The following is a 142121-nucleotide window of genomic DNA, read 5'->3' on the forward strand; positions in this document are numbered from 1 at the left end:
CTGGGTCATCTCAAGGTTGTCAAGAAGAGCCTACTTCAGCATTTACTGCAGCTAGAATTGTGATACCCAGTCCAAAAAGGACCAGAGTGTTTAGGAGCAGGTTGCTGAACTAGATCTCTTGCATCATATGACGCTCATGGCCAAGGAACAGTCGGACTTGGTTTCTGTGGTCTGAATTTTGTTCGGCCCTCTGTTTGTGCAGTGTCTTTGCTGTCTTCTGGTTCGTAATCTTGTTTCTCATGTCCTTGATTCCGTTCCCACCACCTCTCTTTCCTTTTCTGACTTCATCTCTCTACCTATCTCTCCTTTCTTGTTTTGTTTTCCTCCCCTTTTATTTTTCTTTGACCTCTTTCCAGGTTTTGTTTAACTTGACACAGTGCCTTATTGGGCTTAAGACCGTTTGCCAAGTTTTGCTTACCACACTCAGGCTAGTTTGTCTCTGATTCTCATTGCTCTACTCTCCTGGGTCAGGTTCAACCATGGGAAGGCCCGATTATACGGAAATGTGTCTATTTATCTGTTGTATGCTATTTGAAAAGCGCAGCGGGCTGCATTTTTTAATCCACTTAAAACAGCGGATAGGTTCCGAACCAAGTCAGCCATATAAATCAATGGGGTCTACTGCTCCTTTTACCATTATAAGCCCGCATCTTGTTTTTGGCAAGATGCAGAAAGATGACTAATGGGGCAAAAGCGTAGGGTTGGCCCACAATGCGTTCCTGCCCGTTAATTGTATCTGTTGGCATCCCGCCATAAATGGGAGGCAGACCCTATTCACTTCTACGGCTGAACTTTGTCATGACTCCTTTCGAGACATGCGCTATTTTAAAAGCTCAGTGGCCCGCGTTTGAATCGGATACATCCCAATCTGACTCACTAGAAATCAATAGGGTCCGCCTCTTCTTAACAATATACGTTGTCATCCTGTTTTTCACTGAGATGCTGACAGATACGACTAACAGGGGGAAAATATTTGCATATATTACAAAGTATTAGTTAAACCTTTTTATGACCATACACTCGTTAGAATCAAAGTCCCTGCACGCTCAACCAGCCAGAGGAGGAGGCAGCGCATGCTAGGACTTGTAGTTCTACAGTACACTGCCGTAAGCTAAGCACGTTATTGTGTTGTGCGGGGACACAAAGGGAGGAGGCACACAACGAAGCTTCCTCTCTCTCTCTTACAGGCCGGTGTTACCCCTAGCAACCCATACAGCGCAGCCGCTGACGTCATCAGGACGCGCCTCCCCCTTTCCCGCAAACGAGACAGGAAAGAGACGGAGCGCCGTCTCAGCTTTCTTTCCTGAAGAGGAAAAACCTAAGGATCAGCTCGGTGAGTATTACCGAGGATTTGGGCGCTTGTTATCTTGGCGTGGGTCGGTTGTCGCCTGCGGATGACGTCACGGCCGGGAAGATGTCGGCGCAGCCGGGTGACGCTGGGGGAGGAGTCAGGTGACGGCGCCCGTTGCTGCTGCTGTGGTGCTGCTGCTGCTTTGTGAGGCGCATTGTGCTGCAGGTAAGAGGCGGCGGCGGTGGAAGGAGACGGCAAGTAACCGGGGGGCGTCGTGTACGGGCTCAGCTGTCAACTCTGTCGTCACCGGAATTACCGACCCCCGTCTTCTCCCACCAGGCGCGGGGTTGGGATGGCCGGGGTGGGGGCGCAGCTCTGGAGGCCCGCATTGGGGTGGGTGGTCTGCGGCCTAGTGATGGCGGCGGCGCGTCCCTACCCGGTCACTGGACAAAGAGAGCGTGCCGAGCCGGGGCTGTGAGACTGCCGGAGGGTGGGGAGCCCCCGCATTGTGCCGCAATCCTGCCCGCCGGGAGGAGGGGTTGTACTCTATTGCCCCGGGGCCCCTAGCGGTGCGATCCTTACACTGCAGAGGCCCCACTACTATTCAGGGACCCCATTATAACCCGGGGAAAGCATTGGAAGGAAACTTCATGGGGCCCCACGGCTATATCATCCACTTATCACCCAGGGGGGACACTCACGTTTATATGAGCGCCCCATAAATAATATGGGGACAACTGTTGTTGGTATTGTTTCACACACACTTCAAATAAAGATTCCCCCCAACTCAAGATATTTCACCACTACAACTCCCAGCATGGCCTTCAACATGGTCTAATGCAGTTGTTTATATATCTGCATCCCCCTAACTACAATTCCCAGCATGCCCGGACAGCCAGTGGCTGGTTAGGCATGCTGGGAGTTGTAGTTGTGCAACATCTGAAGGGTGGCTGTTTAGAGATCTCTGGTCTAATGCAGTGTCTCCCAAACTGTTGTCTCTCAAGTGGTAAAATAAAACTACAAATCCTAGCATGTCCCGACAGCCTTCAACATTCTTATAACACAGTGGTCTCCAACCTGCGGACCTCCAGATGTTGGCTGTTCGGGCATGCCGGGAATTGTAGTTTTGCAACATCTGGAGGTCCGCAAGTTGGAGACCACTGTTAAAACATGTGCCCAAGCTGTTACTAACTGGCGATTTCAAAACTACAACTCCCAGCATGTCCTGATGGTCTGATGCAGCTTCCACTAACTGTGGCTCTCCCAACATGTCCTGCAGGATTTAGCATGGTCAACTCAGCGTTCCCTGAGTTGCAGCTCTCAAGCTGTTTAAAAAAAAAAAAAATTCCCCTGAAGAACTTTTGCTTGTAAAGGCATGCTGGGAGTTGTGGGTTTTTCCATAGTTGGAGAACCAGAGGTTGCGGAACATCACCTTAGACCCTGCTGAAGGCTGTCAGGGCATGCTGGGAGTTGTGGTTTTGGCCATGGCTGAAGAACCAGCAGTTGGGGAACACCGCATTAGACTATGCTGTAAGGGCATGCTGGGAGTTGTGGTTTTGGCCATGGCTGAAGAACCAGCAGTTGGGGAACACCGCATTAGACTATGCTGTAAGGGCATGCTGGGAGTTGTGGTTTTGGCCATGGCTGAAGAACCGGCAGCTGGGGAACACCGCATTAGACTATGCTGTAAGGGCATGCTGGGAGTTGTGATTTTGCAACAGCCAAAGAACCACAGGTTGGGGGACACTGGTCTAGACAGAATAAAGGCTCCTGCCATCTACGTTAGTTTTTTTTTTTTTTTTTCTCATTAAAGTTTTTTAATCTTCAAAATTACTGGGTACAGGAAAGGAAAAAATCATGAAACCAATAAAACAAACTAAGTGACCATATTATAAAGAGTATGCAATAGTAAGCATAATAAGAATCGTAACATGTCATAAACATAGACAGACATAATTAGAATAAATACATTAACCTTCTCCTGGTGCATCATGGATGAAATTTGAAGATGGAATGAAAAAATACAAGTACAATTTCCAGGGCATGGAGCATACATTACATGGTGAATAAAAATATGGCAAAAGAGGGGAAAAAGGAAATTAACCTGCATCTAGCTATAAAGGGAATAAGACAATATAATAGGTCAGGATACAAATAACCCACCATAGGAAAAAAAATATATAAAGTAGGCACTGACAATTAATCTAATTCAATTCAAGATGGGAGACCCCCCACCATCGGGCTTTCAGTTTCCAGAAGAGTGGTGGATTGTAGTGTATTGTGAGGAATGAGTGCTTTAGGGGTTTTATCTGTATTGGCTTCCTGTTATTTAGGAGCCAATACAGACCGTGGACAACTTTAGTCTAAGGCAGTGTTTCCCAACCAGGGTTCCTTCAGCTGTTGTCAAATTACAACTCCCACTGTTGTACACTGGTCTAAGGTGTATGGGCACCCTTAGTCATCAAGGGGCTTCTGGACATTTTATAGTCCGGTTAGAAGGACCAGCCACATTTAGTTATACTACAAAGCTCCTGCCCTACTTGGTGTTGATATTAAGGATCGACCGATTATCGGTTTGGCCGATATTCTTGATTTTTGACATCATCTGTATCGGCAATTACTTTGCCGATAATGCCCCTGCCCGAGACCCCCATCGCTGCCCCATTGCCTCCCCCCATCCCCGGTTTTATAATTACCTGTTCCCGGGGCCCGCGCTACTTCTGGCTCCTGCAATCTCCTGTGCTATTGCTGTGTGCAATGACAAGTGATGTCCTCAACACTGCGTCACAGTCAGTGCGCACAGTGACAGCTCAGGACGCCGCCGGAGCCAGAAGTGGCGCGGACCCCGGGAAAAGGTAATTATAAAACCGGGGATGGGGGAGGCAATGGGGCAGTAATGTACCCCTTATTTGTTACACCTGTAAAATAAAAATCCTATTGTGCTTCCTTTTACCATGAGTCATTGAGGAGGGTACACATTTGACTACATGGTTCTGCTCTTGGGGATGAGGGACAGGGGTCTCCATTTTAGCAATCTGTCAAGGTCCCTGTTCAACTCCACAGATTTTTATTTTTGTCTTACATTTATCACCTGTCAAGTAAATGGGTGACACATTAGCTAAAAAAAAACCTTTAAAGAACCTGTCATAGCTGTTGTAGAGAGGGTGCCTTTTCCTCCCCTAATGGGTCAATGAGAGGCAATTTTGGTGGTGCAGTTATAGAGGATTCAGAGAATCCAGCTTGCCAGTAAAACTAATCCTACTTTTTCGTATATGGACAGTTTATTATCCTTGCAGATCAGATTGTATTTTTACATGGGGCCATTTAATTGCTTTAAATGGTTTTTTTCTGTCTTTCTGGAGTGTCTGTTTTATGGACTTCTCTCTTTGCCTGGTAATCAAACATCTGTTAAGATCCATTCATACCAGGAACAGTCTTGGGCCCCATTCACAAGACGCAATTTCTGAGTGGAATCCAATTGAGAAAATTCTGCTAGGAAATGCCGTTACAACAAGGTTCCATTGTTTTCTTCACCATGCATATGGCAGAATATCCGCAGCAGAAACATCTGCTATGGAAATTCAAATACTGGACCTTGCAGAAAGAATGGATATGTCCTTTCTTTCTGTGTAATCCACATTGAAATGTATGGCCACATATGGAGATGGCATATTTCCAAGCAGTCCTTACCCTAACATAGCAGATGTCTCACACATACTGTGACTGTAGGGTTCACTGGAAAAACAGAAAACTCATGTTCTCTTCATGTAAATTTTTTTGTTAAATTGGAATGCGTCTAGTTAGTAGCAAATATAGTCTTAGGCTACGTTCACACGCGCAGTGGAATTTACGCTGCGGAAAATCCGCCACAGTCCCTACTGACTTCAATGGGGCTTGCGGCGGATTTTCCGTAGTGTACATTCCGCCGCGGAAAATCGGCTGTGGACAGCCGAGAAGAGCCCTCCCACTTTCAAATACGCAGCGGAAAACCCGCTAAAAAATCGGCGCCTGTGAACGTACCCTTAAGAGGGTTTTAGTTGTAGCCGTGACCTGGATGAGTACGAGTAACCACTTAAGATTGTGCTATAGTCACTGCCTCTTGACCCAACAATCCAGCCAAGAACATCCCATTAAGAAACTTGTCTCCTATATTATGTAGGTGAGAGGTATATCTTCCAGAAAGCCACAGTATAAAGGATTGCTACTAGAAAGAGCATTATAAGTGTAAAACTTAATTGGAAAATGCTTTTTGAAACTGATAGTTTGATGCCATTTTGAAATGTCGCCCAATAAAGTATTAGGCCCTTTAAATGGCTGCTTTCTGGCGGATTTCTCTCATCAGATAACTAACAGCTACAGTATTTGTTTCAGTACCACTGCGGAAGCTCCAGCTTTATATTTTGACCTAGGTGTACAGACGTCATAAGTGTGAGCTCGGCCCTTACATGAGCCTTTTTAACAGGGTTATCTCTAGGTTTCACTAGCATCCTCTAGTGGTGGCTTACGGTGCGTTCACACGGCAGTTTGCCCCCCGTACCGTTTTAAAAAAAAAATACGGATTTAAAAAAACGGATAGAAACGGCTGATCAAATGGGTATCCGTTTTGAAGCGTTTGTAACCGTTTTTAATCCATTTATTTATTTTTGAATGAAAAAATCAGCCACCTACAGACTCCCGCAGCCAGGACTAGTACTACTCTCTTCATGGAACAGACTTGTTTCCATGGTGGGAGTAGTAGTTCCTGGCTGCAGGAGTCTGCCGGCGGCTGGAGAGGCTACATTAGTGCTTGTACTACTACCCCCATCATGGAACAGACTGTTCCATGATGGGGGTAGTAGTACAGGGGTTGAGGGATTGATCGCACCGGGTCTCACTTCTGATACCCGATCCGATCAGAATTTATTAAAGGGGTTGTGCGCTGCCCTGCAGTTCGGAGCTGCGCTCACAGCGTCCGGAAGTTCATTACTCCGAACGCTGTGTGCGGGCTTCCGCGTTCGCGGGCGCCGGGCCCTTCGTGACGTCTCGGCCGCCCCCTCGTGATGTCACGCCAGCCCCCTCTACCAAAGTCTATGGTAGACTTTGGTAGAGGGGGCGGGCGAGACGTCACGAAGGGGCCGGGCGTGACGTCACGCCCGGCGGCGAACACGGAAGCCCGCACACAGCGTTTGGAGTAATGAACTTCCGGACGCTGTGAGCGGAGCTCCGAACTGCAGGGCAGCGCATAACCCCTTTAAGCAGGGGAGCTGGCGGCATGGTCCGCAACACTGCGATCACCGATGTATTTTACTTTCATTTTTAAATTCCCCGTGGGGAACTCTGAATGGCCAGTACCGAGGAGCCAATCAGGGCTCCCTGCAAGGATTTTTAAAATGGACAATGTATGTTAAAAGCGCTGTGGGGGGCAAGATATATAGCGCTATATATATATATATATATATATATATATATATATATATATATATATATATATATAGTCCCCCAGCGCATTTATAAAGATATAACCCCCGCCAGTGCAAAAATATATACCCCCGCAGTATATATATGTGTGTGACCCCCGCCTGCGCTTTATAATTATATACCCCCCGCCAGCGCAATTATCAATATATAACCCCCACCAGCGCATTTATGAACCCCCCCCGCTGGCGCATATATCATTACTGCAGCGCTATCTGTGAATAGTATTTTACTGGCAGAGCATCGCACCAGCCTCTGCCGGCGCGATGCTGCTGATCGAATACTATTCATACATCGCGCTGCAGCCTGCAGGGGCATATTATATAGAAGTGCTGTGGGGGCCAGATATGTAGTATTATCTGGCCCCCACAGCACTTCTATATAATATGCCCCTGCAGTGCGATGTATGAATAGTATTCTATCAGCAGCATTGCGCTGGCGGCGGCTGGTGCGATGCTTTGCCAGTAAAATACTATTCACAGATAGCGCTGCAGTAATGACATATGCGCCAGCGGGGGGGGGGGGTCACATAAATGCGCTGGCGGGGGGTATATATTGATAATTGCGCTGGCGGGGGTATATAATTATAAATGCGCTAGCGGGGGGGTCACATAAATGCGCTGGCTGGGGTATATATTGATAATTGCGCTGGCAGGTGGTATATAATTATAAAGCCGCAGGCGGGGGTTACATTATAAATGCGGGGGGGGGGGGGGTCACACACATATACATATATATATATATATACATACTGTGGGGGTATATATTTTTGTGCTGGAGGTGGTTATATCTTTATAAATGCGCTGGGGGGCTAGATATATAGTGCTATATATCTTGCCCCCCACAGCTCTTTTAATGTACATTGTCCATTTTAAAAATCCCACAGGGAGCCCTGATTGGCTCCTCGGTACTGGCCATTCAGAGCTCCCCGGGGAATTTAAAAATGAAAGTAAAATACATCGGTGATCGCAGGGTTGCGGACCATGCTGCCCGCTCCCCTGCTTAATAACTTCTGATCGGGTCTCAGAAGTGAGACCTGGTGCGATCAATCCCTCAGCCCCTATACTACAACACCCATCATGGAACAGTCTGATCCATGATGGGGATAGTAGTAGAAACACTAATGTAGTCCACCCAGCCACCGGCAGACTCCTACAGCCGGGGAATTACTACTCCCATCATGGAACAGACTTGTTTCCATGATGAGAGCAGTAGTAGTCCCACAACACTGTAGGAGTCTGCTGATGTCACCTCTTCTGAGCATGCTCAGATGTAATTACTGATATTTTAAACCCGGGTGCAACCGGATGACATTAAAGGTTCATCCGTTTGCCATAGACTTCAATGTTGAATTTATGATGTCCGTGTTTTCTTCCGTTTATTTCAGGGAAGAAAAAATACTGCATGTGCCGTTTTTTTCTTCTATGAAAAAATAGAAACGAGTGCAAACGGGTGCACACGGATGTAAACGGATTGTAAAAAAAATCCCATTGACGTGAATGGGATTTTTTTTAAACCGTGTTAAATCCTTTTACAATCTGCAAAAACGGAGCTGAAACAGGGATAAAAAAACTGGGGCAAACGGCCATGTGAATGCAACCTTACCTCTCCAAGGACATCTCCCACAGCATCATTTGACAGGGGACAGTCAGGGGCCTCTTTCTACCAACATGGGGTCCTTAAATTGTACCTTAATAAAAAAAAAAACCTGGGACAGGATTCCCTGGTTGGACTTGATGGACGTATGTCTTTTTTCAACCATACTAACTATGTAACTATGTCAAAAGTTTTATCATTTGGAAATTTTGGCCTGTGGGTTAATGTAGCCCTAGGAATATGCAGGAAGTGTTTCCTGGTATATATGCAAAATGTTGGGCTGTGCTGATTTTTTAAAAGAGCCTTAGATTATCCTAAAATGTACTCCATGTTTTAAAGGGCACCCTCTATACACATGCCCTGTGCACACACATAAGGCCTACAACTTGTATTGTATTCAGCGCCCGCTATAGCTTTTCAGTGTACATTCAGAGCCTTGTATATACACTGCTCAAAAAAAAATAAAGGGAACACTAAGACAACACATCCTAGATCTGAATGAATGAACTAATCGTATGAAATACTTTCGTCTTTACATAGTTGAAGGTATTGATAACAAAATCACACAAAAATTATCAATGGAAATCACATTTTTCAACCCATGGAGGTCTGGATGTGGAGTCACACTCAAAATCAAAGTGGAAAACCCCACTACAGGCCGATCCAACTTTGATGTAATGTCTATAAAACAAGTCACAATGAGACTCAGTAGTGTGTGTGGCCTCCACGTGCCCGTATGACCTCCCTACAATGCCTGGGCATGCTCCTGATGAGGTGGAGGATGGTCTCCTGAGGGATGTCCTCCCAAACCTGGACTAAAGCGTCCGCCAACTCCTGGACAGTCTGTGGTGCATCGTGGCATTGGTGGATGGTGCGAGACATGATGTCCCAGATGTGCTCAATCGGATTCGGATCGGATTCGGGGGAACGGGCGAGCCAGTCCATCAATGCCTTCCTCTTGCAGGAACTGCTGACACACTCCAGCTACATGAGGTCTAGCATTGTCTTGCATTAAGAGGAACCAAGGGCCAACCGCACCAGCATATGGTCTCACAAGGGGTCTGAGGATCTCATCTCGGTACCTAATGGCAGTCAGGATACCTCTGGCAAGCACATAGAGGGCTGTGCGGCCCTCCAAAGAAATGCCACCCCACACCATTACTGACTCGCCACCAAACCGGTCATGCTGGAGGATGTGGGCAGCAGAACGTTCTCCCGACTCTGTCACGTGCTCAGTGTGAACCTGCTTTTAACTGTGAAGAGCACAGGGCACCAGAGGCGAATTTGCCAATCTTGGTGTTCTCTGGCAAATGCCAAACGTTGTGCACGGTGTTGGGCTGTAAGCACAACCTCCATCTGCGGAGGTCGGGCCCTCATACCACCCTCCTGGAGTCTGTTCCTGACTGTTTGAGTGGACACATGCACATTTGTGGCCTGCTGGAGGTCCTTTTTCAGGGCTCTGGCAGTGCTACTCCTTGCACAAAGGCGGAGGTAGTGTTCCTGCTGCTGGGTTGTTTCTCTCCTACGACCTCCTCTACGTCTCCTGATGTAATTGCCTGTCTCCTAGTAGCGCCTCCATGCTCTGGACATTACACTGACAGACACAGCAAACCTTGTAGCCACAGCTCGCATTGATGTGCCATCCTGGATGAGCTGCACCTGAGCCACTTGTGTGGGTTGTATACTCAGTATCATGCTACCGCTAGAGTGAAAGCACAGCCAGCATTCAAATGTGACCAAAACATCAGCCAAGAAGCATAGGAACTGAGAAGTGGTCTGTGGTCACCACCTGTAGAACCACTCCTTTATTGGGTGTCTTACTAATTGCCTATAATTTCCACCTGTTGTCCCATTTGCACAACAGCATGTGAAATTGATTGTCAATCAGTGTTGCTTCCTGAGTGGACAGTGTGATTTCACAGAAGTGTCATTGACTTGGAGTTACATTGTGTTAAGTGTTCCCTTTTATTTTTTGGGACAGTGTGGTACTGACTATATGTGCATTTGATCCACCCTGTTTGCATGGTGTTCTACATTACAAGCGATGAGCTTAAGTTGCAGTAGGGTCTACGTCTATTGCAGCCAGCCCAAACAAAGGGAATTCCAGGGAGCCAGAGCTGTGAGGGCCCTGCATCCCTGGAATCTGTCCTCCGCCCATTACTGATAATGAATTACCTGCACATATGTCATGTATTGTGCTTCAATTTTCTGTTCACTATGAGCGGCCAGGGGGTCTCTCTCAGATTGAGGTCAGCCTGGGTGGGGAAACAGCTGCTCTAAGAGGAGAAATAAGAGCCGAGCGGCAGCAGCACTGAGAAGGACTTTTTCCGTTTAAACATATGTGAATAGTCACTTATGAAACCCATTCTCAGATTTCAACCTTCCTGGTGTGTGTGTGTGTGTGGGGGGTGGGGATGGTTAGTCCTTGCCTATTTGAGGAACTCCAGTCCCATGTGCTAGGAGGTATATTTTTAACCCCCACACTTACTTTATTAGCGACCGAGGCCCAGGAAAAGGGACAACTGAGTGACCAGTGCATGATTTTTACTTTACTGGCAACGATGTTAACATAACAATGAACTTCCCATTACTAGTTCAGAATTTGCTAGGGATAAATATATAGTCCCTCATAAGAAATGAATGCGAAAGCCCTGGTGTCTTGTCACTTCTAGCGGAGTCCAGCAACTTTGAGGTTGTGTGCACATGCCATCAATTTTTATTTATTTTGCTGTTTTGGATTAAAATTTTTATTCCCGTCAATATGTGGATATGCCCTAAACATCCAATAGATGCAGGTCCAACCTCTTAAATATGTACCAGTCTCTAGTTCTAGGGCCCTCCAGCCTGCATGTGGCCATCAGAAGCTGAAAACAACTAAGGCAGCTGTTTTTCTCAGTTGGAATAACTCCCATTGGTGGTGGTAATAGCTGCCCACACAGCCAAACATGGAAAGCTATGCTTCTTTTGTAGCTTATGAGTTAGGCTGGGTTCACATCAGGTTTTTAGCCATACGGGACCGCATACGGTTGGGGAGGAACTAAAACCGGGCGCTCCTGTATCCCTGTCGTATGCCGCCCGTATGTAATTAATTTCAATGAGCCAACTGAAGTGAAACGCTGATTTCGGTCGGCTCATTTTTGCCCCGTATGGGGTTTTCCCAACGTCCCTAAAACCGATGTGAACCCCGCCTTACAGAGAACTTTGTAAATAGTTGTGCTACACTGTTCATACAACTCCCGTTAGCCACTATCTGTGTATTTTGAACAACCAGGGCAGAGCTACCTTGATTGAACGAGTAACAGCTGCCATAGTTGTTTTCAGCTTCCTTAACCATCTCCGCCAGCCACAACCATTTTCAAGATGCGTGCAGACCCCAGATGGCAATTAAAGGGGTAGATGGTTCAGGGAACTACACTTATTGCCTATGCTGTGGATAACGAATAAGTGTCTGTGAGGGGTCTCACCTCTGTGGTCCCATGTTATCTATCTCTAGAACTGGGCCCTGCCACTTACCTGTCCTTGGAGCAGAGCAGCCCACCCATGGAGACATATGGGAGTGACATCACATGCTGAGACTTTGATTGGCTAAGTGGGCTGTCAATCAAATGTATTTTTTTATTGCAACTTTTATTTGGGGGGCTATTTGGGGGAGGGGAAAACCAGGCGCTCCCGTACCCTAGCCGGATAGTATACTACAGTTTAAGGTCCGGTCAGGAAACCGGATAGGGGGTCAAAATTTAGCTGACCGGAGTCACCGTTTGACTCCGGTTGGCTCATTAAAGTAAATGGATTTCAGCGCTAGTCCGGCTGGGGTACGGGAGCGCGCGGTTTTCCCCTCCCCCAGCCGGATCCGGCACCCGTACAGTGAAAACGAGGTGTGATTGCAACCTTATTTATATGGAGGCTGTGGCTTCCATGTATAGGGGTCCGCCATGCACAAGTTTCCCTGTAGTGGATAGCAGCAGAGAATTTATCATCCGTACTTCACAATTGCTGCCCAATAAGAAAGATTTGTACTTTGGAAAAGGTTGTTGTGCCTGCACTGTATGCATTAGTTGTCAGTGACTGCTGTAGGAAGCCATTGGCTGGGTTATTTTGGGATGTCGCCTGCCTGAGACTGTCCTCAGAAAGGCAGGAAATGAAATTCCTAGATCAAGGGAACTGAGCTGCCTGCAGTCACGTGTCACCACAGAGAATGCGTATTATGGGCTTGAAAGCTTCATGCTAGAACTGGGATTTGTCAAAGTATTCTAGCCTAATGGGTGAAATCCACAGAATGCTTGTAAATCGGTACACTATTTTTCTTTTGCTGCATGTATTTTTTTGTTTTATTGCTGTGGCTTGTAAACATGTACTATTGGGCTCCTGCTCTGTTGCAAAAAGCTGCAATACCAACATAGATTGAAGACGAGTGGTGCTATGTAGTTTCTAATCTTGGATAATCCGTTTAAAGTTGTACTCTGCCGAAAAGCATCTTAACTCCTATCCAAAGGATAGGGGATAAGATGTGTGATCCTGGGGGTCCCGCCGCTGGGAACCCCCTTTGATCTCCAGCGCGGCACCTTAGGTATCCTTGCACGGAGTGAACTCCGCTCCGTGCCGGATGACTAGCGACTACAGCCGCCACGCCCCCTCCATTCATGTCTGTGGGAGGAGGCGTGACAGCTATGTACTAGCCATCACGCCCTCTCCCATAGACATGAATGGCGGGGGCGTAGCATCACAAACATGGAATCTCTAAGCTTCTGTGTTCCCGTATCCCGGCCAAGAAATCACGGGGGTCCCCAGCGTCCGGACCCCCGCGATCAGACCTCTTATCCCCCTATCCTTTGGATAGGGGATAAGATGTTTTTCAGCAGAGTACCCCTTTAACTTTGGACATGTCTATGTGAAATGTCAAAAGTTAAGATCTGTCGGGGTCTCTGATGGTTATTTATAGTTATGAAGCTCCAGATAATGTGCTTCTCTCCCCAGCCTGATGCTCAATGCAGGTGACAGACTCCATCGACTATAATGGATTACTCCTGTGATGTGTTTTACTCCCTCGGCAGCCAGTGTGGCTCATTACTGAACCCGGCTATAACTAAGCTGGTCAGGTCGGTGCAAATTATGGTGGCTATTAACATTAAACAATGGGCTCGGTATTGCCTGACATGCTGTGGCTTAAAAAAAATTATTCCCGGCCTGTCTGTTTATGTGGAAAAATTCTGCAGGATGTGGATAAGATTTGTGTCTTCTACCTGTGTTACACTGCAGATTTTACCTATGTTTTTCTGCAGGTAAAATGAGGCATTTCCATCCTGTGCGGACTTGAGACAATGGTGTTGGCCAATGTGTAAAACAAAAATAGAGAAACAGAAACAAAGCTGCACATCCACAATTTGTATTTTGATCTACTTTCTTCTTAGCATAATTTAAAAAGCTAACAGGTTGTTAGTATACATTTTGATCAAAAAGTACAAGCCCACTCGCCACATCAAGGCCACCTAGTCAGAGTGGGTCCCTAACCTAACACTGGCGTACCGCTGGGTGGCGACCACTGCCACACCAAGACCAAGCCTACGGGGGGGGGGGGGGGGGGGGCGCGACCCAGTGGCCAGGCAGCCCCACTGCTGCCTGACCAAGCCCCTGGCCAATGTATGTCTATGTTGTCCTATCACAGTTTTTTCTCAAATTTGCTTCCATTACTTTATGTTCTGTTCAGCCTTCGGGTCCTTTTACATGGTCTTATGAGGTATTGATTTCTGCTTGCTTTCTTTGTTTGGTTATTGACTCCCATAATGTTCTTCAGGATCAGAAGAGTTGACTGATATGATTGGTGTGTTATGTTGTGTCTGCTCACATGACCTCTTTATTTGAGACCAGTAAGGGGAGGGTGGCATGTTGGGGTCTTAGGCTTCACGATCACCGTGCTGAGGGTTTTCATTCCTCTTATGCAGTAAACGGGCAAGAGCTTCAGTTCTGGTGATCTGCAGTGTGATCGTCCATAGTCATCTGCATTGTAGGGATATCAGACAGGCCATATTGTCAGGTTGGCTGATGACTGGTCAATGGAAGGTCTCCTGAGAAGGGCTCTGTGCGCCGAGGACAAGCAGGGCTCTGTGCGCCGAGGACAAGCAGGGCTCTGTGCGCCGAGGACAAGCAGGGCGTTGGGCTCACTGATCAGTGGCACAGTGAACTCAGACGTGGCGCTGCTGTGCTTAGACGTGAGGTCAGATCACCCCCACGGTGACGTGACCTCACGTCTAAGCGCAGCAGCGCCACTCCGAAGTTCAAAGCGCCTCTCCCAGGCAGCCACTGCAGTTCTCTTACAGGGCTGCCATGGCTGTGTGGGAGATGCAAAACAGCAGCCAGCAGCACCGTTGCCCAGTTGTCGTGGGCAAGACGCATTATCGGCAAGGTTAGATACCGATAACTAACAAAATCATGAATATCGGCCGATAATATCGGCCAATCTGATAATCGGTTGATCCCTAGAATCTACTTTCTGGTATATCATGTTTGCCTGCAGATAACATTGGATAATGCCTGTTTGGATGTTTCTTCCTATTGGAACAAAAAAGATAGAAAAAGGGAGTAAGTTCAGTTCACCACAGCAATACAGCCTATGACTGAAAGATAAATCTATGTTCGGAGAGCAGGGCAGGCAAACAGCGGGCCGTATCCCGGGCTTGAATAATGAAGAGGGCAAAAATGCAAGGGCCTCCAGCTGCTCCAAAGCAAAAATGATATTAAAAAAATGGTCGGAACCATTGGGGGACACTGAACCGTGGGTATATGCTCTTGCCACTAGGAGGTGCTGACACTAGGCATACAAAAAACGTCTGCCCCTCCTGGCAGGAATACCCTGCCTACTGACCCTGAGCTAATCGGTGTTAACTTAGTGTCATAGGAGGCAGACAAAGGTCTGGAGCTCTCTCCAGACTTGGTCTTCTTTTTTTTCTTTTCGTGAGGGCCTGTGTTAGGTTCTTTTATCCTTTTAATTTTCTTTTTAGGTGGGGGTTCAGGAGCATGGCGCTACCTGTTCCCCCATATGCAGCTAAGGGGCACAGGGCATAGAGTATGCACCATTAACTCCTTCCCGCCAATGGCCAGCGCCATCCAGGTCTCCCTATTTTCCCTGCTCGTCCCGCTGTTGCAGCCTGACATATGATGCTGGTGTCTAAAAAGCTGTCTGAAGACATCTTTAGGTAAGTATATCAGGAAGTGGCGAAGAGGATCCCTTTCTAGGTGCTGCTTTTCCCAATGGAATCACACAGAGGTGGTATTCAGGCAAAAAGGTATTCTTTATTAACCAATGACTCGTTTCGGGTTTAACCCCTCCTCAGACTGGCATCTTGCCAATAGGGTAAGTATATCCCTTGACACCCCCCCCCCCCCTCCCTACCCCCGCTTTTCCTCTACTAATCTCTAAGTCTCTGGGGAGCCTCTTATATCAGGGTCTCCTGTGGGGAGGAAAGGGACTTCTCTTCTTTTTATTTTGGCTGGGGGTGTCGGGTGCCTTTTTTCCCCTCAGTACCGGGGCCCTGGGGATTGCGGGACAGTTTCCTCCCTACTTGGGGTCTATACAGCAGCGTTATCTGGGTGCTGGCCGCAGCTCCTGCTCTGCGATCGCGCGGCCGGTGTCTTTGTTCTTCTTGTGCGCTGGCACTTACAGCTGCGTGGGGCACTAATATTACGGCAGGGGCCGGAGCTTCTCCCCGCCTGCGCTCCGCCCACTTTTTGCAGTCGGCCAATGGTTTCTTGCGTTCCGGGGTCACTGATGTACCTATCAGCATGGTGCGCGCGCTTGGGGGTCCTTGGCTAATAGCGCACTATTAACCCTTCAGATGCGCGATCAAAGGTGATCGCCGCTCTGAAAATAAAAGTAAACGCTTCCCGGCAGCGTTCCGATCAGCTAGGTCTCGAGCGGGTACCCCCTTAACTTGCTCCGTCGCGTCCGATCTGGGTTTGATTGCTCCAAGCCTGAGCTACAGGCTTGAGCAATCGAGCACCTATTTTGCTGATCCATGCAAAGCTATGGCTTTTCAGGGATCAGTATAAGAGATCAGTGTGTGCAGTGCTATAGGTCCCTATGGGAGCTATAACACTGCAAAAAATAATTTAAAAAAAAGTTAACAGGTCATTTAACCCCTTCCCTAATAAAAAAAATTTCAGTCACCCCCCCTTTTCCCACAAAATAAAAACTGTGTAACTAAAAATAAACACATGTGGTACCGCAGCGTGCGGAAATGTCCGAACTATAAAAAATATATAATTAACCCCTTAACGACGAAGGACGTATATTTACATCCTCCGGCTCCTGCGATATGCCGTGGGGTCACGCAGTCATATCGGGTCGGTCCTGGCGGCTATCAACGGCCGGGACCTGCGGCTAATACATGACATCACCGATCGCGGTGATGCCCTGTATTAACCCTTCAGACGCGGCGATCAAAGCTGACCGCCGCGTCTGAAGTGAAAGTATCCCGGCTGCTCAGTCGGGCTGTTCGGGACCGCCGCGGTGAAACGGCTTGCAGGACACCGGGAGAGCCCTTACCTGCCTCCTCGGTGTCCGATCAGCGAATGACTGCTCCGTGCCTGAGATCCAGGCAGGAGCAGTCAAGTGCCGATAACACTGATCACAGGCGTGTTAATACACGCCAGTGATCTGTGTAAAAGATCAGTGTGTGCAGTGTTATAGGTCCCTATGGGAGCTATAACACTGCAAAAAAAGTTTAAAAAAAAAGTGTTAATAAAGATCATTTAACCCCTTCCCTAATAAAAGTTTGAATCACCCCCCTTTTCTCATAAAATAAAAATAAAACAGTGTAAATAAACATATGTGGTATCGCCGCGTGCGTAAATGTCTGAAATATAAAAATATATCGGTAATTAAACCGCACGGTCAATGGTGTACACGTAAAAAAAATTCAAAAGTCCAAAAAAGCGTATTTTGGTCACTTTTTATACCATTAAAAAAAATGAATAAAAAGTGATCAAAAAGTCCAATCAAAACAAAAATGGTACTGATAAAAACTTCAGATCACGGCGCAAAAAATTAGTCCTCATACATCCCCATATGCGGAAAAATAAAAAAGTTATAGGGGTCAGAAGATTACATTTTTAAAGGTATCAATTTTCCTGCATGTAATTATGATTTTTTCCAGTACGACAAAATCAAACCTATATAGGTAGGGTATAATTTTAACCGTATGGACCTACAGAATAAGGTGTCATTTTTACGGAAATATGCACTGCGTAGAAACGGAAGCCCCCAAAATTTACAAAATGGCGTTTTTTCTTAGGTTTTGTCGCACAATGATTTTTTTTCTCGTTTCACCGTGAATTTTTGTGTAAAATGACAAATGTCACTACAAAGTAGAATTGGTGACGCAAACAAAAAATGCATAATATGGATTTTTAGGTGGAAAATTGAAAGGGTTATGATTTTTAAAAGGTAAGGAGGAAAAAACTGAAAAACCCTGCATCCTTAAGGGGTTAAACCGCACGGTCAGTGGCGTACGCGCAAAAAAATTCCAAAGTCCAAAATAGCATATTTTTGGTCACTTTTTATATCCTAACAAAATTTATAAAAAGCGATCTAAAAGTCTGATCAATGCAAAAATGGTACCGATAAAAGCTTCAGAACACGGCGCAAAAAATGAGTCCTCATACCGGCCCTTAAAAATAAAAGGGTTTATAGGGGTCAGAAGATGCCAATTTTAAACGTATAAGTTTTCCTGCATGTAGTTATGATTTTTTTCCGAAGTACGAGAATATCCAACCTATATAAGTAGGGTATCATTTTAACCGTATGGACCTACAGAATAAAGATAAGGTGTCATTTTTACTGAAAAATGCACTGCATAGAAACGGAAGCCCCCAAAAGTTACAAAATGAAATTTGTTCTTCAATTTTGTCGCACAATGATAATTTTTTTCCTTATTTTACCAAAAAATCCACGGCAAAAGAGTAGTGTGCAAAGTAGAATTGGTGGCGCAAAAAAATAAGCCATAATATTGAATTTTATGTGCAAAATTGAAAGCGTTATGATTTTTAGAAGGTGATGAGGAAAAAATGAAAATGGAAAAACGCTGAGTCCTTAAGGGGTTAAAGACAGAACTTGACGTATTTAAGTTTGTTTTGTAAGAATTATGCTGTAGTTTTTTTTTTTTTTTTTTTTTTACACAAAAAAATTAAAATACAATTTCATAAACCTGATTTTATAGTACTAACCCTAGCGCATCCGACGGATAACAAGGAGCAAAAGATTTTATCCCAAATAATAAAGTTGTTGGTGATTGTTATGAATGATATGACCTGGTTTACAGTAACTACCCTTATGATCAATATGCTTTTCTGTTCATATTTACTTACAGATTTTCTATTTTGTACATACATTGTTTTGTATATACTGTATATGATGACTTCGGTGGGAAATGAACGTACCCGGGGCACTCGGGAAAAATCACAGATTTCAACTCCACAGACACAACCACAGAAACAGGTACAGGTAAGTGTTCTCTGGTACATGGTTGCCGTGCACCATTTCTTTATCCTTTTTTATTTTTATTCTTAATTTAAAAATTCCTTTAACCCCTATAGGAAGCAGGGCGTACATTAGGGTGTTTCATTTTGTAAGGCAAAAAATAAAATGTAAAATTTTTGCTGACTTTGCTTACGCCCTGAGTCTCAGTGATGTAAAAGATATATATATACCAAATTTCAAGAAGATTGAATAATATTTAGAGGTTGCACACCTTGATCAGTTTTGTAAAAGTAGGCAACAAATGCGATTTTTCAATGTTAATTACTTTTATTGGGAAAACTAGAAACCACAAACTGAAAATATTAAAGGGGTTCTCCGGTGCTTAGACATCTTATCCCCTATCCAAAGGGTTGCGTGATAGCTGTCACGCCCCCTCCTGTAGGCTTGCATTGAGGGGTGGAGGCGTAACGTCACATGCCGCTGGCCTTGTGGTTGTCGGTAATCAGACCTGGAGCGAACACGCTCCGGGGACTGATTACAAATGGGGTGCCGTGTGCAAGATCCCGGGGGTCCCCAGCGGCGGGACTCCCGCGATCAGGCATCTTATCCCCTATACTTTGGATAGGGGATAAGATGTCTAAACACAGGAGTACCCCTTTAAAACTAGACACTAGATTAATAGGTACCGTATATACTCGAGTATAAGCCGACGCGAGTATAAGCCGAGACCCCTAATTTCAACCCAAAATCCCAGGAAAAGTTATTGACTCGAGTATAAGCCTAGGGTGGGAAATGCATCATCCCCCCCCTGTCATCATCCAGACCCGTCATTAACATCCTCATCATCATCCCCTTGTCATCATCCCACACATCCCCCCTTCATCATCCCCTTATCATCCCACACATCCCCCCTTCATCATCCCCTTATCATCCCGCACATCCCCCCTTCATCATCCCACACATCCCCCCTTCATCATCCCCTTATCATCCCGCACATCCCCCCTTCATCATCCCCTTGTCATCATCCCACACATCCCCCCCTTCATCATCCCCTTGTCATCATCCCACACATCCCCCTTCATCATCCCCTTGTCATCATCCCACACATCCCCCCTTCATCATCCCCTTGTCATCATCCCACACATCCCCCCCCCCTTCATCATCCCACCCCCCCTTCATCATCCTCTTGTCATCATCCCACCCCCCCCTTCATCATCCTCTTCTCATCATTCGCCCTCAGTGGTCTTCAACCTGCGGACCTCCAGAGGTTTCAAAACTACAACTCCCAGCAAGCCCGGGCAGCCATCGGCTGTCCGGGCTTGCTGGGAGTTGTAGTTTTTAAACCTCCGGAGGTCCGCAGGTTGAAGACCACTGCGGCCTTCGACATCATCTAGCCCCCTCGCACCCCCTTTAGTTCTGAGTACTCACCTCCGCTCGGCGCTGGTCCGGTCCTGCAGGGCTGTCCGGAGAGGAGGTGGTCCGGTGGGATAGTGGTTCCGGGCTGCTATCTTCACCGGGGGCGCCTCTTCTCCGCGCTTCCGGCCCGGAATAGAGGCGTTGCCTTGACAATGACGCAGAAGTACATTGGCAATGAACGCACCTCTGCGTCGTTGTCAAGGCAACGTGACTATTCTGAGGCCGGGCCCGAAGCGCTTAGAAGAGGCCTCCCCGGTGAAGATAGCAGCCCGGAACCACTATCCCACCGGACCACCTCCTCACCGGACAGTCCTGCAGGACCGGACCAGCGCCGAGCGGAGGTGAGTACTGTACAGAACTAAAGGGGGGTGAGAGGGGGCTGGATGATGTCGAAGGCCGCAGTGGTCTTCAACCTGCGGACCTCCGGAGGTTTCAAAAGTACAACTCCCAGCAAGCCCGGACAGCCGATGGCTGCCCGGGCTTGCTGGGAGTTGTAGTTTTGAAACCTCTGGAGGTCCGCAGGTTGAAGACCACTGCGGGTGGGGGAGTTCACTCGAGTATAAGCCAAGGGGGGTGTTTTCAGCACGAAAAATCGTGCTGAAAAACTCGGCTTATACTCGAGTATATACGGTAGTATGATACGCAAAACTTGTGATATGAGTCAACTTTGACCTATTCAATCATTTCTTTTGTTCACTTCGTGACAACTTTTCTGTGATGCTCGACTACACTCAACAAGAATTTTTATTTTTTTGTTCGTCCTTGATCAATTAAACTGTTTTATCCTCTTTCTACTGTATCATTGACCACCTTACCGAGCGTTCACATGGCTGTGCTCGATCCCAAGTAGACATGAGTGTCTGATCAATAGGTTTTAATCTAGGACTTCAATATCTAGGATATTAAAGAATAGGACATAATAAAGGAAGGACTTATACTTCTCCCCCCTTATGGATCCACTTTTGACTTTGGCTCAAAAACTGCCAGAAAAAAAAAAGTGGAAACTTAGCCTTACTGTCTTATTGATTTCAGCCATAGCTTTGTAATGTTTGTTCTTATATGAATAATTTTTGTCGTCTTTTGTACACTTAGAGGGGAATTTATCATTGTATATAGAGCTTTTTTATTTATTTATTTATTTTTTTGGTGTATTTAATGCAAAAATTTGCGCAAGAGGTTTTTTTTGCACATTTTTTTGCGCAAAATCTGATAGAATATTTCATAGCCATGTCTACGGTTAAGTTTACCATAGAGCACTTTCTTCTGTAGAATCGAATTTATTAACTGCGTTTATTTATTTTTTTCGGCCAAAAAATGTGCAAAAGCACTTTTCTTGCACAAATATACACCGCCTCGGAGGACACGTACCAAAGTGTCTATTTTGGGACAGTAAGGACTGCTACTACCATCATGGATAGACTCTGCCCATGATGGGAGTTGTAGTCCAGGGGCTGAGGTGCCGATCGCACTGGATCATTATCCAGAGACCTGCTGCGATCCGCATTTATTAACTGTAAAAGCCGTCGGCACATGCAGCTTCCCATGCGCTGCCGCCGGCTCGTGTATACACAGTCATAATTCATAATCCCGGGAGACGGGAGCTCTGGTGAAAAGCTATTAACCAATCAGAGCTCCCGCCTCGGCGGGGATTATGAATTCTAAGAACTGTATATAGGAGCCGGCGGGCAGCGCAGTGTAGCCGCATGTGCCGCTAGCTTGTATAGTTAATAAATGCGGATCGCAGATGATCTCCGGAGAATGATCTGCTGCAATCTGCCCCTCTGCCCTTGGACTACTACTCCTATCATGGGACAGAGTCTCCTCCTGAGTCCTATAGCCGCCACTGCACCGCCCCGGCCCCATTGCCTCCCCCATCCCCAGTTTTATATTTACCTGTTCCCAGGGCCCGGGGTCCACTCTACATCTGGCTCCAGTGGCGTCCTCCTGAGCTGTCACTGTGCGCACTGACGTTGGTCGCGTCACGTCACTCGTCATTGCGCACAGCCTAACACAGGACGCAGCAGGAGACAGAAGTAGCGTGGCCCCCGGGAACATGTAATTAAAAAACTGGGGATAGGGAGGGTGGTGTGGCGCTGTGGGTGGTGCTGTGCGGGGGATTATCGGCAAGGTAATTGCCGATAACGCCCAAAATCGTGAATATCGGCCGATAATATCGGCCAAACCGATAATCGGTCGATCCCTAATATACACTGTCATAATTCATAATCCCCGCCGACGGGAGCTCTGGTCAATATCTTTTCACCAATCAGTGCTCCTGTGTTGTGGCGGCGATTATAAATTATGACCGTGTATATAGAAGCCGGCAGCAACACGATGTAGACGCATGTACCGCCGGTTTGTATAGTTAATAAATGCGGATCACAGCGGATCTCCAGAGAATAATCCGTTGTGATCCTTAATTAAGTTAATAAGTTGGCGGTACATGCGGCTACTTCACATTGCTGCCGGCTTCTATATACACTGTCATAATTCATAGTCGCCGCCGCCGGAACACAGGAGCTCTGATTGGTGAATAGCTTATGACCAGTCAGAGCTCCCGGCGGCGGGGTTATGAATTATGACAGTGTATACTGGAGCTGGCGGCAGCGCAGTGTAGACGCATGTACCACTGGCTTGTTAACTTAAATGTGGATCGCAGCGGGTCTCTGCAGAATGACCTGATGCGATCTGCACCTCAACCCCTGGACTTCAACTTCCATCATGGGCAGAGTCTGTCCATGATGGGAGTAGTAGTCCTTAAAGTCCTTCAGCCGGCGGATGTGCAAGTGCCATCCCTCACAAGTGCTGCGGTACTACAACTACACCCATCATGAGACAGACTCTGTCCGATGATAGGAGTAGTAGTCCAAGGGCAGAGGGGCCGATCTGTTCACATTTTGCATGATGGGAACAGACCAGTGTGTTCCCAAACAGGGAGACTCCAGCTGTTGATTAACTACAGCCCCCCATGATGGGAGGTGTAGTTTAGCAACAATTGGAGGCTCCCTGTTAAGGAACACGCTGCATTATGTTCACTCTTCCAAGGGGAGAGCGCAAAAAATATACTAACCCATATTTCTTGTTTTTCTTTTCTTCTCATTTCAGATACGTGAATGCAGAGGACTACATCAGATTCGGTGGACTACGACGATTACCAGCGTTTTTTATTTCAATAAAATGGTTGTGTTTTTTTTTTTTTTTTTTCAATGTGTCGTGTTTGTTATGATTGAAATTTCAGTGTTAGTAGTGGAAGCTGTCTTATAGACGGAATCCATTACTAAGCCGGTGCTTAGCGTTAGCCCCCAAATCAGCTAGCGCTAACCTTCAATTATTACCCCGGTACCAACCACCACAGGGGTGCCGGGAAGAGCCAGAGCCAACAGGCCCGGAGCATCAAAAATGGTGCTCCTTGGCCCATGCAGTAACAGGCTGTTGTTATTTAGGCTGGGGAGGGCCAGTAACAACAGTCCTCGCCCACCCTGGTAACGTCAGGCTGTTGCTGCTTGGTTGGTATCTGGCAGATACTGAAAAAATGAGGGAACCACACACTTTGTATATGTATGTATATATATATATATATATATATATATATATATATACACAAAGTGTGTGGTTCCCTCATTTTTTCAGTGTCTGCCAGATACCAACCAAGCAGCAACAGCCTGACGTTACCAGGGTGGGCAAGGACTATTGTTACTGGTCCTCCCCAGCCTAAATAACACCAGCCGGTTACCACCTCGCCCCAGGAGTGCCATTTTTGACGCTCCTGGCCTGTTTGTACCGGCTCTTCCTGGAACCTCTGAGGCGGTAGGTACCAGGGTAGTAATTGGAGGTTAGCACTAGCTGTTTTGGGGGCTAAGGCTAAGCCCCACCTTCGTAATGGATTCTGTCTACAAGACGCCTTCCACTACTAAGCCTGAAAATTCAGTTATAAAAAAAACACATCACATTGAATTTTTTTTTTAAAACACTCCCCCACAGGCCTTGTTAACCCTTTTATTGACATTAAAAAAAAAAACTGCTGTTCGTCGCAATCCACCAAATCTGACAGTCATCCGCATTCATGTTTCTAAATTTCGAAGAATAAAAAGTTTAGTACATTTTTTTGTTTCCATATACCAGCAAAAACGCAAGAAAAAAAAAAAAAGAAAAACTAACAAAACGCAGGAAAAAGCTGTTGTTCTGGCATTTTTGCTGATGGTCAAAAAACCTCAATGGAATCCTGGCCTCAAAGCAATAGAACAAATCCCTACGTCCACTTTTCCTGTGAGGTAGAGGAGGAGTGCACAACCTTTGTAAATTCTGAGCAAGAGTGTAAATTAGACAAGCAGTGTTAAGGGGTAGATCTGGGTCTACAATAGACACCTAATGATACATCTCCCCCTTAGTTCTTGTTTTCATGGTGAAAACCTTTGTTAACTCCACTCATTAACAAACTCAAACGATCTTCTCTTTGTGACCTAAGAAATTCTTTATCTTCTTAGACTTCTTAGCTAGTCACGTCCATCACATTTTGCCGGGAAATGTCAAATAATTAGACGAGATCACCTCTCCAAATCTGCTGTTTCACACTTGCTTTATCCGTGTTTCTCGATTTCTCTTTACCCAGATTTTGGTATTCTTTGTACAGCTTCTGTATACCAGCATGGATATTCTCCTCTGTCTTAACAGTGATATTTGCTTTCCTCCACACTTCCTGTAGTTTAGTACTGGTAGATTTAGCAGCATCCAAAAGTGTTTCTTTCATTTCCTTGTGATGGTAAATAAAAACTAAAAATACCTGTTCCTTTGAAGGGAGCCGAGCTCCTAAGAACTCACCACTAGGCACCTTTTCTAGCAGCCAAGTTCCTCTTGGCTCCCATTGGTTTGGTTGAAAGAAATACATGAGAAGTCAATTAGTACAAATCACTTGAATACAGTGGTCCCTCAACATACGATGGTAATCTGTTTCAAACGGACCATCGTTTGTTGAAACCATTGTATGTTGAGGGATCCGTGCAATGTAAAGTATAGGACGGTGGTCTACAACCTGCGGACCTCCAGATTTTGCAAAACTACAACACCCAGCATGCCCGGACAGCCAATGGCTGTCCGGGCATGCTGGGAGTTGTAGTTTTGCAACATCTGGAGGTCCGCAGGTTGAAGACCACTGTCATAGGAAGTTGTACTCACCTGTCCCCGCCGCTCCGGACCGTCACCGCTGCCCCGGATGTCGCCTTCCATCGCTGTCCCCGCGGGTGTCCCGACACTCCGGCAAGGCCTCTGCTTCCCCGCCTTCCTCGTTTTCCGCTCTCCGTCACGTGCTCCGTCGCTGCCATCGCGTCTCTCCGTACGCCGCTCCTATTGGATGACGGGACGGCGTGCGCAGCGACGTGATGATGATGATGGAGAGCGCCGACGATGCAGGGGATCCCGAAGAGGACGCGCCGGAGCCCCGAGGACAGGTAAGTGATAGTCAGCGGACCAAACGGGGCACCGTAAACGGCTATCTGGCGGCAGCTGAAGCAGTCTGCTCTGCCGGATAGCAGTTTATGCGATGGCCCTGACATACATATATGTTGATGCTGCCTTCAACATGCGATGGCCTCTGAGAGGCCATCGCATGATGAAATTATCGTATGTCTGGGCCATCGTAGGTCGGGGGGTCACTGCATTAGAAATTTTACTAATTTGATATAAAAGTGATCAATGTGTGCAACCCCTAAATATTATCCAATCTTCTTGAAATTTGGCATATATATCTTTTACATCACTGAGACTCGGGGCTTAAGCAAAGTCATATGAAAATCACATCCTTGCGAAAATGAGACACCCTAGCGTACATATAAGTCTTGTGCCCGCTGTATGAAGTGTGCTCGAGCTGATTGGGGCTACTGCAGTTAAATTGTGTGGCCCGGTCAGCATTGTTCAGTAGTTGCAGTTATAATAGTCTCCTACGAGGACAAAAAAAAAAATTGTGGGAAATAAATGTAAATAAATAATTAACTGAATATGCCTCTGCCCTAATAAAAGCTTAAATCCCCCCCCCCCCCCCTTTTTGAATTTTTTTTTTTAAATTGTAAACATAAATAAACATACCTGGTGTAGCTGGGCACAGAAATGTCCGGACTATTAAAATACATGTGGATTAAATCGCTCGGTCAATAGTGTAAACGTAAAAAATTTACTCCCGATTTTAGTCCCAAATTGCTTATTTTTGGTCACTTCATGTACCAGAAAAATATGTAAAAAAAAAATGATCAAAAAGTCTCATCGAAACAAAAATGGTACCAATAAAATCCACAGATTACAACAAAAAATGAGCCCTTATAGATCCCTGTGGAATTGTACTCCTTTTCATGTGTGTATACAGTGGTCCCTCAACATATGATGGTAATTCGTTCCAAACGACCCATCGTTTGCCGAATCCATCGTATGTTGAGGGATCCGTGCAATGTAAAGTATAGGAAGTTATACTCATCTGTCCCCGCCGCTCCGGACCGTGTCCTCACCGCTCCCGATGCTGTCCCGCTGCTCCGATGTCTTCTTCGGGATCCTCCGGCTTCTTCCGCATCTTCTGCAGGGTCCGGGCCTCGCTTTCTGGTGACGTTATTAGGCTGCTGCGCCGGCACGGCATGTGCAGTGACATAATAACGACGCCGGAAAGCGAGGCCCGGACCCTGGAAAAGATACAGAAGACGCCGGAGGATCGCGAAGTGGACCCGGAGCAGCGGGGATAGGTAAGCAAACCTGTCCGGGATGCTTAAACTGCTATCCGACAGCAGCTTAAGCATTTTGTGCTGTCGGATAGCAGTTAATGCGATGGCCCCGACATATAAAAGCATCGTATGTCGATGGCCTTTGAGAGGCCATCGTATGTCGATTTTATCATGTCGGGGCCATCGCATGTTGGGGGTTACTGTATGTGTATACCGTATATACTCGAGTATTAGCTGTTCCTAATATAAGCCGAGGCCCCTAATTTCACCCCAAAACCTAGGAAAACTTATTGACTCGAGTATAAGCCTAGGGTGGGAAATAAATCATCCTCCCCTGTCATCATCCATCATCCCCCCCCCCACCCCTGTAATCATCCAGACCCCCTGTCATGTGACCCCGTCATGTGACCCCCTTTCATCATCCAGACCCCCCCCCCCCCTTCTTTCGTTTTCTTCTCCCCTCCCCAGGGACCGTCCAGGGAGCCGGGCCGTCCGTCTTCACTGCAGGGACCGACCGTCTTCACTGCAGGGACCATCCGCATTCCGGTGGAAGGGTGAGTCGGCACGGGCCGTCCATCTTCACCGGGAGGCCTTCTTCTCCGCTTCGGGCCTTCCTCGGACTAGTGACGCTGCATTGACGCCACCCCGCAGGGACGTCCGTGCGCAGGGACGCCCCTGACGTCATATGTCTGCCCAGCATGGACATCCTTGCGCGGCAGCGTCAATGCAGCATCACTAGTCCGGGGACGGCCCGGAGTGGAGAAGAAGGCCTCTTAGTTAAGATGGACAGCCCGGACCAGCTCACTCTCATCACCGGAATACGGATGGTCCCTGCAGTGAAGATGGACGGCCCGTCCCACCCCCCCACCGGTATGTCTAAAGCCATATTTTTTTAGTTTTTTTGTTCACTCGAGTATAAGGCGAGGGGGGCCTTTTCAGCACGAGAAATCGTGCAGAAAAACTTTGCTTATACTCGCGTATATACAGTGTGTGTGTGTGTGTATGTGTGTGTGTGTATATATATATATATATATATATATATATATATATATATATAATATAATTTTCTTTTTTTATTAAAAGCGTAATTGCCATTAGAAGGCATCGTTGTGTTCTTAAGGACCTGGGCTAACAGCGCGCAGCACCAATCGTTGTGCCGCGTGCTGTTAACCCTTCAGACGCGGCGATCAAAGTTGACCGCCGCGTCTGAAAAGGAAAGTAAACGCTTCCCGGCAGTTCAGTCGGGCTGATCGGGACATCGCGATAAAATCGCAATGTTCCGATCAGCTGGGACGCAGGCTGAGGTCTCATTACCTGTGTCTGCGGCATCCGATCGGGGTTTGATTGCTCAAAGCCTGAACTACAGGCTTGAGCAATCGAGCCCCTATCTCGCTGATCTGTGCAGAGCTATGGCTCTGCAGGGATCAGCATAGGAGATCAGTGTGTGCAGTGCTATAGCTCCCTATGGGAGCTATAGCACTGCTTAAAAAAAAAAGTTAACAAAGGTCATTTAACCCCTTCCCTAATAAAAGTTCAAATCACCCCCCTTTTCCCATAAAAAAAAAAAAAACTGTGTAAATAAACATATGTGGTATCGGCGCGTGCGTAAATGTCCGAACTATTAAAATATATCATTAATTAAACCGCATGGTCAATGGCGCACCCGCAAAAAAATTCCAAAGTCAAATAGAACATATTTTTGGTCGCTTTTTATATCATGAAAAAATGAATAAAAAGCGATCAAAAAGTCCGATCAATATAAAAATTGTACCACTAAAAACGTCAGGTCAATGCGCTAAAAATGAGCCCTCATACGCAGAAAAATAAAAAAGTTATAGGGGTCAGAAGATGACAATTTTAAACGTATAAATTTCTGTGCATGTAGTTATGATTTTTTCCAGAAGTACGACAAAATCAAACCGATATAATTAGGGTATGATTTTAATCGTATGGACCTACAGAATAAAGATCAGATGTCATTTTTACTGAAAAATGTACTGCATAGAAACGGAAGCCCCCAAAAGTTAAAAAATTGCGTTTTTTCTTCAATTTCGTTGCACAATGATTTTTTTTTTTCCGTTTCGCTGTAGATTTTTGGGTAAAATGACTGATGTCACTGCAAAGTAGAATTGGTGGCGCAAAAAATAAGCCATCATATGGATTTTTAGGTGCAAAATTGAAAGGGTTATGATTTTTGAAAGGTGAGGAGGAAAAAACTAAAATGCAAAAAACCGAAAACCCCTCAGTTCTTAAGGGGTTAAAGGGGTATACCGGTGGGAAACCTTTTTTTTAATCAACTGGACCGTCATGTCCCAAAAAAACCCTCCCCATCCCATGAGGCTCGCGTCGGTGGTGACGATCTGCCACTGAAAAGACTTCCCCCAGAAGAAGGGGAGAGGGGAGCCACCAAAGAAGGGACTGACGTACTGCCAGGGGCAGGAGAATCCTGCGATCCAGGGACAAAGGAGACTTGTCCCACCTGCCCAGAATGGCCAGTTGGAGGGAACGGTAATGAAATTGGGCGAAGGGGACTGCTTCCATGGCAGCCACCATACGGCCCAGGACTTCCATGCAGAAGCGAATCGGGACCAGGACGGGGCATCGCAGGCGACGGACCCCCACCTGCAGAGAGCGCCTTTTGTCCAAGAGAAGACGGACCCGGGCTACTGCGGTGTCGAAAAGGAGCCCCAGAAAAATTAGGGACTGGGTGGGGAGCAGATGTGACTTCTCCCAGTTGATGACCCAGCCGAAAGGGGACAGGGTGTGAAGTGTGATCTGCAGACTCTCCAAATTCTCAGATTAAGAGGTTTGATTAAGAGGTCGTCCAGGTAGGGGAGGATGGAGATCCCCCGACTGCGAAGGATGGCAATGACCGCAGCTGATGCGCTGGGAAGATTGGAATGTGGAGATAGGCGTCTCGGATATCCACTGAAGAAAGAAACTCTCCCTGGTCCATGGAGGCCTCTACAGACTCCATACGAAAATGATAGAGGCGCAGATGGCGATTGAGCAACTTGAGGTCCAGAATGAGATGGACCGAGCCCTCTTTTTTGGGAACGACGAAGAGGTTCGAATAGAACCCTGATCCGCGTTCCCCTGGTGGAACCGGCACTATCACTCTCTGCTCGCAGAGCAGTCTGAAAAGCCACCGCCAAGGAAGGGGACTGAGGAGGGCGGGATAGAAAGAAATGGTGTCTTGGAAGAGAAGAGAATTCTATGCGGTAGCCTCCTGAAATAACATCTCGCACCCAGGCATCCTGGACTTGAGACAGCCGCCCTCCCACCCGAGTACGCGACGCGGGTGGGGACACCCCTTCAGGAAGAGGCAGGTTTACGGGTACCCGATTTTGGCAGTGAAACCTCCAGATCGGTTGCCCGACTTCCATGATGGATGTGCCCTGAAAGAGGGTGTTCTACGAGGAGGAGGCTGCGCCTGCTTGGAGGGATGACCCGGAGCCGTTGACCAAAAGGACCGAAAAGAAGTCTACTTCTGGCGGGGCTCCGAGCGCCGCGACCTGTTCTGTGGAAGCCGAGTACTCTTACCTCACGTAGCTTCAGAAATGATTTCATCCAAACGTTTTCCGAAGAGGCGGGAACCCGAGAAGGGTAGTTCCTTCAGACCTCTTCGACGCAGCGTCGGCGTCCCACTCTTTCAACCACAGGGCGCGACAAATTGCAACCAAGTTCGCCGAGGCAAATGCCGAGCAGTGAGCGGATTCCAAAGTGGCTGAACAAAGGAAATCGCCCGCTTGAGAGAGCTGGAGAGCCGCTTCTGCCAGTTCTTCCCTGGAAAATCCAGCAAGGGCCCCCTGGTGGAGTTGGGAAGCCCAAACTGACACCACCTTGGCCACCCAAGTGGGGAGTAATGAGGATCCAATGGCTTTGAATACAGACTTCGCAAAATTTTCCATTTTCTTGTCCGCCGTATCCTTAAGAGACGCTGCATCCGCAAGGGGCAGTGTAGTGGACTTGGACAGGCGGGAGACCGATGGGTCAACCTTAGGCGGAACCGTAAACTTTGTGACTAGGTCCTGAGGGAAGGGAAAACGTGTTTGCACCTTCTTGAGTCCCTGAAAATGCCTCACAGGGTGTTTCCAAGCAGCGTCCAGCACGGCGTCAAACTCTGCATGAGAGCTAAACGCCTTGGGAGCACGCCGTGATCGGCGAAAGGAGACTTCTGGATCAGGATCCGAAGCTCCGGGGTCCTCCAGATGAAAGGTGTCCCTTATGGCTGACACTAAACCGTCCACCACATCGGACTTTGTAGAGTAATCCTCATGATCCTAGGCGGAATCTGAACCTTCCACTACTTCCCCCGAGGAACAGGAGTCTCCGGAGGCAGCCCTCGCCGGGGGTGAGGGAGACCTAGGATGAGAGGATGGGGACCTAGAACGCCGACCCGGAGAACGACCTCTAGAAGCTGGGGTACGCCCTAGGGCCGGGGAGGGGGAGCGAGACCTGCGAAATGAGGGGCCGCCCTGGGCCTGCTCCCGTGAGGAGCCAGAGGGAACTACCTTAGCACGCTTAGAAGAACGGGGAAAAAAACAGTTCCTGGGAAACAGAGCGCGAGCCTAGAGCCTCGCAGGGATGACCTTTCCAAGGCCGAAGCCACTGACTTGGAAACCATAGCCAATTCGGAAATCGACCGGGAAAGGGAAGAAACTCACTCTGGAGGGGGGGGGGGGGGAGCGCGGTTCCCACGCATTCCGCTGAAGGCTCAGGGACGGTGAAGACAGTTTGGAGGAGCAGGCGGAACAGGAAGATTCAGTAGAACCCACTGGACATTTGGACTTACAACCCACACAAGCATAGTAGGTGACCAGAGTCGTCGCCTGTCTGGGCGGTGGGTTGGGTCTCGGGTCGGACATAGCTGGAAGCTAGGGACAGCAGAAAAAAAAAAAAAAACTAAAGCAATCTCGCTCGGTCTGTGTCCCAGTTCTGGGAAAGCAGATGGCAGCCCCCCCCGTATCCCCTGCGTGAGGTAACCAAAAGGGAGGGAGAGAGAGAGCGAGCGAGTGCAGGGGGGAGGAGCCAGCCACAAGCAAGGCAGGCCGCCTCCCAGAAGCAGGCTATTGCCTGAAATTGACCCCTGAGCGCGCGCACCAGCTGATAGCGCGTGCACCTAAGGGTCACTGATTAGCCTAAGCCCCCATTGGAGAAGTGAACGGTGGGTGGAGCCTCGGCACACGTGGCCGAAGCTCCGGCACCGCGGACGCCATGTTCCCGTAACCTGCACTGACTTCGGCGTCTTAGCTGGAGGGGAGAAACAGCCGCACGATCCCTGCAGAGGCTGAACGGACCGATAAATCTAGGGGTCTCCTGCGGTTGTCCAATAGAAATAATAAAAAGGAGTGCGCCCCCCCCCCCCCCCCAGTAATGACAAAAATACTCACCTGAAGATGTCTTCTACCTGAAGATATCTTCAGCCAGACTTATAGATGCCTGCATCACATCATGCTGCTACAGACCAGGACGAGCAGGGAAAATAGGGGGACCTGGACCCAACGGTACTACCCCAGGAGCTGGCCGTTGGCGGGAAGGGGGTTAACGGTGCATTTGTGAATTATGACCCGTGCCCCTGAGCCTCATATGGGGGAACAGGTAGCGCCATGCTCCTGAACCCCCACCTAAAAACAGTGAAAAAATTAAATGAATGAAAGAAACTAAACAGTCCCTAACTATAAAATAAGAAAAATAGAAGACCAGGTCTGGAGAACTCCAGACCCGTGTCTTGCCTCCTAGGACACTAAGCTTAAACTGATGAGCTCAGGGCCAGTAGGCGGGGTATAGCCTGCCGCGAGGAGCCGACTCTTTTTTTTGTTTTTTTTTTTTTGTTTGTTTGCTTAGTGTCAGCTCCTCCTAGCGGCAAGAGCATATACACCACAGTCTGTGTCTCCCAACAGTTTCCGACCGAGAAATAGCATTTTTGCTTCAAACTTTCTGTTCTTGGAAAATTCCTCATCTGTATTTGTGCACATGTGTAAACTTTACATTCTCACTTTCTGGCCATGGCAGCAGCGTCTTGACACTGAGTTTGCTTCAGGTTATACAGTTTTCTATCTTTAGATCAAACCCTATACTGAAGCTCTATAACATGTAGTAAACACTCTTCCAGTTGACTTCTCACTCTGCCCCATTTCTGCGGACAGCTGAGATATTTAGAGCCTGCTGTGGTGTTAGCCATGCTTGCAGAGTGGCTGCTAACCTTTGTTCACCTTCCAGTAATTTTGGCCATTTTCTTTTCTAGGCAACAGCTGAACAGATCCGCCTCGCACAGATGATTTACGACAAAAATGATGCAGACTTTGAGGATAAAGTAAAACAAGTAAGTTAAGGTTTTCTTAAGTTTTATCCGGTTTTAGGAAGAGAAAATTTTGTTCTGCACATCTGCCTGCTGAACAGATGGGACTGGACACCAGGTGGTGATTTGCATGTGTTCTGCTGCATGTCTGGGTGTGGGACAGCTGCAGTGGCCTTATTTATGGGGGCAGTGTAAGCTGTCATTCCGGCCTGCAATTAAAATATGGTCATGTCTGTCAGAAACCATGTGCTCTGAAGTAATATCAGCCTCCAAATGCTCCCAATAATGAATATATATGCAATACAGATCCCAATTAGATAGATATCTATTTATATTTTACATTTACCGTATATACTCGAGTATAAGCCGACCCAAGTATAAGCCGAGACCCCTAATATCAACCCAAAATCCCAGGAAAAGTTATTGACTCGAGTATAAGCCTAGGGTGGGAAATACATCATCCCCCCCCTGTCATCATCCAGACCCGTCATTAACATCCTCATCATCATCACCGCCTGTCATCATCCAGACCCTCATCATCATCACCTGTCATCATCCCCTTGTCATCATCCCACACATCCCCCCCTTCATCATCCCCTTGTCATCATCCCACACATCCCCCCTTCATCATCCCCTTGTCATCATCCCACACATCCGCCCTTCATCATCCCCTTGTCATCATCCCACACATCCCCCCCCCTTCATCATCCCCTTGTCATCATCCCACACATCCCCCCCTTCATCATCCCCTTGTCATCATCCCACACATCCCCCCCTTCGTCATCCCCACCCCCTTCATCATCCCCTTGTAATCATCCCACACACCCCCCTTCATCACCCCCCCCCCTTCATCATCCCCTTGTAATCATCCCACACACCCCCCTTCATCACCCCCCCCCCTTCATCATCCTCTTCTCATCATCCGCCCTCAGTGGTCTTCAACCTGCGGACCTCCAGAGGTTTCAAAACTACAACTCCCAGCAAGCCCGGGCAGCCATCGGCTGTCCGGGCTTGCTGGGAGTTGTAGTTTTGAAACCTCCGGAGGTCCGCAGGTTGAAGACCACTGCGGTCTTCGACATCATCCAGCCCCCTCTCACCCCCCTTTAGTTCTGTACAGTACTCACCTCCGCTCGGCGCTGGTCCGGTCCTGCAGGGCTGTCTGGAGAGGAGGTGGTCCGGTGGGATAGTGGTTCCGGGCTGCTATCTTCACCGGGGGGCCTCTTCTCCACGCTTCCGGCCCGGAATAGAGGCGTTGCCTTGACAATGGCGCAGAAGTACGTTGGCAATGAACATACCTCTGCGTCGTTGTCAAGGCAACGTGACTATTCTGGGGCCGGGCCCGAAGCGCTTAGAAGAGGCCTCCCCGGTGAAGATAGCAGCCCGGAACCACTATCCCACCGGACCACCTCCTCTCCGAACAGCCCTGCAGCACCGGACCAGCGCCGAGCGGAGGTGAGTACTGTACAGAACTAAAGGGGAGTGAGAGGGGGCTGGATGATGTCGAAGGCCGCAGTGGTCTTCAACCTGCGGACTTCCGGAGGTTTCAAAACTACAACTCCCAGCAAGCCCGGACAGCCGATGGCTGCCCGGGCTTGCTGGGAGTTGTAGTTTTGAAACCTCTGGAGGTCCGCAGGTTGAAGACCACTGCGGGTGGAGAGTTCACTCGAGTATAAGCCGAGGGGGGGTGTTTTCAGCACGAAAAATCGTGCTGAAAAACTCGGCTTATACTCGAGTATATACGGTATTTATTTTATTCTATAAACGCAATACAGAGTACTGGTTAAGTTTCTGGCTATGCCTTATGCAAGAGTTCACCCTTTTTTTTTTATCTGTTATGTGTAGATCAGTGCTCTCCAAACTGTGGCACTCTAGCTGTTGCAAAAAGTTTTGACACAGCTGGAGGGCCACAGTTTGGAAATCACTGGACTTAAGTGATGGCTAGAGAAGAGCGAACTTAAAGTAAATTAGATTCGTCACGAACTTCTCCGCTCGGCAGTTGATGACTTTTCCTGCATAAATTAGTTCAGCTTTCCGGTGCTCCGGTGGGCTGGAAAAGGTGGATACAGTCCTAGGACACTCTTTCCTAGGAATGTATCCACCTTTTCCAGCCCATCGGAGCACCTGAAGGATGAACTAATTTACGCAGGAAAAGTTATCAACTGCCGAGCCGAGAAGTTCGTGACGAATCGAATTTACTGTAAGTTCGCTCATCTCTAGTGATGGCCATCAATCAGGGAGGCAATAAAGCAGCATTTGGTAGCAAGCCTTCTGCTTTAGACAGGTCTAACCCCTCCCATCATTCTGGGCATTTAAAAATGGTTTGATATATTGCATTCCTGTCATTTCACAAGATAAAAAAAGAAAAAAAAAATCTGTCTGGTTTTGTTATATAAACCCTTTAGCGTGGTGACAAGGTGATCTTAGTGCTCTCACTGCTGTTATTAAGCTCCTAAGAGTCCCCTCCATGGTGCACAGAAACACTGGCACTTGCACAAGGGAAAAATGTCTTGATTTTTATGAGTGGTCAGAGATGAGGGAAGCCATGACTTAACTCTGAGGAACAGTGTGGATCATCTTCAGCAGGCAGACATGCTCAGGTTTCAGAGACACAGCCCAGGCCTTTTCTCTTGCATGTCCATTTTTTATTTATTTATTTATTTTTATTGAATTTTAGCAATTTTATAAACCCACAAACATAAAAAAGACATCCCTCCCCACCTTCCCCACTGAAACACACACTCTTTTCCGGTAGCACCAGTCCCTTGATCAGTGGGGATGCGTGCACCTTAGTGCTGTTAATGGGATGACCTTATAAGAAACTTATGTATTTGCTGCTAACTTTGTGTATTTGCAGCTAATGGAAGTGACAGGAAAGAACCAAGATGAGTGCATAGTGGCGCTTCATGACTGCAACGGAGATGTAAACAGGGCCATTAACATACTTCTGGAAGGAAACTCTGACACGGTAAGACTGGCTTTTATAATTTCTTACTCTATTGTGGTTATATCTTGCTTACTATAAGGTGCCCATACCTGTTAGCATATGACTAGAAAATAAGTCGCTACTGGTTGCAAGTATATTACACAAATATCTGTTTTGGTTGAGTGAAGCTTTTTCATAGGACAGAAAAAGTACATACATTTTAACTAGAGGTGCACCGAAATGGAAATTTCAGAACCGAAACGAAACCGAAATAAAAAAAAATGTCCGGCCGAAACAGATACCGAAAATGACTTGTCCCCGTCTTCGGGTAAAATGCAGCGCTCCGCTCATTAGATTAGATTGCCAGCTCCCCCACATTAGGTTGGGAGTTCCCCCACAATAGTAGGCAGCTCCCCCACATTAGGTTGGGAGTTCCCCCACAATGGTAGGCAGCTCCCCCACAATGGTAGGCAGCTCCCCCACAATGGTAGGCAGCTCCCCCACAATGGTAGGCAGCTCCCCCACAATGGTAGGCAGCTCCCCCCCACAATGGTAGGCAGCTCCCCCCCACAATGGTAGGCAGCTCCCCCCCACAATGGTAGGCAGCTCCCCCCCACAATGGTAGGCAGCTCCCCCCCACAATGGTAGGCAGCTCCCCCCCACAATGGTAGGCAGCTCCCCCCCACAATGGTAGGCAGCTCCCCCCCACAATGGTAGGCAGCTCCCCCCCACAATGGTAGGCAGCTCCCCCCCACAATGGTAGGCAGCTCCCCCCCACATTAGGTAGGCAGCTCCCCCCCACATTAGGTAGGCAGCTCCCCCCCACATTAGGTAGGCAGCTCCCCCCCACATTAGGTAGGCAGCTCCCCCCCACATTAGGTAGGCAGCTCCCCCCCACATTAGGTAGGCAGCTCCCCCCCACATTAGGTAGGCAGCTCCCCCCCACATTAGGTAGGCAGCTCCCCCCCACATTAGGTAGGCAGCTCCCCCCCACATTAGGTAGGCAGCTCCCCCCCACATTAGGTAGGCAGCTCCCCCCCCACATTAGGTAGGCAGCTCCCCCCCACATTAGGCAGCTCCCCCCCACATTAGGTAGGCAGCTCCCCCCCACATTAGGTAGGCAGCTCCAGTATACATATACAGTGTATGGCTGGGAGCTGTATGTCTGTACTGCTGCCCCCACAGTGATCCGGTCACCGCTCCTCCGGCCCGGGGTCACATCTACTGCTATGGCCTATGGACCATAGCAGTAGGTGCCGGGACCGAAGGAGCGGTGACCGGAACACTGAAGAAGATGACGCGGTCACTTACCAGGCCCAGGCCAGCGCGCGTTCTCCTGCGACGATCCTGCGGTCCACCTGCGTCTCTATGGTTGTACGCATGGGACGTCAGTGACGTCCCGTGCATACGACCATAGAGGCGGAGAAGCGAGTGACCGAAGGAGGATCGCAGGAGGACGCCGGGGAATGGTGAGTGACCGGCGGACATCCTTATGTCCTGAAAAGATTTTTCGGGACACAGGGATGTCCGGGATAGGAATACTTCTTTTTATGTGCCCGGGCCGGCTCCCGTGTGTGGCTGCAGGCGGGGGCCGGCCAGAGCATATAAAACCTAATACTGTATACTAAAAACCAGGGGGCCTTCAGCTGTTGTGAAACTACAACTCCCAGAATGGCCAGACAGCCTTTGCCGGTCCGGGCCTGCTGGGAGTTGTAGTTTCACAACAGCTGGAGGCCCCCTGGTTTTTAGTATACAGTATTAAGTTTTATATGCGCTGGCCGGCCCCCGCCTGCAGCCACACACGGGAGCCGGCCCGGGCACATAAAAAGTATTCCTATCCCGGAGAGCGCGGCCCCCCCTGCACCCCCCATGAGTGCTTCTGCCACTGGCAGTGTTTGTAACTTGTGCTGTGGGCGTGCAGGGGAGGTGGGTCATTATCGGCACATTTTTTGTTGTTTCGGCATTTCCCCGAAACAGCTATTTTCGGCCGATATGTATCGGCCGCCGATATATATCGGTGCATCCCTAATTTTAACTATTCTCAACCTCTGAGAACCATTATTTTAGAAATGTTAGAGTTTCTGCAGGTTGATACATCTATTGCCAATGTTAGAACTTTCCCTTGTGGTTGCTCTGTTTGGGAACTTATTGACAAATATAAAAAAACTATTGTTTTGTTCCTACAGACCTCATGGGAGACTGTTGGGGGCAAAAAGAAGAGCATTGGGAAAGAGAGCTCAGAAAACCAAGAAAACCGTGAGAAGAGGGGAGACAGAGAAACTAGCCACGGTCGTGGAACATCCAGCAGACGTGGCAGAGGAGGAAGCCGTGGTAGAGAGTGTATGTTGCCCATTACTATTAGTCTATACCAGTGTTTCCCAACCAGGTTGCCTCCAGCTGTTGCAAAAATACAACTCCCAGCATGCCCGGACAGCCTTTGGCTATCCGGGCATGCTGGGAGTTGTAGTTTTGCAACAGCTGGAGGCAACCTGGTTGGGCAAAAACTGGTCTATACTGTAGGATAGTACTATAGACAGTTTAATAATAATTCTTTCATGCAGTTAGAGCAGAAGAAAATGGAGTTGACAGTGGCCCTGGGGATAGACCTGCTGACCGTGGGAGACGTGGACGTGGAAGAGGTACAGTAGTTTTCTCTCTGCTGCTCTATCATGCTCCAGTTGGTTGTTTCTGTGATTATCTCTTCGTTGACAGAATGATTGATAAAGAGTGCATTATGCAATCAGTTTTCGTGAAAATACAATGTGATTATACCAGTCTGCCAGTTAAAGGGGTTGTCCAGGTTAGGAAAATTCTGGTAATATAGATTCTAAGAATAGATTCTAGAATATGGAGTTCAGGGTCCTTACCTCTTGGATAGCAGTTGTCAAATGTGTGTCTTTTGCTCTGAAGGTCCCACCCTGCATTATTTAAACACACTGATTTAAATGGACACCATGTAATGCCTAATTTCACCTGTGGTGGCTCTACAGAGAAATAAAACACTTGGGGAGAAGTTGAGACAAGCGTTTCACATGCCAGTTCTAAAGGGGCACTCCAGCATTTGACAACTTATCCACTATTCTCAGGATAGGGAATGTGTCCTATTGTGAGGGACCCAACTGCGGGGGATCCTCGTGATCTCCAGAATGGTGCCAGAATCTCCCTGAGTAGCGGTCTGACCCCCCTGTAATAAGACACTTATCCCTTATCTTGTGAATAGGGGATTAGTTATCAAACGCTAGTATACCCCTTTAAGTAAAATACCGTTGCCATTGCATTCGGAAATTCGAAAAGCAGCGCACACCTAAAACTTCAGGTGCTGCCCAACCCAGCATGTAGAAATGTTAGCTGCAAGGTAGTGTACAAGAGACCTATTTGTGGAGCTGTGCCTACACGGCAACAAACAGGGTTGCCTAGCAACCTGTCTCGCACAGTCATAGTAAGTTTGTATTTAGGCTGGAAAATGGACTGTGCAAAAAAAGTGCATAAACTATAGTATATTTGCTGAGCCTTGGAGGCCCTGCCCCTTTTTATTTGAAGCCCCACTCACGTTTCCTAAGGGCCATGGGAACCTGTCGTAAATGTTTGCACAAATACTCTCATAAGCATGTTGAGGGAGTACTGTTTACCCTTTGGCAATGTATATGAACCTACTATACACCTGGATCCCTTTTGATGTGTGTTGTTTTTTATTTAGCTTTCTGTCAAGAAACTCTTACAACAGGTAGGGCAGTGTTTCTGAACCAGGGTGCCTCCAGCTGTTGCAAAACTACTCCCAGCATGCCTGAACAGCCTTTGGCTGTCTAGGCATGCTGGGAGTTGTAGTTTTGTAACAACTGGAGACACCCTGGTTGGGAAACACTGAAGTAGGGGGTTTTCCAATGAATGAACTTCCTTTTAAAGGGGCTGGCCACTCTATATGTTAAAATTACTCAATGTACTGTAATAGTAAGGTTATGTCAGCACAGTTAACAGCCATCCCGTTCATAGTGCAGAGTGCCATGTGACCACGCACCCCCTCGGCATTCCCCACTGTGCCTGTATATGCCTGGGGGGGACACTGCATGTCATGTGCTTCTCCACGCTCGGACATGATAGAAGAGAAGCAAGAGGGGAAGTGGCTTCTTACATCTTCACAGCTGTCGCACATGTCGGGGAGTAGTGGACAAATAATTTTAGCATTAAGCGGCCAACCCCTTTTAGGGTTCCAGTGCACAGTCTGGTGATTAATGTACCTTCACTTCAAGTGAATGTAACTCCTAATTCTTGGCTTAGGCCTGCTCACTGGCTTTTTTTTTTTTTTTTTTTTTTTTTTTTAAGATTCAGTGTTTCAGTCCAATTTTTGTGCACAATTCAGCAAATTTCCACTAGGTCCAAACAGGAGGTATGCAACTTAGTTTTGGTAGGATTACACGTAGCGTATACGCAGCATATTTCATTCTGTTCAAAATCTGCTGCACAGTGGTAAATATACTGCATGTTCTCCTGCGAGCAGACACAGGACTTCGTGTGGCCCTGTGTGTGCCGTGAGGTGTGGAGACAGGCCCACTTGTCAGTCATGACGGCACGTTGCCCCCGTCTCCAAACCTTACTGCACACACAGGGCTGCCGCAGGTAGCCCTGTCTTCTCATAGGAAATTATGCTGAGTATTTCCTTCTCCGCAACGGATTACGCGAAGTGTGAAATACGCTGTGTACACTCTGAGTGACCCTACCCTTAATGTACAGGTTTGTGGCTCAGGGGCATAATCACTCCTTCATATGCAAACACAAAAATTACAGCAACACACTGCAAGTGCTAAGATATATGTATGTGAATCATTTTAAATGCAATACTGCTATAGAAAATATTATGCATACAATCTGATTTAATAGTATTCATCATCTCACCATGGTAACGTGAACTCATCAGGACACCCTACTCTATAGATATGCCTCTCTTGGGCTAGCTGCCCCCGACATGCAATAAATAATTGGTCCGTACATTAAAAAAAGAACAGTAATAAATAAGCAGGTGCACACGGTCATAGCTTAAGGATCAAACACACAAATTACAGCGGCGCACTGCAAGCGCTAAGATATATATGTAATGTGAATGATTTTAAATTGCAATGTTGCTTTATTCTGCTACTAGAAGTGCTGTATACTGTATCCCTTATTGTTTTACCAACGTCTCTTCCTTTATAGGATTTGGAGGGCGTGGACGAGGTAGGGGAGCAGGAAGGTTTTCAGCACAGGGCATGGGGTAAGTAATGCATGCGTTTTAATGTAAATGGCTGACGTTATTATTGTTGCATTACTTTAAACTGTTCTGTTCTTTCTTCCAGGACCTTTAATCCTGCAGACTACACAGAACCCAGCAGTAATGATGGCTTTGGTGTTAAACCAGATGTGTGGGAGACCGGTCAGACCGATGGAGAGGAGGGCACTGGTAAATGTTGTTCTATCTCGGGCTGTTCTGTTCTGTTCATATCTTGTTTTTTAGATTTCACACTTTGCACATTTTGCATGTTGTTTTTACCTTAGCAAGTAGTGACAATGCCTTAAGTTTCATGCCTTTCGCATAAGATCTATACCATCCCTATTTTATCTAAAGGTTACACTGAAGCTTTGTATGTACTTTGCGTTACTAAGGGTTTTTCTATTCACTGATTTTTACAAGGAGCATGGAGAAATTCTATCGAAGAATGGACAGCAGAAGACTGGAATGAAGATGTGAGTGCTGTCTGCATTTATTCTACATTTTTGGGGAGGGGCTCTTATTTTTTTGTTTTTATGTTAAGTTCTTACAGTACTGCCTTATTAGCATTTAGTAAATCCAGTTTCTCGGTCGCTCTTCGTTGAGGGACACCTTACTGATGGGTATATGCTTTTGCCACTAGGAGGCGCTGACACTAGGAAAAAAGTCGGCTCCGCCCTGGCAGGATATTCCCGCCCACCTGCAGTGAGGTAATCAGTTTTATCTAGTGTCAGCAGGAGGCAAGACACAGGTCTGGGAGCTCCCGAGACCTGTTCTTTTTTTAAAATTATTTTTCTAGTAAGGGCTGTTTAGTTAGGTTTCTTCTCCTTTTTGTTTCCCTTTTTAAGGTGGAGGTTCAGGAGCATGGTTATACCTGTTCCCCCCCATATGCGATGAAGGGGCGCAGACAGTGTATGTACCTTCTCGCCAACGGCCAGTGCCTGGAGGTTGTACCCTGGGTATGGGACCCCACTGCCCCTGCTTGCCCCGCTATCTTAGCCTGGTATGATGCAGCGTGGCCATAAGCTGGTTGAAGACTCCTGAGGTGAGTATAGAATATTATCTGCATGTGAGTATGTACCCCCTCCCCTCTTTAAAAAGGAACTCTGTCCTTTTTTGCAGGGCTCGCACAGGGTTTCATGGGAGGGCTGTGTCTCTGCATACTATATCCTGTGGAGGACAAATGCTAGCATTTTGCAGCGGCTCCCTCCACAGGTGTTCTTTTCCAGCTCACCTTTGAACAGCCGTGCTGTTCCTCCTTTCCGCCAGCTATGTCAGCAGCGTACTGGGGGCTCAGCCAGTGGGAGTCAAGGGGTTTGGTGGCAGATGGCCTTTCTTTTCCTTCCCCTGAGCCAGCATGCCCCGGGAGACCAGGCTGTGCCTACTCCCCATTTTTCAGGGGTCTATGGCGGCACGTTACTCCGCCCTTATTTCCCCCCTGAGAGCGCGCGGACCAGGAATGCGCCTCCTATCCTGGTTCGTGCGTACCACGGATCATTCCTGTAGCTGGTGGGTGCTTACCTGCAGATCTTATGATGGGCGCCTCCAGCGGCATCTAGCTTCACCTCTCCACTGGCATCTTGCTCTGACCCTCCTTCACTGCGCAGGTCGGCAGCGCGCTGTTCTTACAGAGGCTCTGTTTGCCCTCTTGTCCCCTTGCTTCGGAGATGTGAGACACCTTGGCAGGCGCTTCCAAGCGCACTGCTCTGTACCTTCGCCGCTCCAAGGCTACAGCATGAGTATTCCTAGTGTCCCTGCATGAGGTGGGCATGGTGTGGGCTTCCTAGCCCCTTCTACCTTCAGGGATCATAAAGACAGATTCAGCGCAAGGCGCCTTGTTCCCCACGCTTCTTTACTTAGTGTGTGCATATAAAAAAGTAGTGTTTGGCGCCCTCTTGTGGTGTATAATTTTTGCCTTCTTTTCCATGCACCCTTGTGACCTCTGGGGACACAATTACAGCCTTAGCCTGTACTATCTATCGCTTCTCAGCCTTTTGGCTAAGATCAAGTGTAGTGTCTGTTCTTCTCAGTTTTATATCTGATACGTCCCCGGTCGGCGGACCATATATTAAAGGGATTTTTGAGAACCGGGGGCCAATTTCGAAGCTTGCTTCCATCGCTCCATGCATTGACTCGATATGGCAGTATCTTCGGGTACAGTGCACCAAAAATATCTGTTTTTGTTTTTTTCTGGGACTGTATACGGGGGCCCCTTTGTCTTCATCACCCTGTACGGGACCTGATATGACACATTGCATTGAGTCAGTTGAGGTATGCCTCTGGCATATCTGCTTTTGCCAGTGTTCTCACTCTGTCAAAGACACATGTGACTCTCTGTGGTGGGTTGTGCCAAGGATTTCATGATCCCTTGGAAGATACCGGGCTTACAGTCAGGACTGTTTCTCCTCTACCACCAGTTGTCATAACACGTTTGCCATGTCCGCTGGTGTTCTTGACAAGTACATACATTATTCCCTCCTCCACAGGCTGACACATGCGCTGCTGCTGTCCTGGTTCTCCATGTCCAGTGCAAGGTCTCCATGGAAGTGTCCCTGCTTGACATGGATTGCACCTTCTCTCATTAGGCTAGACAGTAGTCTCACCTGTCTCTCATCTCACAACTGCCGCGTCCAAGGCTGGATTTTGGTACCCCACTACTAGTGCGAGGTGACCGATGAAGTGCCCTGTTGTCTACATGGACCCATGTCAGTAAGCCAGACAGTGGTCTGCATGGTTTTCTCTGCCACCCGTCACTTCTCCAAGGGCTGATGTATCTGCGGCTGAAGTTCTGGTACCTCACTGCTAGTGCGCGGTGTCCGGTGGAGTGATTTGTCGTGTCCCTGTGGACCATATGCAGGGTGAAAGGGGTACAATCCATGGCTCCTAAGCCTCCCTCGATCTCCCATGGTGACGGGGATTCTATTCATGGCTTCTAGGCTTCACTGCCATTCCACATGTGTCAAAGGGGCACGGTTATTGCCTATCTGACTGTTTCCCTTTATCACCAGCGCCTTATCACCAGCACCTGAAGGGGCACTTATTACGCCAGACCGTTGTCTACACAGTTTCCGCCGCTGTCTGTCTCACATCTCTGGGCTGCCGCAAGCATAGCTGTGGCTTGCCCTACCTCACTGTTGGTGTGAGTACTCGGTCAGAGGGTTCCTGCGGGCCGCACTCCTGTGCATCACTGTCTGTGGGAGGGTTCGAAGGAGTGTTCCTGTGTGTTCAGGTATGCTCCACCAGTTAGCCAGACGGCTGTCCCCGTGGTTTACTGCTATGTCTGGTCAACTACCATATGCTTCCCACAGCGTGACGGAAGTTCAGGGAACCCACTGCCTAGGTATAGTTCCGAGTGGGTCTCACCATGTTGCTCCATGGACCCTCTGCAATGCGCCACTTGCTGGTTTGTGGGGTTCCCTACTTTACCAGGTCCCTCTCCACATGCCTGCCGTTCTTATGGCTTCAGGCTGGTAGCCCACCTTTAGTGTGGTTCTGAATGCGGGACCCAGTGTGGCCATGGTCCCTATGCCAGATAGCCAGACTGTGTCTGCAAGGCTTTCTAATCCACCAGGTCACCTCCCCCATTCCTGCCGCTCCCATGACTGCAGTCCAGTGACTCCTTCCATTTGATGTTCCACAAAGTGTGCCTCTATGGGTTCAAGGGACCTCTTCTGTGTCTGCATGTTTCCTGCCCCACATGCATCCCTCATCTCTGTGTAGCACCATTAGGAGATGGCATCGCCTGCAGGTTCCATGGCTTTTCATGGCTACAGCTTCACTCGCTGTTCCCCTTTTCTACGAGTGCCACGTTTGGTTGCTAGGGATATGGTTGTGACACACCACTGGCTGCTGAGTCTGTCTTCCACTGTGCCAGATTTTCGCATGTCTGCAGTTTCCTTCGTGTCTGCAGTTTTGTACCCCACTACTATCGTGGGGTAACCATATCTGTGTGTCTACGTATTCTAAGGCCCTCTGCACGTGTAGAGCCCACCCTCTCTTCTGTTCGTTTTGGTATGCCTCGGGCCTTCCTGTGATCTTGTTCTAAAGACCTGAGACTGTTGAGCACCTCTGTTTTGGCAGGGGGCCTGTTGGGGTGACAGTCTGTTCAGTCCCCCCCCCTCTCTGCCTCCAGGTATTTTCCTGGTTTCCTGTGCAGGGTGGGTCAGGCGTCTGCTCTGTTGCCGTAGATACATCTAGGATAGCTCAATTGGCACCCATCTGGTCCAGCGTTTCACCCTGATGAGGTGTTTCTCTCAATTCTGTTGGTTGCTGTGTGCATGTGCTTCTTACTCGCATTCGTAGCCATGTCTTTGTTTCTTTGCCCAGCACCTGTGTCCAAGATTCCGATCCCTCCATATCTATGTTGTTGTGGGGGGCTACGTCCACCCAGTTCATTGTCCCGTTGCCGTAGGGCGGCATTTCTCTGCTTTGACAGTACTTGGCGCTCTTGTCAATCCCCCTTCCACAGGAGGTACGGGGATCAGGGTGCTGGCATGGTCGGTGCCTGGGTTTTGTCTCTTGTTTTTCCCCTCCACTAAGGGGACTATTTCGCTGAGCTCTATCTTCTGCCTATATGGAGCCATCTCTCTCCCCCTGTTTTATTTATATTTATTTTTGTTATTTTCTGCTCCTCATGCAGCCTGGCACACTCCTCTGTTGGAGGAGTTTACGCACTCATGTATGGCTCAGAACACAGCCAGTCTAGCCACTGGCTGTTGTTTAGGTCCTGCTATTGCTCCCTTCCTTGATGCAATCTCCCTGGAAGGGTGTGTTTATGCTTCCCTTGACAGTGTCGGTTGTGCGACACTTACACCACTGTCTTCTAGAGTGACCTTCCTGTGCCCCATACCTGGGAGTCTCTGCTGGGTTCTCTTCTGTTTTTTCCCTCCGTTCCTGTCCTGACGGGATGTTGCTTCAGAGTGCTTTGGTCTTCTCGGACCACTGGGGTCCAACTCTAGTCTCCTTGGATTGGACACTATCCTAGACTGCTGTGGCGTGCCTTCTTTTTTGGGTTGGCCCTCCTGGTTCTTTGGGCCTTAGTTATGGTTGAGGTCTCGGGCATGGGTAGTGATCCTGCCCAAACTTCTCCGCAATTCCATTTGTGGGGAGGTCTTTCTGTACCGCACTTCTTGTCTTGACACGGAAGTTTGTCTCCCGGAGCGTTTGGTGGCATTTGGGTTTCCTTCCCCTTCAGGTGTACGTGTTTAAGGTGACTCGGAAACCTCCAGTTCCCATGTCTGTCACTCCAACATTCCGGGATGCCCCTTTTTCAGGGTGTTCCGTTCCTTTTTTTTGCTATTATTGCTTTCCATCTCCTCCTTCGGGGTCCATATACGCCCGAGATGGGGGGGCGTTCGGGTCAACAGGATTACACCAGTTGAGCTAATTTCACTATCTGGGACAGGGCTTTTGGGTCTCCAGATGTTCGGGTCATCGCTCTTATGCTCCAGATCTTTCTAGAGCCGGTTTCCGTCTTTCTTTTTTCCAGTGGTTTTCTGGTCTCCACCTCCTGTGCTCTCCTTCTGCTCAGGCGTACGCTGCTCTCCCTGGCGTCTTTCCGCCATGTTCTCTTGAATTGGTCAACTCTGGATGGGGTTCTCTCGTTGTGCTCTTTTTTCCATTTTTGTTTCCCAGCCTGGCTAGCCCTCTGTCTGATTCTGTGTTAATTGGGTTTGATTTCCTACTTCCTTCCGGGATGGTTCTGGCCCGGCTGGCTTCCTAGTCGACCTCTTTCTTGTCTCTGTATAGACTGTAGGTTTAGTCTCTGCAAAAGACTGTCCCTTCCCTTGGCGTCGTAGTCCATGTCCATGAATGGGGGATCTTCTGGTAGCCCAGTTTCTGGGCCTCAGTTTTCTCAGGCTTGGGATCTCTTCTGCACCTCTTACGGACGAGTGGGTTCGGTCTCTGTTTCCCTTTCTTTAGTGGTGGTTGTTCTCACCCTAGGGGACTGCTTTGGTGTGTCCCCCAATGAAGAGCGACTGAAAAAAGATTTTTTTTGTACTCGCCATAAAATCTCTCTCGTAGCCTTCATTGGGGGGACACCGCACCCACCCATATCTATCTTTTTTGTCCCGATGATCTTTTCTGGGTCTTTTTCCGTGATTCTTTTCCGGGGTCCTTCGGACTTATTTCTTTGTTGGCTTTCCTACTACTTTGTGACAAAACTGATTACCTCACTTCCAGTGGGCGGGTATATCCTGCCAGGGAGGAGCCGACTTTTTTTTCCTAGTGTCAGCGCCTCCTAGTGGCAAGGTACCCATCAGTAAGGTATCCCCCAATGAAAGCTACGATAGAGATTTTACGGTGAGTACAAAAAATCTCCTTGTTTCACAGTTCCTGTACAGAATGTATCTTAAACTGATCCTGTGTTACAGCCTGTGAGCTTCACAGCTGTAATCTCCTAGCATCCTCTTCTTGTTCAGTTTTTGTGCACAAAACTGGCACTGGTGATTGACATTCAGAGAGGTGTCATCTTTACAATAAAAAAATAAAAAAAAACTGTTCTCCTGCATGATAATTGCTACATTCTAGTAACATAGTTAATAAGGTTGAAAAAAGACCAAAGTCCATCAAGTTCAACCTATATCCCTAATGAGTCCCTACTGAGTTGATCCAGAGGAAGGCAAAAAACCTTCATGCTATAGGTAAAAATTCCTTCCCGACACAAATATGGCAGTCAGAATAAATCCCTGAATCAACGTTCTATCCCTATAGATCTAAAATCCATAACCTGTAATGTTGTTACTCTCCAAAAATGCTTCCAGACCCCTTTTGAACTCTTTCACAGAGTTCCCCATGACCACCTCCTAAGGCAGAGAATTCCACAGTCTCACTGCTCTTACAGTAAAGAACCCCCGTCTGTGCTGGTAAAGAACCCACATATCAGCATGGTAGGCAGCGCCAGAAACTGCGTCACCCTGCTGTCAGATTCCCTTTAAAATAAAAGTACTCATAATTGGTATCGGCGAGTACTAAAGTATCGATACTTGTGCTCGGTCTTAAAAAAAAAAAATTCTTTCCTAAATGGTATGGGGACATCCCTATGGAGTATAATACAGGATAAGGGTTGAAATTTATGTACACAGTGTGTACAGCTCTGGAGTATAATAGAGAATGTAACTCGGGATCTGTACAGGATAAGGATTGCAATAACAAAGCTACATTTTATATTTTACACTTCAAGCAATACATCAATTCTTTTCTCTGGTAATTTTGTTTTTGCTTCCACACAGCTTTCTGAAACCAAGGTCTTCACTGCATCTTCTGTTCCCACAGAAAACCACATTACACCTGGGCAAAGGTAGGATAGGATCTCAGGTTATTCCTCCCTGTTCACTGTTAGTGATTAGCATTGTGCCTACAACCAGATAATTTTAGATTCTTGTATACCCCTGTCATGTGTTGTGTTTTTTTGTCAAGTTTGAGCTCTTTATTTTTAGCATCGACTTGGTTGCGCTTCTCCAGAAACCGCAGCAAAACGAGGCAGGTTCTGTAGGGTTCGAGTCTTCTCAGCAGCAGAACTTTGGTCAGGCGCTGGTGTTCACAAACTCTCAGCACAGCACTCAAATCACATCTGCAGCCAGTAGTTCCAGTGCCATCAACAGCTTTACTCCACCTAGTCTGGTATGTCACTTCTTTCTTTAGGCTTATAAAGGCATGACTTTTTACGCACTTTTCACTATTCCTCGTTTTTATATTTTTGTATAGTCCTCTGTCCTTGGATCCGGGTTTGGTGAGATTGGGTCTTCAAAACTGACAAATTCTGCTGGGTCCCAGATACTGGAACAGCTGAAGAACCCTGGTCTTGGGCAATTCACAACCCAAAGCACTCAACAAAGTAGCAGTACCACAACCCCCTCATGGGACACAAAGCCTGTGCCACAGCCATCGGTCCTGGCTCAGTTTGGTAAGAACAACTAGTACTGCCCTGTGTTCTATTTAAATGGGTTGCCATATAAACTGATTGGACTACACAATAGTATCTTGCATAGCTGCTACTAAAAGTAAGGTTAAGCAGGTACTAACACTGCTTGACATAAGAGGCTGTGCAGCTTTTATGAGCACCACATCCCCTTCAAACATCTGATTGATGGGGCTGCAGGGAGTTGGACTCTTGCCCATGTAATCACAAGGATAGTTTTATTAGGCAGGTTATCCTTTTTCATTCCGGTTATCACCAGTTTATAAGGCACGACCCCTTGTCACTTTCCAGTTCCTTACCCTGCTGACATTCAGACTTTATTTTTTTCTGAAAAATATTGGTCATGTTCAGAAGTCCATAAAAAGATCTTCATTTTGGAACTTGACTATGAGCCAGAGACTTGTGAAATTCAGGTAAATGTGTGCCCTGTTATCCATCTTGTTAATCCATAACATTGGATGATCATACCTTACTGGTCTTGTTCCTAGGACTTCTAAGTGGAATGAACCCTTAATGACACAGGACGTAAATGTACATCCTGGTACTTGACACACCAGGATGTTCACGTCCTGTACCTGATGCGAGCACGGCAGGTCCCGGCTGCTATCACGCTGATGTCTGCTATTAACCCCTCTGATGAGGTGATCAATACAGATCATTGTATCTGTGGCAATGGGGGCGTTCTAATGCAGTGGTTCTCAACCTTTTTGGCGACTGTACCCCCAAAGGCTGAAAGTATGTCCACGGGTGCCCACGGATAAAAGGCTTGTTCTTACCTTTATACTAATGCGATACTTAATCCCTTGTGCTATTATTCCCCCTCCTCATCTCAATCCCCTTGTGCCATTATTCCCCCCCCCCCCCCTCTGATTCCCTGTGCCATTATTCTCCCCTCCCTCTGAACCTCTGCCATTATTCCCCCCTCCATCTTGATCCCCTTGTACTATCATTCCCCCCTCATCTTAATCCCCTTGTGCCATTATTACCCCCTCATCTCAATCCCCTTGTGCTATTATTCTCCCTCCATCTTAATCCCCTTGTGCTGCCATTCCCCCCTCCCTCTGATTCCCTTTTGCCATATTGGATAATAATGACACAAGGGGATTAAGATGGAGGGGGGGGGGGGGGAGATAATAGCTAAAGGGGATTAAGATGGAGAGGGGGTGGGAGTAATCAACCCCCCCCCTCCATATTAATCCCCTTGTGCCATTATTCCCCCACCATCTTAATCCCCCTGTGCCCTTCCCCCAATAAAAATTTGAACAGACCCCGTTTCCCATGTAAATTACTTCTATTTAAACATCTTAATCCTTCCAGTACTTATCAGAGGCTGTATGCTCCAGAGGAAGTTGTGTAGTTCTTCTCTGTCTGACCACAGTGCTCTCTGCTGACACCTCTGTCCGTGTCATGAACTGTCCAGAGCAGGATAGGTTTGCTCTGGGGATTTGCTCCTGCTCTGGACGTTCCTGACACGGACAAAGTTGTCAGCAGAAAGCACTGTGGTCAGACTTAAAAGACCTATACAACTTACTCTGTAGAATACACTTGCTAATAAGTACTGAAAGGATTAAAATAAAAATTTTTATTTTTTTTAAATAGAAGTAATTTACAAATCTGTTAACTTTTTGGCAACAGTTGATTTAAAAGAAAGCATTTTTTTTCCACTGGAGTACCCCTTCAAGTCCAAAATGGGCTTTTTACTTAAGCGGTTAAAACCCTACCCTTCTACAATTTTTAACATCGCCTCCATTATGGTTTCTGGCCTACTGTTTAAAGAGGTTGTGCAGCGCTTCTCTTAGCCCATTCTGACGTCATGTAGAGACACTGCTGTGCATCAGGCAGGATACACATAGACAACCATCCGCCACCCTTCAGATATTGTGCAGCTGTCCTATTTTAATCAGTGACACATGCATGGTACCTTCTGGGTGCCTAATGCTTACTAAGAAAACTGCGCACAGCAGCATCTCCATGTCCTATGTCTGGTAGGTGGAAAAGAAAAGCCTTGCACAACCTCATAAATATTTGTGGTTGGTGGGCTATCCAGTACACAATGATGTTCATTTTTCCAAGCACATATCTGAACGGTGTATGTGGACAACAATGATTCTGAGTGATCTGGATACCACTTTATATTGTTGGACATCTGTTTACCGTTTATGTAGTTATATATTTTGAGTGTTTAATTCTTTTTACTACAGTCCATTCCTAGTAATGCATATTGGATAAGTGCCTCTCAATCATAAGTCTTAAGTGTTAAATAATCTAGAGCTGCATTCACAATTTTGCTTGCTATTATACTGTTCGGAGTCTTCAGACCCTTTCACTTTGGTTGGCATGGTCATAGGTATTCAGACCCTTTACTCTGGACAGCCTCCAGTCATCTTGGGGATTCACAGTTAAAGGACAACTGCAGCGGGATTACACTTATTCCCTATCCACAGGATAGGGGATAAGTGTTTGATCGCGGGGGGTCCGACCGCTGGGACCCCCCCCCCAATCTCCCTAATGGGGCGCCGCCATAAGCGCTCATAGTGAGCGCTAAGGCGCGTAGCGTCGACCTAGAGGTCGACGGTGATGCCCCGTCTCCTCCCCATCACCATAGAGATGTATGGAGGAGGCGTGCCGGCCGCAACGTCATGCTGCGGCTTGCACGCCCCCTGCACGGGACAGCCGCGGCCCCGTACAGGAGATCGGACCCCCCGCGATCAAACAATTATCCCCTATCTTGAGGATAGGGCATAAGTGTTTGTATCGCTGCAGATGTCCTTTAATACCCCGGGATTTGGTGATTTTCTGCCATTCTTCTCAAGCCTCTCTGGGAGGCTTCTATTTGGCCACTCTGTCATAAAGCCCAGATCGTGGAGTGCTGCAATGAAGATTGACCGTTTGGAAGTTTTTTCCATATGCACACAGAATGTTTTGAGGTCAGCCAGAGTGACTATTGGGTTCCTGGTCCCCCTTCTCCCAAATCTGTGCCTCCATACAGTCCTGTTTCAACTGTACTGTTCCACCTCATGGCTTGGTTTTTGCCCTGATATGTATTGTCAGTTGTGAGGCGTTATATAGACTGGGCTGTGTGTTTTCCAATCCTTTTTCAGTCCCCTGAATTCACCACAAGTGACTCCAATCGAGGTGGAGAAACCTCAGATGATTAACCCCTTAACGACAATAGACATAAATGTACGTCCTGATCCGCTAGTACTTGGCGCTCCAGGATGTACATTTACGTACTGTACATGACCGTGAACACTGGCATCTGCGGCAGTAATCTATTGTAATAGCTGATCTGATAGCCCGAGCATGGCCATGGGGATCAGCTCAGATGGCGGCTGGAAGTCCACTCCCCTGTCTCTGCCGATCTCCCGGGGTTTTCTGCACTGATCTGCCTTCCAGCAGACCAGAGCAGAAGATCACCGATAATACTGATCAGAGCCATGTCCTATACATATTAGCATATTAGTATAAGCAATCTAATGATTGCTTTAGATAGTCACCCTTGGGACATAATGTGTTAAAAATAAAAGTAAAAAAAATTTTAATCACTTTTTCGCCATTTTACTCAAAATTATATTTTGTATCACTGCATGCGTAAATGTCTGATCTATTAAAATATAATGTAATGTTAACCTGTTGGGGACCACGGGCATATGGATACGCCTTTGCGTCCTGGTACTTAAGGACCAAGGGCATACCTGTACGCCCGTGGGAATTTTGATCCCCGCCGCTAGCCGGACGGGGATCGGAATGGGATGCCTACTGTGAAATCATTCAGCAGGCATCCCGTGCAAATGCCTGGGGGGAGGGCAAATGCCTTTTGGCTGTCTGGGCATGCTGGGAGTTGTAGTTTTGCAACTTCTTGAGGGCCACAGTTTGGAGACCACTGTCAGTCCAGATGTTGCAAAACTATAACTCTCAGCATGCCCAGACGGTCCAGGCATGCTGCGAGTTGTAGTTCTGTAACATCTGGCCCTTCAGATGTTGCAGAACTACAACTCCCAGCATGCTTGGCCAGTCTCAGCATGCTGGGAGGTGTAGTTTTGCAACATCTGTATGGGCACAGTTAGGAGACCACTATACAGTGGTGTCCAAACTGTAGTGCTCCAGATGTCAATTCAAAGCATGCTGAGACTGTCCAGGCACGCTGGGAGTTGTAGTTCGGCAACATCTGGCCCTTCAGATGTTGCCGAACTACAGCTCCCAGAGTGCCTGGGCAGTCTGGGCATGCTTGGAGTTGGTCTTGCAACATCTGGAGGGCTACAGTTTGGAGACCACTACACAGTGGTTTCCAAACTGTTCTCCAGTTGTTTCATAACTACAACTCCCAACTTTTTTATTTTTATTATTATTTTTTTTTTATTAACACTTTATTACACTTATGAGGAATCATTAGATTCCTCAGACAGATGAATAGAGATTCTATTGAACTCTATTAATCTGTGTGCTCTGTGATCCATTGATAGAGCCTAGTCCAGCCAGGATCTATCAATGACAGAGCGGGACAGGAGGAAGCAGAGGTAAGCCCTCCGGCTACCTCTATAGTGGATCTCCCCCCGCGATCGCGCTGCGATCCACCCCACTAGCCCACCAGGGAGCATTCACCTCTCCCTTTAGACACTGCTGTCAGCTTTGACAGCGGCGATCTAAAGGGTTAATAGCCAGCCACGGCGATCGCCGCATGCTGGCTATTAGCGGCGGCCCCCGGCTGCTGAGAACAGCCGGGGGCTGCAGAGTATGGAGTGGGCAGGAATCCTGAGCCCGCTCCATACTCCCCTGTGAGTGCCGCATGCATCTCCCCGTGCAGACGTGCCTCCTCCCCTCAGCTCTCCGAAGCTACAGCTGGGGGGGAGTGAAGGCAGAGGACGCAGGTCTGCACGGGGAGCAAGAAGCCCTCGTACTGCGCTATATGTGGAAAAATTAAAACGTTATAGGGGTCATTATTAAACATAATTTCGTGTAGATAGTTATAATTTTTTCCAGAAGTAAGACTAAATCTAACTTATAAGTATGGTATTATTTTAATTGTATGGACCTACAGAATAAAGAGGTGGTAATTTTTACCGGAAAATTTCCTGAAACGGAAGCCGCCAAAATTTACAAAATGGCCTTTTTTCTTCAATTTTGTCGCACAATGATTTTTTGGAGGGATGTTTTGGGAAAAAATTTAAGTGCAAAAACAGAAAGGAGTTAAAAGACATAGGAGGAGCCAGAACTAACTTTCTTAGCAAATTGAATACTTACTGTGTGTCCATTTGAAATCTTAGTTTTTTCCTTTTTTAATATATTTGCAAACATTTCTAACATTCTCATGGGGTATTGAGGGTAGTGATAGAGGCAAATGTGTGTTTTTTTTTTTTCTTTTTCCCCAACATAAATGTTTCTCATTTTATTTTAGCACAAGACTGCAACATAACAATGTGAACAAGTGGAAGGCTTTGAAGCCAAATGCTTTGTGTGCTTTTAGAGAAACATAAGTTTTGCAGTGTTTTAAAACTTCTGATCTAGGGGCGTTGAGTTCTCTGACCAATGCATTGCCGGGAGTAAAGCTTGTAAACACAGCACTATTTATACCCAGAAGCTGCTGTTTAGAGTCTGTTGTCATACAGTCAGCATTATTTCCTATGGCTGAACTTTTCAGGGATGACAAGCATTCCCTCTACACTTCCTCTTTTGGCATGCCTCCACCATGTATGTACTTGAAGTTGCTTCTCAGGAAGCTTGACAAGAATGTCTTCAAGTCCTCTATGCAGTGGTTTACTATAATTAGAATCAAAGCTCTCCTTTTATTCCATTGTTGTACATAGAAACTGAAATGCAATTAATGTATTGACTAATGCTTTATATTATTCCTTGACTCTCTTGTGTAGACATGTCGTCTTTCATTTTCAACATAGCACAACAGGGGTCTGGAAATTTAATAAAACTACTTGTCCACGGGACTAAAACGGAACAAAATCTACCTGTCCCACATGACAATCCACTTTCCCGTACCAATTTTCGCTTTTACACTCTAATTTTTTTTCCTCCTTGCCCTGTAATAGCCATAACTACCTACTATAATGATACCTTTTAATTTTTCAGTAACATACTCTTCGAACCTGCTGGTGCAGTGGGTGCCAACGTCCAGAAAACCAGATCAAGGTTTCTCCTAGATATCCAACCAAAAGACGCAGCACTCCAGGAATCAGCAAACGTGTATTTATTCCATCATATCAAGTCAGCAAGCAACGTTTCTGCTGTCTATGGATTGAAAAACGGGAAAATGGCTCCATAGAGAGCAGAAACTTTACTTGCTCACTTGATATGATGGAATAAATACACGTTTGCTGATTCCTGGAGTGCTGCGTCTTTTGGTTGGATGGAGAAATATATAATGGGTGAAGTGAAATTGAAATAGTAAAAGATAATTTAGCAAATTTGGTGGTTTTCTTTTCTACCCCCTTTACCTTGTGGTTGAGCGAACATGTTTTTTTGATACTTTAGGCCGACCGGATTACAGCAATACCAGATTTGTATAGTTTCCTTCATGTTTTACTAATTTAAAAACAATTCAGAACTTTTCAAAATTTTTTTCATTGCCATTTTTTGACCCCTGTAGCTTTTTTTATTTTTTTGCATACCAGGCTGTGTATGAGGGCTAATTTTTTATGCCGTAATCTGTTTTTTGTATATCTACCTTTTTGGTATTGATCTGACTTTTTAATTGTTTTAAAAAAAAAAAAATCTGGGATATTATAAAAATAGCAATTCTGTGTTTTGGTATTTTTTTACGTTTACGTAATTTACCGTATGGGATAAATAATGTTATATTTTAATTGTTTGTACAATTACGCAGGCAGCGATACTAAATGTTTATTTTTATTATGTTTACATGTTTTTATATAGGAAAAGGGGTGAGTTGAACTTTTAACATGAAAGGGGTTAATGTGTGTCTTGTAAACTTTTATTAAAACTTTTTTTTCCACATTATTACTCTTTTAGGAGGAATCATTAGATTCCTCATACTGATCAATAGAGTTCTATTGAACTCCATTGATCTGTGTGCTCTACTATCCATTGATAGAGCCTAGTTCAGCCAGTCTCTATCAATGACCAAGCCACAGATACCAGGGAAGCAGAGGTAAGCCCTCCGGCTTCCTCTATAGCAGAGTACAGAGCGCCACCGCACTTGGCAGGTCCCATCGCCTGCCCAGCGCCTGCGGGACTGCATGTCCCGGGCTTCGAGCAATAGGCATTCCTCATCCCTGCACACGCTTACCAGTGTTGCGGTGTTAGAAGTTTTCTGGTACTTAGCAACTTATTCCCTATCAACAATGCATGGTGAGAGATGGTGGTCCAGACAAGAGCTGGGACCCCCTGCAATCAGACACTTATCCCTTATCCTCTGGATAGAGGGTAAGTTAAAGGGGAACTCTGGTACTAGACATCTTATCCCCTCTCTACAGGATAAGGGATAAGATGTCTGAATGATGGGCTTATGTCCCACATTTATGTTCAGAATGCCAGCTGTGCTAAACTTTGGAGTGGCCATGATTCTCACACCCCTAAAAAGCTTTGGTCTGTGGTCAACAGTAATCCATGTATGTGGATTACCAGAGTGCTGGGCAGAAGATCGCAGGGGGTCCCCTGTGGATAGGGGATGAGATGTGTAGTACCATAGTTCCCCTTTAATTACCAGAGTACCCCTTTATAATATCACAATCCAAAGTGTCCATACACACACTTCCTTGGATTACTTCTTCCTCTGTGTTACATTCTGTATTAAGTTGATTGAGGCTCCCATTAACCCATTTTAATGATATCATAAAGGAATTTTAACAATTACTTAACAGATACTGTTATGCATAGTATGCAACACCCGAATGAAAGTGTGACGCCAGGATTCAACTTCACAAATTTCTCGGTCGCGCTTCATTGGGGGACACCTATACTGATGTGTATATTCTCTTCCCACAAGGAGGTGCTGACACTAGGAGAAAGTCGGCTCCTCCCTGACAGAATATACCCGCCCACTGGAAGGGAGGTAATCAGTTTTATCTAGTGTCAGTAGGAGGCAAGACACAGGTCTTGGAGCTCCCCAGACCTGGTCAATTATTTTCTTAAGTGTGTCTAGTTAGGTTTTTTTTCTCTAGGTTGGGCGTCTGGAGCATTGCTACCGGATCTCCCACATGCGACAAAAAGGCACGGAACATAACAGTATGGGCCATCAATCCCTTATCGCCAACGCCTGTAGGGGTGTACCCTTGGTACGGGTCCCACCCACCCCTCAGCGCTCGTTAGACAGAGCGGCTCAGTTAGCAGCTCCCGAAGTAGCAGCCCGTCTGGAGCTCTTTCAGCCGGCCCGCTCTTGTCCCCTGGCTCAGCAGTGCGGTGGCTTAGCAGGTTGTTCTATAACTCGCTGCTTCGTCCCATCGTCACTGTTCTAGCCCATGTCACTGAGGGGTTCATGTGGGAAGCAACAGCGCAGGGCGCCTTGCTCCCCACGCCTCTTTTCAACCCTGTTTAGTTCAATTTAAAAAAGTACTTCTCTAATGCTGGTCTCTCAGACCATTTGGTGGCGTTTGGTGCCATCTTGTGGTCCATATTTGAATTGCCCTTAATTTCCATGGCTTCTTTCCAAGGACTGTATATGGGGTCCCCTTTATTTGCTTCTGTCACCTTGTAGAGGACCTGATATGGCAAATTCCATTGTGTTGCCAGAGATATGCCTTTGGTATGCCTATTTTCTGCTGGATTGTCAGGGAGGGTCTGTGATCCGTCATGGCGGATCTGTGCCAGGGATTTCACAATCGCTTGGAAGATTCCATACCATACTCGGCCGAATTCCTATCCCCCAACTGTGGATGGCACTGGCCGAATGCCCTTGCAGGGGCAATGGCTTTCCTGGCGGACGATAAAGATGCTTTCACAGTTCCTCCTCATGTCCTCTGGTCACCCATCAAGGGAGTGTGCTTGGAGTGTGCATACAATCTATCCCTCCTCTACAGGCTGCTGCATCTGCGGCGAGTGCTCCGGTCCCCACATCCAGTGCGAGGTCTCAGTGGAAGTGTCCCTGAGCGGGCAGGTATTGTACCTGATAATAATATGCCAGACAGTAGTCTCGCCTGTTAATCATCTCACAGATGCCGCATCCGTGTCTGGATTCCGGTACCGCACTGCTAGTGCGAGGTGTCCGATGGAGTGACTTGTTGTATACCATGGACCCATACCAGTAAGCCAGACAGTGGTCTGCATGGTTTTCTCTGCTGCCTGTCACTCATCACATGGCTGATGTATCTGTGGCTGGAGTTCCTTTTCCCCACTGCCATGTGAGGTGTGGAGTGAACCAGCGTGTCCTAAGGACCCTATACAGGGTGATGGGGGAAACTATCCATGGCTTCTAGGCCTCCCCCCACCACAAGCAACAGAGGGGCACAGTAATCGCCTATCTTGCTGTCATCCCCTTTTCACCAGTGCCTGGAAGTGTACTTGTTCAGCACGGTTTCCACCGCAATCAGTCTCCCATCTCAGGGCTACTGTGGGCATGGTCAGGTTCCCGTACCTCACTGCTGGTGTGAGGAATCTGGATGTAACACTGGACTGATGCCAGTCAGCTAGCCTTACGACTGCTGGGTCTCCTACACTGCCAGGTCGCCCGTTAGATCGGCCGCACTCCAGTAACCCGCTTTCTGTGGGAGGGTTCGAAGGAGTGATCCTGTGCGTTCAGGAATCCTTTACCAGTCAGCCAGACGCTTGTCTGCATGGTTTACTACTACGTCGGGTCAACTACCATACACTTCCCACGACGTGGACGGAAGTTCAGGTAACCCACTGCCAAGGTGTAGTTTCGAGTAAGTCACCCCATGTTGCTCACTTGCCCTGTACAATGCACCACATACTGGTTTGCAGGATTCTCTACTTTACTCTCTCCCTTTCTACATGCCCGCTGCTCTCACGGCTGACTGCTGTTGACCCACTTTCAGTGACCTGGTGTGGCCATGGTCCCTATGCATATAGCCAGACTGTGTTGCATGGTTTCACCAGGTGACCTCCCCCATTCTTGCCGCTCCCACGACTGCAGCCCAGTGACTTACTTTTCATGGGAAGTTCCACACCGTGTCTATGTGGCTTCATTGTACCTTTATACCTGTCACTGTCTGCATGTTTCCTTTCCCACATACATGCTTCATCTCTTGCATCTGCAACAGCAGTCCTGGTGTATAACACCATTAGGAGATGGGGTGTGGGCATTTCCTGCAGTTTCCATGGCCTTTCACAGCAACAGCAGCACCACTCTGTTCCCTTTTCTAAGAGTGCCACATTGGTCTGCTAGCGGCATGGTTGTGACACACCGTTGGGTGCTTAGCCTGTTTTCCATACTGCAGGATATTTGGATGTCTGCGGTTTCTTTCGTGTCCACAGTCATGGTACCCCACAACCATGCCTGTGTCCCTATGTATGCTTAGGTCCCTCTGCACGTGTAGAGCCCACTTTTCCTTCACTCTGTGGGTGTGCCTCGGGCCTTCTTGTGATCTTTGTTTCCACAGGTCTGCGGCGGTTGAGCACCTCTGTTCTGACATGGGGCTTGATGGGCCGTCACATCAGCACCCCTCCCCCCCCCCCCCCCCCCCATGCCTCCAGGTATCTTCCTGGGTTCCTTTTGCAGGGTGGCTCAGGCGCCTGCTCTGTTGCCTTGGACACGACCGTGGCGCCCATCTGGTCCAGGGTTTCTCCCCGTTGGGGTGTCCCTCTCTACGCAGTTGGTTGCTGTGTGTGTGTTTCTTGCATTCGTAGTCATGACTTTGTATCCTTGCCCAGCACCAGTGTCCAGGATTCTGATCTCCTTGGGGACACACATTGGCTCCTCCGTACCTCGATGTGTTGTCGCAGAGTACCTTGGGGCTACGTCCACCCAGTACTTTGTCCTGTTGCTGTAGGGTAGCATTTCCCTGCTCAAACAGTGCCTGCCGCACTTTGACAATCCCCTTTCCTCAGGGGGTACGGAGATCAGGGAGCTTGACATGGTCAATGCCTGAGTTTCATCTCGATCACCCCTCTCTTTTCCCACTGTATAGGTGGGGTATCTGGCTGGGCCCTTGTTTTTTTGCTGGAGCATTCAGAAGAGCCTTTTGCTGTCCATGCTTGTGTGCTTAGTGCCCACTGTCTCGGCCTGGCTTTCTTCCTGTTTCTTGGTTATCTGCTGCTCATGCAGCCTTTGCACTCTCCTCTGTTGGAGGAGTTTATGCAATCATGTATGGCTCGGCAACAGCCGGTCTAGCCACTGTCTGTTGTTTGGGTCCTGCCATTGCGCTCCTCCTCCCTTGGCGCTATTTCCCTGCAAGGGTGTATTCATCTTTCCCTTTGACTGTCAGTTGCGCTGCACTGACACCACAGTCTTCTGGCATAACCTTCCTGTTCCCAGAACCTGGGAGTCCCAGCTAGGTTCCCTTTTGTTTCCCCTTGCGTTCCCGTCCTGACGGGTTGTTACTTTGAAGTGCTCGGGTCTGCTCGGACCGCTGGGGTCCAGGACCAATTGGTCTCCTTTTCTCGGACACTGTCCTAGGACGCTGCGATATGCCTTATTTTCTAGGTCGGTCCTCCTGGTTCTTTGGGACTTAGTGATGATTGAGGTCTTAGGCATGTGTAGCGATCCTGCCCAGACTTCTTCGATCCCTTTTGTGGTGCGGTCTTTCGATTACACTTTTCCTTGTCTCGACACAGAAGTTTGTCACCCAGAGCGTTTTGCAGACGTTGGGTTTACTTACCCTTCAGGGAGTCTCAGGAGCCTCCAATTCCCATATCGGCCGCTCTGGTGTTCCGGGATGCCCCCTTTTCAGGGTGTTACACTCTTTTTTGGCAGTTATTACATTCCGTCTCCTACTTTGGGGTCCATGTCCTCCCGAGATGGAGGTCGGTCCCGTCATCTGGATTACGCCAGTCAAGCTAATTTAGTCTCCCGGGTGCCCGCAGCGGGCCCCTAGGACAGGGGTTTTGGGTCTGTATATGTTCAGGTCATTGATCTTAGGCACCAGGCGTCTCTAGAGCTGGTTTCAGTCTTTCTTTTTCCAGTGGTTTTCTGGTCTCCACCTTCTGTGCTCGCCGCCTTCTGTTCAGGCATACGCTGCTCTCCCTGGCATTTTCCACTATGTTCTCTTGAGTCAGTTGACTCTGGATAGGGTTCTCTTGTTGTGCCCCTTTTCCATTTTTGTTTTCTAGCCGGGCTAGCCCTCTGTCTGGTTCTGTGTTTTTTGGAGTTGATTTCTTCCCTTCCGGGATGGTTCCGTTCCATCTGGCTTCCTAGTCGCCCTTTTCCTGGGTCTCTGTAATGGACGGTCCCTTCCTTTTGGAGTCTTAGTCCATCTTCATGGACGGGGGATCTTCTGGGAGCTCAGTTTCTGGGCTTCGCTTGTCTCTTGCCCTAATCTCATCCGCAGGCCTTATGGACGAGTGAATTTGGTCTCTGGACTGATTCCCTTTCTCTGTTTTTTTTATTTATTTTTTATTTTTTTCCCCCTCCCTAGGGGACTGCTTTGGTATATCCCATCAGTATAGGTGTCCCCCCAATGAAGAGCGACCGAGAAAAGGAGATTTCTTTTTCTGTACTCACCGTAAAATCTCTCTCGTAGCCTTCATTGGGGGGCACTGCACCCACCCATTTCTAAATTTTTTTTTTTTTTGTCTGGATAATCCTTTTCGTTTTTTTTTTTTTTTATCCGGGATTATTTTCTAGGATCCTTCAGACTTATTTCTTTGTTTGCTTCTCCTACTGCTTTGAGACAAAACTGATTACCTCACTTCCAGTGGGCGGGTATATCCTGCCAGGGAGGAGACGACTTTTTTTTCCTAGTGTCAGCACCGCCTAGTGGCAAGAGCATATACCCATCAGTATAGGTGTCCCCCAATGAAGGCTGCGAGAAAGAGATTTTACGGTGAGTACAAATCATCTCCTTTTTCATAACTACTTGATCAGAAATCTAAGAATTATTGAAATTATAATTATTTTAACATAAGGTATCAATAAATCTGACTTGTCTAATATTTTATCTTCCTTTTCCTAATTCAGATTTCAAATCCCAGCCGGAGCCCTCACCCGTTTTGAGTCAGCTCGCACAGCGGCAGCAGCATCAAATACAGCCTGTCACTGCACCCCCTCCTGGCCTGGAGAGCTTCTCACAGGTTAAACTGCGGGAGACCTCTCCAGTGGACAGCTCTGTCAATGTCAGCAAAATGATTCAGCTGCCCAACCTGTCCCTGGACTCCCAGGCAATGTCTGTACAACAGACCCAGCAGCAGAAACACATAAAACCCCAGAAACGGAGGATACCACCCACTTCAAAGGTCAGCATCCTGAAGAGCAGTCCTTTTTATTCTGCAAGCTACAATTCATTGGTCAGTGCATGGTTTGTTCAACATTTTTTTTCCTTTATCTTTTTTTCCTTTTACTATAAAGCAGTGTTTTCTAAACTGTGTCTCTCCAGTTGTGGCAAAACTACAACTTCCAGCATGCCCCGCAGCCTTTGGCTGTCCGGGCATGCTGGGAGTTGTGGTTTTGCAACAGCTGGAGACACACTGTTTGGAAAAAGCTGCTATAAAGGTTTCGTTAGCACATTATATTTTATACTTCTGTTAATTTAGCCATGTCCAGAGCACAATGATGTATTTATTTCCAAGCACATATCTGAATTGTGTGTGGAGAACAACATGCCTGAGTGATCTGGTTTACTGCATTTTATCATAGGATTATTCTGTGCCATATACAGTACAGACCAAAAGTTTGGACACACCTTATCATTCAAAGAGTTTTCTTTATTTTCATGACTATGAAAATTGTAGATTCACACTGAAGGCATCAAAACTATGAATTAACACGTGGAATAGCATGCAGCTGCAAGATGCTGTGGTAGCCATGCTGGTTCAGTATGCCTTCAATTTTGACTAAATCCCCAACAGTGTCACCAGCAAAGCACCATCACACCACCACCACCTCCATGCTTCACGGTGGGAACCAGGCATGTAGAGTCCAAAGCACAGATTTCCACGCTCTTCTGCTTGTTGCCTGTCCTTAGCAGAGGTTTCCTAGCAGATATTCTACCATGAAGGCCTGATTCACACAGTCTCCTCTTAACAGTTGTTCTAGAGATGTGTCTGCTGCTAGAACTCTGTGTGGCATTGACCAGGTCTCTAATCTGAGCTGATGACTTGGATGAACTTATCCTCCGCAGCAAAGGTGACTCTTGGTCTTCCTTTCCTGGGGCGGTCCGCATGTGAGCCAGTTTCTTTGTAGCTCTTGATGGTTTTTGTGGCTGCACTTGGGGACACTTTCCACCTAGAATATGACATATTTTCAGTTGTTTCACACTTTTTTGTTATGTCTATAATTCCACATGTGTTAATTCATAGTTTTGATGCCTTCAGTATGAATCTACAATTTTCATAGTCATGAAAATAAAGAAAACTCTTTGAATGAGAAGATGTGTCCAAACTCTCGGTCTGTACTGTACATTGCGGTATAGATAGCCACAGTGTATTCAGTGACATAGATACATTGTGTTCTTACTCGGGAATCTGTGCAATATTGTATACTTTGCATTTGGTAAATATTGGATAAGCCCCTATCCCATTTAATTGATAGCCTTGGGCAACTCCATTGCTAGTATACTGTAATTGTAATACCAACTTAACCAATGTCTGAATATTAAATAATTGTGTATTTTTTATTTGAGTCATAGCTTTAACTGGGCCATAGATCTTGATGAACCTTATATCTGCAATGAAATGACATTGCAGTTTTTCTATACCACCCCTCCTTCCCGAGTGTCTACAATTTCTGTCCTGTGTCCCAGCAGTTGGACCCCCTGCACCCAGACACTTATCACATATATGGTGGATAGGGGATACATTTCAGCTCTCCAGAGTACCCTGTTAAGAACTGAATTAATTGATTGTAGCTACAACTTGTGCTTACTCTCCGGTGCCCTCAAAACATGCAATCTTGTAATTTTTTTCCCTCAGATTCCCTCGTCTGCAGTAGAGATGCCAGGATCAGCCGACGTCACAGGATTAAATGTTCAATTTGGAGCCCTGGAGTTTGGGTCGGAACCTTCTTTGCCTGAGTTTGGCTCTAACACAAGTCCTGATAATGCAAGTCAGACACAGAACAACTTGTATACAAAGAGCATAAGGTGAGGAAAGTGTCTTTGGTTTCATCAGATGGACTATTATGGACTATTGTCATTCATTATTAACACTAAAAGCAAGCAATTTATTTTTGCTTTGCATTAAATTAAAAGCTTACTACTGTACATTTTCTGGCAATTCATTGGAAGATTTTTTTTCTATTTCTATTTTTGTGGGCCAATGTTGCTAGTCATAAGAACGGGCATCTGCAAGGTGTTTCTCTATCGGCTCCATTGGGGGACACAGACAGTGGGTGTATCTTGCTGTCTCTAGGAGGTGTGACATTATGGTGATAAAAAAAAGTCAGCTCCTCCAAGCAGGATACACCCGCTGTTTTCAGGTGGGGACTCGGGGACTGCGGTTCCCCGTTTCCCCATTGCGAGTGAGGGGGCACAGACATTGTGTATATGCGCTGTTAAAACCCCCCCCCCCCCCGCCAACGGTCAGCGCTTGGGTGGTACCTCACGGGGTCCGGGTCCCCCTATTTCCCTGCTCGCCTCGCTCGCGCATAGCAGCCAGGCGTGATGCAGGTAACTAAAGCTGACTGAAGACTTCACTGAAGACTCCAGTAGGTAAGTTCTTCTGACTGAGGTAAGTACTCCCCCCTTTTTTCTCCATAGGTACGGACTCGCAGCATCTGGAGACCCCCTGTTTTGGCCCACCTTCAGTTTTTGGGGCTAGCTTACAGGCTCTGCACTTTATTTTTGGGGGAGCAGTGGCACCTGAAGGGGCATCATATATGGGGCACTTCACTTATGTATGTATGTGTGTGTGTGCTTGGTGCGACTACGTCCACAGCGCCTTATTGCGGCACTTTACATATGTGTGCGTGTATTGGTGTACTTCGTGTGTATTGGTGTACAGCGCCTTATATGCGGCTGTCCCAAGCCGGGCGCTCTCAGCGCCGGCTTACTTTCACTTTGCCGGCAGCGTCTAATTCACGGCTGATAGCCGCGGCGCTGCTATGAGCTGGGCGCTTCAGCGCCAGCTTCTTTCTTTTCTCCGGCGGTCTCTGCCGGCGTTGGCTGCCCGCTCTATTCCCCCGAGCGCACAAACGGCGACAGGTGCGCTTGGGACAAGGAGCAGGCACCATGACAGTTCTCTTCGGCCCGTCTGTAGCTCCTCCCACAGGGCTGGAAGCGCTCAGAGGCGCGAAGCAGCCTCCAATCAGCGCCGCGGGCGCGAATTTCAGTAGGAAGGGGTCAGTTAGTTAGTGCCTTGCTTCAGGCACGCCCCTCTCTTCCTATTGGCTGGCCTGTTTCACTCTCTAGCTGCACAGAGCGAGCTTCCTCACTGCAGCTGACAGGGGACACAGACTCGGGTGAGAGTCTCCCTTCTTTTCACACATTATGTCCGTACCCAGAGCTGTTCCTCCCTCTAAACAGAGACCTGGAACTTCAGTGACTTACTATCTCTGTAAGCACTGTAATACCAAGATGTCTGGCTCTGCCGAGTGCACTTGCCCTGCCTGCTCCACTGCTCCCCCAGACCCCCTGGTACCCCCTGATGCCCCTTCGGTCCCGGTGGATCCAGCCGCTCCCCCAGCTTGGGTTTCTTCCCTGACCCAGTATATGGCTGACTTGACCCAAGTCTCCCGCTCGGTGGCTGAGGCCTCCCGGGAAGTGGTGTCTGCCTTGAAGGGGTCTTCCCTGTGCAGGACCTCTGGAAGGGCTCGCTCCTCGTCTCCGCATACTTCACGCTCTCACAAGCGTCCTAGGGGTGCCTCGTCTGACTCTTCCAATGAGTCTTCAGATAGACGTGAGCGTTCCCCTCGTGGGTCCCGCCCCCCCTCTGTCATCTGGGCACAAATGTTGCTCCTCCAGAGGACGTTCTCAGAGTCGCCGCTCTGCCACGCCAGAGCCGCGTACTCTGTCAGTCGCCCCCCTCCAGGACTGCCTCTATTCATTCCCATTCCCCTGGTGGACGAGGCTTCCGAGCCGGCACCTGACTCAGAGGACCGCCCGGACTCAGTTGCAACGGTGAACTCTTTGGTTACAGCCCTAAGAGACACCTTTCACTTAGAGGACCCGGGATCTTCGGATGTCAATCCAGGAGTATCCTTTCATCGTGCTAAGCCAGCACCTCAGAAGTCCAGCTCTCACGCTGACTTTGACGACGTTCTGGAAACCACATGGAAACATCCAGACAAGAGATTCCCGGGAATCAAGACAATTCAAGATCGTTATCCATTTGACAAGGTCTTTGTCACTAAGGTGGTTTCCCCTCCCTCAGTGGATCCACCAGTTTCCCGGATCAATAAGGCGACTACACTGCCTCTGGCAGATGCCGCTGCCTTCAAGGATCCCACGGACAAGAAGGTAGAATCCTTAGCGAAGTTTGCCACTGAAGCTGCTGGCTCTTCTCTTCTTCCCATCTTTGCCTCGACATGGGTGTCCAAGGGCCTGTCGGAGTGGTGCCAAAAGCTCCATCAGGATATCTTAGCGGGATCCCCCCCAGAGGATCTATCTACTTTGGCTCTCCAATGCTCTAAAGCTGGGGATTTTCTGTGCGCAGCTTCCAGGCAGGCAGCCTGTTGTTCTGCCTAAGCTGTGGGTCACCTAGCGGCACTCCGCCGCTCTATGTGGCTTAAAGCTTGAAATGCGGATGCCGCTTCCAAAAGATCTCTCACTGAGCTTCCCTTTATGGGTGGCCGTCTTTTTGGCAAAGCCTTGATGAGATTATCTCCGAGGCAACAGGAGGTAAGAGTTCCTTGTTACCTCAAAATAAGGCTCGCCCTACTTCCCAAAGGAAGTTCCTTCGGTCCTTTCGGACCTCCAACAAGGGGTCCGGACAGGCGCCCTCGCGGGACAAGAAGGCTCCCTCGCTCCGGGCTCAGCTGTCTTTGAAGTCTGACTCCAACCGGTCCAGCCGTTTTGCGCCCAAATCAGGCAACCGCAAGCCCACTTCTGCATGAAGTGAGGCCCCCACCTGCGGTTTCTTCTCGGGTGGGAGGTCGTCTCTTAATTTTTCGGGACATTTGGACCTCTCACATTCAAGACTCTTGGGTCAGGGACGTGGTGTCCAACGGTTACCGGATCGAATTTGCATCCCTTCCGAGGGATCGCTTTTTGCGCTCCCTGGCCCCCCGGTCTCCTCCTCCTGGTGAAGCAGTTTCGAGTGGCTCTCCAGTCTCTGCTTCTCCAGGGGGTTATTGTTCCTGTTCCTCCAGGGGAACGGTTTCGGGGTTTCTGTTCAAATCTTTTTGTCGTCCCCAAGAAGGACGGTTCTGTGCGTCCAATTTTGGACCTCAAGCGTCTCAACCATCATCTTCTCATCCACCATTTCCGAATGGAATCTCTCCGTTCGGTAGTGGCGTCTCTGGAACAAGGGGAGTTCCTTTCGTCAGTGGACATCAAGGATACCTACCTCCATGTGCCAACATTTCCGGGCCATCATCGGTACCTCCGCTTTGCGGTCCCGGAGGGGCACTTTCAATTTGTAGCCCTCCCCTTCGGTCTAGCCACGGCTCCTTGGGTCTTTACGAAGGTCCTTGCGCCGGTGATGGGCCTGTTGCGGGCGAGGGGAATCTCGGTGATACCCTATCTGGATGACATTATCATCAAGGCTCTAATCAGGGCCCAGACTCTAGAGAATCTGGACGTCACTCTCCACACTCTGACTTGCTTCGGGTGGATGGTCAACCAGGACAAGTCAGTCCTCCGTCCTACCCAGTCTCTAACCTTTCTGGGACTTCACTTCAACACGGCCTCTGCACGAATTCGTCTTCCGCCGGACAAACGTCTGGCGCTCCGGTCGGGGGTCCGCTCCCTTCGGACCCAAGTATCAATCTCCATCCGCACTTATATGGAAGTCCTGGGCCGGATGGTGGCAACTATGGAGGCCGTACCTTTTGCCCAGTTTCATTACCGCCCCTTCAACTGGCGATTCTCTCTCGGTGGAACAGGTCTCTTCTGTCCCTCGATTGTCAGATTGTTCTCCCTCTCAGGGTCCGTCAGTCTCTGCTCTGGTGGCTCCGCTCCCCCCTTCTTCTCCAAGGGCGGTGGTTTCTTCCCCTTCACTGGCAGGTTGTTGCAACGGATGCCAGCCTGTCTGGATGGGGCGGTGTGTTCAGGGATTGGACGGTTCAGGGCCTCTGGTCTCCCCAGGAGACCCTTCTTCCGATAAACATATTGGAATTACGGGCGATTCTTCTTTGTCTTCTTCATTGGGAGTCCCATCTTCAGTCCCGTCCTGTCCACGTTCAGTCGGACAACGCCACGGCCATGGCGTACATAAATCGTCAGGGCGGCACTCGCAGCTCGGCAGCCATGGCCGAGGTGACAAAGATTCTCTCCTGGGCGGAGAGCAAGGTTCCGGCCATTTCGGCAATTCACATCCCGGTAGTGCTCAACTGGGAAGCGGACTTCCTCAGTCGGTCCTCACCCGACCCCGGCGAGTGGTCTCTACATCCAGAGGTCTTCGCGCAACTCTGCGACCTCTGGGGCATCCCGGACGTGGACCTCTTCGCGTCCCGGCACAATCGGAAGATCCTTCCGTTTGTGTCCAAGTCCCAGGACACTCAAGCCCTGGCCGTGGACGCCCTAGTGATTCCTTGGGCGGGGTTTGCCCTACCCTATCTGTTCCCTCCTCTTCCGCTTCTTCCCAGGGTGCTGAGGAAGCTCAAGGCAGAGGGCGTCCCCACCATTCTGGTAGCTCCAGATTGGCCCCGGAGGTCGTGGTACGCCGACGTAGTCAGGCTCCTGGACGACGCTCCACTGCCCCTTCCGCTCCGCATCTCAGGGTCCTCTTTGCCACCCCAATTTACAGTCGCTGCATTTGATTTTGAGGGCCCGCGGGTTCTCTTCCCAAGTCATTCGCACCATGCTCAAGGCTCGTAAGCCCTCCTCTGCAAGGATTTACCACCGTACTTGGAGGTCTTATTTTCGTTGGTGTGAAGCACAGGACTTCTCCCCGATAACCTTCTCTGTTCCCCGTCTTCTCTCCTTTTTGCAGTCTGGTTTGGAGCTAGGGTTGTCTTTCAGTTCCCTTAAGGGTCAGGTTTCGGCCCTTACTGTTCTTTTCCAGCGGCCCCTGGCTTCTAATCCTCATGTCCGGACCTTCCTGCAAGGAGTGGCGCACGCTGTTCCTCCTTATTGGTCTCCCTCCTTATTGGTCTCCCTCTCCTCCTTGGGACTTGAATTTGGTTCTGAGTGCCCTCCAGGGTGCACCCTTTGAGCCCCTAAGAGAGGTGTCTCTCCGCCTCCTATCTTGGAAAGTGGCGTTTCTGGTGGCCATCACCTCCATCTGGAGGTTGTCTGAATTGGCAGCTCTTTCCTGACGTTCTCCGTTTCTGGTGATCCACCAGGACAAGGTTGTTTTCCGGCCAGACCCTTCCTTTTTACCTAAGGTAGTCTCGGCCTTTCATCTCAATGAGGATATTGTCCTCCCGTCATTTTGCCCGGCTCCTTCTCATCCTAGGGAGCGCTTACTGCACAAGCTGGACGTGGTTCGAGCTGTTCGGTCTTATCTCTCCATCACTTCTTTGTTTTGTCGGTGTGATTCCTTTTTCGTCCTTACGGAAGGTCGTCGCAAGGGACAACCTGCTTCCAAGGCCACCATTTCTAGGTGGATTCGGTCTGCCATTTCAGAAGCCTATCGCTGTAAGGGGAAGATTCCTCCTTTCAGGGTTGTGGCTCATTCCACACGTTCTGTTGGGGCATCCTGGGCTCTCCAGAATAGAGCCTCGGCCTCGCAGATTTGCAAGGCGGCTACCTGGTCGTCTATGCACACTTTCTCAAGGTTTTACCGGGTTCATACGTTCGCAATCGGCTGATGCTACCCTGGGGCGTAAGGTGTTGCAGGCTGCAGTGGATCGGCCGTCTGCCTGATTACTTATCTGCCCACACAAGGGACGGCTTTGGTACGTCCCACTGTCTGTATGGACATTTTTTAACACACTGTAAAATCTCTTTCTCGAAGGATCCATTGGGGGACACAGCTTCCCCCCCCCCCCCCCCCTTTTTTTTATTTATTTATTTTTTATTTTTTTTGGTTCATTGGTTCTCTGTCCGAGGGTGTGTTCAGTTATGTTTTTTCTTCTGGTGCTCGGACAGTTTTGGGTTTTTCCTTGACCTATTGGTTTCCTCCTATTGCTCTGGAACTTAAACTGACTAGCTGAGCCTGAAGGCGGGTGTATCCTGCTGGGAGGAGCTGACTTTTTTTTATCACCATAGTGTCACACCTCCTAGAGACAGCAAGATACACCCACTGTCTGTGTCCCCCAATGGATCCTTCGAGAAAGAGATTTTACGGTAAGTGTTAAAAAAAAAATCTCCTTTTTCCTGAGCACCACTTACTTATGTTCTCTATTCTGGAGCTCAACTAAACTTCCTGCACTGGTCCCTCTTTGCATGTTGACTGCAGACCCAGCTCTTAGTACCTGCACCTGATGTCAGCTACACCTCAGCTAAAAAAAAAAAAGATGGTATAGGCTTTACAATTTGGACTGAATATATATATATATATATATACACATACATACATTATATATAATATGGGTGTGTAGTAATCTTCCACATTTGCCTTCCCAGTGACTCACTGAATACCTCTCTGCCAATATCAAGTACTGTGCCGGAGCCAAGCTATACCTCGCCAGTAATCACCACTTCCAGCCACAGCATCTCCACGCAGAGCACCAGTCCAGTCACCATTTCCTCTTCCTCCTCCTCCTCCTCTTACGACCAGACGTCTGTGCACAACAGAATAGGATACCAAAGCTCCATGTCAGCCTCTGAGGTGGTACCTGTCAATGTAAGCTCCCTTTTCATATTTCACATATTGTTTGAGAAAATTACTGTTAACCCTTAAACCGAAAAAGGTTTCTGCAAAATGTAGTGTATCACACCAGGGACAAAAGTATTATATCCACCACTTCTGTTCACATCCTCCTGAAATTGTGTGGCAAGATACTGGCAGACTGCAGGAAAGTACAGTTTTGATTCAGCTGCATGATCACCAGAGTCTTGTGCATGTGTCCTATTCGTATTTATAACGTGCTAGACCATGGCGTTATAGGGACCCTTGTAGTGACCCCGGAACTTTGAGCATAGGATCACATGTAGCACATTCGCAGTGGATTTCCCACAGCTTAAATTCCGCTTGCTGGACCGGTCTTAAATGGGTACTCCGCCCCTAGACCTCTTATTCCCTATCCAAAGATAGGGGATAAGATGTCTGATCATGGGGGTCCCGCCGCTGGATACCCCTGCGATCTCTCCTGCAGCACCCCCATTCACCAGCGAAGAACGCTCTGTGGCTGATGACTGGCGATACAGAGGTCGGAATATTGTGACATCACGGCCCGGCCCCCTCATGATGTCAAGCTGCATCCCCTCAATGCAAGCCTATGGGAGGAAGCATGAAGGCCGCCACGCACCCTCCCATAGGCTTGCATTGAGGGGGCGAAGCGTGATGTCATGAGGGGCGGGGCTGTGACGTCACGATACTCCGACCCCTGTATCGCCAGTCATTAGCCACGGAGCGGTCTTCACTGCGTGCAGCTGGTGAACGGGGGTGCTGCAGGATAGATCGTGTGGGCAAAAGGGAGTCAGAGGGAGGCGAGCATAATGGCACGAAGAGGGGGGTGTATAATTTCCGCCCCCTCCATCTTAATCACTTTGTGCAATTATTCCTCCCTCCTATCCCCCTGGGCCAATATGAGATACATACAATAACATTCTCCCATACTGCAGAGTTACATTTAGTTTAACATGCTTACCAGGTCTGTGTCTGTCCCGTTCAGCGGGAGTCAGAGGGCCGCACTGATGGGTGACATCTGCGATGTGCCGGCACCTCCTTGCAACGTTAGGGACGTCACACGTCAGGCCCGGCAGCCACTGCAACTCGCGTAAGGTGGCTGCAGCTCCCACCACTGTACAATATAGTGAGCAACCACGGCAACTACGGCATCCAGTCTTTTCTCTGCGCTGACAAATACTGGCCAATGCATGGCCTAGTTGAGAACCCCAGCCCTAAACCATTGTTTTCCAAACAGTGACCGGCGAATCGCAGGGCGGGGTTGAAAGTTCAGATCCCCCGCTCTGCCTGCCCCTAGAAGTTTGGGCAGAGCGGGGGAAGATGACGGGGGCCGTTGATGCAGGGAGACCGGCGGCAGGTACCTCAGGAGCATGCGGAGACCGGGACTGGGGAGGACTGGCAGGCAAGTGGAGGCAGCGGCGGCGTCCGAGGCTGCAGTGAATATCGCTGTAAAGTGATCTTTACTGCTGCTTTTAGGACTTTCAAAACTACAACTCCCAGCATGCCCAAGACAGCCTTTGGCTGTCTGGGCATGCTGGGAGTTGTAGTTTTGCAACATCTGTAGGGCCACTGTGCAGTGGTCTCCAAACTGTGTCCTTCCAGATGTTGCAAATTTACAACTCTCAGCATGCCCAGACAGTCCAGGCATCCTGGGAGTTATAGTTCTGTAACATCTGTCCCTTCAGATGTTGCTGAACTACAACTACCAGCATGCCTGGACAGTCTGGGCATGCTTGGAGTTGAAGTTTTGCAACATCTGGAGGGCTACAGTGGGCATGCTGGGAGTTGTAGTTTTGCAACAACTGGAGGCACACTGGTTGGGAAACATTGTCTGTTTCCTAACTCAGTGTTTCCCAACCCGTGTGCCTCCAGCTGTTGCAAAACTATAACTCCCAGCATGCACTAACAGATCATGCATGCTGGGAGTTGTAGTTTTGCAACAGCTGGACACATGGGTTGGGAAACACTGAGCTAAGTAACAAACTCTGTGTTTTGCAGCCAGTGTGCCTCCAGCTGCTGCATAACTACTAGTCCCAGCATGCCCTTCTGCTGTCACTGCATGCTGAGAGTTGTAGTTTTTGCAGCAGCTGAAGGCACGCTGGTTGCGAAACACTGCGTTTGTTACCTAACTCAGTATTTTGCAACCAGTGTGCCTCCAGCTGTTGCAAACTACAACTTCCAGCATGCACTGAGTTGTAGTTTTGCAACAACTGGAGGCACACTGGATGGGAAACACTGAGTTAAGTAACAATTTCTATGGAGTACGGAAATACCCCATGTGTGGACGTAACATTACCTACGGGCGCACAACAAGTTCAGGAGTGAGAGAGCGCCATGTACATTTGAGGGGATTTGCACAGGGGGGGGGCTAATCGTGGCTAATACAGCGGTCTTACATAAACCCCAAAAAAACACCCTCATGTGACCCCCATTTTGGAAACTACACCCCTCATGTAACATAACAAGGGTTATAGTGAGCCTTAACACCCCACAGGTGTTGGAAGAATTTTCGTTCAAGTTGGATATGAAAATGAAACATTTGTATTTTTTCACTAAAATGCTGAATGCTGAAAATTTGTGGGGTGTTAAGGCTCACTGAACCCCTTATTATGTGCACTGAGGTGTGTAGTTTCCAGAATAGTATGCCATGTGGTGTTTTATTATTTTTTTTGCTGTTCTGGCACCATAGGGGCTTCCTAAATGCGACATGCCCCCCAAAAAACATTTCAGCAAAATTTGCTTTCAAAAAGACAAATGTGACTCCTTCTCTTCTGAGCATTGTAGTTCGCCTGCAGTGTACTTGACGTCCACACATGGGGTATTTCCATACTCAGAAGAAATGGGGTTACAAATTTTGGGGGGCATTTTCTCCTGTTACCTCTTGTAAAAATGGTAAATTTGGGGGAAAAACCCAGCATTTTAGTGAAAAAAATAAATAAATAAATTCATTTACACATCCAACGAAAAGTAAAAGTTAAATGAAAACACCTGTGGAGTGTAAAGGCTCACTGGGCCTCTTCTTACGTTCCTTGAGGGGTGTAGTTTCCAAAATAGTATGCCATGTGTTGTTTTTTTTATTTTTTTTTATTTTATTTAATTTATTTTTTGTTTTGCTGTTCTGGCACCATAGGGGCTTCCTAAATGTGACATGCCCCCAAAAACCATTTCAGAAAAACTCACTCTCCAAAATCCCATTATTGCTCCTTCCCTTCTGAGCCCTCTACTGCACCTGCCAAACATTTTACATCCACATATGAGGTTTTTCTTTACCCGAGAGAAATTGGGTTACAAATTTTAGAGGGGTTTCTCTCCTTTTACCCCTTGTAAAAATTCAAAAACTGGGTCTACAAGCAAAAGAGGGTGTAAAAAAATGAAGATTAAAATTCAGATTTTGAAAATGTTGTGGAAAAAATTGGAAAATTGCTGCTGAACTTTTAAGCCCTCTGATGTCTTCCAAAAGTAAAAACATGTCAACTTTATGATGCAAATATAAAGTAGACATATTGTATATGTGAAGCAATATATAATTGATTTGGGATGCCCATTTTCCTTATAAGCAGAGAGCTTCAAAGTAAAAAAAAATGCAAAATTTTAAATTTTTTCAGCAAATTTGGGAATTTTTCACAAAGAAATGATGCAAATATCAACGAAAATCAACGATTTTCAAAGAATCAGAATGATTAGGAAAAGCAACCCACAGTTATTAATGCTTAAAGGGACAGTGGTCAGATGTGCAAAAAAATGCTCCCGTCCTTAAGGTTAAAATGTTCTGGGCCCTTAACCTCTTAAGGACCAATGACGTTGTGGAACGTCATGGCACCCTGGGCTTTAAGGACCAATGACGTTCCACAACGTCATGGCATTTTCCGGTCTCTGCCGCGCCCCGGGCAGAGATCGGAACTGGATGCCTGCTGAAATCCTTCAGCAGGCATCCAGGGCATACGCCGAGGGGGGCCATGTAGGCCCCCCATGTCGGCGATCGCCGCAAATCGCAAGGGAAATCGCCCTTGCGATTTGCGGCGATACCGGGCTGATCGGGTCTCTGGGACCCGACCGCCCGGTAATTTTGCATGATCCCGGCTGTCACAGACAGCCAGGACCATGCTGGAGTATCGGAGCGAGGTGGCAAGCCTGCCACCTCCTCCTATACCCTGCGATCTGTCGGTTAGTTAACCGACCAATCGCAGGGGGGGGGGGGCGGTTACTTCCTCCCGCCTTGCCCGGCCCCTGAAAGTCCGGAGAGGACGGGAGGAAGACCGGAGGACGCGGCGGGGGACGGGGGAGTGCTGGGGACCGGCCCTGGTACTTACCTCGTCCCTGAAGACTCGGATCCAGACGATGAAGACGGCGGCGGAGGAGACAGGTGAGTTGATCTTCAGCCGCGGTCGGGCCCTTTACAGCAATGCACGTCGCCGTAAAGCGACATGCATTGCTGTAAAGGGACCCTGTAAACTACAACTCCCAGCATGCCCAGACAGCCCTTGGCGTCTGGGCATGCTGGGAGTTGCAGTTTTGCAACATCTGGAGGTCCACAGTTTGGAGACCACTGTACCCTTCCAGATGTTGCAAAACTACACATCCTCAGCATGCCCTTACTGTCCAGGCATGCTGGGATTTGTAGTTCTGTAACATCTGGCCCTTCAGATGTTGCAGAACTACAACTCCCAGCATGCCTGGACAGTTTTGGCATACTGGGAGTTGTAGTTTTGCAACATCTGGAAGGGCACAGATTGGGAACCACTGTATTAGTGGTCTGCAAACTGTAGTCCTCCAGATGTTGCAAAACTACAACTCCAAGCATGCTGGGAGTTGTAGTTCGGCAACATCTAGCTCTAAAGATGTTGCCGAACTACTACTCCCAGCATGCCTGAGAATGCTGGGAGTTGTGGTTTTGCAACAACAGGAGGCACACTGGTTGGGAAACATTGTCTGTTTCCTAACTCAGTGTTTCCCAACCCGTGTGCCTCCAGCTGTTGCAAAACTATAACTACCAGCATGCACTGATGGACTGTGCATGCTGGGAGTTGTAGTTTTGCAACAGCTGGAGGTCCCCCCCCACTGTGAATGTACAGGATACATTCACACGGGCAGGGGGCTTACAGTGAGTATCAGGCTGCAAGTTTGCGATGCAGCAAATTTTGCGCGGCAGCTCAAACTCGCTGTAACCCCCCCCTGCCCATGTGACTGTACCCTAAAAACACTACACTACACTAACACAAAATAAAATAAAAAGTAAAAAACACTACATATACACATTCCCCTACACAGCCCCCCTCCCCCAATAAAAATGAAAAACGTCTGGTACGCCACTGTTTCCAAAATGGAGCCTCCAGCTGTTGCAAAACAACAACTCCCAGTATTGCCGGACAGCCGTTGACTGTCCAGGCATGCTGGAAGTTTTGCAACAGCTGGAGGCACCCTGTTTGGGAATCACTGGCGTAGAATACCCCTATGTCCACCCCTATGCAAGTCCCTAATTTAGGCCTCAAATGCGCATGGCGCTCTCACTTTGGAGCCCTGTCGTATTTCAAGGCAACAGTTTAGGGTCACATATGGGGTATCGCCGTACTCGGGAGAAATTTCTTAACAAATTTTGGGGGGCTTTTTCTCCTTTCACCCCTCATGAAAAGGTGAAGTTGGGGTCTACACCAGCATGTTAGTGTAAAAAAAAAATTTTTTTACACTAACATGCTGGTGTTGCCCCATACTTTTCATTTTGACAAGAGGTAAAAGGGAAAAACGCCCCCCAAAATTTGTAATGCAATTTCTCCCGACTACGGAGATACCCCATATCTGGGCGCAAAGTGCTCTGGGGGCGCACAACAAGGCCCAGAAGGGAGAGTGCACCATGTACATTTGAGGTGATTTGCACAGGGGTGGCTGATTGTTACAGCGGTTTTGACAAACGCAAAAAAAACAAAACCTCACATGTGACCCCATTTCGGAAACTACACCCCTCACGGAATGTAATGAGGGGTGCAGTGAGAATTTACCCCCCCACTGGTGTCTGACAGATCTTTGGAACAGTGGGCTGCGCAAATTAAAAATTTTGTACAGCCCACTGTTCCAAAGATCTGACAGACACCAGTGGGGGGGGGTAAATGCTCACTGTACCCCTTGTTACGTTCCTCAAGGGGTTTAGTTTCCAAAATGGTATGCCATGTGGGGGTTATTTTGCTGTCCTGGCACCATAGGGGCTTCCTAAATGGGACATGCCCCCCGAGCAAAATTTGCTCTCAAAAAGCCAAATATGACTCCCTCTCTTATGAGCATTGTAGTTTGCCCGTAGTGCGCTTCAGGTCAATTTATGGGGTACCTTCATACTCATAAGAGATGGGGTTACAAATTTTGGGGGGTATTTTCTGCTATTAACCCTTGCAAAAATGTGAAATTTGGGGGGGGGAAACACATTTTAGTGAAATTTTTTTTTTTTTTTACGTATGCAAAAGTCGTGAAACCCCTGTGGGGTATTAAGGCTCACTTTATTTCTTGTTACGTTCCTCAAGGGGTCTAGTTTCCAAAATGGTATGCCATGTGGGTATTTTTTGCTGTCCTGGCACCATAGGGGCTTCCTAAATGCGACATGCCCCCGAGCAAAATTTGCTCTCAAAAAGCCAAATATGACTCCTTCTCTTCTGAGCATTGTAGTTCGCCCGTAGTACACTTCAGGTCAACTTATGGGGTACCTCCATACTCAGAAGAGATGGGGTTACAAATTTTGGGGGGTATTTTCTGCTATTAACCCTTGCATACATGTGAAATTTGGGTGGAAACACACATTTTAGTGACATTTTTAAAACATTTTTTTACATATGCAAAAGTCGTGAAACACCTGTGGGGTATTAAGGCTCACTTTATTCCTTGTTACGTTCCTCAAGGGGTCTAGTTTCCAAAATGGTATGCCATGTGGGTATTTTTTCCTGTTCTGGCACCATAGGGGCTTCCTAAATGCAACATGCCCCCCAAAAACCATTTCAGAAAAACGTACTCTCCAAAATCCCCTCGTCGCTCCTTCGCTTCTGAGCCCTCTACTGTGCCCGCCGAACACTTTACATAGACATATGAGGTATGTGCTTACTCGAGAGAAATTGGGCTACAAATATAAGTATACATTTTCTCCTTTTACCCCTTGTAAAAATTCAAAAATTGGGTCTACAAGAACATGCAAGTGTAAAAAATGAAGATTGTGAATTTTCTCCTTCACTTTGCTGCTATTCCTGTGAAACACCTAAAGGGTTAAAATGCTGACTGAATGTCATTTTGAATACTTTGGGGGGTGCAGTTTTTATAATGGGGTCATTTATGGGGTATTTCTAATATGAAGACCCTTCAAATCCACTTCAAACCTGAACTGGTCCCTGAAAAATTGTGATTTTGGAAATTTTGTGAAAAATTGGAAAATTGCTGCTGAACTTTGAAGCCCTCTGGTGTCTTCCAAAAGTAAAAAATCGTAAATTTTATGATGCAAACATAAAGTGGACATATTGTATATGTGAATAAAAAAAATAATTATTTGGAATATCCATTTTCCTTACAAGCAGAGAGCTTCAAAGTTAGAAAAATGCAAAATTTTCAATTTTTTCATCAAATTTTGGAATTTTTCACTAAGAAACGATGCAAGTATCGACAAAATTTTACCAATAACATAAAGTAGAATATGTCACGAAAAAACAATCTTGGAATCAGAATGATAGGTAAAAGCGTCTTAGAGTTATTAATGCTTAAAGTGACAGTGGTCAGATGTTCAAAAAACGCTCTGGTCCTAAGGTGTAAAATGGCCTGGTCCTTAAGGGGTTAAGGGGTTAAATAATTATTCTATGTTAATTGCATTCACACCACGTTTTCACTATACGGCTGCCGGATCCGGCTGGGGGAGGGGAAAACAATGCGCTCCCGTACCCCAGCTGGACCAGCGCTGAAATCCATTGACTTTAATGAGCCGACCGGAGTCACCGATTTACTTCGTATACTACGTTTTGAGATCCGGTCAGAAAACCGGAGACGGGTTAAAAATGAGCCGACCGGAGGAAAACGGTGACTCTGGTCGGCTCATTAAAGGGGTTCTCCGGTGCTTGGACATCTTATCCCCTATCCAAAGGATAGAGCATATGATGCCTGATCGTTGGAGTCCCGCCGCTGGGGACCCCCGGGATCTTGCACGCGGCACCCCGTTTGTAATCAGTCCCCGGAGCGTGTTCGCTCCGGGTCTGATTACCGACGACCACAAGGCGGCGGCGTGTGACGTCATGCCTCCGCCCCCGTGTGACGTCACGCTCCGCCCCTCAATGCAAGCCTACGGGAGGGGGCGTGACAGCTATCACTCCCCCTCCCGTAGGCTTGCAATGGATTTCAGCGCTGATCCGGCTGGGGTACGGGAGCGCACTGTTTTCCCCTTCACGAGCCGGATTCGGCAGCCATATAGTGAAAAGGTGTTGTGAATGCTCCCTTACATGCCGCCTTACATGTTTTGCCGTGGGGGCAATATGAAATCCTGACAATCCTCATTTTGAAAAACTTCCTGATGTGTCTCCCCCAGCCCCCCCAACTTTTGTGGATTTTTGCCTTGGTCAGTGTGGTGAGCTTTTAATTAATTCAAATCCTTTTTTTGAACAGGCCATCTTCTATTAATATACCCTATCCAATCACACCACAGCCTCTCCAATACCCAAGGATAAAAATGTTAATACAAAAAATCACAATCAGTGGGGCTCAAGGATTACTGGACATATAATTATTTAATCATATGTAATTTATTGTATAAAAAGATAACACCAGTCAGTATATTAAACTTATTGTACAAAGGCTACTATAGACAGTTTTTTTTATATATATTTTTATCTGATTGCATATGTTTTATTCAGTATAGCACATTATAGCCTTTTGTACAACTAGTTTAATATACTGACTGGTGTAATCTTTCTTATACAATAAATGATATGTAATTTAAATAATTTTATGTCCAGTGATCTTCTCTAATTAATTAATGAATTTATTTATTTTAATGAACCATTTAATTCAATACTTAAATAATTTATTTTTGTAATTTTAGAATGGACATAATGGAATTCGGGCACAAGTGTCACTGAACAGTAAGTACAGTATTTTCTTTTGAAACAATAATATAAAGCTTTGTCATTGCAAACTTTAACTCATTACCTCAGACTTTGTTATATATCCAAGCTCTCCCCAGAAGTGTCAGTAGAAAAATCCAGGGGCACTTGCCTCTATGAAACAGATTGTTTTATTGAGATTCACCTATCTAGACTAAACTGATTTGGCAGATCATGCCACCTTTTCCTCATCCTACCGCCATCTCGCACACAGTAATACTTTATCAAGGCAGTGAAAAATGTGCTAATATGCACTAAACTGCTGTAGACTGCGAGAAAGGTGTAGTGACCTCATGATCAGTTTTATCTGGATAGTTGACTCTCAATAGAAAAATCTGTTGAATAGAGATGTTGACTGCCACTGGATTTTTCTACTAATATAGACTTTCAGTGTGACTGGCTGAGCACTGACTGATTTTCAAGTGCCATCAAAAAGCTTAAAGATACACTTGGCAGTGCACAGCTGTTTATAGTAGTGCCCACAAATATCTTTGTGAATTGGCTTCCTAACAGCATCACTCCACAAGACAATGATGGTTCATTCCAAGCACATATCCTAGCTATTGTTCGGACAACAACTTGCTGAGTCTTGTGCCTGTCCCAGATTGACATCATCATCTCTTAATCCCTTGCACATCATCTATAACTCTATTATAATCTTTTTCAGTGCACAGCTGGCACGTCACTGGAGATGTTGCAAACTTCTCATTGTCTAATTATTTTTTTTTCCCCTTACTCTGAATCGGTTCCAAAAATTAATATAAACAAGTGTCATGGGAATCAACACTGTAAAGGAGATTTAACCCCTTAAGGACTCAGCGTTTTTCAGTTTTTGCATTTTCGTTTTTTTCCTCCTTACCTTAACCATCATAACCCTTTCAATTTTCCACCTAAAAATCCATATGATGGCTTATTTTTTGTGCTACCAATTCTATTTTGTAATAACAAAAGTCATTTTACCCAAAAATCTACAGCAAACCCCCCCAAAAAAACATTGCAACAAAATTAAAGAAAAAACGCCATGTGGGGGAACTCTGGTGCCTGTAGCTGCTGTGGGGGGGGGGGGGGAAACTCTGGTGCCTGTAGCTGCTGTGGGGGGGGGGGGGAACTCTGGTGCCTGTAGCTGCTGTGGGGGGGAACTCTGGTGCCTGTAGCTGCTGTGGGGGGGAACTCTGGTGCCTGTAGCTGCTGTGGGGGGGAACTCTGGTGCCTGTAGCTGCTGTGGGGGGGAACTCTGGTGCCTGTAGCTGCTGGGGGGGGGGGAACTCTGGTGCCTGTAGCTGCTGGGGGGGGGGGGGGGGAACTCTGGTGCCTGTAGCTGCTGGGGGGGGGGGAGAACTCTGGTGCCTGTAGCTGCTGGGGGGGGGGAGAACTCTGGTGCCTGTAGCTGCTGGGGGGGGGGGGGGAACTCTGGTGCCTGTAGCTGCTGGGGGGGGAACTCTGGTGCCTGTAGCTGCTGTGGGGGGGAACTCTGGTGCCTGTAGCTGCTGGGGGGGGGAACTCTGGTGCCTGTAGCTGCTGGGGGGGGGAACTCTGGTGCCTGTAGCTGCTGGGGGGGGGAACTCTGGTGCCTGTAGCTGCTGTGGGGGGGAACTCTGGTGCCTGTAGCTGCTGCTGTGGGGGGGGGGGGGGGGACCTCTGGTGCCTGTAGCTGCTGTGGGGGGGGGGGGACTCTGGTGCCTGTAGCTGCTGTGGGGGGGGGGGAAACTCTGGTGCCTGTAGCTGCTGTGGGGGTGAACTCCGGTGCCTGTCCCTATTGTGGGGGGAACTCCGGTGCTAGCCAGTGACAGCTATGTTCATTAGCATCCAACTTTACTAGGAAAAGATAAAACAGATAGAAAACGTATTCATAAAAATACTGTACTTTTATCTATAAAATCCTTGCACTAATTTTATAAAGATCTATTCTTATATTTATTTATACATTTTATGTTTTGAACTCTCCATAATGTTTTAGGAATACTGCAGGCAAGCTCCACGCATCTTCCTCTGTGTAACATGTGCATGAAACCAGAGAGGAAAGGGTTACAGAGTAGAGTGCTGTGATTGGCTGACAGCTCATGCTCTCTTCCAGACTCAGCAGATGAGTCATCACAGTGAGGGAGACAGACTGACACGCCCCTTCCAGCCTGCACTATGAAAAAGTAACTGAGCAGCAGATAAATGCTTATATCTCTGGAAATAAAGATCCTAGAGACCTAAAACATATATGTACACAATCAGGATTAGGTACCGGGTAACTTGGTTCCAAATAAATGAATAAATAAAACGATGATAGTTACGTTTAAGCATTCATAATTCTGGGATGCTTTTACTTTTCATTCTGATTCTGAGATTGTTTGTTTTTTCTTGACATATTCTACTTTTAGTGGTAAATTTTAATTGATACTTGAATTCTTTCTTGGTAAAAAATACCAAAATTTGATGAAAAAATTTAGAATTTAGCATTTTTCTAAGTTTGAAACTCTCTGCTTGTAAGGAAAATAGACATTCCAAATTAATTCTATATTGATTCACATATACAATATGTATATGTTGCATCATAAAGTTGACATGTTTTTACTTTTTGAAGACATCAGAGGGCTTCAAAGTTCAGCAGCAATTTTTCACGAAATTTTCTAAATTGGAATTTTTCAGGGACCAGTTCAGCTTTTAAAGGGATTTGAAGGGCCTTCATATTAGAAATATCCTATAAATGGCCCTAATATAGAAACCCCTCAAAGTATAAAAAAAATCATTCAGAAAGTTTAACCCTTTAGGTGTTTCACAGGAATAGCAGCAAAGTGAAGGAGAAAAATCTAAATCTTCATTTTTTACACTTGCATGTTCTTGTAGACCCAGTTTTAGAATTTTTACAAGGGGTAATAGGAGAAAAAGCCCCCAAAAATTTGTAACCCAATTTCTCTCGAGTAAGAAAATACCTCATGTGTATGTGAAGTGTTCGGCGGGCGCAGTAGAGGGCTCAGAAGGGAAGGTGCGACAATGGGATTTTGGAGAGTGTATTTTGCTGAAATTATTTTTGGGGGGCATGTCACATTAGGAAGCCCCTATTGTGCCAGAACAGCAAAAAAAACACACATGGCATACTACTTTGGAAACTACACCCCTCAAGGCACTTAACAAGGGGTCTAGTGAGCCTTAACACGCCACAGGTGTTTGACAACTTTTCGTTAAAGTCGGATGTGTAAATGAAGAAAAATTTTTTCACTAAAGTGCAGTTTTTTCGGCAAATTTACCATTTTTACAAAGGGTAATGGGAGAAAATGTCCCCCAAAATTTGTAACCCCATCTCTTCTGAGTATGGAAATACCCCTTATGTGGATGTAAAGTGCTCTGCATGTGCACTAAAATGCTCAGAAGAGGAGCACCATTGAGCTTAGAGAATTTGTTTGGAATTGAAGTCAGGGGGCCATGTGCGTTTACAAAACCAGTGGACCCCCCCCCCCCACATGTGACCCCATTTTGGAAATTACACCCCTCACAGAATTTAATAAGGGGTGCAGTGAGCATTAACACCCCACTGGAATTAGACAGATCTTTGGAACAGTGGGCTGTACAAATGATAAATTGACAGATTTTTGGAACAGTGGTCCGTGAAAATGAAAAATGCAGACACTTGGGGGCGTAAATGCTCACTGCACCCCTTATAACATTACGTGAGGGGTGTAGTTTCCAAAATGGGGTCACGTGTGTATGGGTCCATTGTTCTGGCACTATGGGGGCTTTTTAAACACACGTGGCCTTCAATTCCGGACAAATTTTCTCTCCAAAAGCCCAATAGTGCTCCTTCTCTTCTGAGCATTGTAGTTCGCCTGCAGAGCACTTGACATCCACATATGGGGTATGTTCTTACTCAGAAGAAATGGGGTTACAAATTTTGGGGGGCTTTTTCCTATTTTCCCTTGTGTAAATGAAAAATTTAGGATAACACAAGCATTTGAGTGACATTTTTTTTTTTTCTCATTTTCCCATCCAAATTTAACGAAAATTCTTAAACACCTGTGGGGTGTTAAGGCTCACTATACCCCTTGTTATGTTTTAGTGCGGGGTTTAGTTTCCAAAGTAGGGTCACACTTGGGTATTAATGTTTTTGAGTTTAATTCAGAACTGCTGACAAATTTTGGTGGTCTTTTTTTTCCTTTACCTCTTGTGAAAATAAAAGGTATGGGGCAACACTAACAGGCTGGTGTAGAGACCCCAACTTTTCCTTTTCATAAGGGGTAAAAGGAGAAAAAGCCCCCCAAAATTTGTAGTGCAATTGCTCCAGAGTACGAAAATACTCCGTGTGGCCCTAATGTTTCCTTGAAATACGACAGGGCTCCGAAGGGAGAGCGCGCCATGCGCATTTGAGGATTCATATGTGTGGACGTAGGGGTATTCTACGCCAGTGATTCCCAAACAGGGTTCCTCCAGCTGTTGCTAAACTCCCAGCATGCCTGGACAGTGAGTGGCTGTCTGGAAATGCTGGGAATTGTTGTTTTGCAACAGCTGGAGGCTCAGTTTTGGAAATGCTGCCGTACAATACTGGGACAGTGTAAGGGGGTGTATATGTAGTGTTTTACCCTTCATTTTGTGGTAGTGTAGTGTTTTTAGGGTACATTCGCACTGGCGGGGGTTTACGGTGAGTTTCCCGCTAGGAATTTGCGCTGCGGCGGAATATTTGCCGCAGCTCAGACTTGAAGCAGGAAACACACTGTAAACCCGCCTGTTGGAATATACCCTGTACAAACCTCCAGCTGTTGCAAAACTACAACTCCCAGCATGTACTGACAGACCGTGCATGCTGGGAGTTGTACTTTTGCAGCAGCTGGAGGCACACTGGTTGGAAAACCTTCAGTTAGGCTCTGTTACCTAACTCAGTATTTTCCAACCGGTGTGCCTCCAGCTGTTGCAAAACTACAACTCCCAGCATGTACTGATCGCCGAAGGGCATGCTGGGAGATGTAGTTATGCAACAGCTGGCGGTACACAACTACAACTCCCAGCATGCCGAGACAGCTGTTTGGGCATGCTAGGAGTTGTAGTTTTGCAAGATCTAGAGGGCCACAGTTTGGAGACCACTGCACAGTAATCTCCAAACTGTAGCCCTCTAGCTGTTACGAAACTGCAAATCCCAGCATGCCCAAACAGCTGTCTGGGCATGCTGGGAGTTGCAGTTTTGCAACATCTGTAGGGCTACAGTTTATGGACCACTGTAGTGGTCTCAAAACTGTAGCCCTCCAGATGTTGCTAGGCAACTACTCACCAGCCTCCGTAGGATCACTGCATCGTTGTCCTTTGCCGCCTGCCGCCGATGGGTAAGTGGACCTCCGGTGCCGCTCACAGTCGGTTCCCCCATTTTGCCCGGACTACTGTGGGTGGGCAGAACGGGGGAACCGAACTTTAACCCCCCCTCGCCCCGACCAAAATTTTCACGGGCATACAGGTACGCCCTTGGTCCTTAAATGGGCACTGTCCGATACAAAAACTTTTGATATGTTGTAAAGCAATAGGTTTTGCAATTGCTTTCATTAGAAAATTTGCAGTATTTCATACTGAAAGACAGTCAAACTGCTTTTGGGCAGACTAGATGCCCCAAATGGTTCTTATCTGCCAATACAGTCTTTGTTTCTTCATGAAGGAGTTGTACACCTGAAGAGCATGGCTACTTTAGGCAATAAACCGCACCACTCCAGTCCACATGTTGCCTGGTATTGCAGCTCACCTGTATTGAATGTACATTGGGCTGAGCTGCAATAACACAGAGATACTGGCGACAGGTGTGCTTTTGGAAGAAATCAGCAATATTTCTTTAATTGCTGTAAAACCACTTTTGAAAAGAGCTTTAATGTAGAAACTGAGATTTCTCGGTCGGCTCCATTTGGGGACATCTCGTATATCTTGCTGACACTAGGCATACAAAAAGTCTGCCCCTCCTGGCAGGATATACCCTGCCTACTGACTCTGAGCTAATCAGTTTAGGCTTAGTGTCAGTAGGAGGCAGACACAGGTCTGGAGTTCTCCACACCTGGTCTTCTAGGCTAGGGCCTGTTTGAGGGACATTTCTCCTTTTTATTTTGTCTTTTTCTAGGTGGGGTTCAGGAGCGTGGTGCTACCTGTTCCCCCATATGCGACTAAGGGGAATGGGGCATAGAATATGCACCGTTAACCCCTTCCCGCCAACGGTCAGTGCCTGGGATTGTACCTTCTGTCTGGGTCCCCCTACCTTCCTTGCTTGTCCCGCTGCCTTAGTCGGACATGATGCAGGTGATCATAGCTGGCTGAAGACATCTTAGGCAAGTATGGCGGATTTGGGGCCCCTATTACTTAGGGTCCCATGGGGATTTTACTGGGGGTGATGGCTATTTTTTATTCTCAGGAGTTTAGGGTTTTCTGGGTTGTTTCACATGTCGGGGGGTAGCGGGGCATCCCTTCTCCCTCCCCCCACCGCAGGCACTGCTTGCTGGTCTTTTCAGCACTCCAGCGGCCAGCCCAATTTTACTTTGTCTTTCGGTCTCTTTTCGGGCAGATCGCGCTGAGGGGGCCATATTAATTGAGGCTGCGGCCTGCGCTGGGACTTGGCTCCACCCACTTCCCGTACTGTGGGTATGCTGGTGGGGCTCGCGCCCTCTTTCCTGCGGCCAATGATTTTCTGCGCATGTGTCAGGGGTCACTGGTTTTCCTAATAGCTTGGTGCGCACGCTCCATAGGTGTCAATTTCTGGGTGCCTCCCTCTCTGGCTCCAATAGGACGCTGTCCTGGGATTGTGACCGCCCTGCTCCTGGGTAAGCGCAGCTGGCACCTCCTCTTTCCCCTCCGCCTGCAGACTCAGCTGCTACCTGCCTCTTAAGCCGGAACACAGCACAGCCACATCCTGCTTCTCAGCTCCAGCCATGGGGCACAGCTCAGCTACAGCCTGCCTCCAGCCAAGGGACTCATGACCTGGGGAAGAGTGTTCCATTTTATTGCTACTTCTCACTAGCACTTATGTCCGACCCCCTAACCCCCCCCCAGACAAGAGGCCGCAGCTTTGGTCACCTACTACTCTTGTGTGGGCTGCAAGACCAAAATGCCCAGTGGTTCCACTGTATCCACCTGTCCCGCCTGCTCCACTTCGCGCACCATTCCTCCTGTGCCTTCTCAGGATGTCCCTCCGGAAAGTGCGGTGTCCGCCCCTCCCCCAGAGTGGGTATTCTCCCTTTCCCAGTGGATATCCGACCTGGCTAGGGTCTTCAGATCTGTTGCTTCAGCCTTGGAGTGGTCTTCCCTGCTCTCAAACCCCAGGTAGTCCCGCTCGGTCTCTCCTGACTCCTACTCCCAGCACCCTAAAGTAATTTCGTCATACCTCATCTCCAGAGTTGTGTGTTTGGGATAGACATTCTTCCTGTAGATCACGCTTCTCTTCAGCTCAATGGCAGTGCCCCCGCTCTAGGGGCCACTCCCCCGGTGATCATCCCAGGTCCCGAACTCATCGTTCTAGGTCTAAAACTCCTCAGTCTAAGGCTAACACCGCACACTCCCACTCTCTAGGGGAAGTAGCGGATGACTGGTCGGAATCCACCTCGGCTCATGAGGACCACTCTGCCGTGTCTGATATGGTGGACAGCTTGGTGTCAGCCATCGGTGACACTTTTCATCTGGAGGACCCAAGAACTTTGGATCCTGACCGGGAAGTTTCTTTATGCTGCTCTCGGTGTCCCCCCCAAAGGCTTTCAGTTCTCGTGCAAAATTTGACACCAGGGGACCAAGAAGATTCAAGCTCAGTTTCCCTTTCCTCCGGATCTGGTTTCCAAGTGGACGGCGCCACCTGCAGTATATCCTCCATTTTCTCATCTGTCCAAATCTACTACCCTGCTTCTTGCGGACGCAACATCATTTCAGGATCCGGCAGACAAGAAGATTGAGAACTTGGCAAAATTTGCCTTTGAAGTGGCAGGTTTGTACTTGCTACCAACCTTCGGGTCCACTTGGGTTACCAAAGCATTTTAGGTCTGGTCTTCTTGGTTACGGCAGGACATCCTGTCAGGGGCCTTCAGGAGGACTTGAAAGACTTCGCTTGCCAACTTTCTCAGGCCGGAGACTTCCTCTGCTCAGCGGCTTTGGAGTCTGCCCGATGCACAGCCTTTGCCTCGGGTAACTTGGTTGCGATTCGTCGCTCCATGTGGCCGAAGGCGTGGGATGCAGATGCTGCTTCAAAGAAATCTCCAACAGTTACCTTTCTCTGGTTCTCGGCTCTTTAGGAAGTGCCTAGATAAAATTATTTCCGAAGCTACTGGAGGTAAAAGTTCTCTGCTGCCGCAGAACAAACCTCGCCGCTCAGATCCCTGTTGGAAGGCGGTTTCCTTTCGGTCCTTTTACATCGGGTCACTCTCCCAAGCAAGCACCCTCCCAATCTCGGAAAGCCCCTTTGTTCAAGGCGTGTCCTTCCTGGAAGTCGGACAACCGTTCTGGCGGTTTCGTGGCCAAGGTCAGTAACCGTAAACCTCCCTCCTCCTGAAGGGATGCCCCCACCAGTGTCCTCTACTCTGTCTCTATTCCAGGATGTTAGGCCAGTGCAGGTTCAGGACTCCTTGGTCTGGGATGTCATATCCGATGATTACCAGATAGATTGCTTCCTTTCCCCGGATCGTTTCTTCCGATCCCACCCTCCTCGTTCCTTCTTTGGCGGCGGCCTTTCAGGTTACTTTAAGTACCCTCCTCGCTCAGTGATTGTGCCAGTTCCTTCAGGGGAATGTTTTTTTGGGGTTCTACTCTAATATCTTTGTCATCCTCAAGAAAGGGGGTTCTGCCTGCCCCATTCTGGACCTCAAGCTACTCAACTGCCACTTGCGGCTATGTCATTTTCGCATGGAGTTCCTCCGCTCCATTGTGGCATCCATGGATCAGGGGGAGTTTCTTTCCTCAGTGGATATCCGGGATGCCTATCTGCACATCCCCATTTTCCTTGCCAGTCAGCGTTTCCTCCGCTTAGCTGTCCCTGCGGGTCACTTCCAGTTCGTGGCTCTTCCTTTTGGCCTAGCTACGGCTCACAGGGTTTTCACCAAAGTCATGGCGGCGGTGATTGCCATCCTTTGGGCTCAGGGGATCTCGGTCCTCCCTTACCTGGACGATCTTTTGATCAAAGCTCCGTTCTGGTCCCAAAACTTGGAGAGCCTTCAGCTCACGGTACAGACTCTTTCCGCCTTAAATCTTTTTGCTGCATGTTTACTGATTGTGTATCTAAATATCCCATTGTCAGAATAAGTTTTAAAGGATGCGTTTACACACGCATATTTTGCAGTAGATTTTTTTGCAACTGATTTTGCTACCCATTGACTTTAATGGATAGCAACACCCAATGTGGAAAAACTGCAGTGAAATACGCAATGTGAACGTACCTTAACCCCTTAAGGACCAAGTTTTTCAGTTTTTGCACTTTCATTTTTTCCTCCTTACCTTTTAAAAATCATAACCCTTTCAATTTTCCACCTAAAAATCCATATGATGGCTTATTTTTTGCACCACCAATTCTACTTTGTAATGACCTCAGTCATTTTACCCAAAAATGAAACAGGAAGAAAAATCATTGTGCAACAAAATTGAAGGAAAAAAAACATTTTGTAAATTTTGGGGGCTTCCGTTTTCACGCGGTGCATTTTTCGGTAAAATTTACACTTTATCTTAATTCTGTAGGTCCATACAATTAAAATGATACCCTACTAATATAGGTTTGATTTTGTATTACTTCTGGAAAAAATCAGCTACATGCGCGGAAATTAATACATTTAAAATTGTCCTCTTCTGACCCCTATAACTTTTTTATTTTTCCGCTTATGGGGCAGTATGAGGGCTAATATTTTGCGCCGTGATCTGAAGTTTTAATCGGTAGCATTTTTGTTTTGATCAGACTTTTTGATCGCTTTTTATTCCTTTTTTTTATGTCTAAAAGTGACCAAAATTACTCTAGTTTGGACTTTGGATTTTTTTTGCCCGTACACCATTAACCGTGTGGTTTAATTTACAATATATTTTTATAGTTCTGACATTTACACACCCGGCGATACCACATATGTTTATTTTTATTATGTTTATAATTTTTTTTATATGGAATTTGGGGAAAGGGGGTGATTTAAACTTTTACTAAGGAAGGGGGTTAATGTGTGTGTTTAAACTTTTTTATTTTTACTTTGTCACCTTAGGGGACTTTTAGGAGGAATCATTAGATTCCTCATACAGATCATTATGGTTCCATAGAACCATATTGATCAGTGTGCTCTGCGCCCTGCCAGGCTCTATCATTCAGAGCACAGGAGGAGAGGTAAGCCCTCAGGCTACCTCAGCAGTGGATCGCACTGGACCACCAGGGATAGGATACAAGCACATTTTAGATGCCGCTGTCTACTTTGACAGCAGCGATCTAAAGGGATAATAGCCACCCGTGGGGATCACTGCATGTCTGCTATTAACACCGGCCCCCAGCTACAGGAATCAGCTGGGGGCTGGCCGGTATGACGCTGGCTCGAGTCGGGTGCCCGCATCATCCCCTGGTAACGGCCATTGGACGAGTATAGACGTCCATGGTCCTTATCATGTTAAGACTTTCACACTGCAGTATTTTAGTCCGTATTGCACTTATATCACGTTTTGTCCCTCAGGGGCAGTTAAAAAATTGTCTGCTGATACATCTGTGTTCATATCAGCACAAACCACATTCAATCCAGTGACCCGAACAGAATCACCTAGTGACTAGATTAGTCACTTTCTGACCACACCTAACTTATGACTAGGACTGAAAAATGCAGTAGACCAGGTTTTTAGTCAAAGTCAAAAGGTCAAAAAATTACCAAAACTGAGTCAATTTGCGAATTACAATTTACAGTCTCTGTAGTTAACTTAAGGGGAGATTTATCAAAACCTGTCCAGAAGAAAAGTTGTAGTTGCCCATAGCAACCAATCAGATCGCTTCTTTTATTTTTAAGAGGCTTTTTCAAAAATGAAAGCAAAAAATCTGTGCTGTTGGTGGAACCTTTGTCTGAGATCACCACAGTGAGCGGGAAATCTGATCAGACACATCCCAGGTGTATTCTTTAGCATGAAGCGTCTGCTTTGCATTAGGTCAGTTTTGCTTTCCATGTTGTCATCACATTTACACACGCAGAGTTGTTGCCATAGCAGGAGGCTGGGACGTATCCACTGCAACATCCCGTGACTTGTTTATCTACTTTCGAAATGGTTTGTAGGAAAAGCCAACCGCTTACGGTTTACATCTAATTTATAAGTTGAAGATAGAAGAGAAATAAGCAGTGCAGACGTCCACTACTTATTTTTATATATATATATATATATATATATATATATACATATACATATATATATATATATATATATATATATATATATATATATATATATATATATATAAATAAATATAATGTATGTGTGTGGAGAATTCAGGCTAATTTGTGATATAAATTGTACAGCAGAGCTGTACAATGTATAGAGCAACTTAGTGTGAATTCTTCACCTCTGTTTTAACTAGTGTTGAGCACGAATATTCGTAATGCACATTTTTATCGCGAATATCGGTACGTCGCGTTTTCTCGACTATTTTGAATATAGTGCTATATATATTCACATGCAAATCTTCGCATGGGGAAAAATATGCAAATTTCGCAAACATAGGACAAATAATCGTTAATATATTCGCGAAATATCGCAACTTCGAATATGGCCCCTGCTGCTCATCACTAGTTTTAACCCCTGCATAGTTTGTGAGATGTAACCTGTTTTCTGCTTATGAGCTCAGAAATGCTTTTGACTTTGTAATGGAAGGACTCTCGAAAGCTTGTCTTTACAAAATACTGTTAGTCCAATAAAAAAAGGTATTAAAAGATTCTGCAACAGCCTATGATTCTTGCATCCGCATCACTGGACTAATACGTCTACTCCAAACTGCTATATCTTATATATTTATATATTCATTAAATAAATAAATAATATTTTATTTTTAATTTAAACAGACTTAACCTAAATTTTTCAGGGCCTAACGTAAACTGAAACTTGGAAATAATTTTCTGTATATTGTAAATAATTAAGGGCCGAATTTTGTGTCCTCTCTTTACAGCCACGTCCTCCGTACCATCCGTGAAGTCTGAGAATCCGCAGAACCTATCTTCTGTAGGATCTCTGTCCAGTCCGGCCTCCACTGCCGCCTCCCTCCTTCCAGCAGTGTCTCAGCAGCACACGTCCGCTGTGTCACTCTCCAGCTTGCCGCAGCCTAGCGACCTTTCAAGCAGCTCTCTGTCCCAACTCAACAGGTAAGACACCACAGATCTTGTCTTGAAGTAAGAACAGCAGACGGTGATGGTAAACCAAGCACATATCTGACTTTGTGTGTAGAGATCTCTCCTGCTGAGTCTGTTCTTGCTGACTGTTCACATGTCACTTCTCACTGCTGCAGATTGTCATTCTAATTTAGTTTCTATAATTCCCCCCTAGCACTTTGTCTGGGCACCAAAACAGCCTTCCTGCAGCGTCTGTATTGTCATCAACAGTTTCCCATGCGGTAAGTTCTTTCCTATTTTTCCTTTGACATGTTCTAGGGTGTAGTGGTCTCCAAAGCTGCAAAACTAGGATACTGGGACTTGGAAGTTCTGCAATACAGGTTGGAAACCACTGGTGTAGAGAATATAATTCCAGACAGTTAAACTTTCTCCTCCCCTCTATAGCATACAAGTGTGGAAAACACAGTATCCCTTCAGCCCAGCACAACCTTCTCAACCGCCCCCACATCAGCAACAAGCACCACCTCTTCTGTCGTCAGCCTGGCCAGCAGTATGAACACTACAAACAGCTTGGGCCTAAGCGTTCCCAGTGTTAGTGTGCCGGCAGCTGCTGCAACCGCCCGAACTGCTCCACTGGTCTCTTCAGGTAAGGGGTTATTACCATTATATTGTGATATTACTCTTTTGATGTATATGCAGTGTGACACTTGGATGGTGCTTCTTCAGATAAGGCCACACTGCACTATGTCCATATCACCCTGTCTGCTGACACACTCATTTTTCATTTTTTTTCTTTTTTTTCTTTTTTAGGAAAAGCTCCCCCCAACCTGCCACAGGGTGTCCCTCCTTTGTTACACAATCAGTATATAGTTGGACCTGGAGGTCTCTTGCCTGCGTACCCAGTAAGCCCAGTCGTTGTGTGTTTTAATGAGAGAATTAGATGTAAAATGTACTTATGTGGCCTGGTTGTAAACCGTGGTGGTTGTATACTTGGTGTTTAGGGGTTTGTATGCTATATGCAAATATGTCCAAATTAATGTACGTTTCTCGATCGCTTCAATTGGGGGACACAGGAACCATGGGTATATGCTGCTTGCCACTAGGAGGCTGACACTAGGCAAAAAACTAAAGGAAGTCTGCCCCTCCTGGCAGAATATACCCGCCCCCTGACTGAGCTAATCAGTTTTAGCTTACTGTCAGTAGGAGGCAGACACAGGTCGGGAGCTCTCCAGACCTGGTCTTCTTACTTTGTTTTTTTCCTAGTTTATCTGTTTAGTTAGATTTTCTTTCCCTTTTTTTATTTTAGCTAGGTTGGGGCGACAGGAGGATGGCGAATGTTCCTTAGCAGACTGTCGCAGGTGTCCTGGGCCCCTGTCTGCATCGGACATGTCCTGCGCTGCGGAGGGGACTGCGGCCGGCTCCCGGTGCTAGAGGTTTTACCTCTCTTTCAGGCTGTCCTTCGGACCTTTCTGTCCTACGGAGTGATTGTGCCGGTTCCTCCTCGGTTTCCAAGAAGGACGGTGCTGTTCGCCCAATTCTTGACTTGAAGCTCCTCAACCGCAATGTGCACCTGCGACACTTCCGCATGGAATCCCTGAGGTCGGTGGTCGCGTCCATGGATCCCGGTAAGTTCCTGTCTTTGGTGGACATCCAGAACGCTTACCTGCACATTCCAATCTTTCCGGCCCATTAGTGGTTCCTCCGGTTTGCAGTTCCAGCAGGCCATTTTCAGTTAGTTGCTCTGCCCTTTGGCCTCAGCTCCCCCGGTCTTTACCAAGACGCTGGCAGCGGTGGTGTCTATTCTCCACTCTCGAGGGGTTTGTGTGCTCCCCTATCTGAATGACCTGCTTATCAAAGTGCCGTCTCTCGAGCAGAATCAGGTGAGCCTCAGCATCACTCTGCAGACCCTGACCAGCTTCGGTTGGATTATCAGTCGTAAAAAGTCCAACCTTTCACCTACTCAATCTCTGATTTTCCTAGGGATTCGCTTCGACATGGCAGCGGCCCTTCTTACTCTTCCGGAGGACAAGCTCTGGTCCTTGAGGTTGGGCATTCGTTTGCTTCGCCGTCCAAGCCCTGTTCCTATCCGCTCCTGCACAACTGTGCTGGGCAAGATGGTGGCAGCCATGGAAGCGGTCCTGTATGCGCAGTTCCGGTACCGCGCACTCCAGCTGGCCATTCTGTCACAATGTGACAAGTCTCTCTCTCTCCACCGCGAGATCCGGCTTTCTCCCACTGGTGGCTTCAGTCCCCCCTTCTCAGGGTTGCTCCTTTCTGCCGCTTCGCTGGCAGGTCCTGTCCACGGACGAGTCTCCTTGGCTGGGGAGGTGTCTTCCAAGACAAGAAGATTCAGGGCTGGTGGTCCTCCCCAGAGTCCCTTCTCCCCGTGAATGTGCTGGAACCTCGGGCAATCTTCCTCGCTACCTTCAGGTGAGGATACAATTGGACAACGCCATGGCGGTGGCGTACATCAATCGCCGAGGCGACACCTGCAGTGTGTTGGCAATGCAAGAGGCGGCAAGGATTCTGTCTTGGGCGGAACGGCACGTTCCTGCCATCTCAGCAGTCCATATTCCCGGAGTGGACAGTTGGGAGGTGGACTTTCTCAGTCACTCCACGGCTGATCCCAGTGAGTGGTCTCTCCACCTGAGGTCTTTGCCCAAATATGCCGTCGCTGGGGGACTCCGAACGTGGACCCGTTTGCGTCCGGCTGGAACAGGAAGGCCCCGCACTTCATCGCCAGGTCCTGGGATACCCTGGCGTTAGTGGTGGATGCTCTGGTCGTCCCTTGGACCCTGTTCTCTCTCTCTCTCCCCTACCTCTTTCCGCTGCTTCCCAGGGTAGTCTGGAAGCTGAAGCCCTGTGGCTGATTGCCCAAGAGGCCCCCACTGTGCGAGTGGAGTGAGCAGTCACCCGAAAAGTGGGAACCTCCCCCTTACAGTGATAGGCTTCCAAGGTGGTGTACCGAATCCAGCAGGAAATAGTTGCCTTAGAAGCCTGGAGCCCTTTTGTGCCACCTGCAGTGCAGTGAGCACCCAAACTCGGTCTATGACGAGACGAACCACGTCTGCATACCACCGGCGGCGAGGCCAATCCATCGCCACAAGAATGGTAGAGACTCCCTATGCATCCCTGCCATTCTTGTTGCGTCGGATTGGCCTCGTCTGGTTGTAGACCTTCCCTTCCGTCGTCTGGACCGCCCCGACCTACTCACGCAAGTGCCTCTCTGATGGCGTGGCGCTTGAAACCACGGTTTTGAGGACTCAGTGTTTTTCTACCCGTTCATCCGGACCATGCTTCATGACTGGAAGCCCTCATCCGCTAGGATCTACCACAGTACTTGGCGGGCTTACTTTCGCTCCCTGTCTCCCACCTGTTTTTCTCTGCCGTACCTCTTGTCCTTTTTGCAATCCGGTTTGGAGACGCGCCTTGCGCCGAGCTCCATCAAAGGGCAGGTTTCAGCTCTCTATCCTCTTCCAGTGCCCCCTTATGTCTGATCCACATGTCCACACGTTTTTGTAGGGCACTGCTCATGAGGTTCCTCCGTACCGGCCCCTTACTCCGCCCTGGGACCGGAACCTTGTTCTGGATGCCTTGCAGGGCACTCCATTTGAGCCGCTTCGGCAGATATTTCTTCGGTTCCTCTCTTGGAAGGTTGCCTTCCTGGTTGCGGTCACGTCCATTCGCCATGTCTCGGAATTGGCAGTCCTTTCTTGCCATTCTTGCCTTCCTGATTCTGCATCCACCAGAATGAAGATAATATGTTGCCTTCCTTCTGCCCGGCCCCTTCTAATTCCCGGGAACGTCAGCCACATAAACTGGACGTGGTTCGGGCCGTTCAGACTTACCTGTTAGTCACCTCCTTCCTTTTGGCATTGTGACTCGTTGTTTGTGCTCTCTGAAGGGCGGCGCAAGGGGCTCCAGGCCTCTAAGGCAACTATCTCCCGCTGGATTCGGTTCTCCACCTCGGAAGCCTATCGCTGTAAGGGGGAGGTTCCCCCTTTTCGGGTGACTGCTCACTCCACTCGTATGGTGGGGGCTTCTTGGGCGATCAGCCACAGGGCTTCAGCTTTGCAAGTTTGGCGGCTACTTGGTCGTCCTTGCACACCTTCTCTAAGTTGTATCGTGTTCATACCTTTGCGTATGCTGACGTGGGTCTTAGCCGCAAGGTTTTACATGCGGCAGTCCATTAATCCGCCTGAGTTCGTTCTGGCTGGGATTTTTGTGTTCCCTCCCCAGGGACTGCTTCAGGACGTCCCATGGTTCCTGTGTCCCCCAATTGAAGCGATCGAAAAAAGTAGATTTCTCGGTTGTTCTTCATTTGGGGACACCTATACTGATGAGTATATGCCCTTGCCACTAGGAGGTGCTGACACTAGGAAAAAAGTTGGCTCCTCCCTGGCAGGATATACCCGCCCACTGGAAGTGAGTTAATCAGTGTCAGTAGGAGGCAAGACACACGTCTGTGAGCTCCCCAGACCTGGTCTATCATTTTATTATGACTGCGGCTTCTTTGTGTTTGCAGTCTTGGTACCCCACTACTGTCGTGAGGTAAGCATGTGTGTGCCCCTACGTATGCTAAGGTCCCTCTGCACGTGTAGAGCCCAATTTTCCGTCTGTCAGTGGGTGTACCTCGGGCCTTCCTGTGATCTTTGTTTCCACAGGTCTGCGGCGGTTGACCACTTCTGTTCTGACATGGGGCCTGACGGGCCGACAGCCCCCGAAATGCCTCCAGGTATCTACCTGGGTTCCTTTGTAGAGTGGCTCAGGCGCCTGCTCTGTTGCCTTAGACATGATCATGATGGCTCCGTTGGCGCCCATCTGGTCCAGGGTTTCACCCCGTTGGTTTGTCCCTCTCTACGCAGTTGGTTGCTGTGTGTGTGTGTTTTACTTGCATCCGTAGTCATAACTTTGTATCTTTGCTCATGACTACGAATGGGGACACACATTGGCTCCTCCGTACCTTGATATATTGTCGCAGAGTTCCTGGGAGCTACGTCCACCCAGTACTTTGTCCCGTTGACGTAGGGCAGGATTGACAATCCCCTTTCCTCAGGGGGGTATAGGCATCAGGGAGTTTGACATGGTCAGTGCCTGAGTTTCATCTCGACCACACCTTGTTTTTCCCCTCTGCTAGGATGACTATTTCGTTGGGTGCTTTCTACTGCCAATATGGAGCCATCTCTTTTCTCTTGATATAGGTGGGGAATCTGGCTGGGCCCTTGTTTTTTTGCAGGAGCATTCAGAAGAGCCTTTCGCGGTTTATGCTTTTGTGCTTACTGCCAACTATCTCGACCTGGCTCTCTTCCTGTTTCTTGGTTATGTGCTGCTGCTCATGCAGCCTTGGCACTTCCCTCTGTTGGAGGAGTTTATGCAATCATGTAGGGCTCGGCCACAGACGGTCTAGCCACAGTCAGTTTGGGTCCTGCCATTGCTCTCCTCCTCCCTCAGCGCAATCTCCCTTGAAGGGTTTGTTCATCCTTCCCTTTGACTGTGTCAGTTACACTGCACTGACAACACAGTCTTCTGGCATAACCTTCCTGTGCCCAGAACCTTGGAGTCCCAGCTAGGTTCCCTCCCCCCCCCCCATTCATTCCCATTCTGACGGGATATTACTTCGGAGTGCTCAGGTCCGCTCGGATCGCTGAGGTTCAGGACCAGTTTGTCTCCTTGTCTTGGACACTGTCCTAGGATGCTGTGGCGTGCATTATTTTCTAGGTCGGTCCTCCTGGTTCTTTGGGACCTAGTGATGGTTGAGGTCTCGGGCATGTATAGCGATCCTGCTCAGATTTTTTTGCATCGGCCCCTCCGGTGTTTCCGGGATGCTCCTTTTCAGGGTATTCCGCTCCTTTTCAGGGTGTTCCGCTCCTTTTTTGGCAGTTATTACATTCAGTCTCCTCCTTAAGGGTCCAAGCGGATTACACCAGTCAAGCTAATTGCGCCTCCTGGGTGCTCGCGGCAGGCCCCTGGGACAGGGGTTTTTGGTCTGTAGATGTTCAGGTCATTGATCTTAGGCTCCAGGCCTCTTTAAAGCCGGTTTCCATTTCTTTTTCCAGTGGTTTTCTGGTCTTCACCTTCTGTGCTCGCCTTCTGCTTCGGCGTTTGCTGCTCTCCGTGTTTTTCCGCTATGCTCTCTTGAGTCAGTTGACTCTGGATGGGTTTCTCTTGTTGTGCTCCTTTTGCATTTTTGTTTTCCAGCCGGGCTAGCCCTCTGTTTGGTTCTGTGTTTTTTGGAGTTGATTTCCTTCCTCCTTCCAGGCCATCGGGCTTCCCAGTTGCTCTTTTCATGGCTCTCTATCTGGACCATAGGTTTCAGTCTCTGCAATGGACGGTCCCTTCCTTTGGCATCTTAGTCCATCTTATTGGTCGGGGGATCTTCCTGGAGCTCAGTTTCTGGGCCTTGGTTGTTTCTGGCCCCGGATTCCATCCGTGGGCCTTACTGACGAGTGGGTTTGGTCTCTGCTGGAGGTTATTCCCACCCTAGGGGACTGCTTTGGTACGTCCCATCAGTATAGGTGTCCCCCAATGAAGAACGACCGAGAAAAGGAGATTTCTCGGTCGCTCTTCATTGGGGGAAACCTTACAGATGGGTATATGCTCTTGCCACTAGGAAAAAAAAGTCGGCTCCTCCCTGGCAGGATATACCCGCTCACCTGCAGTGAGCAGCAGGAGGCAAGCTAGTGTCAGCAGGAGGCAAGACACAGGTCTGGGAGCTCCCCAGACCTTTTTCTTTTTTAATATTTTCTAGTAAGGGCTCTTAAGTTAGATTTTTTTTACAGCCATCTCACTGTTCCCACTATATAGGTGGGGTATCTGTCTGGGCCCTTGGTTTTTGCTGAGGGCAATCAACAGTTTTTACTGTCCAGGCTTGAGTGCTTACTGTCCATAATCTGTTTTATGGCTATCTGCTGCTGCTCTCGCAGCCTTGGCTTTCCTCTGGTGGGAGGAGTTTGTTCTTTTGTGCATCAGATGGTCTAGCCCCCGTCTGTTGTTTTTGGTCCTACCGTTGCTTTTTTCCTCCCTTGGAGCAACCTCCCTGGAAGAGGGGGGGGGGGGGGGGCGGCCTTCATTCCCTTTTGTTTGTTTCAGTTTTTACTGCACTGACTCCATAGTCTTCTGGAGTAACCTTCCTGTGCCCAGAGCCTGAGAGTCCCTGCTGGGTTCTCATTTGTTTCCCCCCTCAGTTTCCGTTCTGGCGGGATGTTTATACTGAGCGCTCTGGTCCTCTTGGACTACTAGGGTCCAACACCGGTTGGTTTCCTTGGCTGGGACTCTGTCCTAGGATGCTGTGGCGTGCCTTCCTTTCAGACGGCTCTTCCCGTTCTTTGGGCCTTGGTGATGGTTAAGGTCTCAGGCAGGTGTAGTGATCCGACCCCAACTCCTCCGCGATCCCATTAGATGAGGCGGTCTTTCTGTACTGCGCTCCTTCACTTCTTCATTTTTCGACATGTACGTTTGTCGTCCGTAGAGTTTTCGCGGACGTCTGTTCAGGTGTGAGTCTTCCATTACGAGTCCGTCTTCCAGATGGCTTAGACATCTCCAGTTTCCAGGTCGGTCTTTCTGGTATCCGGGATTTCCCCTTTTCAGGGCCTTCCACTCTGGTATCCGGGATTTCCCCTTTTCAGGGCCTTCCACTCCTTTTTTTCCAGGTCCTCCCGAGATAGAGGGCGTTTAGGTCTTCCGGATTACATCAAGTGCGGCTACAGTCGCCTTCCAGGTGCTCATGGTGGGCCCCTGGGTCAGGGTTTTTTGGGTCTGCAGCTTTTCTTCTCTGCACCAGACCTCTCCAGAGCAGATTCCGTCTTTCTTTTTTTTTCCTGTAGTTCTTGGTCTCCTGTTGAGATCACGCGTCCACTGATCTCCCTGTTGTGTTCCTGGGACTTTTTCCTATCTGCTTCCGGGATGGTTTAGGCCCATCTGGCTTCCTGGTAGACCTTTTCTGGTCTCTCTATAGGGACCGGGTGTCTTGAGTCTACAAAGGACAATCCTGGTGTCTTGAGTCTACAAAGGACGGTCCCTTCTTTTGGCGTTTTAGTCAATCTCCATGGACCAGGGTTCTTCCGGGAGCTCTATTTCTGGGCCTTTTTGGCTCTGGCCTGTGGGGCTCGTCCGCAGGCCTTGTGGTCTCAGGAGTTCAGTCTTTGGACTGACTCTTTTTCTCTAGTGGTTGGTTTTTCCCACCCTAGGGGACTGCTTTGGTACGTCCCATCTGTAAGGTGTCCCCCAATGAAGACCCACCGAGAAAAGGAGATTTTTTTTGTGCTTACCATAAAATCTTTCTCGTAGCCTTCATTGGGGTACACCGCACCCACCCATTTCTTCCATCTTTTTTCCAGATTACTTTTTCCGGTTCTTGGGTTTTTTATCCGGGATTCCTTTCTAGGGTCCTTCCAACATTTCTTGTTGGCTTCTCCTACTGCTGTGTGACAAAACTGATTACCTCACTGCCAGTGGGCGGGTATATCCTGCCAGGGAGGAGACGACTTTTTTTCCAATTGTCAGCGCCTCCTAGTGGCAAGAGCTTATACCCATCAGTATAGGTGTCCCCCAATGAAGGCTACGAGAGAGAGATTTTAATACTTACTGTAAAATCTCTTTCTCAGAGCTTCTATTGGGGACACAGCACCCGCCCATTGGTTTTGGTTGTTTGTGGCCAGCCATGTTCGGCCGCCTGTCTGTGGGAGTTTTTTGGTCAGCCCTTTTTGTCTGGGTTTTGTTCGGGCTGTTTTCTCTTTCTGTTTCTCCTACTGCTTTGGGACTAAACTGATTAGCTCAGAGTCAGGGGACGGGTACATCCTGCCAGAAAGGGCCAACTTCCTTTTTAGTTTTTTGCCTAGTGTCAGCCTCCTAGTGGCAAGCAGCATATACCCATGGTTCCTGTGTCCCCCAATAGAAGCTCAGAGAGAGAGATTTTACAGTAAGTATAAAAATCTACTTATTAAACATAAAGGGGGGATTTATCAAAACCTGTCCAGAGGAAAAGTTGCCCATCAGATTGCCTCTTTCATTTTTAACAAGGCCTCTGAAAAATGAAAGTAGTGGTCAGATTGGTTGCTATGGGCAACTGGGCAATTTTTCCTCTGGACAGGTTTTGATAAATCTCCCCCAAAGTGTATGTATAAGCAAAGGTTGTTTGGGGAAATATGGTTTATATTAAGTGACCCCCTCCCCCCTAAGCACCCTATTTATAATCTTGGTTATAATCCTGTCTTGTTACTTTTAAGCAGATCTATGGATATGATGATCTCCAAATGCTTCAATCCAGGTTGCCAATGGTGAGTAGTTCTGTGGAGCGGGACTTCCTGCACAGACAGAAAACCATTATTTATATATTTATTTATTGATTGATTTTTTAAATCATTTTATTTGTTTTATTTTACAACAATACATGTGTGTATGATTATCTAACTAACTAATATATATATATATATATATATATATATATATATATATATATATAGCAAAATCATCGGTAGTTGCAGTATCTTGTAATACCTTTTTTATTGGACCAACAAGATTATGTAGAGACAAGCTTTCGGGATTCTTCCCTTTATCATGACTTGTGTGTGTGTGTGTGTGTGTGTGTATGTATATGTGTGTGTATGTATGTATGTATATATATATATATATATATATATATATATATATATATATATATATATATAGTGTTTATTACAAATAGGATTGTACCTTATTAGTATGCTCTATTAGAAATGTATCTACACCCTCAAGACCCCTCATCTGTTAGTTTCTACCCTGCAGTTCTTTACTCTGGCTATGTAGTACATGATTTCCATTAATGCCGTGTAATATTGAAATACTTCATCAATGTAATATGTTGGTGCTAGCTGCTTCGGCACATTCTCAGGCTGATGAGGCACCCCTTTAAATACTTTTAAGGTGGACTGCTTTGTTTTTTTATAGGATTACTATGGAATCACATTCCCTGCCCCAGCAACGCTTACTGGTAGAGATGGAGGACTTGCAAGTAACCCATACTCAGGTAGGTTGACAGGTATCTTGTATAGAAAAATTGGGTGTCCTGACTTTCCGGTCTCCTGTTCCTATACCTATTATGTGTGTTGTGCAAAGTCATGGGTTCAGCATCGGTTGGTTCTTTGAGACCACTGAAACAGGCGGATGTTTGTCATACAACCAGTGATTTTAATAATTCTGAAGGGGTCTCATAAAGTCAAATACACAACTTTTTTTTGCTGGTGTGTTTTTTTGTTTTTTTTGTTTTGTCAACCCGGGACCTGAGCAACCATGAAAAGTTTAGTTCTCAGTTAGGAGTTTTGACTGCCATTATATTTCAGGAAGAGTGAGATGTGCTAATGTCAGTAGAGAATTAAAATCCCACTGGTGAGTATGTGGAATCTCTCTAAAAGTCAGGATTTGGTGGGCAGTAGACCCTTCTGCACTTAAAGGGCAAAATGTATGATTAGGGCAGGTTTTTGCACATTCTGAAACCTGCTGAGAAAGTGTTTTTTCCCATTTCCTGTGCAAAATTTGTTGCACATTTATTACATCAATTAACTCTTTACATTAATTTGCGCAAATGGCAGACAGCCTCTGGTAGTGCTAAATGTGGAAATACTGTCACATTCATAAGACAGCTGGTCACTGGAGTATATTTGCACAAAAATAATTTGCGCAATTGGTTAATCCAGCGCACCAACTAGCCCATCTGTTATCCCCACCTCCCTGCAGAAAACATAAAAATAGTGCAAAATTTGATCATTTTATCACAGACCAATGCTCAAAATAAAACCATGTGCACACCAGTTGAAAATTTTCTTCCATAATGTTCCATTACCTTCGATGTGTTTTTCACCTTTACTCGTATCCAGCACCCACATAATTGCATTTCTCTGCATAAAGGTTTATTATATGGCAAATCCTTTTTAATGTAGACAAATGCAGCATGATCATTTTTCATGTAGCAAACTATAAATATCAGAATATTCGCTTGATCATGGTCATACCTTTTGCATCTGTGTTTAATCCCTTAGAGTTGTGTTCTATAAATGCATAATGTATAGAATGCACGCATCTAACTTTTTTTCTGGTCTTTAATATATTGTCCTGATTTTACATTTCAGGTGATGTAGCAAAGTTTGGCCGTGGGGACTCAGCTTCTCCAGCGCCCGCCACGACGTTAGCCCAACCTCAGCAGAATCAGACGCAAACACACCATACGGCTCAGCAGCCATTCCTGAACCCCACGCTCCCACCTGGCTACAGCTACACCGGATTACCTTATTATGCTGGAGTTCCAGGAGTGCCAAGTGCGTTCCAGTATGGCCCCACTATGTTTGTAAGTACAGGTTGTTAGATGAACATCTTACATAACCTCATCCCAATCATATGTATGGAAAAGAGTCTTTTATCTATAGTTTGAAAGGTAGAATGTGTAGAACAACATTATTGCCTTTATTACTTCAGGTAACAAAAAAACAAAGGAATAAGGCTTTATTTCATGCATATACCATAAGTTGTGGTTGTAAGTCAGAGAAATGCATCACAACTTTAAAAAACATGGGACATTCCTTTATTCTAATTCTCTCAGGTACCTCCTGCATCAGCCAAGCAACATGGGGTTAATCTAAACACAGCGTCCACGCCTTTTCAACAGGCCGGAGGTTACGGTCAACACAGCTACAGTGCAGGTAACTATCCATCATTCTTTTGGCCAAGCCTTGTATTTCTTACTGATCCTACCACATCGTGTGTATGTGATTAGTCCATTTTTCTGCAGGTTATGATGACCTGGCCCAGGGAACGACAGCTGGAGATTATAGCAAAGGTGGTTACAGCGGGTCTGCGCAAGCACAAAGCAAGTCTGCAGGTGCTGGACCAGGCAAAGGTTAGTAGCTGTTGTAGACTTTAGTTAACTCTTTGGTCACATAGGCCAGGTCAACGGAAAAGCATCAGCAAATTACAGTGTAAGACAATTGAGTTTGCAATACCAGACACTAGGGTTGCACAATATGTCTATATGTCCCCAAGAAAATTTGCGATCACCTGTGTCGGGCTAGCACAATGTCACGCATGGTGGGTCTGGCCCACTTATGCTAAGTCAGTGTTTTCCAACCAGGTTGTCCCCAGCTGTTGCAAAACTACAACTCCCAGCATGCTCAGACAGCTTTTGGCTGACCAAGCATGCAGGGAGTTGTAGTTTTGCAGCAATTGGAGGCACCCCGGTTGGGAAACGCTGTCCTAAGAATAATAGGTGCGTGGGGAAAACACAGTCCCTGTATGTCTGTCGTAGATCCTGTTCTCCTCTGTGCTGTCCCGGTATCTTCTTTGTGTGCCCAACAAGCACCTGGTTCTAAGACTATTCCCACTCTGCAGCGTTGTCCTGTGTCAGGCCAGTGATTGGCTGAGCAGGAAAGTCCTATAAATTCCATAAGACATCGGACGGCATGGAGGAGAACGTGATCTGTGGCAGACCTGCGGGGAACTGGGGCTAGGTAAGTATCAGGTTTTTTTTTTTTGTTTCCCTCGTGCCCTGGAACAACATTAACCCCTTGGGGACAGAGCCCATTATGACCCTAAGGACGGGAGCATTTTTTTTTTTTCAAATCTGACCTCTATCACTTTATGCATTAATAACTCTGGGATGCTTTTACTTATAAATTTTATTCCGAGATTGTCTTTTCGTGACATTCTACTTTGTTAGTGGTAAATTTTCTTCGATACTTGCATCATTTCTTGGTGAAAAATTCCCAAATTTCATGAAAAAACTTAAAATTTAGCATTTTTCTAACTTTGAAGCTCTCTGCTTGTAAGGAAAATAGACATTCCAAATAAATTATATATTGATTCACATATGCAATATGTCTACTTTATGTTTGCATCATAAAGTTGACATGTTTTTACTTTTGGAAGACATCAGAGGGCTTCAAAGTTCAGCAGCAATTTTCAAAATTTTCAAAATCGTAATGTTTCAGGGACCAGTTCAGTTTTGAAGTGGATTTGAAGAGCCTTTATACTCGAAATCTTGAAATACCCCATAAATGATCCCATTATAAAAACTGCACCCCTCAAAGTATTCAAAATTACATTAAGAAAGTTTAACCCTTTAGGTGTTTCACAGGAATAGCAGCAAAGTGAAGGAGAAAATTCAAAATCTTAATTTCTCGGTCGGAACCATTGGGGGACACTGAACCGTGGGTATATGCTCTTGCCACTAGGAGGTGTTGACACTAGGTATACACAGGCATACAAAAAAGTCGGCACCTCCTGGCAAGGATATACCCCGCTTACAGACCCTGAGCTAATCAGTTTTAGCTTAGTGTCATAGGAGGCAAGACACAGATCTGGTGCTCTCTCCAGACCTGGTCTTCTTTTTTGTTTTTTAGTTAGGGCCTGTGTTATATGGCAGATATAGGGTAAGTATATCCCTTGCCATCCTCTTCCCCCCCCAATTTTCCTCAGGTCATCTGTCCCAACAGGCGCCCTCCCACCCTCCTCGTTCCCCTTCTTTGGCAAGGGTGTTTCAGGGTGCTTTAAGTACACTCCTATCTCAGGGAGTGATAGTTCCAGTTCCACCAGGGGATGATTTTTCAGTGTTCTACTCGAACCTTTTCGTCGTTCCTATTCTGGACCTCAAGTTACTCAACCATCATTTGGAGTCCTTCCGCTCCGTAGTGGCCTCCATGGACCAGGGGGAGTTTCTTTCGGCGGTGGACATCCGGGATGCCTACCTCCACATCCCTATTTTTCCCGGCCCATCAACGTTTTCTTCGTTTCGCTGTCCCGGCGGCCACTTTCAATTTGTCGCTCTCCCTTTTGGCTTAGCTACGGCTCCCAGGGTCTTCACCAAGGTCATGGCAGCAGTAATTGCCATCCTTCGAACTCGGGGTATCTCAGTTCTCCCCTACCTGGACGACCTCTTGATCAAGGCCCCGTCCCGGTCCCAAAACCTGGAGAGCCTTTATCTCACTCTACAGACTCTGTCCGCTTTTGGATGGGTGATCAATCGAGAGAAGTCTCACCTGTCCCCATCCCAGTCTGATATTTCTGGGTCTCCTTTTCAACATGGCAGCGGCCCGTGTTAACCATTGGACAAAAAGCGCTCTCTGCAGGGTGTCCGTTGCCTACGACCTCCCTCCTTGATTCAAATTTTATTCTGCATGAGGGTTCTGGCCCGTATGGTGGCTGCTATGGAAGCGGTTCCCTTCGCCCAGTTTCATTATCGCCCCCTCCAGCTGTCCATCTTGGCCTGGTGGGACAAGTCTCCATTATGCCTGGATCGGCGGATCCTTTTGCCCCTAGCTGTTCCACGGTCCCTCCTTTGGTGGCTCCTGTTTGGGACCTTACGGTCCAGGGCCGCTGGTCTCCTCCGGAAGCTTGTCTTCCCATCAATCTTCTGGAGCTCTGGGCTATCTTTCTTTGCGATCTACATTCCGGGGTGGAGAACTAAGAAGCTGACTTTCTCAGCCGCTCTACGGTGGATCCGGGGCAATAGTCTCTCCATCCGGAGTTTTTTGCACAGATCTGCGATCTCTGGGGGACATCGGACATGCATCTCTTTTGCGTCTCTCCACAACAGGGTTCATCGCTTTGTGGCGAAGTCGCAAGACCCTCTGGCTCTGGATGCCCTGGTCATTCCGTGGTCGTCCTTCCATCTTCCTTACCTTTTTCCGCCCCTCCCCCTTCTGCCCAGGGTTCTGCGGAAACTCAAGGCAGAGGGTGTTCCCGCCATTCTGGTGGCTCCAGACTGGCCCAGACGTGCATGGTACGCAGACGTGATTCGGCTGGTCGCCGACGTTCCCCTACGTCTTCCACTTCACCCCGATCTGCTCTCCCAGGGCTCTCTCTGCCACCCCAGTTTACTGTCGCTGCATTTGACGGCGTGGCGGTTGAAACTGCAGTTTTGAGGGCTCGGGGGCTTTCCTCCAGGGTCATTCGCACCATGCTTCGAGCTCGAAAGCCCGCCTCCACCAGGATTTACCACCGCACTTGGAAGGCTTATTTCCGATGGTGTGATGTGGTCTGTTTCGCCATTCGTGTTTTCCTTTTCGCGCCTTCTTGCCTTTCCCCAATCTGGGTTGCACCAGCATTTGACCCTCAGCTCTCTTAAGGGTCAAGTGTCTGCTCTTTCTATTCTGTTCCAACGGCAGTTGGCTTCTAATACTCATGTCCGCACCTTTCTGCAGGGCGTGGCCCATGCGGCGCCACCCTTCAGGTCTCCCACTCCCCCTTGGGACCTCAACTTGGGGCTTTGAGGGAAGCTCCGTTCGAACCTCTTCGGGACGCTTCTCTTTGCATCCTTTCGTGGAAGGTCGCCTTTCTCATCGCTATCACTTCCATTAGAAGGGTCTCTGAGTTGGCGTCTTTCCTGTTGCTCTCCTCTTTTGGTCCTTCATCAGGACAAGGTGGTTTTTCAGCCACTCCTTCCTTTTTGCCCAAAGTGGTTTCCCCCTTTCATGTGAATGAAGAGATTTGTTCTTCCTCCTTTTTGTCTGGCTCCTCCCAGTGCTAAAGAGCGTTCCCTGCACAGCCTGGACGTTGTTCGGGCGGTTCGGCTCTATCTTTCGGTCACCTCCTCTTTTCGGCAGGGTGACTCCTTCTTTGTAATTCCAGAGGGTAGTCACAGGGGTCTTCCGGCTTCCAAGGCGACCATTTCGCGATGGATCCGTTCTGCCATTTCGGAATCGTACCATCGGAAAGAGAAGGTCCCGCCCTTTCAGGTGACTGCACATTCCACATGTTGCGTTGGGGCTTCTTGGGCTCTCCGCAATATGACTTCGACCCTGCAAGTTTGCAAGGCGGCCACTTGGTCGTCCTTGCACACTTTCACCAAATTCTATCAAGTACACACCTTTGCGTCAGCTGATGCCAGTTTTGGCCGCAAGGTGTTGCAGGCGGCAGTGGCTCAGTCCTCTGCCTGATTCTATGGGGTACTTTTTTCCCACCCCGGGGACTGTTTTGGTACGTCCCACGGTTCTGTGTCCCCCAATGGTTCTGATGGTTTTGTGCTTACCGTAAAATCACTTTCTCGGAGGATCCATTGGGGAACACAGCACCCACCCATTGTTTGTGGTGGCATTCGGGTTGTCCAAGGGGTGGTTCGGTTCCTTTTTTTTTGGTCTGGTTTCCGTCGGACTACTTCTGGCTTTCCTTCTCTGTCTGATGCCTCCTACTGCTTTGGGACTAAACTGATTAGCCTCCTATGACTCTAAGCTAAAACTGATTAGCTCAGGGTCAGTAGGCTGGGTATATCCTTGCCCAGAGGGGCTGACTTTTTTCTTTGTATGCCTTGTGTCAGAGCCTCCTAGTGGCAAAAGCATATACCCACGGTTCTGTGTCCCCCAATGGATCCTCCGAGAAAGAGATTTTACGGTACTACTTTTTTTTACACTTGCATGTTCTTGTAAACCCAGTTTTTGAATTTTTACAAGGGGTAATAGGAGAAAAGGCCTCCCAAAATTTGTAACCCAATTTCTTTTGAGTAAGGAAATACCTCATGAGTTGTTCGGCGGGCTCAGAAGGGAAGGAGCGACAATGGGATTTTGGAGAGTGAGTTTTTCTGAAATGGTCTTTGAGGGGCATGTCACATTTAGGAAGCCCCTATGGTGCCAAAAAAAACTTTTTGTAAATTTTTCACTAAAGTGTAGTTTTTTCCTTTTTTGCTTTTGCTTTCTGACAGTAAATCCTTTTGTACCAACCACATTTATCTCTTCAGGTGTGTCTGTGAGCTCTAGTAACACCGGAGTTCCCGACATCAGCGGCTCAGTCTATAACAAGACCCAGGTGAGTGTTCGTACATATTTACATGGGCTATGTAGACAAACTGCTCTCTGCTTTGACTGATGCCATTATTTGTTTGTGTTTAGCAGACATTTGACAAGCAGGGATTCCATGCAGCTACGCCACCGCCCTTCAGCCTCCCTTCTGCTCTTGGATCGACTGGGCCCTTAAACCCTGGGGCAGCTGCAGGTTATGCGCCAGCTCCTTTCCTGCATATTCTACCTGCTCATCAACAGCCTCACTCTCAGCTTCTACATCACCATCTCCAGCAGGATGGACAGGTAGGAAGTCTTTCCAATATTAATCAAGAAACTAGTGATTAGAAAGGTCTAATACTTCCTGTGCACCTCACATGCTGCTTTCCATGTGTTAGAGCAGTGTTTCCCAACCATGGTGCCTCCAGCTGTTTCAAAACTACAACTCTCAGCATGCCTGGACAGCCAAAGGTTGTAGTTTTGCAACAGCTGGAGGCACCCTGGTTGGGAAACACTGTGTTAGAGAAATAAGGGTATGACTGTGCAGAAGGAAAGCTAGATCTCCTAAATTTTCCATAGAATCTTTTGAGGGGAGAATTGGCCATACAGAATAATAATAGACAGTAAAGATTACAAAAGGGCATATACAGCAAAAGTAAGTGCATACAATTGTCAAGTACACCAGATCATATTGATAACAAGTCAATAGGCATGCATACAGTCTGCATGATAAAGGGATAACACTGTGAAAACCAGCACCCAGGGGTGCTAACATAACTACAGAGGCACACCGACAACATAATAAAGACATATAATACAAGAGAATAATTAATTCACTGAGGCAGAGGAACATTGAGTGAGGGTGGAGGAGCACCAAGTACCCCAAACCTTTTTGCAGGAAATTTTTTAAGAAATTCCAAATGACAAAATAGTGTGTGTGGTCATTTTTTATATAATGAAAAAATGAATAAAAAGCGATCAAAAAGTCTGATCAATACAAAAATGATACCAATAAAAACTTCAGATTACGGCACAAAAAATGAGCCCTCATACCGGCCCGTACGCGGAAACATTAAAAAGTTATAGGGGTCAGGAAATGACAATTTTTTACGTATAAATTTTCCTGCATGTAGTTATGATTTTTTCCAGAAGTACGACAACATCAAACCTATATAAGTAGGGTATCATTTTACCGTATGGACCTATAGAATAAAGATAAGGTGTCATTTTTACAAAAAAAATGCACTGCGTAGAAACGGAAGCCCCAAAAAGTTACAAAATGGCATTTTTTCTTCAATTTTGTTGCACAGTGAATTTTTTTTCCGTTTCGTCGTGGATTTTTTTGATAAAATGACTCATTGCAAAGTAGAATTGGTGGCTCAAAAAATAAGCCATCATATGGAATTTTAGGTGCAAAATTCAAAGCGTTATGATTTTTAGAAGGTGATGAGGAAAAAATGAAAATGCAAAAACGGAAAAACCCTGCGTCCTTAAGGGGTTAAAATCAATGGGACTCTTCTGCATCTGAATTCTGCTCAGGAATTCTGCCGTGTGAGCATAGTCTAAGAGGATGTTAATGCTCCCAGAGTAATAGTACTAGGAATGAAGCCCTGGCCTCCTTCTTGTGTTTCTGACTTATACGTCTCTGCATCAATATAAACAATACAGGTTTAGGAAATCTGATTTTCCAGGGGCTGGAGCAATTCTCTTTATTTAGCTGTTTTAGAGCGGTCTATTACTTTTCAGTATTTTCCAACCAGGGTACCTCCAGCTGTTGCAAAACTACAACTCCCAGCATGCCCGGACAGCCAAAGGCTGTCCGGGCATGCTGGTTGTTGTAGTTTTGCAACAGCTGGAGGCACCCTGGTTGGAAAACACTGCTTATTTACTTATTTTATTTCCCCCCCCCCAGGGTGGAACTGGCCAACGCAGCCAACCAAACTCCATGCAGCAGAAGACTCAGGCAAACAAGACGGCCTACACCAGTTCCCCATACTGGACAAACTGACACGTTTCACAGCAGCCCCATAGGAGGAGTATGCTACTGCGCATTCCTGGACCCCACTATTAATTTGAATACTATACAGAAAAGACAACTGTGATCAGCCAAAATACCTGTGCGGGAGCGGTCTGCGAACACGTCCGTAGTGCGACACTTACCCGCTTTATTTTTGGTTTGCTGGTGTATGTAATATATTTATGTATGTATTTGTAAATGTAATAGAGCCTAAATGTGGTTTTCTGCATTTTGCAGTCCTTTTTTTTTTTTTCTTTTTTTCCTATCTAGGGGGCATTCGACTTAACATCTGCATCTGTGCAAAAATATATAATATAATATATATATATTTTTTTTTGTTTTAAACTCATTGGTTTGTAAGAAAAGTGCCATTTTAAAAGGAAAAAAAAACTGAAGCCCCACCTATTTAAGTCTGATAAATGTTCAAAGGAAAAAGATGAATTGCTAAGTTTCTGCCTCATATTTTCGTTTCAGCCCCTCCCCCCACTTGAGTTTTTATTATTCATCTCTCATCGACTAAACAGATTCATTTGGAACCATAATGTTTATATTAAAGAATGGTGGACTCCATACAGTTCTGTTCGTCATCACTATCATGACACCAAATTATTTTTTATTTTAATAAAACCTAAGCATCATCCGCAGTTCCTCTGTACGTTTAATGTTGGTGCCGATCTCTGCATGAACTTTGCACTTTGTCTGTTTATATAAGAGGCGATGTCTGCTGTTTCCCTGCTGCGTTTTTAGTTCATTATTGTCTCGCCACCGTCCCTCCATTAGGGCCTTTATTAGCCATCGCATCGTCTTGTTCTGATTAGTTCTTTTTTTTTCTTAATACCCAGACTGTAAAATATCCAGAGTACACAATAACGCAAAAGTAGTAGGAGGATCCCAGAGAGTGGAAAGAAAAACAAAAACATTTGTATAAGTACTAAAACTTTCTTCTGTCACAACAGAACCAGAGTTTAATGTCTAGAGGACTTATTAGAATTTTCGACTGTATATCAGTTTCTTAAATAAAGTCTATGCTGTGTCTTACACTTCTACCCTCCTGTTCTTATATAAGCGAGCCAGCAGGGTGGGATGGTATTTGTAAGAAAAGATCAGCTTCACCTGCCGTATCTGCTTCAAAGTAGAGATTGTCCCCATCCCCAGTGGAGCTTACAATCTAATTTTCTTGACAGACCTCAGACACACATTAAGGTCAATAGACGTTTCTGAAGCAGTTTTTTTGGTGTAGGACCCACACAACATGGAGAAGGTAAAAGTTCTGTGCAGATGTCCTTTGTTAAATCTCGATCCCAAAGCTGCATGGAAAGTACCAGTGGGTATTGTGGGGTTTTCTTTACCCACATCAGTTAGGGCACATTAACATGGCAGAAATTCCTTTTCCATGCAAAAACCATAGCACACAAGTAATTTAAAGCAGATTCTGGAATCCTAAATAAATAGAAGACTCGCTGATATCAAAGTAAGGAATTCTGTCCTGCTAAGGAATATTTTCTGCTTCAATATAATCCTCGTCAGGACCTTTAATTGACGTTAATGAGGCTTCGATTCCAGGTAGAATTTCCACATGAAAATTCTGCTTCAGATTACTTGTGTGTCATGTTTTATGCATGGAGACCTAAAGAAAATTCAGTGAGGAAATTCTGCAGTGCAAAAGGGTCCTAAAAGTAAATTGGGTAAAGTTTTTGGGAAGAATATGCAAAGCAGCTCAATAACATGCCACCGGTCCTGGTGTCATTCCCTTAGTCAGAATATCTGGTTACCTGAGTGAAATTTTGCCAAACCAGACACCTTTACAAAAGGAAAGATTTAACCCAATCTGTATGCAGCCTGTTTCAGGGTTTTTGATTTTGTTTTTCACTCGCAGAGATGCTGTAACAGCCAGTTTTGCAATTGTGACAACAGAAAGGACAAACCTCTTTTTTCCACCTCGTCACAACAGCACCACCAGAGAGATGGACTCCTCCCCCAGGGACAGGAAACCTAGAGCATAAAAGGAAGCACAGCCCACCTAGCCTCAGTGGTTTCTTGTCCCCATGGGAAGCCTAGAGAGTCCATGTCCCTGATGGGGATGTGGTGACAGTGAGGAGGCCTGGAAGTCTCGTCCCTGTGGTATCAGGGTTAGAAGTGCCTCCAATAACTCCTGGTTGGGAGTTTTCCGGCATGTCCCCAGCTGAGATTTCAAATCTCGTGCCGCCCCTGGCCCCCTCCGTCCCTGCTACTAGCATGCCGTGGCTGCCTGCGCATTAATTTGACGGCCGTGGTGCACAGTTTTCTCGCACCTGGGGTCTCAGAAGCGACTGGTGCTGGGATGACGGGCTCCGGTTTTGGTGCGCGGTTTCCCTGTGCTTCTGGCTTCGGGGGTAGGTCTGACACAGTCGCCTGGCTTGCTGTGCGCTGGGTGGAGGAAGTCCGGGCCGGAGGTGAAAGCAGACTCCCGATCATGAGACTCCAGAGCGCAAAGCTTAAAAGGAAATCCTTTCGCGACACTCTGCCTACTGTATTCAAGCTGTATTGTGGACTTCAAGGAGGGGATACATCTCTGAAGATAAGTTCTTCTGGTGAACATTCCAAGCGGGATTGCATGGATTCTCCCAGACTTCCATCCTTGGTAGTTATACTGGCTGTGCAGGTACCTTTTTTTCTATCATAATCCTTTTATTATAGTTTTATTGGGTATTTAATTTAAACCTGGTAACAATTTTATATTTTCTACATTTTTTAAAGCTGGATAAGCTAAACTGTGTAGCCTGCACTAACTTAACTGAGTGTTAGTTGCGGAGACTCTTGCATCTGCGTAATAATGGACAGAGTTAATAAAGTCAGATTGAAGCCTCTTTAAATGGTTTTCGCCAGGGGCCACCCCAACCCCTCAGCCGGCTGTCCTTTCTTCTGCTCTGTCGGTGGTAGAGGAGGAAGGTGGTCAGATTGTGGAAGTGAACTCTGGTTCAGGTACTATGTATTTTGGGGGGTTTCCTGAATTGCTTTTTCCTTTTGTCTCCCTTATACTGATGTTTTTTTTTTCTTTCTGTGCATCCCTACAGAAGATGGCTCTGTCATCAGATGATGATTCCACAGGAAAACCCTGTTTGGTGGAGGACACTGCCTTTTGGCTAAGATCAAGTGTAGTATCTGTTTATATCAGTTTCATGCTGGTGGCAGGCAACGCCAGTGTGGAGCTGGTTCTCAGGAATCAGCTTGATGGCTGCCCCGATGTGACCTCTTGCCTCCAGGTCTCGCTATGAGGCTGAGAGGGTCTAGAGCCGAGGTACTTTAGTGCCTCGGGGAGTGGTGACCCAGAGGTGCCGAAACACACTGAGTATTGGCTCACTGAGTGGAAGCACGGACACCATGATTCTCTTCACCTTGTGGCACTCTCCTCTTGATTCCCAGCCTTCTTGCTAGGATCAGAGAAATTTTTATAGATCTGGGCAGTATACCTGCGCACATTCACTTATTTATTTATTTTTGTCACTTTTTGCATGTTGTGTCTTCACAGGATTGTTAGGATGTGGTAGCCCTTCTGGGTGTCCCTCCTAGCGGTCTAGGGGAGGTGTGTGTGGTCATCAGGTTCCTCACCTCCCTGCAAAAACCCCGGGTACTCCTGCATGGGCAGGGTACCGACCGTTTATGGCTCTGCAGGCAGATACCTTGGTTAACGCCAAGGGGGATGCCTGGAGCATTTGTGGTCCCTTAATAGCTTCAGCGAAAAGGGACATTGAACCTGGAACCTTGTAGGTACCTTTTGGTCCGAAGGCGAAGGGCAAGGTTTGTTGGGGGCCTCTCTCCTGTCGGAGAAGGGCTTGCGATAGACTGCGATTTTTTAGTGTAACACGTTTGCATTTTTTTTGCACTTTGGGTGATTCGAGAGCACGTTCCTCGGCTCTTAGATCTGTTCTTATCATTTTTATTTTTTTATTTTTTTTTTTAAAAAGCAGGACACTGACCAGTTAAACAAGGCGGTCAGATCATCTATGGGGATCGAAGAGACAAATGAACAAAAATCTGGCCAGGACATTATGTTTTAGGGCCTGGACATTAAAAAGCGGAGAGTTTTTCCTGTTCATAAGAGATCTCTCAACTGATTTCCAGGAAATTGGAGTGCCCAGAAAAAGTCATTTATACCAAGGACCATTAAAAGAAAGTATCCCTTTGACCCTGCAGATTCTAAATTTTGGGATAAGGTACCCAAGATTGATGTGGCTATTGCTAAAGTGACCAAAAAAGGGGCTTTACCATTTGAGGACTGAGGTTCTCTTAAGGATCCAATGGACAGAAAGGAGGAAGGATTCCTTAAAAGAGCTTGGGAGACAGCGGGGGCTACCCTAAAACCTAATGTGGCTGGTGCCTCGGTAGCCTACTCCCTTATTTTGTGGATAGACCATCTGTCAACATTCAAAATGATGTCCCTAAAGAGTTTTATTAGCCTCCTTACCAGGCATTAGGAAGGCTGCTGCCTTTCTAGGGGTGCCTCCTCGGACGCTTTGAGACTGTCAGCCAGGTCAGGGGCCCTAGTAAATTGAGCTAGAAAGGCGTTATGGATTAAAAATTGGACAGGAGACAGTAATTGTAAATCTAAACTTTGCAATTCCGTGTGAGGGGGGATCTTTTGTTTGCATCAGTCATGTCCGACCTTCTAGACAAGGCAGGGGACAGGAAAAAGGGGTTCCCCTTTCCTCAGACCTCTAAAAACCCTTGGTCCTTTCATTCTAAGGGTGGGGGGGGGGGCTACCAAAGCATAAGCAGAGACAAGTCTTCCAGGTGGAGATTCTCAAAAAAAAATTTAACTTCCCAAAAATCTAATCCCCAGTGACGGGGTCCCTCGAGTGGGCGGCAGGCTGCTAGAATTTTTTCCAAAGTGAGAAAAGATAGCTGGAAGTTCTTGGGTGCGGGTCTTCGGTTGGAGTTCTCCAGCCTGCCACCCACTCGATTACTCATCACAAACTGTCATTCAGGACTTGCAGGGCAGTACTCCCTAGAAAGAGAAGTAAAGTCTCTTGTTCAAAAGGGTGCTCTAGTTCCAGTATGTCAGGAAAATTTAGGTCGGGCTTTACTCCTCCCTCTTTCTAAGAAAAAAGCCAAACAGATCCTATAGGCTAATTATGAACCTAAAACCTCTGAACCAGTTCTTAATATACAAAAGGTTCAAGATGGAGACTATAAAGTCAATAATCAATCTTCTCTCAAAGGAGTGTTACATGGCATCGCTAGATTTGATGGAAGCTTACCTGCATGTCTCCATTCATCAGGACTACCAAAAATATCTGAGGCTGGCGGTTTACATAGACTCTCATCTAATGCACTTTGGATTTTGAACCCTCCCTTTTGGAATTGCAGTGGCCCTGAGAGTCTTCACCAAGATTATATCAGAAATGGTGGCCCACATCAGAGAGGATGTGTTTGTCCCTTATCTGGACGATTTCCTTCTGGTGGCAGAGACAAAGAAGGTACAGTGTTTCCTAGACTACACTTTTAAAGTTCTCAATAAACTTGGTTGGTTGGTGAACTGGGAAATGTCGTCTCCTTTTCCTACACAACAAAAGGTGTTTTTGGGGGTCCTGTTAGACTCCACACTTCAAAAATCCTTTTTATCTGCCCAGAAAATTGTTGCTTAAGTCCTTGGTTAGGGAAGCTTCTGAGTCTTCAAGAATTTTAATTAGCCGAGGAATGTGCTCTCGAATTACCCAAAGTGCAAGAAAAAGTGCAAACGTGTTACATTAACCCCTTCCCGACCTATGACATACCTGTACGTCATGGGTGGCAAGGTGTTCCCGACCCATGACATACAGGTACGTCATGAACATTACTGCCGCTACTCGCGGCACCCCGCAGCGCCCGGAAAGATGGTGGCTATCACTGATAGCCAGCCATCTTACCGTGCGACCACGGGGGGGTTTCATCCCCCACCCCCCATCACGGGGATCAGGACACACACCGCTCTGCTAAGTGTCCCTGACCCGTCCCCCGGCGTCACTTACCCGTCCGAGCGGTGTCCCGGCGGTCCCGGCGTCCTCCATGCGGTCCTGGCTGCGCTGCGTCCCGGAGGTGAGTTTCCGGCAGCAGTGCGGCATCTTCATTGGCAGCAGTGAGATCGCCGTAAAGCGATCTCACTGCTGCCTCTGAGAGTTTCAAAACTGCAACTCCCAGCATGCCCAGACAGCCTTTGGCTTTCTGGGCATGCTGGGAGCTGTAGTTTTGCAACATCTGGAGGTCCACAGTTTGGAGACCACTGTATAATGGTCTCCAATCTGTGCTCTTCCAGATGTTGCAAAACTACAAATCTCAGCATGCTCAGTCTGTCCAGGCATGCTGGGAGTTGTAGTTCTCTAACATCTGGAAGAGCACAGATTGGAGACCATTATACAGTGGTCTCCAAACTGTGGACCTCCAGATGTTGCAAAACTACAACTCCCAGCATGCCCAGACTGCCCAAGCATGCTGGAAGTTGTAGTTCGGCAACATCTGATCCTTCAGATATTGCCGAACTACAACTTCCAGCATGCCTGGGCAGTCTGGGCATGCTGGGAGTTGTAGTTTTGCAACAACTGGAGGCACACTAGTTGGGAAACATTGTCCGTTTCCTACCTCAGTGCCTCCAGCTGTTGCAATTGTTGCAAAACTATAACTCCCAGCATGCACTGGCAGACCATGCATGCTGGGAGTTGTAGTTTTGCAACAGCTGGAGGCACACTGGTTTGGAAACACTAAGTTTGGTTGCAAAACACTTGAAAGTTTATTACTTAACTTAGTGTTTCCAAACCAGTGTTCCTCCAGCTGTTGCAAAACTACAACTCCCAGCATGCACGGACAGCCAAAGGGCATGCTCGGAGTTTGCAACAGCTGGATGTTTGCCCCCACATGGGGGGTACACTCACATGGGCGGAGGTTTACAGTGAGTGCTGCAAGTTCGAGATGGCGCAAATTTTGCGCTGCAGCTCAAACTTCCAGCGTCAAACTTGCTGTGAACCTCTGCCCATGTGACTGTACCCTAAAAACACTACACTACACTAACCTAAAATAAAAAGTAAAAAACACTACATATACACATACCCCTACACAGCCCCCCTCCCCCCAAAAAATGAAAAACGTCTGGTACGCTACTGTTTCCAAAACGGAGCCTCCAGCTGTTGCAAAATAATAACTCCCAGTATTGCCGGACAGCCATTGACTGTCCAGGCATGCTGGGAGTTTTGCAACAGCTGGAGGCACCCTGTTTGGGAATCATTGGCATAGAATACCCCTATGCAAATCCCTAATTCAGGCCTCAAATGCGCATGGCGCTCTCTCACTTTGGAGCCCTGTCGTATTTCAGGGCAACAGTTTTGGGACACATATGGGGTATCGCCGTACTCGGGAGAAATTGCCTTACAAATTTTGGGGGGCTTTTTCTTCTTTAACCCCTTATGAAAAGGTGAAGTTGGGGTCTACACCAGCATGTTAGTGTAAAAAAATAAATTTTTTACACTGACATGCTGGTGTTGCCCTATACTTTTCATTTTCACAAGAGGTAAAAGGGAAAAAAGACCCCCAAAATTTGTAACGCAATTTCTCCCGACTACGGAGATACCCCATATGTGGGCGCAAAGTGCTCTGGGGGCGCACAACAAGGCCCAGAAGGGAGAGTGCGCCATGTACATTTGAGGCGATTTGCACAGGGGTGGCTGATTGTTACAGCAGTTCTGACAAACGCAAAACAATAAATATCCATATGTGACCCCATTTTGGAAACTACACCCCTCACAGAATTTAATAAGGGGTGCAGTGAGCATTTACACCCCACTGGTGTATGACAGATTTTTGGAACAGTGGTCTGTGAAAATGAAAAATAAAATTTTTGATTTGCACAGTCCACTGTTTCAAATATCTATCAAACGCCAGTGGGGTGTAAATGCTCACTGCACCCCTTATTAAATTCCATGAGGGTTATAGTTTCCAAAATGGGGTCACATGTGGGGGGGGGTCCACTGTTCTGGCACCATAGGGGCTTCCTAAATGGGACATGCCCCCCAAAAACCCTTTCAGAAAAACTCACTCTCCAAAATCCCATTGTCGCACCTTCCCTTCTGAGCCCTCTACTGCGCCCGCCGAACACTTTACATACGCATATGAGTTATTTCCTTACTCGAGAGAAATTGGGTTACAAATTTTAGGGTGATTTCTCTCCTTTTACCCCTTGTAAAAATCCCAAAATTGGGTCTACAAGAAAATGCGAGTGTAAGATTTAGAATTTTCTCCTTCACTTTGCTGCTATTCCTGTGAAACACTTAAAGGGTTAAAACACTTACTGAATGTCATTTTGAATACTTTGGGGGGTGCAGTTTTTATAATGGGGTCATTTATGGGGTATTTCTAATATGAAGACCCTTAAAATCCACTTCCAACCTGAACTGGGCCCTGAAAAATTACGATTTTGAAAATCTTGAGAAAAATTGGAAAATTGCTGCGGAACTTTGAAGCCCTCTGGTGTCTTCCAAAAGTAAAAACTTGTCAATTTTTTTATGCAAACACAAAGTAGACATATTGTATATGTGAATCAATATGTAATTTATTTGGAATATCCATTTTCCTTTCAAGCAGAGACTTTCAAAGTTAGAAAAATGCTAAATTTTCATGAAATTTTTAGATTTTTTACCAAGAAAGGATACAAATATCAGTGAAATTTTATCAATAATATAAAGTAGAATATGTCACGAAAAAACAATCTCGGAATCAGAATGATAAGTAAAAGCATTCCAAAGTTATTAATGTTTAAAGTGACAGTGGTCAGATTTTCAAAAAAATGCCCAGGTCATGAAGGTGAAAATGGGCTGGGTCATGAAGGGGTTAAATAAAACCGTGCACAAAGGATGCGGTCTATCGCAAGCCCTTTTCCAACAGTGACAAAAAGAAATAGATAAGTAGGCGCAGGTATACTGCCGGACATCCGGCCTGATCTATAAAAATTTATAGATCAGGAGGCGAGTGCCACAAGGTGAAGAGATCACCCGGAGTTTTTGCAGGGAGGTGAGGAACCTGATGGCCACACACACCTCCCCTAGACCGCTAGGAGGGACACCCAGAAGGGCTACTGCATCCTAACAATCCTGTGAAGACACAACACGCAAAAAGTGACAAAATAAATAAGTGAATGTGTGCAGATATACAGCCCGGACATCCGGCCAGATCTATAAAAATTTCTCTGATCCTAACCAGAAGGCAGGGAATAAAGAGGTGAGTGCCACAAGGTGAAGAGATCATGATGCCCGTGCTTTTTTTTAAATATATATATATATATATATATATATATATATATATATATATATATATATATCTAAGAGCCGAGGAACGTGCTCTCGAATCACCCAAAGTGCAAGAAAAAGTGCAAACGTGTTACACTAAAAAAACGTCCACAGAGGATGCGGTCTATCGCAAGCCCTTCTCCGATAGGAGAGAGGACCCCCCAACAAACCTTACCCTTCACCTCCGGACCAAAAGGTACCTGCGAGGTTCCAGGTTCGATGTCCCTTTTTGCCGAAGCTACTAAGGGACCACAAATGCTCCCGGCATCCCCTCTAGGCGTTAGCCAAGGTATCTGCCCGCAGAGCCGATAACGGTAGGTACCCTGCCAGAGCAGGAGAACCCAGGGTGTTTGCAGGGAGGTGCGGAACCTAATGCCCACACACACCTCCCCTAGACCGCCAGGAGGGACACCCAGAAGGGCTACCACATCCTGACAGATCCTGTGGACACACAACACGCAAAAAGTGACACAGTGAGACAAAAATAAATAAGTGAATGTGTGCAGATATACTGCCCGGACATCCGGCCAGATCTATAAAAATTTCTCTGATCCTAGCCAGAAGGCCAGGAATCAAGAGGCGAGTGCCACAAAGGTGCAGAGATCACGGTGCCCGTGCTTTCACTCAGTGAGCCAATACTCCCAGTGAGTTTCGGCACCTCGGGGTCATCACTCCCCGAGGCACTAAAGTACCTTGGCTCTAGACCCTCTCAGCCTCATTCCTCGGAACCAGCCCCGGAGCGCCCCGGTACACCTGCCCTTACCATGCAGCACCCTAAGAATTACTATTAGGAAAGGTATTTCCTTGTGAGGGCTGTTTACCTCTGCCATCCCTGCAGTACCCTGGGCCCAATTTCACTTGGAGGACGGGTCCCAGGGGGGGTTGGAGAAGGTTATCCTTTTACCCCAGTCTGTGATTTCTTCTCTAGGGTGGTGGTTGGTGGATTCTAATCTAGAAAGTGGTTTAGATTGGAATATTCATTCCTCCTGGTGGTTACTAAGGATGCTAGTCCCTGGGGTGGGGGATAGAGACCTTCAGGGTTCCTGGGACATGTCGGTCAAGCATACTTCCTCCAACTACAAGGAGTTGTTAGCCATTTTTTGTGCCTTGCAAGCCTTAGGGCCCTCTATTAAAACCAGGATGTTAGGATACTTTCAGATAACACTACTGCAGTATCCATAATTACTAGGCAGGGTACAACTAGAAATAATAGTTTAATGATGTTACCTTTTCAGTTCTTGTCACTGACCGAGACACAGGTGAAATCCATCTCAGCTATCCATTTGAAGGGAGCGCTAAACATCAGGGCAGACTTCTTGAGCAGGCATCAAGTTTGATAGGGTGAGTGGCAGTTAAACCCAGCAGTTTTTCAGAAAATTTCAGATCTGTGGGGCACTCCTCAGGTGGACTTATTTGCCACCAGACAGAACAGGCAAGTTAAAAATTTTCTTTCCCTATGCCCGTCAGATAGGCCTTTAGCAGTTGATGCCTTCTCCCATAAATGGGTGTGGGAGTTGGCTTATGCTTTCCCCCCACTTGTGCTCATACCTAAGGTCATCAAGAAGATCAGGGAGAGAGTGATTCTGATTGCCCCCTTCTGGCCCCAGAGGGCGTGGTTCTCCTGTCTAAGGACAATGTCAGTGTTGGACCCTTGGGTCCTTCCAGAAGTCCCGGACCTTTTGATTCAGGGTCCGCTACTACATCCAGAGGTGCGAAGCCTATACCAGACGGCCTGGTTTTTGAGAGGCTAATTCTAAAATCTAAGGGCCTCTCAGATGCTGTGATTGACACCCTTCAGGCCAGGATAAAGACTGTGACCAATAAGATCTACTTCAGGATCTGGAAGAAGTACTTTGAGGTAGTGAGCGTTTCTAATATAGACTTTGACAAGCCTAACATTGCAGTTATCCTGGACTTTCTTCAAAAGGCCTTGAGAAGGGCTTGAGGGCAGCCACTCTTAAAGTTCAGGTGTCCATCTTGGGAGCCCTCTTCAGTCAAAAGATAGCTGACCACTTATGGATTAGAATTTTTTTTTAGGTCTGTCAACAGGTTGCAGTTGTCAAGAAGCGTTAAGACCCCATCTTGGGATCTTTCATTGGTTCTTAATGCTTTGAGTGGACAGCCTTTTGAGCCTTTGTCGGAGATTCCTCTGTCTGTTCTGACTCAGAAGACTGTCTTCTTAGTGGCTATTACAACAGCCAGGCATGTAGGAGAGCTAGCAGCTTTATCCTTTAACCCCTTAAGGACGCAGGACGTAAATGTACGTCCTGGTGCGGTGGTACTTAACGCACCAGGACGTACATTTACGTCTTAAGCATAACCGCGGGCATCGGAGCGATGCCCGTGTCATGCGCGGCTGATCCCGGCTGCTGATCGCAGCCAGGGACCCGCCGGCAATGGCCGACGCCCGCGATCTCGCGGGCGTCTGCCATTAACCCCTCAGGTGCCGGGATCAATACAGATCCCGGCATCTGCGGCAGTTCGCGATTTGAATGAATGATCGGATCGCCCGCATCGCTGCTGCGGGGATCCGATCATTCATAATGCCGCACGGAGGTCCCCTCTCCTTCCTCCGTGCGGCTCCCGGCGTCTCCTGCTCTGGTCTGTGATCGAGCAGACCAGAGCAGAAGATGGCCGATAATACTGATCTGTTCTATGTCCTATACATAGAACAGATCAGTATTAGCAATCATGGTATTGCTATGAATAGTCCCCTATGGGGACTATTCAAGTGTAAAAAAAAATGTAAAAAAATGTAAAAGTAAAAAAAAAGTGAAAAATCCCCTCCCCCAATAAAAAAGTAAAACGTCCGTTTTTTCCTATTTTACCCCCAAAAAGCGTAAAAAAAAATTTTTGGAGACATATTTGGTATCGCCGCGTGCATAAATGTCCGAACTATTAAAATAAAATGTTAATGATCCCGTACGGTGAACGGCGTGAACGAAAAAAAAAAAAAAAGTCCAAAATTCCTACTTTTTTAATACATTTTATTTAAAAAAAAATTATAAAAAATGTATTAAAAGTTTTTTATATGCAAATGTAGTATAAAAAAAAAGTACAGATCATGGCGCAAAAAATGAGCCCCCATACCGCCGCTTATACGGAAAAATAAAAAAGTTAGGGGTCATCAAAATAAAGTGATTATAAACATACTAATTTGGTTAAAAAGTTTGTGATTTTTTTTAAGCGCAACAATAATATAAAAGTATGTAATAATGGGTATCATTTTAATCGTATTGACCCTCAGAATAAAGAACACACGTTATTTTTACCATAAATTGTACGGCGTGAAAACAACCTTCCAAAATTAGCAAAATTGCGTTTTTCGTTTTAATTTCCCCACAAAAATAGTGTTTTTTGGTTGCGCCATACATTTTATGATATAATGAGTTATGTCATTACAAAGGACAACTGGTCGCGCAAAAAACAAGCCCTCATACTAGTCTGTGGATGAAAATATAAAAGAGTTATGATTTTTAGAAGGCGAGGAGGAAAAAAATGAAAATGTAAAAATGTAATTGTCTGAGTCCTTAAGGCCAAAATGGGCTGAGTCCTTAAGGGGTTAAAGAACCATATACAAAGATACTGGATGACAGAATTGTGGTTAGCCCAGATCCTGCTTTTCTACCAAAATTGGTATCTGCCTTCCATATGTCTCAAGAAATTATTCTCCCCTCCTTTTGTGCCAACCCTTCTAATGATACAGAGAGATCCTTTCATAACTTAGATGTCAGGAGGTGTGTGTTGGAATACATTGATAGGACAAAAGATTTTAGGAGGTCAGATAGACTTTTTGTTCAGTTTGCCTAGCAAGGGAAATAGAGCTGCTAGGGATTCCCTCTCTAGGTGGATCTGTCAGGCTATCTCTTCTGCCTATTTATCTGCAGTGCTTTCTCCTCCATATAGTATAAGCGCTCACTCCACTGGGGCTATAGCCTCGTCTTGGGCTGAAAGGAGAGGGGCCTCTATTGAGCAAATCTGTAAAGCGGTCACCTGGTCGTCGCCACACACTTTTTTTGGCACTACAGGCTTAACTTGGCTGATTTTTCTTCTCTCTCTTTTGGACGTAAGGTCCTTCAGACGGTGGTCCCACCCTATTCTGGTACTCTGGTATTCTCTCTGGTGGTGTTGTCGTAACGGGGTGGAAAGCCGGTAATTACTCACTGGTAATTCTGTTTCCTTGTAGTTATGACAGCACCACAGTTTTCCCACCTCTTTATTTCCGTGCCCTGGGTTGCCCTTCTTGCACGGGTGAGAGAAGAAATCTAATTGTGATTACATATATATTATTATGATTTAGGTGGGGGAAAAGGAGTTATTTTATTAATTTACTTTGACGATATAGTGTCATTTATTTAGTAGTTCAGTTTATTGATAGGAAGCTATTTTAATTTGAAGGCTCTTGATGAGTCTCGGTAATTCACTGAGGCTAGGTAGGACTGTGCTTCAGTTTATGCTCAAGGTTTCCTGTCCCTGGGGGAAGAGTCCATCTCTCTGGTCGTGCTGTCGTGACTATGAGGAAACAGAATTACCGGTGAGTAATTACCGTTTTTTCCGTTGATTGCATTGAGGGGACACAACACTCTGGTTATACTCACTCACTTGCCAATATGTGCAAAAAAAAGTGTCGAAGTATTTCAACACGGGCCAAAGTATTTCCTTTGGCCTTAGCACTGCTGTGAGGATGGCTGCTATTTTCATAAAAACATTAATTGCAAAAGGGATGCCAAAGGGGAGACATTCAGATGTAATGCTTGATTGTGTAGAACAATAGGGATGTAAAGAAAACTCCAGTGAGCCTTCAGAATTAGCACAGGCAGGTGAGTGTCCTGTAATTTTTACCAACAATTCTCCATATTGCATGTTGACTGAATTGAATCCGTTTAGAACTTCAGGAAGCGTTTCTTGAGGTAGGTTAAATCAATGACTAGGCACCAAGCTCCCTTTAACTTGGTGGCCTCAAAAATAAAGAAGTACCACACCCTGGACTTGCTGATTTAGAGAGACCTCTAGAGCTTTCTTTGGGATGAACTGAAGATGATCTTGAATAACCAGGCTTGCTTTATTTTTTTTCCAGGTAAAAAAAAGTTCTTCCATAATTGTTCTTAGTCCAAAGAAGTAACCCTTATTAACAATAGAGGAGACCCAAGTGTCTAAGGATGTCTAACTGGTGATGTGCAAAAAGCTGACTTCTTGCCCCCAGTGAGAGTTCCTGACTTCCGTTATAAACATCAGTTAGAAAAGCTTTATAAAAGGATGTTAAACGTCCATTACGAAATCCCATTAAAGTCTATGGAATTTTTTGATTATCCCTTATGACCCGTTATAGTCTGTCATGACTAACGGACGTTAGTTGTGACGGTAGAATTAATGGAACATGCACTAATTTTTCTTCCGCCACAAGAAACGGATAAATTAACGGCCGTTATTTTTAACATTGAAGTCTATGGCAAACGGATGAGCCTTTTATGTCATCCGTTTGCACCTGGTTTATAATATCCGTTATTACTTCTGAGCAGGCTCAGAAGAGGTGACACCAGCAGACTCCTGCAGTGCTGAGGGACTACTACTACTCCCATCATGGAACAGACTTGTTTCCATGATGGGAGTAGTAATTCCCTGGCTGCGGGAGTCTGCAGACAGCTTGGGAGGCTACATTAGTGTTTGTACTACAACCCCCATCATGGAACAGAGGTTTTACACCAGGTTTCACTTCTGAGACCCAATGTGATACGAAGCTATTAAGCAGGGGAGCGGGCGGCAAGCTCCGCAACCCTGCGATGTATGGTGTGTTTTAACTTTCATTTTTTAATCCCCCGCGGGGAGCCCTGAATGGCCAGTACTGAGGAGCCATTAAGTGTTGCGGGGGGGGGGGGGGGGGGGGGGCAGACATATAGCCTATATATCTAGTCCCCCAGCGCATTTATAATATGCCCCCTGCAGCGCATTAATAAAGAAATGACCCCCGCCGGCGCATTTATAAATATATACCCCCAGCCAGCGCATTTATAAATATATACTCCCCCCCCCCAAGCCGGCTGCTGGCACTATGCGCTGCTAATAGATATACTTTCATTCATATCGCTGCAAGGGTACATGTATATAGACGCTATATTATCTGCCCCCTGCAGCGCATCGATAATACATATGCCGCCGCAGCGCTATGTACAAAAAGTATTTCTATCAGCAGCATCGGGCTGGCCGATGCTGCTGCTAGAATGCTTTTCACATATAGCGCTGCGGTGGCATAGGTATATAGATGAGCTGCACTGGGTACATTATACATGCGCTGCGGGGGGTATATATTTATAAATGCGCCAGCGGGGGTCATATCTTTATTAAATGTGCTGAGGGGCTAGATATATAGGCTATATGGCTGTGCCTCCCCCCCCCCCCCCCCCAACAGTGCTTTTAATATAGATGTGCCCCCCGCTACTCACAATGTTCATTTTTAAATCCCCAGGCAGGAGCCCTGGCTCCTCAGTACTAGCCATTCAGGGCTCCCCGCGGGGGATTTAAAAATGAAAGTTTCATGATACATCGCAGGGTTGCGGTTCATGCCGCCCGCTCCCCTGCTTAATAACTTCTGATTGCATCGGGTCTCAGAAGTGAGACCCAGCGCGATCAATCCCTCAGCCCCTGTACTACAGCCCCCATCATGGAACATACTCTGTTGCATGATGGAGGTAGTAGTACAAACACTAATGTAGCCTCCCCAGCTGTCCGCAGACTCCCGCAGCCAGGGATTTACTACTCCCATCATGGAAAGAAGTCTGTTCCATGATGGAAGTAGTAGTAGTCCCGGCTGTGGGAGTCTGTAGGCAGAGGTGTTATGGCCATAAATGAGGGATGTTATAACGGGTCTTAACGGATGAATATTTATTCAGCTGGTAGCACCGTTATTTCATCCGCTATTATACATCCATTTTTACACAGAAAACGGACGTTTAATAACGGATGAATGCTCATAGTGTGAAAGGAGCCTAATTTTTGCACCTTCTCACATGGTGTAGGGGGGGGAGGGGGGGGGGGGCAGTTGTTTGACTTGCTTTTTCAATATGAACTACTGAACATTTTCTAATAAAAGCAATTGCAAAACCTATTGGTTTTGCATGCTTTACAACATATCAAAAGTTTTTGTATCTGACAGTGCCCATTTAAAATGCGTCTTTTAGTGTTTAGGCACTAAAAAGTGTGTAAAGCATGACATTTTGAGTAAACTCATATCAGCCCGGGCCACACTTAGAAACATGTCTACATCTTTCTACATATGAAGGGCATGCACCTCTTTGATAATGTGGAAGTACACTCATGAAAACAGGGTAAACTGAACAATGATCTATTCTCCCGTATGTTTCCAGGACTCTGGAAGAGGTTGTTGGCAGGAATTACACATGTGCTTAGACTTGCCCTTGCATTATGTTGGACTTGACATCTGAAACACATAATGATACACGTAAATGAACAATAAGGTATTTATTAGCAGCCAGCTTAAGAGAGAAGTAGGAAAGGCAAGGCATAAATGAGTTATCCCAGGCAAACTGTGTGGACCCTAATAAGAACATAAGGAAAAAAATAATCTCGCAGGACCAAGACATATAGGAAGAATTATACATAGAGCATAAGGGGAGGATAATCTGACAGGTCCGAGGCAAACAGTGACAATCCTGACAAAGTTTTGCAACATAAAGGCATAATAGTTCCAAGTGTGCTGGCGATGCAAACAGTTAAGGGGTCCTCTGCCTGGCCAGAGCATGATTCCTCAGCATTTCACTGCCCAAGCACATGGGTGCCAGACCTGACGCACAACATGTCACCAGCACTCCTCTACAATGTTCAATGTTACAGAGAGAAGTCACAGCAGGTGTGCACCCCAAATGACACGCATGTGCACCACAGACGTGAAGCAGTGGTGACCAAGTAATCTTGACAAATTCCTTAAAGGGGTACTCCAGGGAAGTTAAGAAAAATAAAAATTCCCCAAAGCCACCACAATACCTGTTCTGTGTCCTCTGTAGTTATTCATGTGGTTTTTGCAGCTCCTTTGGCCCCTGATGTCTCCTAAATACCTTTTCCTTGTTTGCAGCACAGACTGCAACTCCCAGAACTCAGTACAGGTCTGTGTAATGGCTGCCAGCCAACTGCTTTCACTATCTGTGTGCATGCTTACACTGCAGCTCACACACACACACACACTGTACATGTCTTTTCTCTCAGACTATCCTTCCTCCAGCAATAAATCTTGATATGCTCTGGTTAGCAGAAGTCAGTGATTAGATATTCAACAGAAAAACAGCAGCTATATGTTCAGTTGTGACTAAGAATCTTCACTGCTTTTCTCTCACAGCTCACAATCTCTCACACAGAGAGGGGAGGGGAGTTGTGGCTGTACAGCCAGAGCTCTAGACCAAACAGAAATCAGGTGGTGTTGTCCTGAAGGTGGGGGACTAGTCTCAGTGAGGGGTTTACATAAAGACATAAATTACATTTTTCTCATTTCCTGCCTGTAAGTGACAGCGGAAAGAGGAAAATTGCTGTATATAGCTAATGAATGATATTTAGACAAATACATAGATTGGTGAGAGGGAAAGGATGGGCTATGGGTTTAGTTCCCCGAAGTACCCCTTTAAGGTTCAAAGGGATCTTTCTAACACCGTACATCGACGATTGACTAGTCAGGGCTCCATCTGGAGAACTTCTTAATCAGCATCTGGCGACCAGCCTGGAAATGTTTCATCGTCAGTCACGTGAAGTCGCAGCTGATCCCAATCCCAACCACCAGGATACAATATTTAGGGTTCATTATAGAAATCCAGTAAATGCTGCTGCTACTAGTCTTAAAAGAGAGGGTACAGAAGATTTGAGTCAGTCAAACTTCTGAGATCCTTATTGAAGTGCAAGATTTGATTTGCGATGAAAGTTCTAGGTCTCCTTACCTCAACCATCAAAGCAGTGCCTTGGGTGAAGGCACACTTCCGACTGTAGCAGAAAGTCCTAAAGGGAGCGGCCGTGGTGGCGACATCATGCCCCCTCCATTCATGTCTATGGGAGGGGGTGTGACCTAAAACCGGCATTCTGAACATAAATGAGTGTTGGTTGAAAATTGCGCGGGATCCCAGTGGCCGGACCCCCCTGTGATCAGACATCTTATCCCCTATACGTTGGATAAGGGATAAAATGCCTAGGGGCAGAGTACCCCTTTAATGAGATTTAATACAACCAAGGTCTATGCTCAAGTCTGGGAATTGTATACTTCCTGGTGCTCCCCAGGGCTGTTCCAACAAAGGAAGTAATTATTCTACTTCATTCATCCAAAAGGTATTCCAGAAAGGACTTAGGCTCAATACTTGAAAGGTGCAGCTTACAGCTATCAATACACATACAGATGGGCTCTTCTCAGAATCATGCCAAGGTTCCTACCTAACTACAGCTAACTGAAATCGAGAACTAGTGCTACAGTACTGGAAGGTTCACAAGAAGTAAATATTCAGTTACTGGACATCAAAAGAGAAATTTCAACGTATATGGAGCATACTGCACAATGCAGATGGTCGGAAGCTTTATTTCTGCAACTAGGGGATCCGAACAGGAGCAAGCAAGCCAGCCAGTCATCTTTGGCAAGGTGGATCAAGGATGTGGTCAAACATGCTTACTCTCGCAAAGGTCTTCAATCTCCTCTGTCTCTTTGAGCCCATTTTACAAGATCTAAATCAACCACGCGGGCAGGGATGTCAACTCCCTGTAGAAGATATGTGTAAGGCGGCAACTTGGTCTTCTGCATCTACCTTCATTAAAGGGAATCTGTCATCAGTGTCACCCACACTAACCTGTTGGTACAGGCAGGCAGTGTGGGTAACACTGATTATAACAATAGTTTTATGCTCTCAATCCATGGCCCCATTCGTCCGTTATCTTCTTTAATCAGGCGGCAGGCTTAGTGCGTTGGCAGAGCTTCAGAAGCATGCTGATGTCACCTCTGCTGCTTCTATCCCGGATCCCACTGCAAGCAGGCTGTGAGAAGTGGCAGTGTCAGTGTGCTTCTGAAGCTCCACCCGTGCACCAAACCTGCTGCCAGTTTAAAGAAGATAAAAGATTAATAGGGTCATGGATTGGTAAGTATTGTTATAATCAGTGTCACCCGTACTACCTGCCTGTACCAAAACTAAAGAACATAACCAAAAATCTTGTACAAATTTTGCCCACAAAATCTAAACTGTAGATATTATTCGCTGGGGACGCCATCAGGCTCATCGGGAGAAAATTAAGCCATAACAGCAGCTGACATACGCAGTGCCACACCAAGGCCAATCTGGTGGGCCTATAGTGCACCAAACTAAGTCTCTGGCGTGGAAGCCAGGTTCATCATGGAGGGCATGCAGAGCCCTAACATCAAGTAGCAAAACATGAGCACACATGTAAATGAACCCCTAAATGGAAACAGAAATCAGACAAAAATATGACTAAAAGATAGGAAACTGAGAAACAAGCAAGAATAAAGACAGACAAACATGCAGCTGCCACATAGAAGAAGAACCAAAATGCACCTTTCCCTAAGATTCAGTATACTTTGAAGGCCCAAGGGAGCCCGAAAGCTCAGCCAGCAGGTACCATTGTGTGTGGACAAATGGGTGCATTATGGAAGCCGTTTCAGGTGGATCATAATAATGTGTGAGGAACAGTTTCCACATGGCGAATAATTTAATGAGCTATGGGAGGGAGATGAATATAAGAAAAGGTACCATCCGACTCAGGCTCCTTGTAACGGAGCAAAATGGGAGTTATAATGGGCAAAGAGGATCCCATTCACTTGAATGGGATTCCTCTAATGTCCGTTTTAAGTCCCGTTACGATAGCAGGATAAAAAGACGTGACATGCAGAAATTTTTCTCCTGCTATCTTCCTTACAGCCGGTAAACTGACGGGCACAAACGTTAGTGTGAAAGGAGCCTCAGACACCGAGTTATAAAACAGTGCTTCATAATGACTTAAGTTTCCTACAAAGGAGCAAATCTTATTCAGTAAGGTAGATACTCTCATCCAATATTGTGCCACCTTGGGGCACAGCCAAATACAATGATAGAGATCGGCTTTATAAGCTTGGCATTTAGGGCAGTGATCAATCCTATTCGGATTCCCGGTTGACGGGACATAGGCATATATTACTGTGTGTATTAATTTAAGCTGCACCTCCCTCCACCTTTCATTACGGACATGAGTTCAGACGTCTGCAAGACCCACTAAAATATGGCTAGGTATAGCCGGGTTCTGTAGGATTTTGGCCCAGATTTTAATAGAGTAATTCCATAGGGTACCATGGGGAGGCATATTGGGTTTCCAGAGGTGTTTTCCATATCTCTGCAATGACCTACCTTAGTGGACCAAAGCGAATTTTCACCATGTAGTGTGCTTTGCATACAGTGGGGCAAAAAAGTATTTAGTCAGCCACTAATTGTGCAAGTTCTCCCACTTAAAAAGATTAAAGAGGCCTGTAATTTTCATCATAGGTATACCTCAACTATGAGAGACAGAATGAGAAAAAAAATCCATAAAATCACATTGTCTGATTTTATTAGCAAATTATGGTGGAAAATAAGTATTTGGTCAATAACAAAAGTTCATCTCAGTGCTTTGTTATATACCCTTTGTTGGCAATGACAGAGGTCAAATGTTTTCTGTAAATCTTCACAAGGTTTTCACACACTATTGCATTTTGGCCCATTCCTCCAGATCTGCTCTAGAGCAGTGATGTTTTGGGGCTGTCACGGACTTTCAACTCCCTCCAAAGGTTTTCTATGGGGTTGAGATCTGGAGACTGGCTAGGGGGGGGGGAGGGGGGGGGGGGCAGTTGTTTGACTTGCTTTTTCAATATGAACTACTGAACATTTTCTAATAAAAGCAATTGCAAAACCTATTGGTTTTGCATGCTTTACAACATATCAAAAGTTTTTGTATCTGACAGTGCCCATTTAAAATGCGTCTTTTAGTGTTTAGGCACTAAAAAGTGTGTAAAGCATGACATTTTGAGTAAACTCATATCAGCCCGGGCCACACTTAGAAACATGTCTACATCTTTCTACATATGAAGGGCATGCACCTCTTTGATAATGTGGAAGTACACTCATGAAAACAGGGTAAACTGAACAATGATCTATTCTCCCGTATGTTTCCAGGACTCTGGAAGAGGTTGTTGGCAGGAATTACACATGTGCTTAGACTTGCCCTTGCATTATGTTGGACTTGACATCTGAAACACATAATGATACACGTAAATGAACAATAAGGTATTTATTAGCAGCCAGCTTAAGAGAGAAGTAGGAAAGGCAAGGCATAAATGAGTTATCCCAGGCAAACTGTGTGGACCCTAATAAGAACATAAGGAAAAAAATAATCTCGCAGGACCAAGACATATAGGAAGAATTATACATAGAGCATAAGGGGAGGATAATCTGACAGGTCCGAGGCAAACAGTGACAATCCTGACAAAGTTTTGCAACATAAAGGCATAATAGTTCCAAGTGTGCTGGCGATGCAAACAGTTAAGGGGTCCTCTGCCTGGCCAGAGCATGATTCCTCAGCATTTCACTGCCCAAGCACATGGGTGCCAGACCTGACGCACAACATGTCACCAGCACTCCTCTACAATGTTCAATGTTACAGAGAGAAGTCACAGCAGGTGTGCACCCCAAATGACACGCATGTGCACCACAGACGTGAAGCAGTGGTGACCAAGTAATCTTGACAAATTCCTTAAAGGGGTACTCCAGGGAAGTTAAGAAAAATAAAAATTCCCCAAAGCCACCACAATACCTGTTCTGTGTCCTCTGTAGTTATTCATGTGGTTTTTGCAGCTCCTTTGGCCCCTGATGTCTCCTAAATACCTTTTCCTTGTTTGCAGCACAGACTGCAACTCCCAGAACTCAGTACAGGTCTGTGTAATGGCTGCCAGCCAACTGCTTTCACTATCTGTGTGCATGCTTACACTGCAGCTCACACACACACACACACTGTACATGTCTTTTCTCTCAGACTATCCTTCCTCCAGCAATAAATCTTGATATGCTCTGGTTAGCAGAAGTCAGTGATTAGATATTCAACAGAAAAACAGCAGCTATATGTTCAGTTGTGACTAAGAATCTTCACTGCTTTTCTCTCACAGCTCACAATCTCTCACACAGAGAGGGGAGGGGAGTTGTGGCTGTACAGCCAGAGCTCTAGACCAAACAGAAATCAGGTGGTGTTGTCCTGAAGGTGGGGGACTAGTCTCAGTGAGGGGTTTACATAAAGACATAAATTACATTTTTCTCATTTCCTGCCTGTAAGTGACAGCGGAAAGAGGAAAATTGCTGTATATAGCTAATGAATGATATTTAGACAAATACATAGATTGGTGAGAGGGAAAGGATGGGCTATGGGTTTAGTTCCCCGAAGTACCCCTTTAAGGTTCAAAGGGATCTTTCTAACACCGTACATCGACGATTGACTAGTCAGGGCTCCATCTGGAGAACTTCTTAATCAGCATCTGGCGACCAGCCTGGAAATGTTTCATCGTCAGTCACGTGAAGTCGCAGCTGATCCCAATCCCAACCACCAGGATACAATATTTAGGGTTCATTATAGAAATCCAGTAAATGCTGCTGCTACTAGTCTTAAAAGAGAGGGTACAGAAGATTTGAGTCAGTCAAACTTCTGAGATCCTTATTGAAGTGCAAGATTTGATTTGCGATGAAAGTTCTAGGTCTCCTTACCTCAACCATCAAAGCAGTGCCTTGGGTGAAGGCACACTTCCGACTGTAGCAGAAAGTCCTAAAGGGAGCGGCCGTGGTGGCGACATCATGCCCCCTCCATTCATGTCTATGGGAGGGGGTGTGACCTAAAACCGGCATTCTGAACATAAATGAGTGTTGGTTGAAAATTGCGCGGGATCCCAGTGGCCGGACCCCCCTGTGATCAGACATCTTATCCCCTATACGTTGGATAAGGGATAAAATGCCTAGGGGCAGAGTACCCCTTTAATGAGATTTAATACAACCAAGGTCTATGCTCAAGTCTGGGAATTGTATACTTCCTGGTGCTCCCCAGGGCTGTTCCAACAAAGGAAGTAATTATTCTACTTCATTCATCCAAAAGGTATTCCAGAAAGGACTTAGGCTCAATACTTGAAAGGTGCAGCTTACAGCTATCAATACACATACAGATGGGCTCTTCTCAGAATCATGCCAAGGTTCCTACCTAACTACAGCTAACTGAAATCGAGAACTAGTGCTACAGTACTGGAAGGTTCACAAGAAGTAAATATTCAGTTACTGGACATCAAAAGAGAAATTTCAACGTATATGGAGCATACTGCACAATGCAGATGGTCGGAAGCTTTATTTCTGCAACTAGGGGATCCGAACAGGAGCAAGCAAGCCAGCCAGTCATCTTTGGCAAGGTGGATCAAGGATGTGGTCAAACATGCTTACTCTCGCAAAGGTCTTCAATCTCCTCTGTCTCTTTGAGCCCATTTTACAAGATCTAAATCAACCACGCGGGCAGGGATGTCAACTCCCTGTAGAAGATATGTGTAAGGCGGCAACTTGGTCTTCTGCATCTACCTTCATTAAAGGGAATCTGTCATCAGTGTCACCCACACTAACCTGTTGGTACAGGCAGGCAGTGTGGGTAACACTGATTATAACAATAGTTTTATGCTCTCAATCCATGGCCCCATTCGTCCGTTATCTTCTTTAATCAGGCGGCAGGCTTAGTGCGTTGGCAGAGCTTCAGAAGCATGCTGATGTCACCTCTGCTGCTTCTATCCCGGATCCCACTGCAAGCAGGCTGTGAGAAGTGGCAGTGTCAGTGTGCTTCTGAAGCTCCACCCGTGCACCAAACCTGCTGCCAGTTTAAAGAAGATAAAAGATTAATAGGGTCATGGATTGGTAAGTATTGTTATAATCAGTGTCACCCGTACTACCTGCCTGTACCAAAACTAAAGAACATAACCAAAAATCTTGTACAAATTTTGCCCACAAAATCTAAACTGTAGATATTATTCGCTGGGGACGCCATCAGGCTCATCGGGAGAAAATTAAGCCATAACAGCAGCTGACATACGCAGTGCCACACCAAGGCCAATCTGGTGGGCCTATAGTGCACCAAACTAAGTCTCTGGCGTGGAAGCCAGGTTCATCATGGAGGGCATGCAGAGCCCTAACATCAAGTAGCAAAACATAAGCACACATGTAAATGAACCCCTAAATGGAAACAGAAATCAGACAAAAATATGACTAAAAGATAGGAAACTGAGAAACAAGCAAGAATAAAGACAGACAAACATGCAGCTGCCACATAGAAGAAGAACCAAAATGCACCTTTCCCTAAGATTCAGTATACTTTGAAGGCCCAAGGGAGCCCGAAAGCTCAGCCAGCAGGTACCATTGTGTGTGGACAAATGGGTGCATTATGGAAGCCGTTTCAGGTGGATCATAATAATGTGTGAGGAACAGTTTCCACATGGCGAATAATTTAATGAGCTATGGGAGGGAGATGAATATAAGAAAAGGTACCATCCGACTCAGGCTCCTTGTAACGGAGCAAAATGGGAGTTATAATGGGCAAAGAGGATCCCATTCACTTGAATGGGATTCCTCTAATGTCCGTTTTAAGTCCCGTTACGATAGCAGGATAAAAAGACGTGACATGCAGAAATTTTTCTCCTGCTATCTTCCTTACAGCCGGTAAACTGACGGGCACAAACGTTAGTGTGAAAGGAGCCTCAGACACCGAGTTATAAAACAGTGCTTCATAATGACTTAAGTTTCCTACAAAGGAGCAAATCTTATTCAGTAAGGTAGATACTCTCATCCAATATTGTGCCACCTTGGGGCACAGCCAAATACAATGATAGAGATCGGCTTTATAAGCTTGGCATTTAGGGCAGTGATCAATCCTATTCGGATTCCCGGTTGACGGGACATAGGCATATATTACTGTGTGTATTAATTTAAGCTGCACCTCCCTCCACCTTTCATTACGGACATGAGTTCAGACGTCTGCAAGACCCACTAAAATATGGCTAGGTATAGCCGGGTTCTGTAGGATTTTGGCCCAGATTTTAATAGAGTAATTCCATAGGGTACCATGGGGAGGCATATTGGGTTTCCAGAGGTGTTTTCCATATCTCTGCAATGACCTACCTTAGTGGACCAAAGCGAATTTTCACCATGTAGTGTGCTTTGCATACAGTGGGGCAAAAAAGTATTTAGTCAGCCACTAATTGTGCAAGTTCTCCCACTTAAAAAGATTAAAGAGGCCTGTAATTTTCATCATAGGTATACCTCAACTATGAGAGACAGAATGAGAAAAAAAATCCATAAAATCACATTGTCTGATTTTATTAGCAAATTATGGTGGAAAATAAGTATTTGGTCAATAACAAAAGTTCATCTCAGTGCTTTGTTATATACCCTTTGTTGGCAATGACAGAGGTCAAATGTTTTCTGTAAATCTTCACAAGGTTTTCACACACTATTGCATTTTGGCCCATTCCTCCAGATCTGCTCTAGAGCAGTGATGTTTTGGGGCTGTCACGGACTTTCAACTCCCTCCAAAGGTTTTCTATGGGGTTGAGATCTGGAGACTGGCTAGGCCACTCCAGGACCTTGAAATGCGTCTTACAAAGCCACTCCTTCTTTCCCAGGCTGTGTGTTTGGGATCATTGTCTTGCTGAAAGACCCAGCCAATGCCTTTGCTGATGGAAGGAGGTTTTCACTCAAAATCTCATGATACATGACCTCATTCATTCTTTCCTTTACACGGATCAGTCGTCCTGGTCCCTTAGAAGAAAACAGCCCCAAAGCATGATGTTTCCACCCCCATGCTTCACAGTAGGTATGGTGTTCTTTGGATACAACTCAGCATTCTTTCTCCTCCAAACACGAGTTGAGTTTTATCAAAAAGTTCTACTTTGGTTTCATCTGATCATATGACATTCTCTCAATCCTCTTCTGGATCATCCAAATGCTCTCTAGCAAACTTCAGACAGGCCCAGATGTGTACTGGCTTAAGCAGGGGGACACGTCTGGCACTGCATGATTTGAGTCCCTGGCAGCGTAGTGTGTTACTGATGGTAGCCTTTGTTACTTTGGTCCCAGCTCTCTGCAGGTCATTCACTAGGTCCCCCCGTGTGGTTCTGAGATTTTTGCTCACCGTTCTTGTGATCATTTTGACACCACGGGGTGAGATCTTGCGTGGAGCCCCAGATTGAGTGAGATTATCAGAGGTCTTGTATGCCTTCCATTTTCTAATAATTGCTCCCACAGTGGATTTCTTCACACCAAGCTGCTTGCCTATTGCAGATTAAGTCTTCCCAGCCTGGTGGGAAGGTCTACAATTTTGTTTCTGGTGTCCTTCGATGGCTTTTTGGTCTTGGCCATAGTGGAGTTTGGAGTGTGACTGTTTGAGGTTGTGGACAGGTGTCTTTTATACTGATAACAAGTTCAAACAGGTGTCATTAATACAGGTAACGAGTGGAGGACAGAGTAGACTCTTCAAGAAGAAGTTATAGGTCTGTGAGAGGCAGAAATCTTGCTTGTTTTTAGGTGACTAAATACTTATTTTCCACCATAATTAGCAAATAAATTCTTAAAAAATCAGACAATGTGATTTTATGGATTTTTTTTCCTCACTATGTCTCTCATAGTTGAGGTATATCTATGATGACAATTACAGGCATCTTTCTTCTTTTTAAGTGGGAGAACTTGCACAATTGGTGGGTGACTAAATACAGGGTGGGCCATTTATATGGATACACCTTAATAAAATGGGAATGGTTGGTGATATTAACTTCCTGTTTGTGGCACATTAGTATATGTGAGGGGGGAAACTTTTCAAGATGGGTGGTGACCATGGCGGCCATTTTGAAGTCGGACATTTTGAATCCAACTTTTGTTTTTTCAATAGGAAGAGGGTCATGTGACCCATCAAACTTATTGGGAATTTCACAAGAAAAACAATGATGTGCTTGGTTTTAACGTAACTGTATTCTTTCATGAGTTATTTACAAGTTTCTGACCACTTATAAAATGTGTTCAATGTGCTGCCCATTGTGTTGGATTGTCAATGCAACCCTCTTCTCCCACTCTTCACACACTGATAGCAACACCGCAGGAGAAATGCTAACACAGGCTTCCAGTATCCGTAGTTTCAGTAGCTGCACATCTCTTATCTTCACAGCATAGACAATTGCCTTCAGATGACCCCAAACATAAAAGTCTAAGGGGGTCAGATTGGGAGACCTTGGGGGCCATTCAACTGACCCACGCCGACCAATCCACTTTCCAGGAAACTGTTCATCTAGGAATGCTCGGACCTGAAACCCATGATGTGGTGGTGCACTAGTGTTCAATAGCCAAAGACTGACAAGGCTGCCACCGTTGATCCTACATCTTCAGAAACAATGCCTCACATGGGCACTGGGAAAACATTTATACCTTTGACACATGGCAGAACTTTTCACTTCCCATTAAATTACTGCACTGTGGTGGGCTTTTCCCTGGTATAAGGCTGTGCTTTGTGTTCTGAGAAAGTCAGCGGCCCTTTCTTTCCTCTGACAGCATTAGTTTCAGGTTGAGGCAGGGAGACTACAATGTCATGCTATTTTACCCTAAAATAAATCTCCCATAAAGCAATGGATAGTTTCTAATGATAATTGGTTTCCCTTAGTCCTAACAGCAGCACAGTTGGTCAAACTCCTTGATCAATATCCATCTGGATCTGATTCAGTTGGGACCATAGGAAAGTGGAGACTTTGGCCGATGCAATGGCTGCACTGATCCTCCAGACTACTAGACCTTTCTCCGGTCTTGTCAGCTTTAAAGACCCCTGGTCCTCTAAAAGTGGGATCAGAAAACTCCCCAGTGTCAATATCACAGTCCCCCAACCTGACAGACTTAAAGGGGTACTCCTGTGGAAAACTTTTTTTTTTTATCAACTGGTGCCAGAAAGTTAAACAGATTTGTAAATTACTTCTATTAAAAAATCTTAATCCTTTCAGTACTTTTTAGGGTCTGTATACTACTACAGAGGAAATGGTTTTCTTTTTGGAACACAGTACTGGAAGGATTAAGTATTTATTAATAGAAGTAATTTACAAATCTGTTTAACTTTCTGGCACCAGTTGATTTAAAAAAAAAAGTTCTCCACGGGAGTTTAAACAACTTCTGTGCTTTTTCAGGTGGAAAAAAATTTAAAATGGACTTCTCTTTGTTGGAAGAAGCTGACAATAGAAACCACCCCTGGTCTTTCTTCTACCCAGACACCTCCATAGCCCTATGAGGGGAATGGTGCCTAGAGTGCTCATCGGCAATGGCATCCTTAATCGCTCAAATGGATCCCTGTATGTAGTCCCTAATCCAAGCAGATTTCCTGCATGGTTTGTTTCCCAGATGGAGGCTGCATCCTAGAATGGCACGATGCTAGAAATTGATGCTCAATACCGGAGCTTGCCAAAAGTTATGCGAGAAGCATCTGACATCACATCCGGCAAGATGCAGGCGCCCATGGTGAGAACAGCACAGACCGCAGATGCCGGGAGAGATGGATACACAGCAAAAGGCAACCACTGGATGACGATGAGGAGGCAAAGAAAAAGCTGCCAGTACCACTGTTCTGGAAGAAAGAAAAAACACAGCGGCCTAGTAGTGTTTTTTTTCCCTATATTGGGAGAACTTTGTTGGTTTATTATTCTATTATTTCCTTGGCTCATTAAAAATTCCATTGTCCTACCAGTCATTGGGGAGTTGATAGGATGTAAGGGAATGGATCTTTATACATGTGAACATGAAACATGGAAGTGATTACAGTATTAGAGTGAAAGGATACATTTATTAGGGAAAACAATTAAAAGGAGGCTCTAGTACACTGTCGGGTGCCTGAATAGAAGATGACATTCGGTTGGGCATACAGGTTCCGTATGGCATCCTGTGGCACACTTGTCCACAGATGTTATGGACGGCCTGTAGATCCCGCTGACTCGTAAGTTGCCAATAAACGCTTGATTGGAGATAACACTGGTGACGTGGCAGGACAAGGACATGTTACAATATGGGGAAGACATTGCTGGGAATCTCTTGCTGTGTGTGGGTGAGCATTACACTGCTGAAAAATGCCAGCTGGAAGCCCTGCCCTGTGTAGACACCGATAGAACAAGAGGGCAGACCTGAGAGAGAATGTGGTCAGTGCATACTTCTCCCTCTTCTTTTAGTAGTCGTTAGGGGACTGAACACACAGCCCCCGACTGATCAAAACTTGGCATGTCTTTGCATAACAAAAGTTTTTGGAAGTGTCAGTGCACATTGAAGATATCTCTTCCACATCCAGCAGGAAAAATCTGCAAACAAAACAGCAAGTAAATTGACCTGCAGCACAGATTTTGAATCCACAGGATATTAATTTAAGCTTCTGGTTTGCTATCGATTTACTCTTGATTTCTACAAGGAAGTAAAAATCTATGAAAAATTGCTTATATCGCTGTAGAAATGCTGTAGATCCACAGCAAATAGATGCATATTTTTCATAACTGCATCTATATGTGTTATGGCAAATCTGCAGATTTACATGCGGTTACACTGTGGACTTTTCTACTTGCAGCCACATGATGGAGCTCTCTCATTGGCTTTGTAAGGTTTCAATCACAAAGAAAAAAAACCTTAAAAGGTGCCATATATGTATGGGGTACACTTTGGAAACACTATTAATTTTATAGCTTTCACTTACACATTGTCAAAATCGGGTTGCCATCAGGAATTTCTGGCTCCTACAGCTGAAGCATCATAGAGACATGCCAGAAGTTGTGATCGGTGGGGGTTGAACTGCTGGGACCTCCACTGATTGCTAGGCTGAAGGGACAAAAGTGCTTAGGCCTCCTCCACATCAGGTTTGGTGCCTCTGAGGCACGGATGTGTTTAGAAAATGGTCAAAATGACATATCCTTGCTCGGACAGGCATGGGTACTATTCATTTTAATGGCTCGAGCGTACGCAGCTAGTGACTATGTTCGGGTCATTTTCCCAACGTATCAGAGTTTTGTCTCGGACTGAAAAACAGTGCAGGCCATTTCGTATTCAGTTTTATTATAGACCCATAACACAAGACAAAATTTGCTATTAAATGTAATGCTTGTTGATAGCAATGGTGACATGGATATATAGTGCTGAAAGTGCTGGACTTTTCTCTATGAACCTACACACATTCCCTGTGCCTGCTGTACGATTCACACTTAGGAGCTGAGCGCGCAGTCCAGACCCACGGCTAATGTCTGACATCACCAATAAGGCAAAGTGGAGCGCTATGTCTAAAATCGATAAAATGCAGTTGCAAGACTTTTGGAGAAGATGATTGGGATCACAGCGGTGAAATCCCAGGGTCCCGATCAGCTGAGAGGATGGCCATGCTGTCGGATCAGTGCTCCAAATATGTAGGGAACCTTGGCAGCCTATACAAGGTGAGCACCGTTCAGTGGCTTTGCTA

The 142121-nt window shown here is 46.6% G+C and overlaps 1 protein-coding gene and 3 non-coding genes across 15 annotated transcripts; all 4 read left to right on the forward strand.

Moving 5' to 3' along the window:
* The first annotated feature begins 1109 nt into the window (after positions 1-1109).
* UBAP2 (ubiquitin associated protein 2) lies at positions 1110-112364 on the forward strand. Of its 12 annotated transcripts, none has more exons than XM_056542519.1 (28): positions 1110-1333; positions 18703-18836; positions 33174-33251; positions 36082-36192; positions 38337-38490; positions 38712-38789; positions 41338-41395; positions 41478-41581; positions 41813-41865; positions 48622-48689; positions 48829-49012; positions 49097-49295; positions 62353-62678; positions 64302-64471; positions 70997-71216; positions 80272-80311; positions 92415-92607; positions 92789-92855; positions 93019-93220; positions 93385-93476; positions 101799-101849; positions 102499-102577; positions 103677-103891; positions 104144-104243; positions 104318-104440; positions 109268-109335; positions 109419-109613; positions 111220-112364. In XM_056542519.1, exons 2-28 carry the CDS (start codon positions 18744-18746, stop codon positions 111313-111315), a joined length of 3417 nt encoding a protein of 1138 aa, XP_056398494.1. In that variant the 5' UTR covers positions 1110-1333; positions 18703-18743; the 3' UTR covers positions 111316-112364. The 12 variants fall into 12 exon arrangements, with proteins under 12 accessions (XP_056398494.1, XP_056398483.1, XP_056398502.1 ...); XM_056542508.1 differs by lacking the exon at positions 1110-1333 and adding an exon at positions 1390-1516; XM_056542527.1 differs by lacking the exon at positions 1110-1333 and adding an exon at positions 1390-1516 and having other exon boundaries at positions 109422-109613.
* On the forward strand, positions 43368-43559 carry LOC130337359 (U2 spliceosomal RNA). Its single transcript, XR_008878252.1, has one exon. It is a non-coding gene; the product is annotated as a U2 spliceosomal RNA (small nuclear RNA).
* On the forward strand, positions 51352-51434 carry LOC130345897 (small nucleolar RNA SNORD121A). The gene has a single exon (XR_008884308.1). It is a non-coding gene; the product is annotated as a small nucleolar RNA SNORD121A (small nucleolar RNA).
* On the forward strand, positions 62929-63009 carry LOC130345908 (small nucleolar RNA SNORD121A). The gene has a single exon (XR_008884314.1). It is a non-coding gene; the product is annotated as a small nucleolar RNA SNORD121A (small nucleolar RNA).
* Positions 112365-142121: the final 29757 nt, after the last annotated feature.

Source organism: Hyla sarda, chromosome 1 (assembly GCF_029499605.1).
Source record: "Hyla sarda isolate aHylSar1 chromosome 1, aHylSar1.hap1, whole genome shotgun sequence".
NCBI lineage: Eukaryota > Metazoa > Chordata > Amphibia > Anura > Hylidae > Hyla > Hyla sarda.

Excerpts from the sequence above, each read along its gene's own strand:
- UBAP2 (XM_056542519.1), top strand. The coding sequence starts at position 18,744 with ATGATGACTTCGGTGGGAAATGAACGTACCCGGGGCACTCGGGAAAAA. Across the intron at positions 18,837-33,173 it reads AACCACAGAAACAGGTACAG|GCAACAGCTGAACAGATCCG; the intron begins GTAAGTGTTCTC and ends TTTCTTTTCTAG. Across the intron at positions 101,850-102,498 it reads TTCAATCCAGGTTGCCAATG|GATTACTATGGAATCACATT; the intron begins GTGAGTAGTTCT and ends GTTTTTTTATAG.